Raw genomic sequence first — 144179 nt, forward strand, 5'->3', positions numbered from 1 at the left:
GAGGAAATAAGGAGCCATTGAAAGTTCCCGAGCAAAGGAATGTCATGATCAGACCTGTGCTTTAGGAATATCAGATTAATTCAGCATGGTGATCAAAACCTGTAATCCCTGCTACCAGGAAGCCAAGGCTGGAGGAACTCTTGTACTTGGAATTTTGGAGCTACGTTGGGCTAGCACTAAGTAGGGAATTAATATGGGGATCCTCTTGGAGTTGGGCTCTGGGAATCAGGTTGTTTAAGAACATGACCAGGCCAGAAATAAATCAGGTCAAAGCTCTCATGCCAGTTAGTAGTGGGATCAAACCTATGAGCTGTCTCCTGCACTTCCAAACTGAGAAAGATAGGAACCTAGTCAGAGAGAGAGTTGGGTAGGGAGAGGGAGAGGAAGGGAGGAATAGATGAGAGAGGAAGAGGGAGAGGAAGAGGGAGAAACAGACAGAGACAGAGACACAGAGAGAGGGAGAGAAAGAGGAAGAGGGAGAAAATGAGAGAATGGAAGAGGGAGAAGGGGAGGGAGAGGGAGGAGAGGGAAACAGAAAGAGACACAGAGAGAGGGAGAGACAGAAAGACAGAGAGAGAGAGAAAGAAAAAGGAGAGAGTGAAGGAGAGAGAAAGAAAGAGAAAATATGAGGAAAAAGGAGGAGGAGGAGGAGGGGGAATGGGAAGGGGAGAAGGAAAAAGAAGGAAGGAGCAAAGGAAGAAAAAAGAAAAAAGGAAGAAAAAACAAAAAAGAAAGGAAGAATGAACATCAATTTAGCAGCTAGGATGGAAGCATGGAATGGAGAGGAAAGAGGTTGGACACAAGTAGATCTGTTAGATGACTTGTGCAAAAGCCTAGGCAAGAGGTAATAAGTGCCTAAATGAAAATGGTGACAGTGGCAGGAAAGGGAAGGGAACAGGTGTGAGGCACTTGGCAACTGATTGGATGTGAGTGTCGCGTCAGGGATGAGTTCAAGCTTCTCATCCTGGGAGACTGGAACGTGTGATGCCCTTGATAGGAACAGGAAAGTTAGGAGGAGAGGTGGGTTTAGAAAGATGGTGAACTCAGCTCGGCCCATTCTGAGTTGGAGATCTTTATGAGACATTGGGGAAAGGATCTCTTACGGCCGTTGGCGATATAGACTGGAGGAGCTCCAGAGGGACACTAGGGCTGGATATCTAAGTGTGGGAGTCGTCAGCATAGAAAAAGTCATTGACATCATGGAAGCCAAGGAGATCAATCTTCAGAAGAGAATGTCGGGAGAGAAGAGGCGGCCCAGGACTGAGCTCTGAGCTTACCCCCACCCAAGGGATATGGGTCACGCAGATGATGATCCTTGAAAGCAGACTGATTCATGAATCTTTGGGAAACTGAGGAATATCAGAATCCAAGGTTCCAGGAAGTCTTTGTCCATTTGCTTCCCTAACTTTCAGATTTCACAAAACTCTTCACATCTCTTTAATGTGCTTTATGTAATTTCGCTCATCATCTAGATCTGCAATAGGTGATGTTACATAGTGCATAGAAAGGGCTTAGCTTTAAAGCTAATTAGATCTGACTAGCTGTGTGATCCTGGACAAGCAACCTAACATCTCTGTTTTAGGCAATTTTCTATGACTACAAATTGCAGAAAAAGGTAATGATCTGCCTTGGTAAATGATGTTCCTCACTGGCTCTCCCCCATACCTGGAACACTCTTCTCCATCTCCACCTTCTGCCTTCCCTGGCTTTCCTCCCTTCTAGGAAGCCTTTCCCAATTCCCCTTTATCTTAGATTCTGAGATCCCCTCTAAGACTATCTCCAATTTACTCTTTTTAAGAAAAAATTCAATCATTTAATTTTGGTATAAAACAACAATTCTTAGTATAATAAAACATTTATCATGTAGCTGAACTCCCAGCAACTTTTTCCAGCTCCAAGAAGTTTCCAGATCATACATAAGTTGCTTTGAATCAAAATCCAATTGACTCTTTTATAACTGGTTTGGACAGAGTCATTTAATATTGTCTCTCTTGTTAGACAATGAGTTTCTCAAAAACAGGGATTGTCTTTTGGCTTTTTCTGTACCTCCTTGTCTTAGCCCGGGGCTGGCACACAATAAGTGTTTAATAAATATTAGTAGATCGTCTCCCTGACTGACTCTATGCCATTGAGATCACAAGTCCAGTCTCCATCCCCATTGTTCTCCCCACCCTGCTTGAGCATCTCCAGTAATGAGGAGCTCACTACCTATGTATGTTATATAAGATAGAAGGACAGTGGTGGGACCCAGGATCAGAGAGAGGAGACAAGGAGACTCTGAGGTCAAGATTGTACAACATCAGACAACACTTGGAGGGACGGCAAGCTTTGGTTCAATGTCTGAGTGTCAGATTCTGCATAGCATCTGACATTTGGAGATTTGGGAATCTCAGGCTGATGGATTGAGATTTTTCTTATTATCTATTGGTGGGAAAGATATTCCTTGGATGGAAATGGGAAAGTCTACAAATGAAGAATGAATCCTTCCATTATAGAACATCACAGTTGAAAGTTGACTTAATGATCCTTAAAGGTCATTAAATCCAGACCCTCCCCATTTTACAAAGGAGGAAACTGAGAGGTTCAGGGTAAGGAGGGATCTACTCAAAATTATCCAACACGTGATTAGGAAAGTAAGGACAAGGACCAAGATCTAAGAGCATTGTGGGGAACACAGGACATTAGAACAGCACCCCTGATTTCCTCTAAGCATAATCTGTAGCCAGGATATGTGAGACTCAGCTTGGGGCCAAAGAATAGAAGGAAGCCCAACAAGTCATCCCCACTGGAACCCTAACCATGGACCTTCTCAGCAAGCACTCAATCCCAGCTTCTCAAACTGTGGTTTGCAACTCTATATAGGGTTTCCTAACTGATGTGGGGGTCATTAACTATTATTTATTATCAGCAAAAGCTTGATTTGTATATTTACTTTATAGATCTATATAAAATGTCTATGTAAAAATTTCTCAGGCAAAAAGGGATCACGAGCGGAAACAAATTTAAGCAGCTAAGCAATCCCCTAAAAGCTCTGAACTAAAAATCCTCTCAGAGGGCATCCAGTCCAGCCTTCCTAGCCGAGGATCATCCAACTCTGCTTCAGCATCTCCAGTGATGGGGAACTCACTACTCAGCAATGCAGCCCATTCCATCACTGGCCACCTCTGATCATTAGAAGGTTCTTTCTTATGAGGGACTTTAACTCCTCTGTATCTTCCCTCAGGCAGAGGTGAAAGAAGGAAAGTATTGATTGAAACCTTGGAGTTTTTCCTTGGCCCCTGGGAAAAGTAGCTTGGATTCCACAAGTCAGTGTGACAGCTCTGAAGTTAATGATGTTCTCAGGGTCTGGGCAATTCTCCAGCTGGGCCAGGAGTCGAGAGTCCCTGGAACAGGTGCCGCAGCCTCAAACATCAGCACCAGGTGCTTGGGCCTGGAGAGAGAGGAGGAAAGGGGAGGAGAGGCAGGCAGTGGGCCTTCTCTGGGCCGCCTGCTTCCCCCAAATATTTCCGGAACCATCTCCCCAGACAAACAGCTGGCCAGCTGGGCGGTCAGCAGCTGGGGAGGGGGCTGGGAAACATTTAGTCAGTCCCCAGAGAGACGCCGAGTCCTACCTCTGCTTCCTGCCTGTGGAGAGTGGAGAAAAGCAGCAAGAAGCCTGGCCAGGGAAACCCAGGGAACCTGGCTTTTGGACAACTTCTGCAAGAACTTAGCTCGGTGTTTTCCCTCTCTGGGTTTCAGTTTTCTCTTCTGTAGAAAGGGGAAGGGAGCAGGGAGGAGTTCGATTCGATGATCTTTAAGGTCCCCTCCAATTCTGATGCTCTAAGTTCTCAGCACCCCTTCAGCTTTGACATCCTCAGGTCCATCTGAGCCCTGACTCTACTTGCTAGATCTTTGCTTGGTACAAAGGAAAGAGGGTAGGAGTTGGAGTTGAAGGAGATGGTTTTGAATCTCAGCTCTACTGAGTCTCAGCATCCCAGTTTGTAAAATGAGAAGCTTGGACTAAATGAAATCTCAGGGTTATTTTGGTTCTTTTTGTGAGTTCTTGGGCTTTGGGCTGGAACTTTTGCCCCTTCAGATGTTGTCTGATGTCATACAGCACTGCCCTCCGAGCCAATCTTCTTTCCTCTCTATGGCCTGGGTCACATGACTGTCCCTGTCCCTGCTCCTGCTCCTGAATCTCATGTAATATACAGGGATGGGGATAGGAATAGAGGCAGGACTTGTGATTTCAGTGGTGTACAGAGTCAGTCAGATAGACAATCTACTAGTATTTATTAAATACCTACTGTATGCCAGCACTGTGCTAGAGGAGAGGTAAAAGATAAATGTAGAAGTTTTGAAAAGAAAAGATAAACAAGTATCTCTCTCTCTCTCTCTCTCTCTATATATATATATATATATATATATGTATATATATATTCACATACACACATAGTATCTATCCATCTTAAGCCTGTTTGCCTCAGTTTATTCATCTGTAAAATGAGCTGTTTGACTCTTCCCATTCTGAAAAGATAGGAAGGAACCAGAATGTGAAAAACTTTAAATGCCAGGTTAGCATTTCCAGCTTGTCAAATTGTGTTATTCAATCATATCTGACTCTTTGTGACCCCATTTTGGGAATTTTCTTGGAAAAAATACTGGAGAGATTTTTTTTATTTCCTCTTCTAGCACATTTTACAGATATAGAAACTGAGGCAAACAGGCTGAGGGTAACTGACAGACCTCAAACTGTCCGGTGAGTTAGGGGGATGTCTACCCCAAGCTTGTGAAGACTTCCCCTAGTGAATGGGTGGATGAGAGCAACTTGTTCCAATGGCTGTGGAGGTGGCTGAAGTGGATGTTGGGGAGCGTTTAGAGCTTGGTCAGACATGAAGGATTCCAAGGTCATCCACTGCATCCCAAGCCAGTCTTGACTTTAGTCCCGCCATTGAACTTCAATGACTGGGGAAATAAGAGAAAGGATATTTACTGTCTCATTTAAATCTAATTCACCTGTCATCCACTATTTGACTTCAACATCATGATGTCGTTGGTTCTTTTTGAAAACAAAGGATGAACAACATATATAGATATAGATATATAAAATCTATCTTTATCTGTTTCTTCATCTGTAAAATGAGCTAATTAACTCTTCTCACTCTGAAAAGCTAGGAACCAGACTATGAACAGCTTTAAATGCCATGTTAGCAGTTTATCTTTGTGGCTGTTTGTTCTTTGTTTTCCAAGAGAACCAATGATATTCCAGAATGACATTGGATTAAATTTAAGTAGAATTGCACAAAGTCATCACTTTCACTTTCTCTTCCACTGCCATTGAAGTTCAATGATAGGACAAATGTTGGGATGAGTGGTGATGGCTCAGGATGCAGTGGATGACCTTGGCCAAGCTCCACTGCACCTGCTTTGGCTGCCTTCATGACCTTTGGGACAAATTGTTCTCATCTGCTTCTCCCACCGAGAAAGCCTTCACGTGCTTGGACTAGATACTCCCTAACTTACTGACAAGTGTGAGATCTGTTTGTACTCTCAACCCGGTTTGGCCCATCAGTTTAATCAGTTGCCTAAGTGTGGCAGCTGTGCATCTTACGGCTTCTTGGAGCTACAGGGGAGGTTTTCAGATGAACATCAAAGGTGAATGAGCAGCCCTGAAAAAGGCTAGTGTTCCTTGAATACCCCATACACTCCAGCACTTTATCTTAGAGGCAATAGGGAGCCACTGAAGCTTTTCAGCACATGGTCCTTCCTGGGGTTTGAGACCTTAATTTGGACCAAATTCTTCCTAACGTTCCCCTTTCCCTTTAGCCATGTTACCCCTCTCTGTCTAATCCCCTACACCCTGAGCTTATTTCCAATTCTGCTTTTTTTTTTTTTTTTGCTGGCTGATACCCTTTTCCTTCTTAAATGTATTCTCTCCTCTCTCTCCTTCCGAAACTTTGAGATCAAGTTCAAATCCTTCTTTCCCCAGGAAACCTTTCCTAACTAATCCTAGATCTCAGCGAATTGTCCTTTCTCTGTCTTCCTATAGCCTTTACAGTCTAACCATCCACTTGCCCATTTGTTCCTGTCCCATAACCTAAGACCATCAGAATCACCTCGTTTTCATTGGTCCCATGGCAGAGATTTCCTGACTGGAACAGAGAGATGCCTTAAACCACAAGACACTGGTCAAATAAAATGAGAGTCAGGAACAAGGAGCATAGAACGTCAGACCTGAGGGCCATTAGAACACAGAACAAAGAATGCCAGAACTGACAACCTAGTCCAATACTTGCTGAAAGTCCCATGTCACAGAGCAAGCTAGCAGCCGAGGCAGAAGCAGAGCCTCAGGTTTCCTAAATTCCAATTCTGAGGCCTTTTTACTACACAGTCATGTCTCCTACCGCTCCCTAGCTCATTTTTCTCCTTGAAATCAGGCATCATTTGGGTTTCCTCCTGTCCGGTCATAGTGGAGACTTAGGATCCAGTTGCATCTCTTGGGTGGCTGGGTGATTGTGCAATCCAGGGCAAGGCCAAATGAGCATAGGGACAGAGTGATCTGCACATCTAGGCATCTGTCTCCATCTTGAGGTTGGGGGTGAGGGCAGAGGGGGGGGGGTGGGGGCTGTGGTCTGGGAAAATGATCTGGAGAAAAAAAAGAGAAATATCCTCTGACTGCTGAAAAAAGGCATGGCCAAGGGGAATAGGCTTTGTCAGCAAAATAGAAAAAAAAATTGGTGTTATTTGTTATAAAGGTCCCAAGAAAGCTCCGACAGCAGCACAGCTGTGTCGGGATCCTGTCATTATCCGCCATATTGATCTGAGCATTAGCTGCGTTCTTCTCCCAAATCTGGCTTGTATAAAACTTGAATGCAGCCTATAATCAGAGTGATTTCTAAATTGATACCTATGGAATATTTATTTCTCTTCAAAGAAATCTCCCGTATATATAGATAGGGCTGGCCTTTATTCAGAGCCTAACAGTATGCATGTTTTATATTTACCACTGGTGGTGTGGTGTGGTAGATGTGGAGTCAGAAGACTTTGGTTCAAATCCCGACTCCCTCATTGATTAGCTGTGTGATCTTCACGAACTCCTCATCTCTGGTTCTCAGTCTACTCCTCTGTGAAATGGACACGTTGAATTTCTAGATATTTAAGGAATTGTGCCTGTTTAGCCTGGAGAAGAGGGGTGTGATAACTGTCTTCAGCTCTTTATAGGGTTATCAGATGGAAGATGAATCAGATTCGTTCTGTCTGATCCCAGAGGATAGGATCAGCAACCAAGGATGGCGGCTGCGGACAGGTCTGTTGAGGCTGGATATCAAGAAAACCTTCATAATTAGAGTTGCCCCGGAGTAAAATTGGCCGCCTCAAGAGTCATGAGTTCTCCCTCTTTGGATGTCTTCAGACACAAGTTGGATGACTACTTGGGTGAGTCATCAATCAATCAATGAATCAGTAATTGATAAATATTTATTAAGTGATTGCTCTGTGCCAGGCGCTGTGCTAAAGTCTGGTAGGATAGGCTGATGGAGTAGACATTGAGATTCCATCTCTCTCTCAGATCCCGTGATTCTAAGGTCCCTCGAAGCTCTAAATGGCACGATCCACAATGGAGAGATAGATGTAATCTGTTCCAAGATAAATGAATGAGATATGGGAATAATGTGAGGGTGAAAGCTGTTGTTGATAGGAAAGAATCGGGGAAGGTTTCCTGGAGGTTAGTTAGGCTTTCAAAAAAAATAAAATAGGCTTAATGGGTAAAAGGGGAACAGAAAGATGTTCCAAGCCCAGGAAGACTGCCTGAGCAAAGGTGTGTAGGCAAGAAAATTCAGTCCCTGTACTCTGAGGGCAGAGAGAAGATTCTTCAAGTCACCTGAGGCATTGAGTGTGGAGAAAGAAAATCAGAGCTAATGCTGCAGGGCGGACCCTGTCACCTTTAAAGCCAGATGAAGTCCTTTGAACTTTCCTGGAGAGGCAAAGAGAGGCTAGATAGTGCAGTGGATAGAGCACAGGACTTGCTGAATTAGAATCTAGACTCAGACACTTCCTAGATGTGTGATGTTGGCCAAGTCACTTAACCATATTTGCCTCAGTTTCCTCATCTGTAAAATGAGCTGGAGAAGGAAATGGTAAAAAGCTCCAGTATCTTTGCCAAGAAAAAAATTGACAAAATGAAAGGATTAAACATCAACAGAGTCAAAAGGGAGTTCCTGGAGATTTTTGAGGAGGGGAATAATCTGACTGTGCAATCAATCATCAAACATTTAGTAAGTGCTTATTATGTGCCAGACACTGTTCTAGGTCCTGAGAGACCTTCCTTGCCCTCAAGAAGCTTATATTTTATCAGTGTAAACATCTGCATACATAAGCATATAAAATAAAAATAATATAAAATAGAGAGGAGGTAATGAGGGAGGGATACTAGCAGCTGGAGGCATCAGGAAACACTTCAAACATCAGGAAGATAATTTTCTTGAAAAGGAAAAATAATTTCCTTTATTCTGAACTTAACAACAGAAAGGAAAAAGAAGATTATATATGAACTCGGAGGTCTCTATTATGCACAATTTGCTTTTGTTTTTAAATATGAAGTATGATCAACCTTAGAGAAAACTCATTTTTGGTGCAATAGGAAAGAAGGACTGGATGATGGGAACGGTGGGGGAGAAGAGCTAGGAGGTGGCTAATGAGAAAGCTGAGGCAGGTGGTAAAGAGGGCTTGGCCCACAGCCGTGGTGAGGGAAAGGAAGAGGAGAGGAACAGGATTTGCGAGCTATTTTGGGGGGGAGGATCACCTGGGAATCAGAGAAAGCTAAAGGCTATGTACTTATCTCTTGCTAAGTCTAGCCGGTGCTTTCCAGCTCCTCCTCAGACTCCCCTTCTTGCTGTAAAGATCTCTAGGCCCGCCTCCTTCAAGTAACCTTCCTTGATTGGTGCCTTGACGATTGAACATAATAATAGTGGTCTAATCATTATTTTTGGGAGGCAACAGGTATAGTGGGAAAAACTCTGAACTTGAACTCAGGAGACTGGACCATTTGTTTAGCATTTAGGAAATACCTACTGTATGAATGGACAGAGGAGGTGGTATAATGAATAGAAGACTGTTCCTAGAGCCAAGGAGATACGGGTTCAAGCTTTACCTTTAACTCATAGTGTCTGTGTGCCCCTAGGCAGGTTTCATTAACCTATCAGTACCTGAGATGGCAACTCTCCAAGACTGTAAAATGATTGAGAAGTTGTGCATCTCTATTGGAGGGAGTTTAACACTTGGAATATGTGACAGACCAATGAAGGAGTGAGTGAATGAATGAATGAGTGAGTGCTCTGGCTCCAAATGGGTTTTTCCTCTCGATTTAGAATAGCATCTGGCATGTTAACAAAGTTCACAAGTTCCCTCCTCTTGGGAAGGGTTTGACCACCAATGATTAGACCATTAATTCTCTGGCCGGGAGAACAGCTGGTGGGGAAAGAGTCTCCACAGACCTACGAGAGTGTGGATAACCCTGGAATCATCTCTGCTAACTCACTTAAGGTCATTTTACAGGGAAGCATGGGCTGCATCACCGGGAACAAGCTGGACCTGTAAAATAAGTTCTATCAGCAACAGTTCTCTGTCCTCTCCCCCTCTCTCCATCCCCCCTCCCTCCCCACCATGGGAGGTGGAACCTGGCACAGGGACCCAGGTCAACATGATCAATAAGCTGTGGGAGATGGTAGAAGGTCCTGGATGGAATCCTAAGCTATGACCCACCAGCTGGATGATGGTAGACAAATCACTGTTTGTTGCCTACAAGTCAGGATGGAAGGATCTCCAAGAAGAGAATGCTGCACTCCAGAACTGAACTCCAGAGAGGAGCAAATAGAGGTAGGAGTGCAGTCAGTACCACCCATGAGCCTTTTGAAATAATGGTATCCCAGGTACTCATTTGCCAATCAGGTAAGGACATTAGACAGCAGAATGTCAGAAGCAGGAAACACTGGCTACAAGGCAAGGCTTTTTAGAAGCTAAGAAACAGCCTGAGATCTGACTGTCAAAGTAGTGTCTCTTTGGTCAAGAGCGCTGAGTTGGGGAAGGACCCTATCTGCTCAATTTTTGCCGCTTCAAAGAAGAGGCCCAAGGACAGGTTTATAAAGGGCACAGAAAGGGCAGTGCCCAAGCATAGGGACAGGAGTTCTGGATGTAGGTACAGGAAAGGAAGCAATTATATAGACTGCATGAACTTCATTGCTTTGTATGTTCTTCCCCATAGTCTTAAGTCAGGGCAAGCTTCAGATGTCTTCCTCAATCCCCTTCCATTTCTGTAGGACACTGAAAGGCACAAGTACTTTTACACTCGTCCAGCTCTGTTCCCAGCAGTTGAAATGATTGAAACCGTGTAGTGGGGATAATATGGTTAGCTCAATGAAGGCAGAATGAATAATTCCTGCTAGTGGTTCCTAGTGGTTAGCTCTGCTACAATCTTTATTCAGAGCTTGTATATTTTCCATCCAGATGGCCACCTTTCTTCTTTTAAAAATATTTTTATCTTGAATACTCCCTGATGTTCTTCAGGGCATCTGACAATGTTCTGTTCTGTTCTGTTTTCCATTTCTTTTTTTCTATTCTGTTCTTTTTTTAATAAATTAAATTTAAAAAAATATTAAATCAGTGATTAACTGTGAATGATTTGGCTATTCCCAGAAATACAATGATCCACGACAACTCTGAAGGATTTATTATGAAAAATGCTATTCATATCCGGAGAAAGAACTAATTGTTGTCTGAATACAGATTGAAGCATACTTTTTTACTTTATTTTTCTTGACTTTCTTTTTTTGTGTGTGGGGAGATGTCTATGTTTTATTTCACAGCATGACTTTTAGGGACATGTTTTGCATGACTTCACATGTGCTTTCTCAATAGTTGAGGAATAGGAGAGGAAAGAAGGGAGAGAATTTGGAACTCAAAGTTTTAAAAACAAATGTTAAAAATTGTTTTACATGTAACTCAGGAAAAACAAAATACTAAAAAAATGAAAGACTATTTTATCAAGAATTTTTTTTTACTTTTCACTAAATATTTCTCATTCTTATCTCTCCCTCCTTGGCTCCCTGCCCCCCAATTAAGGACCTTTCCTTGTAACAAATAAGTATAAACATGCAAAACAAATCATCACAATGGCCATGTCTGAAGTCTATGTCTCTTTGTTTACCTATAGCATACCACCTCTCTTCAGATAAGCAAGAAATACCCTTCCTTATCAGTCCTCCAAAGTCAGATCCAATCCCTGCATTGATCGAGGTTCTGCAGTCTTGAAGGATTGTCTTCCTATCTATGATTGTGGTCATTATGTAAATTATTCTCCTGGCTCTGTTTACTTCTCTCTGTAGTTGATTACGAGTTATCACAGGTTTCTCTGAATTCTTCAAATTCATCATTTCTTGTGGAGTAACAACATTCCATTTCATTTATATACATCAATTTTTACAGCCATTCCCTGATCAGTGGGCTTCCATTTCCCAGTTCTTTCCTACCAGTTCTTTGTCCTAGTAAACTTTTGAAGCCCTCAACGATCTTGTTCCAGTCTTCCTTTCCAGGTTTATTACAAATTACTCTTTCATACACTCTGTCATCCAGTCAAACCCGTCATTTGCCGTTCCTAAAACACTACTGCCCATCTCCTTTCTCCATGCCTTTACATAGACTATCTCCCATATCCAGAATGCTTTCCCATTCACCCTCTGACTCTTAGACTCCCTGTCTTCCCTAGCCTGTAAGCTGCAGCTCAAATTCCACTTTCCCCTGGAAATGACCTTTCTTGGTCTCCACAGTCATAGTTTAAATAACCTTTAAAGTTACATCTACCTATGCTGCATTTAGTCTTTTATGTTCTGATATGTCTGTGTCTGTGACTGTGTCTACATATTTTAACATATTGATCTAATTTTTCTTTCTCTAGTCTATTATCTATCTTTGTTCATACACTCATTCATTTATCCCTCTAATTTATTTATCTATTTCTATGTTTCAATCTCTATCTTGAATGTTCTGGTATCAGAAATACCAAATACAGAGTAGACAGAGTAAATTCCTACTAAATGTTTTTTGACACAAAAAATACTGCTATAAATATTTATGTATATAATGGATTCCCCCCTTCCCCCCATTTTGGCATCCATGGACTCTGATACAAACAAAAATATTTATAGCACCACCTTTCTGTGTTGACTGACATTTACTAAATGCTTTTTCTACCTACCATTTTAGTTATCCTAACCTAAGAACCCTTTTCTGATCTCCTGCCCCTGAGAGAGCAAAAAAAAAAAAAAATTTTTTTTGTTTTTCTTATTATTTATTGCCATTCTCAGCAAGATTTGGTGATTCTGCCCTGCTTGCTTTGAAAGTGATAGAATAAGGATCACAGGTGGAAAGTACCCCGGAGGGGGGGGGGCGTCTATGGATAGTCCAATCATAGTACTCCTAACACCATTGTTCAGGATCTTATCCTAGCTTCTACTTTATATATATATATATATATATATATATATATATATATATATATATATCTGAGTTGATGAGCTGCTTGTGTAACTATATCAGTCTCTTTTAAAAAATACATTTTTATTGATTTCTTCTGTTTTTTACATTAACACAGTTTCTCCTAGTATCTCCCCCTTCTTGCAGAAAGTCATTCCATATAATATACAGAATTATTTTAAAAAGAGAAAGAAAGAAAGCAGAGAAATGAACACAACAGATCACTCTATTGGAAACTTTGAAAATGTGCAATGTGTAACATCTGTGAACTTTCCACTTCTGCAAAGGGTTGGGGTAGGAACATTCTCTCATATTTCTTCTTGCAAGTCATCCTTGTTCTTTATAATTTTGTAAAAGCTTCACTTTTGAGTTTTGTATATGTGGTCATTCTTTCCATTTACATTGCTGTATCATTGGATATATGTTGCTTTCTTGGCTCTCCTTGCATCATTTTGCATCATTTTATGTGAGTCTTATGTTGCCTCTCTGCATTCATCATATTCATCATTTCTGATAGGATAGTAATATTCATGTATCACCATTTGTTTAGCCATTCCCTTCCCCCATTGATGATCTGCTTTGTTTCCAATTCTTCGTTATCACAAAAAATGCTAGTACGGAATTTGGTTGTATGTGGGAATTCCCAAGTACAATGATTTCCTTGGGATTTAAGCCCATTAGTAGAATTCTTGAATCAAAGAATTATTCATTTTATTTTCTTAATTCCAAATTGCTTTTCAAAATGGTGGTACCCAGAACCAAGAGAACATTGTACACAGCAGCAGCAAGGTTATGTGATGATCAACTATGATGGATTTGTTTCTTTTCAACTATGTGGTGATTCAAGGCAATTCCAATAGACTTGTGATGGACAGAACCATCCACATTCAGAGAGAGAAGTTTGGAGACTGAATGTGGATCAAAGCATAGGATTTTCACCTTTTTAAAACAGTGATTTAAGGTTTGCAAAGCACTTTACATAGACTGCATAGCTTTTGTTGCTAGGAAGACTCTTTCACCAAACTTTACTTTGAATTGGTAGAGTTAGCCTTACTAGGCTTTTGAAGTCCCATTGTGCAGGCTTTGCATTGTGGGCCACCGTGGGTACAAATTACCCATCAAGATCTCACCTCCTGCTCTGCCCTACTCTAAGCTTGCCTTGCAGCCTGGAAGAAATAAATGGGACTAGGGGAGAAAGCTGTTTTTTTTTTTTTTTGTTTGTTTTTTTAAAGAAGAAAAATGTGCTAAATAAACAGTCAAGAAAAAAACAATGCACAAAGTGGCCATGACCAAAAATGGGTGTCTCTTCCCTTTGAACCATCATGTCTCTGTCAGGAGGTTAGTAACAGACTTTATTAGAGGTCCTCTGGTCACATATGTGGTTGTTGCATTGATCAGAGTTCTGAAGTCTTTTAAAGTTGTTTGTCTTTCCAATGTGGTTGTTATTGGATAAATTGTTCTCTTGGATCTACTCTGTTCATCCTACCCAGGATTCTCTGAAATCTTCCCTTTGAAATCACCTCTTTCATCATTTTTATAGTGCAGTTATATTCCATTATGTTCTTATACCACATTTTGCTCAGCTATTCTTCAGCTGTCCAAGATGTAATCTAAGGCAGACTCTTAGATCTTAGTTCTTTTCTTTGTCCCTTTTTTAATTTCCCCCTTCAGGATTGGGGAGTTTGTTTTGTTTATTTGACTTTTCTTGAGAAAGTTCTACAGAAAAGGGAGAAATTTCCTTCTCTCTATAGATGCTCTGTGGAGAGATGGGGATGAAGGTGAGGAGAGGAGAAGGAGAGGAAGAGGAGGGAAGGAAAATGAAGATAAAGAAGGGAAAGGGGGAGAAGGGGAGGAAATGAAAGGAAGAGGAAGGAAAGGAGATTAGGGGAAGAGGAGGTGGAAATGATTGGAGACAAAGGAAGAAGAGGAGAGCTGAGAGAAGCATGAGGGAAAAAGCTTACCTCTGTTTTAGCTGAGAGATGACTAAGATTTCAGTGTGGGGGAATTCTTGGGTCTGCACAGCTCACCCCCACAGTGGTGTCCTCCAAGAGGCCACACAGAAGGCAGAGGCCCCACAGCCTGACTGAGAGATTTAAAGGGTTTCCCTGTTAGGAGTTGGGCTGTCTCCAGGGCTGGGCTGGTACTCAGATCCTGGAAATCGAAGCCAGGGACTGCTGGAACGGCCAAAGAACCAAAGAAAGCCATCCTCTATGTGCCCAGCAAGGGGCCAAGTCTACAACTTCCCACGGCCCAGCCAGGGCAGGGCAGGGCAGTCAGTGGCCAGTAGTCCCACTGCTCACAGCAACAGACCTGATGTTCTGGTCATCTTCACCCCAACCCAGGGGGCCACGGGTCCTGCCATCATTAAGTGCTAGTCTACAGGGTCTGGTGACTTTTCCTATGATTATCTTATATTTCCCTTGTGAATCCCTTTCCTTCCCCAGACTATGAGCTCACCAAGGGGAGGGCTCCAAGTCTGCTTCTCTTGACTCCCCTAAAACAAGAGGGGATTTCAAAGAGATTTCAGAGATTCTTGCATAGGATGAACTGAGTAGAAGCAGGAGAATAGTTTGTCCAATAACAACCACTTTGGAAAGAGAAATGACTTGAAGTCTTGTAGCTCGCCTATCCAGAGAAGCTTATTATTAGCTCTGAGATGAAATACAAATTAATCTGTGTGTCACTTAAAACACATCATGGTCTGTTTCCAAGTCTAACCTACCTTACCAGACATAGTCTCATGGCTCCCTCCCTATGAGCTTCTTGCTATCTATCATCGGTACCTGACATCTCATCTCTTACCTCCACCTGGAATGATCTCCCTTCCTCACCCCTTCCTGGAGTCCATCATTGCAGTCATGGCTCCAGCCAAATGCTCCTTCCTAAATAAAGCCTTCTGCCTTTTCTAATCATCTTCTACATGCCCCAAATTTGTAAATTTACATTATTTATTCACTTACTATCCTCTTTCCTCCCCCAAATAAAATGTGAGCTTTAGCTATAATAAAAAATAAAATAAAATGTTAGCTTCTTGAGGGCAGACTCTTTTACCTGTGTGATTGTATTCCAGGTCCTAGCAGAGTATCCGGCAAGTATCCCAAACACTTGTTGACATTCAGTTGAATTGAAACTAGAGGCCAGGCCTCTGTTTTATCTCTCTTCAGGCTCAGTCTGGCTCAACCTTTTAATGGATCTATGATCTCATTCGCCAACAATGAGGTCTCAGAACAGATCTCTACCTATTTGTGCTCACCCACCCATTCTATGTGAATCTTATCCAGGTCTTCTCACTGGAAGTTTTCTTACCAGTCACCCCACTTCCCCATTTCTCTAGATATCTTGGATAAGAATGGGATACACAGGATACCCATTGGGCCAGCCCTCTCCCTCCGCACACAACCCATTTCGCTCAATATTGTCCCATTAAACTGAATTTTAACAGATAACTTGATAGGAATGCTGGACAACTGGACACAGGAGAATCCAAGTCAGCCAACATCATGACTAGATTGACGAATGTTTTCTTGAATGCAAGGGACAGAATTGAGACTGAGGATAAACTCTAGGGAAATGTCTACAGTGATAGGGCTTCTGCCTCTCCTTCCTACTCTATAACAAGGATTAATTTTTCCTAAATGACAACGATGAGGACATTCTGTCCTCAGAACCTGATTGGTGCCTGCCTCCCTCATCAGATAAGAGGATAAGAAAGTGCCACGAACATGGAGATGGGTTCCCTCCGACTTGGCGGACGTCTGAAGATCACCGTACCCTGCCTGCTTAACCAGACCTTTCATTTCCATCGAGAAATTAATGGGAATGATGGAAGTGTTCAGAAGGGAAGGACCACTGTATCTTTGGTGTATAATTTTCCTGCATCAGGGCTAAGTAAATCTCCTTTTGCAAACTATTAAATGATTTTTGTTCCAAAATTGAATCTGAACTAACAAGGTCTCAGCATTAGGAATGCTACTTCTAAATCCACATTTAGGAGTATGGCAGGAAGAGCCATCAGGGGGATATCCATTGGCCTTGCCAAGGAAGATGAGTAGTAACAAGGATAAGTTGGGGTAAGTGGTACCTAACGCTAAGATGCCTGAGTTCATGTCTGGTCTCAGATCTGTGTGACCCTGGATGAGTCACAATTCTATTTGCCTCAGTTTTTTCATCTGTAAAATGAGCTTGAGAAGAAAATGGCAAACTACTCGAGCATCTTGGTCAAGAAAATATCAAATAGGGTCATGAAGAGTTGGGCAAGATTGAAAACATTGGGATATTTCCAGGAAGAAGACTGAGTTTTGGCTCAAGATTTGGTCTTAGCAGGTCATGGATGGTCTCAGAAAGAATTATTTCAATAGTACAGTGAGGATGATAAGGAAGTCAAATTGGAGGAAGCTAAGGAAGGAATAGGTTGTGAGGTAATAAGTGTGTTAAGGGCATGGCCTTGGATCTGGCACTAACTCATTGAGTGACCCTTTGGGTTCAGGTTGCTTTGCAAAATGAGATAGGCAAGGAGAAGATTCTAAAAATCTGGCATTTGTGAATTTATTTCCTTAATATTTAGATATCTATATTTATATATACATATTTATTTAATATTTAGATACTTGGATTCAAGTATGCTGTCAACAACTAAATCTCCAACAAAACAAAACTGAAAAAGCAACCTATATGCTTTAATCTGCCTTGTTAACATTTTCTCCATCATTTTTAGAAATCATTAACAAATAAGGCCAATTTATAGTGTTTGCTGATTTCTTTTTTTTTTTTTTTAATTTAATAGCCTTTTATTTACAGGATATATACATGGGTAACTTTACAGCATTAACAATTGCCAAACCTCTTGTTCCAATTTTTCACCTCTTACCCCCCCACCCCCTCCCCTAGATGGCAGGATGTCCAGTAGATGTTAAATATATTAAAATATAAATTAGATACACAATAAGTATACATGACCAAAACGTTATTTTGCTGTACAAAAAGAATCAGACTCTGAAATATTGTACAATTAGCTTGTGAAGGAAATCAAAAATGCAGGTGTGCATAAATATAGGGATTGGGAATTCAATGTAATGGTTTTTAGTCATCTCCCAGAGTTCTTTTTCTGGGTATAGCTAGTTCAGTTCATTACTGCTCCATTAGAAATGATTTGGTTGATCTCGTTGCTGAGGATGGCCTGCTCCATCAGAACTGGTCATCATCTAGTATTGTTGTTGAAGTATATAGTGATCTCCTGGTCCTGCTCATTTCACTCAGCATCAGTTCGTGTAAGTCTCTCCAGGCCTTTCTGAAATCATCCTGTTGGTCATTTCTTACAGAACAGTAATATTCCATAATTTTCATATACCACAATTTATTCAGCCATTCTCCAACTGATGGACATCCATTCTGTTTGCTGATTTCTAAGGTGTAAATGCTCACACTTAAAATTTAACAATCAACTCTCACAAGCAGGTTGGAGTTGACTCTCATACTCCACAGTCTGTATTTCAAAATAATTGGGTTTTTTTTGGTAAACCTATGTATTTTATGTGATTAAAAACATGGTTCTGAGAAGTGATGCATAGACCTCAACAGATTGCCCAAGAGAAATGGTTAAAAACCCTTAAGGGAGAGAAGACTGGGAACTGAGTGTGGATCACAACATAGTATTTTCACTCTTTTGTTGTTTGTTTGCTTTTTGTTTTCTTTCTCCTTTTTGATCTCATTTTTCTTGTGCTGCATGATGATTGTGGAAATACGTATAGAAGAACTGCACATATTTAACATATGTTAGATTACTTGCTGTCTAGTGGAGGGAGTCAGGGAAGGGGGGGGGGAAATTTGGAACATAAGGTTTTACAAGGGTGAATGTTGAAAATTATCCATGCATATATTTTGAAAATAAAAAGTTTTAATTAAAAAAAATCCTCAGGGATTTCCCCCAGGTCTCTCATTAAATGGCATTTGTGCAGAATTCTCCAGCACTGGGAATCTTCAAAAAAACAGCCTGGAGGAACTGGGGTGAGGATTCTCATTCAGGTAAATTGGGCTAAATAAATCCCTTCTGATGATCCTGCCAACTGAGAGTGACTTAAGTAACAACTAGCATTTCTCCCCTGCCTCTATTATCGAATCATAACAATTCCTAACTCTGCCTTAGAATCAGATAGAGTAGAGGGAGCTGGGTGGTATAGTGGATCAAATGGATGACCTGGAGACAGGAAGACGCATCTCAGACACTTCCTAGCCTTACTTTTTCCATCTGTAAAATGGGGACAAGAAAACCTACCTCAGAGCCATGAGGAATCTTAAATGACATTTCCATATGTAAATATGTGTATATAGACTCCTTATATGTCAAGTGCTATTTAAATGGTATCTATTATTGGATGCTATATAAATGATAATTACTACAGAGTTCTACTGCAAATAACACCCTTGAAGTGGGATTTATTTATGAATAGGAAGGAAAATTGGGCCAGCACATGATGAGGTGTGTGTGTGTGTGTGTGTGTGTGTGTGAAATCACCAGATTTGGAATAAAAGCCTTGGAATCTAGGGTCTTTTCTGACTACACCATACCTTATGGCCCTAACCTGTACTCACGCTCCATGATGACCAAAGGCAAAACCCTCCACCTTTTCCTGCTTGGACCCGAAAATAACACAAGAGAAAGAAAATGAAGCTTAAACCAATTTTTATTTTATTTTTTGGTAAAAGTTAAAGTTTGCCAGGTTAAGAAAAGCAGAGTCTGCTGTGTTTAGTGTTCTGACGCTTGAGACAGCAGCCACCGATGGGTGCTGCTTGTCTAAAATAAACGTGGAATTGCCTACCGAGAGTAAGCCATCCCAAATCTGCCAGCTATATAACAGTGTAGAAATTGATTTACGGCACTTGTCTCCCAAACTTTTTAAAGGTAACAGTCCCGGCTATAAAACTATATAAGCATTGCATAAGAAATGTTAAGTCTACAGTAACAAATACAATCTTGTAAAAACTCAATAAATTATATATATATATATATATATTTATAATATCTAATAACATTTGAAACCATGCGCACGATTGTACATTCTCTTCTGGTGCTGGACGTCACACTCTGTCCGTCTGTGGAATGTACGTGATTAGAAGACGTTTGTAGGAAAATACCGTGTTTTTTTTTTCTCTCCCATTTAAAGTTCCCTGAACCAAACCAAACCAAATGTTTCCCTATAGAAATCTACTTCCTCTGCAAAACAGATCCCAAATTAAAAAAAAAAGAAACCTTTTTCCTGACATCATCTTGAAGCTATAAATTATTATTATATATATTTTTTTGATTTTAGTTTCCAGGAAATTTTGAAAAGGAGGGAAAGAATACATAGTCACAGACTAAGACTCTTGTTTCCTATGCTTCATCATGAAGGAACGAGAGGGAGGAAATTACAGAACACACTCAGAAATCCTTCTATCATTCAAAGGGCTTAAAAAAAAAAGTCAGGTTCCCAATACTGACAGAGGTGTCTGTCTCCTAAGTGAGTGTGTAGTTTGTTGAGGGCAGGTGCACTCTCTGGCTACCTCCCTGAGCACAGTGGGATGCCATGGGCACATGTAAAATGTAGACCATCTAGGGATGCTCAGAGGGCTGAGCCTGCTAAGCTGTGGGTTTGGTATGAGGGAATTCCAGCATGCTTTGGGCTTTCTCGAGGGTGCACGTAAAGCCAACAATTATGAATCCCTTTATCTGGAAAGAGGACTCATGACCTTCCCACCCTCAAAGAGATGGCACAGAGAAAGCCCTGCCCAGCTGAGGCACAACAAACTGCAGGGAATCCCCCGCCAGCCTCAGTTTCCTCAGACAAGATTTAGGTACAACCTCCCTCCTGAAGGCTGGCTCCGGGGGCTCTTGCTTAACTGTTGCAAAAATAAACCAAAAACAGCTCACTGCAATTCAGAGAAAAGCTAGAATATGAAATAACAACACAGACAGTCTCATGATATCTGTTCAGGACTGTGCGCGCCATACATTCGCTCGATGGTTCCCGTAAACATGGAAACAAAGGCATATACTTACTTTTTCGCAGCTGTTAATAAGTTAAAACTCTTAAAACTCTGGGAAATTAGGTTGACAGCAATGCTACGCTATTTCAAACAAAGCAGATGGAGTCCCTTCAGCAGACTATAAATAACTTTACAAATATACAGGTTAAAATACAATTTTTAAAACAAAACTGTGACAATATAGAACAATAACAACACCGACAAAAAAAAAATACAATTTCTTTTTTTTCCTTTCTTCTTCTTTGTTGTTCTTTTTTCCCCCCAAAGGTCCGATATTTGATATTGTGATGTTTACTTCTGAGGGCCTTCCATCCATCTTGTTTAAGCTGGATCACTATTGTACACTCTCCATATATATATTTTATACTCTCTCTCTCTCACACACACACACATGCACACACACACACACACACACGCACACGCACACGCACAATATCTATTTATATGTATTTACACAATTGTCTGGAATAAACCTTTTTTGATATAAATTAAAGGCTCCTGCCTTCAGGTACCCGTAATTTCAAATCTTCATGGGATGGGGGAAGGAGATGGGGACAGCTGACACTGTGATGCTTCTCTTTAACACAGAAGACAAAAAGCCCCAGCTCCAAACCAACCAACCTACCAACCAACCAATCAACCAGTTACACTCCTGAGGCAGGAATCCTAGTTCCCCCCAAAGCAACTCTGAACAGAACAAGAGGCCCAGAAAGAGAAAGTGACTTAGAGATTTGTGGGATTTAGAGTCAGAAGGTATCTGAGAGATTGCTGACTTGGCCATTTTATGGGGAGAAGGAACTTACTCAAGAGTAAGATCTCCATCTCTTCCACAATACTACCCTACCTCTCTTGACTTTGTCTCCATCACTGAGGAAATATGATGCTTGACCCTTTCTCCACTTCCAACACTCCTGACACTTACTCGGACACAAAACTCTTGCCCTAGTCCCCTGCTCCTGCTTCAGACCTAGTTACTCCCTTTCCAATGCCTGAAATTCTTCCTGCTTTTGCCCTTGTTGGCATCCTAATCATGACCAGTGCCAGAGCATGGAGTTGGGAGGACTGAAGCAAGAGATAGATGCCCTTTGCTTCTAGCTGCCCCTCAATCCAAGTAGGGCCACTGATCCCTTCCTGCTCCATACTGCCCAGACATTTGTTAACTGGGAGAAGGCCACGAGCATCATAGCCGGCAGCTCCTGAGGGCAAGACTGTCCCTTCAAGGCAGAGCCTCTTTCGCCCTCCAACTTTGTACACAATTCTTTCTCTCAACCCAGTCACCATCCAGTAGGTGGGACACACCTGTACCCAGTCCCCTGAGAGAACATGGAATCTGCTCCCTTCCAAACGGTCCCCAGGTAGCCGCATAAAGGCAATCTCTCTATGTTCATTATGAAAAGAAAAAAAAAAATCTCCACTAACTACGACCCTACCCCACCTTCCTTCTTCTTCTAACCTTTCTCTAGATCACAGGAAATGATCTCATCCAACCTCCTCAGTTTTCAGTGGAGAAAAAAGGCCCAGAGAGGTAGCGATTTGTCCAGGATGGCTCAGGAAGTACAGTAGTAGAGATGGGGATCAAACCCAGGTTCTCTGACCACTATACCACACTGCCTTTCCTCTCTTTCCCCCACATACCTCCCTATCCCAGAATCCTTAAAAGTCTACTCCACATCACAGCACAGAACGGCGACTTCATGCCTTTTCTTTTGGGGGGAGGGATGAGAGCTAGACTGAACATTCTATTTTCCAATATATATATACTATCATATAATTATCTTGGCAAGAGATTTTTCTTCCTTCAGGCCATACAGTGCTTCTTGGCTTCTTTCTACAGCAAAAATGATTGGGGGAAAACAAAGTTTCAGTGGGCCAGGAGGTTCTCCTCAGCCTGGGCCCAGATCTCATCCTCCTGGATGTTCTGTCCCCTCTGGTTCCAGGCTTCTGGACAAGCTCAGCTCCCCATAGGCCTCGGGGCCAGGTCGCTGAGGCTATCACGTCCTGAGGGCGCCGTTACACTTCGGGGCTTTGGGGAGGCAGGGCTCTTCAGGGAGCAGGTCGTGGGCAAACACCGAGTCATCTCCGGAGGAGCAGGTGCTGTGGCTGTCCTGGCAGGTTGGGGAGTATTGTTCAAAGGGTACAGACAGGTCCAGGTACTCCTGGTGGGGAAGGGAGAGAAGAAACAGAGGTTGAGCATCCCAGGGACCCGAGAGACAATCTTACAGTAGAGCTGAGATTAGAATGAAAGGCCTCCAAGAACTGGAAAATGAGTGGATGCCCATCAGTTGGGCAATAGCTGAAAAAATTATGGCATATGATGGAATATTATTGATCTATAAAAATGATGAACAAGCTGATTTCGGAAAAGCCCAATAGAAAATGAAGGTGCAAGGAGTTGATCCAAATGACCTACCCAATGATCCAGGGATGGAAGGCTCATGACTCTTTGAAGGGGTGGGGAAGGAGAGGGGAAAAGTTCATAAATTGCGGAAGGTGACTGCAGGAGAGGACAGGACCACAAATTGGGCCAGGAAGGAAGATTTTAATAGAATTGGGAGAGGATATCAGTTTGTGTAACACCCCAATACAGAGATGGGTGGCTTAGTGGTCTTGGCTTATTTGAATCAGCTAATGGGCCCTCCTTCCTCCCCTGGCTGTCTAAGCAGGATGTTCTGAATCTCATTTTGTATCTGCCACAGGGCCCTTTGGTAATCTAAGGAAGCCCACACACCCCTTCTAAGTGTGATGCTTTTAAGTGCATAAAATAAAATACATTACAAGAGAAGCCAGTTCTAACATAAAAATATATTTTGCTTGATTTCACGAGTATAATGCTTGCCTTCTCAGTGGATGAGAGAGGATTTGGAAAAAGGGGAAGGATTTGGAGCTCAAAATTTAAAAAAATGTTAAAAAACAAAGGAACACAATTCTATTGACATAGAGTTGTTATTCCTCTTCATACCTACTCAAATCATGGACACCATAGGGATAAAGTCCTGATTTAAGCTCTCTCCTCCCTATTCTTCAGAGCCCAGCATGGCTTTCACTTTCTCTGGGAAGCCTACCCAACCACCCTGTCTGTGATGTCTCTCCCTCCTCTGAGTTCCTCAGGACCTCTGTAGTATTTAGCATTTTCCTGTCCTTTGCCATATGGGAAAGAGTGGACTCCCCATGCCCAACTTCCAGCCTGGTCATGGGAGATACTCAATGGGATCTCCTTCTAGAATATTAAAAATGAGCATCCACTTCTCTTTCACTTAAAGACCTCTAAGTGATGGGAAACTCACTCCTTCCTGAGGTGGATCAGATGTTTGGGGCTAGAAGAACAACAAAGAAGATGGCCAAAGAACCTCAAAATTCAACTCACTGAATCCCCAAACTCAAAACAGAGGGGCAGAAGGTAAGGACTCCCCATCCCCAAGACTCTCAAGAACTCTTGGCCACTTACATCTGTGGATGTGACTGTGAGAACTCGATCTAAGTCTTCAACCAGCTGCTTGAAGGTGGGTCTCTGGGATGGGACCGCGTGCCAGCACTCTCGCATGATCATGTACCTGGGGAAACAGGATGGGAAGAAGAGTGAGAAATAGTGGAGGCTCGGAGGTGCCATGCATGCTCAGTCTAGCACACTGGGAAGGGAAGGCCCCGGGGCCTATGGGGAGCTGAGCTTGTCCAGTCTAGGAGATAATCTATTAGACCTGCCTCATCTTACAGAAGAGCAATTGCCAAATCCCAACCCCAGACCCGTTGCTGGGAACATGGGAGACACACATGAATGGAATCCTGTTATTTCTACCGAGCCAGAAAAGTACCATGGACAGTGATCTGGAGGCTCCTTTTTGGATAAGAAAGTTACTGGATGGTATCACTTACACCACTGGCTCTGGGTTTAAATTCTCTGATATTTAGACTGATGTGATTTTGAATGATGTATCGACCTGATTCCTTCTTCTATAAAATCAAATGACATCTGAACTCCTCTCTAGTTTGAGAGCTATGATTCTCCAGCTCAATTATGCAATCAAAAGGCATTTAGAAGAAGGCAACTAGTTGGTGCAGTGAATAGAGCACCAGCCCTAAAGTCAGGAGGACCTGAGTTCAAATCTGGCCTCAGTCACTTAACATGTCCTGGCTGTGTGACCCTGGGCAAGTCACTTAACCCCAATTGCCTCAGCAAAAAAAAAAAAAGGCATTTAGTTAAGTGTTTACTTTACACGGGTGATATTGTAAATGCTGAGGATACAAGGAAAGGCAAAAACAGTTCCTGCTCTCATGTTCTAAGGGGTCTTCCCCATTGCCTTGTGGGCCATATTTAATTTGGATGCCTCACAGACTGTACCACATCATGATTCTGAATCACATAAAAATCACTGGAAGAGCAAAGTCATTTCAGCCTAACTATAGAGGGCTGACAGTGACGTATTTATCTCTTGTTTCAGCAAAGAGGTAGTAGATTGAAGACTATTCTGTTTCACATTTTGTTTAGCTTAAATATATTTCGTTCCTTCTCCCACTTAATAGTATTTTTTTTTCCAATTACATGTAAAGATAGCTTTCAATTCATTTCAATTAATTTTTAAAAGATTTTGAGTTTCAAAATTTTTCTCCTTATCTTCCTAAATATTTTTCTTTTTACAAGGGAAAGTTCTACTCTCTGTGTGTGTACATGTAGATTTGTGGGTAAGGGTGCATATGTGTATGTATACACATGTGTATCTGAATGTATGAGAGAGGGAAGATGTCAGAGAGAAGTAGAGACACATATAGAGATCAGAAAGTGATAGCAATATATTTTTTAAAAAGATATTGATAAAAACATCTCACATAAAAAAAAAATTAGTGTTTTTGTTTTTTAAGGCTTTTGTTCCAGTTCATTTTGGAACTCTTTAAAGTGCTTTCTCTTCTCCTCCTGCTCACAGACACTGTACATCTGTCCAGAGCTGGCCAAGCTGCAAAGACTCACATGGTGTGCCAGCATCTGGCCCAGAAGGTTATAAAGCAGCTTGTATCCCAGATTGGCAGGGGGACTCTGAGAAGCTGGGAGGGACTCGGTACTGTCTAAATTGAAGATTAGTCAGAGGTGTGGCAATTTAATGGTGCAATACTCAATTAGGTGGAGAAGAGAAATATATACATTGAGAACATCACTGGCTCAAGGCAGGGACTGAGGGCTATTTTTCATTTGGATTTTGTGGCTTGCCAGGGCTAATGAAGCTCTCATTTGGCAGGTGATCTCCTTGCTGTACTTTATTAGGCTCATGGAGCCATCTCCCTGATGTCAAGGTCATTTTCCAGAAGGAAGGATTGACAATGACAACAGCAATCTCACACGGTAGACACACATCTTCCTAACTTGGTAGACCTTATCCCCCCACTGTTTTATACTTCAAGAAACCAAGGCTGGCTCCACTAGGGGAAGGACTGAAGCAATGGAAGGGTGACCTTCTACGTTCAAACCCAACATTTATTAAGTTCCTGCTGGGTACTGAGCACTCATAGATGCAATCATGGAAATTATAAACTAGTGGGGGGAAAGACAAATACCCAAATAATTATGATGTTAGAGGGATAATCATATGAACTTAGATTTAGAATTGGAAGGGATTTTAGAGTTTATCTAACATTCATTTTGTGATATGGAAAATGAGGTCCAGAAGTTAAATTTTTTGTTCAGAAGAAGATTCAGACCCAGTTCCTTGAACTCCTGAGGGAGACGTGTCCAACCATATAAAGTTCTAGGAAAAATCTGGGGAAGAGAGATCACTTTGCATCTATTTTCTGCTGATCACATCATACCTCTGTGAGACAGGGGCTATATTATTAGTCCCACTTTACAGAGGAGAAAACTGAGGCTGAGAAAGCTTAGGTGATCTGCCTAGAGTCGGACAGCTTGTAAGTGATGGGGGCAGGATGCGAAAACTAGGCTTTCTTGACTCCCACTTGATTGTTCCTCCAGCGCGCCCCCACTTACAGATCATGGGTACAGTTGGCGGGCTTGTCCATCCGATGGCCCTCTTTTAACAGCTTGAAGAGTTCCTCCACGGGAATCCCAGGGTAGGGGGAACCTCCTAGTGTAAAGATTTCCCAGAGCAGGACACCGAAAGACCAGCTAGAAATAGGAAACAAACAAATGAAGGAATGAACAAACACGCAAGTATATGAATGAATGAATAAGGGCACAAGGAGGGAGAGAGGGAGAAGGGCTTGGACAACACATGGAACCATCTCTCTCTCTCTCCTTGGCCCTGACCGTAGCTCCCTTGTCCCCGGGCCCAGTCCTCCTCGGCCCCCCAGCCCAGTCCTCCTCGGCCCCCTTTCTGGGCAGGCTTTTGTTCCAGGGCAGCCACGCATGTCTAACAGAGCAGTCAATGGCGTGACCGGTCGCCCAGGGCTGCTCCAAGGAGCTACTTCCAGAGGGCTCTCTGCTGACCCTACTCATAGCAAGAATCCCCCCATTCTGAACTGAAATGAGCATTTCACCAGGGAGGTGACAGCCACTACTAACCCCCCACTCTTTGTCAACGTCCTTCCCTCCCTAGCCCGTCCCCCCTTGCCCAGCCCCAGAGAACAGAACAAACCTAATTATCTATGCCCAGCTTCCCACTCGGGGTGGGGGAGCCAAGAGCCACAGGCCTCTCTGTGCAAGGTGATACCCAAGCTTGCCTCCTGCCTGCCAGGCTCACAGAAACCCACCCTGGCTGGACCTTCCCTTACAGCCTCGAGAGACAGGCCTGAAGGAGGGGCTGAGAGGGACCACCAGCCCTGGGACTGGCGAAGGAAAGCTTGAGATCTCCAGGAGGGGTGAGAGAGCTCTTGGGAGGGAGAAGGAAGAAATGGGGTAACTGGGATATAGTGGAAAGAGGAATGGGTTTCAAGAAGGGGGGGCCTGGATTCGGAAAATACCTCAGGGACTTCCTGGCTGTGCAACTATGGGCAAATCACTTATCAGTAAGCCTCAGTTTTCCACAACTATAAAGGGAAGGGGTTGGTCAAGGAGACCTTGATGTTTATACTCCCAGATTTAACCTTGTCCAGAGAGATAACCTGTGGCCTAGACCCGAGAATGGGGAGACCCCGTTCCCTGAGTTTTTGGACTAGTTATAGGAGAACTCAACACATCCCTGAGTTAGAAGCCAAGGCCAGAAGAGCTTCTGCAGCAGGAGGAAGGCCACAGCCCAAAGGCTTGGGTTCTGTTTCTTTCAAGAAGGCAAAAGATGGCCACCAACTTGTTGCCAAATCACTTATTTGCTCTGGAGCTCCAGCTCTTTAGAGTCATTTCTGACCTCAAAATAGGGATATTCCCAAGTGTTCCTTTGTAAACACAGAAGTAATCGTAATACTAACTAGCATTTATATGGCATTAAGACCTGCAAAGTGTCTAAATCTGGTGCTTCAGCCATAATGATAATTAGCTTTCATATAGCATTTAAAAACTGATAGAAAGTACCAAAAATAGTATCTCATTTATGTTTACAACAATCTTGGAAGATAGGTGCTATTATTCAATTTTACAGCTGAGAAAATTGAGGCAATTACCTAGCATTTATATAGTATTAAGATCTGCAAAGTATCTGAATCTGGTGCTTCAGCCACAATGATAACTAGTATTGATATAGCACTTTAAAACCAGCAGAAAGTGCCCAAAATAGTATCTCATTTATGTTTCCAATAACCCTGGAAGGTAAATGCTATTATCCTATTTTACAGTTGAGGAAACTGAGGCAGAGATTAAGTGATATTAATAGAAATAATAATAACAATAATAACAATAACACATGTAGCACTTATTCTTGCCAGGAATTGTGTTAAGTGCTTTACAAATATCTCATTTGATCTTCACAACAACTCTGGAAGGTGGATGTGGTTATTATTCCCATTTTACAGAGGAGGAAACTGAAGTGAACAGTACTAAGTGACCTGAGGGGCAGCTGGTGTCTGATGTCTCATCTGAATTCAGCTGTTTCTTTGTTTCTTTTCCTTTCTTTTTTTTTTTTTTGCTGAGGCAATTGGGGTTAAGTGACTTGCCCAGGGTCACACAGCTAGGAAGTATTAAATGTCTGAGGCCAGATTTGAACTCAGGTCCTCCTGACTTCAGGGCCCCTACCTCCAGCAGTGGTCTTGCACACTGACAGTATCTAAGACATGTTTGGGGGTCTTTGGGGTCTGCTCCACAGTGAGTATCTAACCCCATGCTCCTCCTCTAACCCTCATTTTGTACAATTTGTCCCTTTATCGTTCTGAGCTCTCTCCCAGTTGGGACCTTCTGCGTTCCAGTGTCCCCCACCTCCTGAGGTTCTCCCCAGCCAGGACATTTCATGTTCTAGTGTCCCCCCGCCCCAGCCCTGACATTCTCTGCCCCCAGGTTCTAAGGTTTCTCTCTGTGGGTTCCGGAGATCCCAGACTTGATGACTAGGCAGTGCCGGACAAAGCTGCCAATGCCCGGGGCAACCCACACGTTGTGATTTTTGGAGGGGATTGTCTGGGAAATGCTTACACATCGCTCTGGTGAGTGTACACCCGGTCAAACAGGGCCTCCGGAGCCATCCACTTCACAGGCAGCCGCCCCTGGAATTAAAGAGACAAAAAGGAATGTCCCATCAGCACATTCAGACACAGAGGCCCGGGCCCCGGGGAGAATCGGGGCCCCAGGACACGAGGTCCCTGTGGCTCAGCTGCCTTGTCACCAAGCCCTGTCTAAAAACTTATTTTAGAAGGAACATGACCCAGCTGGAGTATAGCTGCCACACCTGTGGCGGCTCCCTATGTGACCGCAGAGCTGAGCTGAGTGGGATGGACGGGAAGAAGCTAGGGATGCTCTGGCCAGGCGGAGGGAGCCTGGAGGAAGGAGGATGGGAGCCGTCCTGTTTGGAGGAGGGGGGCTTAGAGCAGCGGGCAAAGGGGGGAAACAATGGAGAGATGCTGGGTGAGCCCTGATGGAAGGAAAACTTTGTTCTCTTTCCCTAAACTGCAAGTTCAGCCTCTCAGTTCTAGAATATACAACTTTTCGAGGAGTAAAAGGAGAAGATATTTTATATTTGAAGATAATTTATCTTTGGTCTTGGAATGACAGGATAAACCTCACCTCAGAGGGTTAAGACCTGAGCCTGCTTTGGTTTTTTAGGGCCAGTCTACTTCTGACATTTCATGTTCTATATCCTAAGGTTCCCTCCGGTTCTGACACTCCATATTCTAAGATCCTTTTTCCAGTTCGGATACTTTCTGTACTATCTATATTTCTCTCCAGCTCTGACATTCCATGTTCTATGTTCTAGATCCCTTTCAGTCCTGACATTCCATATTCTAAGAGCTTTTTCCCAGCTCTGATATTCCATGTTAGAGCATGGAACATGTTCTAGATCCCCTTCAGTTCTGCTACTCCACGTCCTAACCTTCTTCTCCCAGATCTGATATTTCATGCTGTATTTTCTTCTCCAGCTCTGACATTCCATGTTCTATATTCTAAGGTCCCTTCCAGTTCTGACACTCCATAGTCTAAGATCCTTTTTCCAGTTCTGATACTTTCTGTACTATCTATATTTCTCTCCAGTTCTGACATTCCATATTCTACGGTACTTTTTCCAGCTCCTGATACTTTCTGTACCATCTTTATTTCTTTCCAGCTCTGACATTCCATGTTCTATGTTCCCTTCAGTTCTGATTCTCTATGTTCTAAGCTTCTTCTCTCAGATCTGATATTTCATGCTCTATTTTCTTCTTCAGTTCTGACATTCCATGTTCTGTGTTCTAAGGTCCCCTCCAGTTCTGGCTCTCCATATTCTAAGGTCCTTTCTCCAGCTCCCCGATACTTCCTGTACTATCTATTTCTCTCTAGCTCTGACATTCCATGGTCTATGTTCCATGTTCCCTCCAGTTCTGACACTCCATATTCTAAGCTTCTTCTCCCAGTTCTGATATTTCAAGCTCTCTTTTCTCCTTCAACTCTGACATTCCATGTTCTATGTTCTATGCTCCCTCACAACTGTGACATTCTAGATTCTAAGTCAACACTCCTATTTTAGGATTCATTCTCCCTTGACAAGCAAGGTTGGGGTTGAGAAGGAAGTCTAAGAAGAAAAGTGGGGTGTATCCCCCGAAGGCAGTCAAAGTACTTTGAGGTCATCTTACTTACATTGGTGGTTTTTTTGTAGTAGTCAATGTTGTGCACGTCCCTGGCCAAGCCGAAGTCTGCAATCTTCATCACGCTATCTTCGGTAACAAGAACATTTCGGGCTGCCAGGTCCCGGTGAATGCACTGAGCAGGGAAAGGAGAAGACCCAAGAATAAGTAAATGAAGTGCAGGAAGTTGGGGGATCTCTCCCCTAGAGAGGAGAATCGGCAAGAGAAGGGAGATCCTATGTAAGCTGCTTAGTTTCAACTAGCCCTCATGAGGCCACTTTTGTCCATCTGGAGAACGGTCACTGTTACATCACAATTCTTTCTCTGACAAGGACTGAAGGTAAAGAAGCTAATAAAATCACGTGTCCTTGAGCATGAGTCAAGAAGGTCCCAGTTGGATGGCTGAGGTGAGATGAGCAAGGGCTGGGTCCTCATGCAACATCTCCATTCTCTGAGATCATTTTTTCCCCCACTGCAGGACCATGGTACCCACCAACCACATTGCTGTGGGTTCTTTCACTGCTCCATTAAAGAGGATGCAAAGGGAACATGAGTGAGGAGGGACAACCAAAAAATAGTCTCCTGTCCTCCCTGAACAAGAACCTTGGATTTCAGTCCTATTTTGCTATGTGACCTTCAGTAAATTCTGGCTCTGCTTTGCCTCAGTTTCTCCAACTATAAAAATGAGGGACTTAAATTAATGACCATCAAATTGTATGTCAGTGCAGACAGTCTATGCTGTGTGTTTCAATGCCCTTTCCAGCCCAGAGAGCCTCCATTTGATGGTTTCTTCCAGCCTGGACATCCCATGTGCTAGAATCCCTCTTAGCTTTGACATTCATTAAATCTATGATACTATATCCCTGTTATATGGGATTAATTCATGCCCCTGTGCACACAGAGACCCGGGGAACGTGCTGAGTTAATTAGAGAAAACTTCATAAGGTCAATATTGCTCAGAGTAAACCAGGGCTAGGAGGGTGGGGTTCTAAGTCCTTTTTCATTTTCCTACACAGGTACAGACTCTGACACGTCCTAACTGTGTGGTCCTGGGCAAGCCACAATCTCTTAAAGGCTTTAGGAAACTCCCTAAAACTATACATTTTAAAAAAACTAACATTTATTCTAAACTTGACAAACATTAAATAAAATGGGCATCTCCATACACATAACAGAACACGGAAAGAGGTCTGTATATATGAGACTGCAAATCTCTTAAGTACAACTTGCTCATCTTGCAGCTGTTGAAATTGCCCTAAGACCGTAAGTCACAGAACAGCTGGTGATCTGTACGAGAAAAGAGACTTTCCTTACCTGAGAGCTGCCTACCAATAGCCTTCCCTACCTACAAATAAATTTAAAAAACCCCAAACTACTATTAAAACACGAAGGGGGTTGTGTAGGTGGGAAACAGCCCATACATTTCACACAATTCTAAGGGGCTTTAAGGAAAATTTACAACGTTCTTTCCCCCAGAACAACTCTGTGAGGCAAATGTGTAACATCATGACCATTTTACAGGAAGAAAAAGTGAGGCTCAGAAATATTACCAAATGTTTCTTGGTTTGGATCTCAATCTATAACCTGGAGGTAGGTTTTGAAGGCCTTTGTAGGTAATGAAAAGATGGTGGTGGCCAGATGCCTTCATGGTCCCTCCCTCCTGCTCACCTTCTGGGATGCCAGGTACTCCATGCCTCGGGCCACTTGGTAGGCACAGGACACTAGGTCCTTGAAGGTCAGCTGTTCTTCTGGAAGCTTGCAGGTATCAAAGGAGTAATCCATCCCTGGGGGTCTTCGAGCTCGCAGATACTCCCTGAGGTTCCCCTTGGATGCATATTCAACAAGGACGTAGAGGGGACCTACAGTAGCCAATGGGACAGCGATGTTAACTCTCACACAACCCTCAGAGATAACAGCTTCATCAGGAGGGTGCCGTTTCCTAACACAGGCTTCTTAACCTTTTCCCACTTTCGATCTCTTTTTGCCTGAGAAATTTTTTATACAACCCCAGGTATATAAATTAAACTGATTTACTGATAATAAATCATGATTTCCCAATCCCCACATTTAGTTCTGAGACCTTGTGGGGTCCCGAACCACAGTGTAAGAAGCTGGGTGCCTCAAACTGATCTGATGCTGAAGAAGAGGAGTGAAACGCTCCTGATTCAGAATACTCTGCTTGCATTTCTTAGGTCTCATGTGTTCTCAGGATAGCGGGATCAAGATGGGAAGGAACCTCAGGAGGACCCAGGACAACTTCCCACCCGCCTACCACCATCCCTTCCACAATATTCCTGATGGGGATCATCAGCCTCAAAACCCCAGGATCACTTATGGTCACTGACTCTGTACCGGTGCCTCAGTTTCTCTTTGTATTAAAAAGAATGTGATCTGCCTGGTATGTTTTCCCTATTGCAAAATGAAGCACAGGGTGAGGGATTAATGTCTGAGAGCCCTGGGGGGCGACTGGAAATGGGGGTCCTTTTCTGACGGAGATGTCCGTCTCTTCCCAAGTCCTGGCTTCTGGGGGATGAAGGGTGGGGGCAGCTTACCATCCTGTGTGCAGGCTCCCAATAAATTAATGATGTTTTTGTGTTTTCCAATCATTTTCATCATTTCCATCTCAGAGACTAAGTCAGACAGGTCTTTATCTGTGGCATCATCTAGGGAGGTAAGGAAGAAGACGTCACTCAGATATTCTTCAGGCTGAAAACCCAATTTTATCAAGAAAAATCTCAGGGCAGCAGTTCTGATAGAGCCACATTGGGCTGTGGGGCTAAATGTTTGACAATTGGCTGTCTGGGAGTGCTGGGGTAAGTCTTTTTGCAGGGGCCCAATGACCTCTTGTTGGGGATGAATGGTTACTCAATGGCCCTGCCAAGCTGCCCCACTAGCACCGAAATGGTATCCATAGGCACTCTTGCTTTTCAGTTTTTGTTGTTGTTACAAAAACCATTGCTACGAAACTTCTGCTACATGAGATTTTTTTTCAGTCTTTAAGCTCTTTGGACCATCTGTCTCTCAGAAAAGATTTAAGTACCCCCTTATTATCCAGATGTAGATTTTTGGATAGCTCTAATTTTTAGTTAAGTTTCCTTTCTTTTCCTCTTTTGAAAGTCAACCATAGTTCTTAATTCTGAGGCTCAATAATAATTGCAATCACTAATATGATAATTTTGATTAATTATATGTCTATATAAATATGATAAAATTATAGGAATAATTATAATTATGATATTATAATAGTTGAAAGTGGTTTCAGGTTAATGAAGTGTGCAATGTATATGAGATCATTGGACCCTCCCATCAAATTTCTATGGGAGGTACTATAGATAGTTACAGGTGAGAAAATTGAGGTTCAGAAGGCTTAATGACTTGCCCAGGTTCACTTAGCTAGCAAGTGTCAGAAGTGGGTCTCTCTGATCCTCTATACTCACTGTACCTCCAAGCAAAAAAAAAAAAAGCCCAATTTCTTCCAACTTCCAAATGCTTAGCATGTAATATCTTTGCTCCTAAGACAAATATGGCTGCCCAAGCTGGTACATGGTGTAATGAATAGATATTTGTTAGAGATGTAGCAGTGGGGGTTTGGTTTGGGGGTGGGTGGTAGAGGTCCCTCTCAGTTCTGAAACTCTGATTCTGAAGGGCACATAGTAGGGGCTTAATAAATATCTGTTAGATCCAAGTCCTCGAATCCGGTTCTATAGTATGGACAAGATTTGGAGTTACTGTCTCCATTTCACAGATGGGAAAACCATGTCTCAGAAAGGCTTGTCCGAAGAGCAAGCCGTCAGGGCTTGAAGGTTCTCCAAAACTGTCATTTAGTCCAACAGCCATCCCCATTTGTCAGATGAGAAAATGGAGGCCCAGAGAGTGGAACTGATTTACTCAATGTTATACAGTCAGAAATGACAAAGCAGACTATTAGACTGTAAGCTCTCTAAGGGCAGGGGCTGTCTTTTGCCTCCTTTTTCATCCCCAGAGCTTAGCACAGACCCTGGCACACAGTAGGTGCTTAGATATTTATTGATTGACTACAGCCCAAGTCTTTTTTTCATTAAGTCCAGAGCTCTTTCCGGTTCAGTGTTCCCTGATGGGAAGACAGAAAGGACACCGGTCCATTTGTTTGCTTTGGGGAAGCTTTAAATTGATTCCTCCAAAGGCCGAGGGGGTGAAGCAGAAGCAGACAATCTATTAAGATGTCTTTCTGAACAGCAGGAAGTACCGGGGACTCCTGTTGGGGATATTTACTGCTATTCATCTGACATTTTTTAACCACAAAAATTCTGAGACTGGAAGGGGTTTTTGAGGTCTCCTGGGCAAGGTTCCAACTAAGCCTCTTTTGGGGAGCCTACCCAGCTTGCTGTCTCACTCTCCCCGGAGCATCAGTAATTCATCACTGGGGCCTTGTGACATGGCTGCCGTGTCCTTTAAATCTGGTATGGAAGTTATGTGTGTGTAAGAGAGACAAAGAGAGAGAGAAGGAGGAGGGAGAGAGGAGAGAAGAGGGGAAAAGGAGAGAGGGAGAGAGACAGAGAGGGAAAGGGAGAGAGAAAGGGAGGGGAGAGGGGGGAGGAAAGGAAGGAGGAAGAAAGACAGAGACAGAAACAAAAAGCAAGAGAGAAAGTGAGAGAGAGAGAGAGACAGAGACAGGAGAGAGAGAGAGAGAATGAACGAGACAAAGAGCAAGAGAGTATGAGAGATAGAGACAGAGAGGAGAGAGACAAGAGAAAGAGACAAAGAGAGAGAGAGACAGACAGACACAGACAGACAGAGACAGAGTGAGAGGGACAGAGAAAAAGAGAGAAAAAAGAGAGGGAGAGAGAGAGAGAGAAGGAGAGAGAAAAAGACAGAAAAGAAGAACAAGAAAAAGAAGAAGGAGGAGGAGGAGAAGGAGGAGAAGAAGGAGAAGGAGAAGAAGGAGGAGAGGAAGAAGAAGAAAAAGGAGGAGAAGGAGAAGAAGAAGAGGAGGAGGAGGAAAGGAGAAGGAAGAGGAAGAGGAGGAGGACATAAAGAGAGAGAAAGACTGAAAAATGTCAACCAGAGGAATAGAGCTCCAGAATCTCCAGGTGATTAAGTCTTCTATGCCAAGGCCTGCCCCTCCCCTCCCCTCCGTCCCCTTCTTGTGTCAGGCGCATCTGCTTGTCTACTGTTACCTTTCAGCATCTTCACAGCCACGGTGACAGGTTTATTGGGCTTGTCTTTATCGATGCCGATGGCTTCTGCCATGACCACTTGGCCAAAGCAGCCTTCGCCAAGAGGTTTTCCCAAGGTGAGACTGGAAGGAGAGAAAAACCTGTTAAGACGTCCTCTCATGTGCTTGCTCCTTTCTGCCCTTTGAAATAAACCTGATTGTGTTCTTGGGGACAAATCACTTAATCCCTTTGAACCTCAGTTTCCTCACCTGTAAAATGGGGATAATAATCGTGATACTCTCCTCTCCACAAAGGAAGGTGCTCCAGGTCCAGTGTCACTGGAATGAGTTCCTATGGCTGCCCTCACCCTTCAAGGCTCAACTCCACCCTGCCTCTCACATGAAGCTTTCCCTGCCCTCTTCTCTTGACTATTTCTGAATGCTTTGGAACATCCCTGAAGGCTCAGTTGGCTCTGCTCCATATGCCTCCCCCTTGATTAGACTGGAAGTCCCCTGAGGGCCCAGAACTTTGTTTTCTCTTGTTTCTCCTGGCACAGGGCTGGGGCCCCAGTTCACACTCAGTGACCAAAGGAATATGAAAACTTGTATACCAGAGACCATGGAGCCCAGGGTTCCTTAAACTTTTCCCACTCGTGATCCCTTTCTGCCCAAGAAATTCTTACATGACTCAGGGTCCCTACATTCAATTGTGTGGCCCCCCATGGGGTCGAGACCCACAGTTGAAGAAGCTCAGGTCTACTGTGGCCCCCTCAAGTTTGTTTTTTTATTCAGGCACCAAAGCCCAAAGGGGAAGGGATTTGCCCAGAGTCCCACAGTGACTTAGGGAACAAGGCCTGGATTTAAATGCAACTTCTCACTTCCACAATCATGGTTAGAGAGAGGGGTTGAAGGATCAGGGTAATTGTAAGGCGGGATGTAGAGAAGAGGAACAGAGGGAGGGGGAGATCTGAGACAAAGGTGGGGAAGGGGATGGAGGGGATTTGAGAGCGAGGGGCAGGCGGGGACTGAAGCACTGACCGGGATCTGCACAGCTCCCACTTGGGATCGGCGGGGAGCTCCAGCTCAGACACGTTGGCCAACATGGGCCCCTCGCTGGAGGACAGGCGGGCAATTCTCACCAGGGGGGTGTTGGAATTCATAGACGAGTTCGATTCCAGGGACACCTGCTTGAAGGGAGCAAATAGAATGTTATTGCCATGTGTCTCCCAAGCACTTTACATGGAGCCAGATGGTCTTTCCAAGGAAGGACAGGAAAATGGGAAAGCAAGAGTAGAACCAAGAAATGCAGCCTATAATGGGGGAGTGACATGCGATGGGATTTCCTAATATGTGCTGAGAAAATTCTTTCCTGACATTCAAGGCTCTTCACAATCTGGCATGATTATGTCAAATCATTCCCTCCCAGGTAGTCTATGCTCCAGCCCAACTGGGTGACTCTTAAGTTTTGTCTTTTGTCCCCTTCCTCATCCCATCCAAACATCTCCTGAGCTCTCCAGCCTCTGTGACTTTACTCATGCTATTCCCTACACCACTTCCCCTCTGTCCAGCATATTGAAAGCCCCCCTCTAAGTGCCAAGATGAGTTTTTTTCCCCTACTCTACCCCAGATCCTAATCATCTTTTCTTTTTAAATAAATAGCTTTTTTTTTCAAAATATATGCAAAGATAGTTTTCAACACTCATCCTTGCAAAATCTTGTATTCCAAATTTTTCTTCCTCCCTTCCCTTTATCCCCTCCCCTTGACAATAAATAATTCATTATAGATAATTTTTCCTTTCTTGGAAAGTCCTGCTATCCTGCCTCCAACCCCCCAAATGGCAGCCAAGTTTACTTGAGATGATTAGCTAAGATGACAGGAAAAGATAATGATAAATATTAGAGGGAATGTGGGAAAACTGGGACACTGATGCATTGTTGGTGGAATTGTGAAATGATCCAACTATTCTGGAGAGCAATATAGAATATGCCTAAAGGGCTATCAAACTATACATACTTTTTGATCCATCAGTGTTTCTACTGGGCTTATATCCCAGGATCTTAAAGGAGGGAAAGGGACCCACATGTGCAAGAATGTTTGTGGTAGTCCCTTTTGTAGTGGCCAGAAGCTGGAAACTGAGTGGATACCCATCAGCTGGAGAATGGCTGAATAAATTGTGGTATATAAATGTTATGGAATATTATTGTTCTGCAAGAAAACCAGCAGGATGATTTGAGAGAGACCTGGGGAGACTTATATGAACCGATGCTGAGTGAAGTGAGCAGAACCAAGAGAACATTGTACACAGCAACAAGATCATGTGATAAACTTGGCTCTTTTCAACAATGAGGTGATTCAAGGCAATTCCAATAGACATGATGGAAAGTGTCATCCACATTGAGAGAAAGAGGGTAGCATTTCCACCTTTTTGTTATTGTTGGTTTGCTCTTTTTTCTTTCTCCTGTTGTTTTTTTTCCCCTTTTGATCTGATTTCTCTTGTTCAGCAATAATGAATATGAAATATGTTTAGAAGAATTGTACATGCTTAAGCCATATTGGATTACTTGCTGTCTAGAGAAGGAAGGGAGAAAAGTTTGGAACATAGGACTTTGCAAAGGTGAATGTTGAAAACTATCTTTGCATGTATTTGGAAAAATAAAAAGCTACTAGAAAAAAACAAAACAGAACATGTCCATTGGAGACAACTTTCTGGCCTCTCCAAAGATAGAAATAATTCAACTGAACATTCCTTCCCCTTTCCCCTCTCTCAGCTTGCATGAAGCGAGGTCATAGCTGAGTGAGTTTCTGCTGGGCATGAAGGCTTGAACCCAAGCCCTAGACTAAATGTAATGACTAGGTCTCACAGTTATGAGCTGTGTACCCTGGACAGCAGAAGTCTTTAACTCCATTGAGAAAGATGCTCAGGGTCATTTCTAGTTTGTGGTTTAAATGAGAGAGAAGTCCCAGAATACAGAGTCAGAACCTGGATTTTTAGTTCCTTCCTAGACTGGAAAAAAGTTGAATGGACCCCTGGAAAGTACTGGTGTTGGTGTCCTGGAATTTGAAGACCCTTCTTTAAATTTTCTTAAAAATACTGTGTGGTCTTAACCAAACCCAGTTCTTCCCAAGGGCCATGGAGATGATTGGAAAGCGATCAAGTTCACTTGAAAGCCTCCATATCCAGAGGGAACTCACACAGCTATGGCCTCCCTTCATGCAAATGTGTATGTGTGTGTGCAAGGGGTGGTGGTGAAATGAGGTGCCCACTGGGGTTATTTCTATCTCTGCCCTCTTGGAGTCTGACCACCCACAGAAAACGGCCAACAGGTTTGCTCTCAGATCAACTTGGCTGCCATTCAGGGGTTTCTGGGCGGCCCAGCAGGACTCAGTAGGGATGGGAAATTCTGTGCTCAGCAGACCAGAGACAAACTCAAAGTGAGCATTTATCACAAGAGTTCAACAGGAACTCTTGGAACAAATGTTGCCGGACAACTTGCCTAACAGATTGAGAAAATGGGTCAGATGTTTTATAAGTCCCATGACTTCTTAAATGACCTAACGTTGCCAGGTATTCACGGAGAATGATCTTATTACACACTCAAACATTCCTGCATCGCCTTGTTGTATTCAACTTTGTGTTAAATGCTTGTCTGTGGAAACAGAGCCATTGATTTAAAACTGGAATAGACCACAGAGGGCATTTTACAAAAGTGAGGTCTGGTCATTACAAAACTGAGGTCTAAAAATTCTTCCGAGGCTGGATTTGAACATTCACCCTCTGATCTAAAAGTTAGTGCTCTCTCTGACACACTATGATGCCTCCTTTGCAAAGTCTTCCCCTTTCAAGGATATGCTTCCTGAAGGCAGTGGTTGTGTCCCTTTTCAGAACACAAACCTTTGTACACAGGAAATATTAGGTATAAATGTGTGTTGAACTAGAGTAAATAGATTTCCTGAAGCCTGGAATGGCTAGGACTCGATAAAAGCTTGGCATCTTGAACTATGGATGAGCTAAGCTCTGTTTGGGGCACTTAATTTTAGGAGAAGCATTAACAAACTGCACCCCCTTAAGAATCTCATTCCCAGCCCACAAAGAGAAAGGGATTCAGGCTGGTGAACAATCTGAAAATGAAGCAGGACCTTCAAGGATCAATAAAGAATGCTTAGCTGGGAGATGTGAGCTTGGGGATGTGAGATGGAAAAGCCATCCTCAAGGACCTAAAAGCTAGTCACAGGGAAGGGGAATTTGTTCTGCTTGGTCCCCAAGAGCAAGACCAGGAGTTACCAGGAGCATAGATTCTGGATCCATGTAGGGTAAGCAGCTGGGAGAATTCAGTAGCACCAAGTCCTCTTTTCTCTGATCTGGTAAAGTCGGGAGCTCTTGAACCATCTTCTTCCAGATGGTACAAAGATGTCAGATCTCAACATGTCATAAGCACATGCTCTTATTCCAATTTAAAATATTAAGTCATTTTCTAATAATAGCTCCCACTACAATCAGATCTATAAAGTTTTCCAAAACTTTTCTCCCAAGGTGTTTTTGAGGTAGAGAGCATGTTTTTATGCTTATTTTATGGGTAAGGAATCAGAGTGAAATGATTTGTCCATAATTTGTCACATAATTCATTAACAAGGATCTGAATCTCAACTCAGGTTTCCAGCATTCTCATTCTACTATATTTCCTATTTAGGGAGAAAATCTGATTTATTCCAGTCACTGGTGATCCCAGATTCTTTTCTTAAATTTTTTTTTTTGTTCAAAGCTAAAAAGAAATACATCTGATATCCATTTCGAAGGCAATTTGTTAAGTCCAGAATAGGAGCCTGAAGGTTTTGTCCCCAACTCCTATTGGCCCTGGCAAGAAGGGGGGAGAAGTGAGGGAGAGGACGGTAGCAGGAGGGGTTCGGAATCTTGTATCTACTTTCTGTTACCTGTCGCTTGAGCGGGAACTTGGACACCTTCTGGACAGTGGGAGTGTTGATGGCCTTCTTGGAGGGCATCTTCAGCCGACAAATGGCCACGGCCACGGCCACCACCACAATGAAGAGACAAAACCCAAGCCCGTAACTGAGGAGGCCGGTAAAGACATTGCCCGAATCATCCACTTCAACCATTTCTTCAGCTGGGGAACGATGGGAGAGCTAATTAGAGGGGAAGAGGAGGAGGAGGGGGAAGCCCAGGAAGGGTTGGGAGGGAAAGAAGGATGGAGAGGAGGAGAAGGAAGGGTAGGGAAGGTCAGACATCTGGTGGGTAAAAATCTTTTCTAAGTCATGGGAGCCCAGGACAAAAAGGATGCTCTTTCTGTAGCACCTGAGTATATGTGCCTCCCTATCTTTGTATGTGTGTGTGTCAGTGATACAATATGATTTAAATTTTTAAGGAGCCTGAGAGGACATCAGTCCCAACCTCTTCATTTAATAGATTGAAAAAAAAGGCAGAAGCCCAAGGAGTGCCCAAAGGAATTAACCCAACGTTTCAAGTGGCTGAATTAGAATTCAAAGCCAGGTCCTCTTTCTACTGTACTGCATAATATGTCTAATACATTCATTCTTATCTTTCCCAATTCCCCTTAACCTTAGTGTCTTCCCTTCAGTTTATCCTCTCTTTATCTTATTTGTACATTGTTGTTTGCATATTGCCTCTCTCCATTAAATTATAAGCTCTATGAGGGCAGGAATGTTTTTGGGATGTTTTTGCCTTTTTTTGTATCCCTGGCATTTAGCACAATGCCTGAAGTGGAGCAGATACTTAGTTAATGCTTGTCTTGTTTGTTTCAATTTATAGCTATGCTTGTCTCTTAGGGATCTTAGAGGTTATCCCAACTCCCTCATTTTATAGATGAAGACAAATAGAATAATGTGCCCTGGATTATACAGGTTGTTAAGTAGCAGAAAGAGAATTCAAATTCAAATCTTCTGACCATAAATTCAGCACAGTACAGAGGAAGGAGTGTTGGGTTTGATGTCAGAAGTTCTGGGCTCAAATCTGAGTGGCTCCTTGATACCTGGAAGATCTAAGGTCAATTTCCCTCTTTGGGCCTTGGTTTCCTTATCTGTAAATAAGGAGCTGGACTAGAAGCTGTTTGCGGTGATCTCTTCCAGGGCTGTGGTCTTATGATTCACATGTGGGCTCTTAGGTGTTTGTGTGAGTTTGCACATCTATGCAAAAATCTGAGGTGGGGCGGGGGGAAGGGACCCTTAGAAAGAGCATCAATGGTCTCTGCAGGCTTTTTTGCACAAATGTAGCTGGGTTTGCCTCTAAAAGTCAGAAAGAGACTTGCTTGTGAGGGTGTTTTGTTTTAAATCCCTAAATAAAAATAACTAAATGAGAAAAAGGTTTGGGCAAAGTTTCCAGGGCCTGCTTTCCCAGACATTCCTCGGGAATTCTTCTTTCCCTGCCTTGGAAAGAGCACTGGTTCTAACCAGACAATCCCATTATCAGGGGATTGGATTTGCCAAAGCTCATTTCCAAATGTAGCATTGAGGATTATGATCTGAAATGGTCCTCACCAAGATGGCGGAGGTTTGGGAGATGGCAAGGGGAAAATGGGGAAGGGAGAGGAGGAGGAAGGGACAGGGAATCAAAGAGCTTGGAACCCCAAGAAGGTCCTGGACGAAGAGCCAGGGGCCACCCACCTATGGGAGCTTCCCCTGATTTGTGAACGGAGGCCAATTATGGCCAGCAGAGCATCCACAGCTTCCCATGTTGTGAGAGCTTAGCTATGCCAAAGGATCCATTGGGTATGGCTCTCCACCAGAGCCTTCCACAACTGCTGAGTGTCTGAGGTCAATTGTGGGGAAAGATGAGTGAGCATGTAGGGCCAAAGGGCCTTGGAGACAGGCTAGGCCTCTGTTTTCTGTGTTTTCAGGTGACTACATACTGTACAGGATGTCTGACTTCTACCCATATGGGCAAACATGACTGGGCCAGAGGGCCCTTCTATGAAAGCTGTCCACAGATCTGTCTCTTTCTCCTTAGGATCCTAAATCCTAAAGGAAATTTTTAGGAAATTTAGGAAATTGTTTTGCAAATGAGGCAATTGAGACCTGAAAGTGATTTTTCCCAAATCACACAGGAAATAAGGAGCTATGCTGGGATCAGAACTCAGGCACACTCATTTTATATCAGAATCCATATTCCTGGGAATCACTGTATGGTCTGGGTAGGAATTTGAAGGCCTGGATAGTTATACTATTAAGATATACTTAGAGTGATACTGTTGGTAAGGGAAGGAAGGGAAGAATTCTATTCTGTGATGGCCCATCGGGATGGGACTGGCAATTTAGGATCTCAATTTCCATTTCCAATTGAATCTGGTTTCCCAATCCCACGTCCACCACAGTGCGTGGCCAATTTTGGGAAGGTCTTATTTCCAGCTACCCCCAATAGGTGGCACTTTGGCATTTCTAAGAGCCTCCCACTGCAGTGTTTCCAAGAGGAAAGAGAGGGACCAGGCCCAGATAGGAAAGCAGGGGGGGAGAGGAGTACCTGGGAGGACCATCAGCCAAGCAGAGTGGTGTGAGAACCCAATAGAATTCCCAGCAAGACAAGTATACTCCCCCGCATCCTCAAAGGTGACATTGCGCAAATAGAGAATTTCTAGTTCCTTATCCGTTGTGTTAACTCCTGCCGTCTAGAAAGACAAAAAGACACACGGAGATAGGAAGGGCAGCAAGAGACGGAGGAAAGGGAGCTGCTCGGGTTCCCAGCACGCAGAAGATCACCAGCTTTCACAGGCAAATTGTCCGACAGATTGAGAACCAAACCAAACCAAACCGAAAGGTAATTCACATGGCCCCATCTTCCCTTTCATTCCAGACCCCGTTGGCAACCTGTTGTGGAAAGCAAGGGGGTTCCCTTCACCAGGCATTTACTCTGTCCCACTAAAGCGGCAGCATGCAAGCAAAACCATCTCAATGGAAAAGTCACCCCACAATGTGACTGCGGGCGGGGTGTTAGTACAGCGGGCTCGGGGATGGGCTATGAGCTCAAGGCTGGATGTGACCGTGTGAAGAAAAGAATGGAAAGGCTCATCTGTCTGAGTCCCAGATGGGCCGCCTCTGCTGTAGAAGGGACCTCATCTCGTCCTCATCTTAAATAAGGAAACCGAGGTCCAAAGAGGGGATGGAATCTGTACCGCTAGTAAGTGACAGGAGTCAAACATCTGAATCTCCAAATCCTGTGCTCCTTTCACCAAGCTAGGCTACTCTTATGATTGAGGGGGGCTCTCAGTTTTGGAGCTTACAGGTTAACACTGCCGAAGAACTTGTAGCATACACAAAATACAGTGTAACGCACATAAAATACAGTGCAACACACACGGTTTGTAGCTTGAAGATCAGGCAAAGTGGGGAAGGGGACTGGCTAGAGGCTAGAGGTGGGCAGAAGGAAGTTGGTTAGATAAAGTGAGTGCACGCATTAACAATGCTGCCGGACCGTGTCTTTTGCCATGCATATATTCTTCCTGGACCCTGGCTCTGACCAGTAAGTATTTTCTTCTAAGAAAATAATCAACGGTTAGGTGACCCTCTTCCTAGGTGGGGTGGAAAGCTCACAGGGTTGCTAGCTAGCACGCAGCCCCCCTGCCTCTTATTTTAAAGAGTGGGAAAACCCAAGAAGCAGTGATTTGACGAGGATCATTTAGTAAGTGAATGGCAGAACCAACACTCAGACCCAGGTCATTTGAGCCACCGCCTACCACCTAGGACGTCTTTTATTTTGCCATATTTTGACAGGAATGGTCACAAGCGTGCGTTCCTAAGTTTAGTACTCATCATGGAAATGAATGGGGTGAGTTTCTAGAGAGAGTGTTGAGAAGAGGATATATTTCTGTGTTTAAAAAGTTCAGTCACTTTATTGTGGGAATTTTTCCATTGTGTTTGATGATTGACATTTTAATTCAAAAGTATATGCATATTATATATATATATATACATACATTGACATACTATATATATAAATATGCATATACACACATATACACAGCAAAGAATTAAGATCAAGCCATTCAGCACCAGGTGACAGAGTATATAACCAAATGATTTTTTTTAAAAAACTCGATCAGTTTTTTTAAAATGTTAAAAGCTCATTCCTGCGTGTTGCTAAGGCTTTGGGACAGAGTCAGTCTACAGTTACCTGGTCTGGATTTGCGAATGTGGAGCCAAAATGGCTTTTCGGCTATGCCTACGAAATTGTTGGCTCTACAAAGGTATTCTCCTTCATCCTGTTCTGTCACATTGAACAGATTCAGGCTAGCGTCTGCTTCAACGTTATTGCTGACCCATGACTGCAGGAACAGACAGAAACCTGGACTTCAGTACACCACAAACACCATCCGCCGCTGGATGCTGCGTAATTTCTTCCTGAACCTTTAGTTCTTTTCCCTGGTCTTGGCCATACTGTTCACATCACTGCCCTCCCCCTCCCCTGCCCTTGCCCAGCTGGTGGCATTTGACATCTTTTCTGTTGCTCCTGATCCTAAGAATTGTGGGAGGAAAGTGATGTTACACACTCTCTCTCTCTCTCTCTCTCTCTCTCTCTCTCTCTCTCTCTCTCTCTCTCTTTCTCTCTGTCTCTCTCACACACACACACACCCATATACACACATCCCTTGGCACACAGATTCATATGAATGGCAGAACTGGAAGGGAACCCCTTGAGAATCACCTGATTTATTCCCTCCCACTCCTAGTTTTACAGTTAGGGAAACTGAGTCCAAAACTTGTATCTAAAGCCATATAGTAAACATAGAATGAAATAGAGTGTCAAAAGGGAAAGCTGCACCAACAGATGAGGGAAACTCTTGTTTCCCGACAGCCCCAGGAGATGTGCTGTGCTCCATCACAGAGGGGCTTAGTAGGGACAGGCGTCGGTGACCTGACTTGGCAAATACGGTTTCAATTATCAGAGCTCTAAAATAGAATTTGGAGACAAAATACAAACTGCAGCAGCAGCCAGAACCCAACTGCTGGCTCGGCTTTTTTGAGCGGTTACATTTTCCACTGGGTAGAGGACATTTTTTTTTTTTTAATAAAAAGGGCTGTGCAGAAACCAGTGGGGAAAGTAGATGGTCACACAGACAGATGGGCACCTGGAGTCCATCCCAGGTTACATACCACCCTCTCCATCCTCTCCCCTTTTCTTCCCTGGGCTTTCTTCAAAGCAGGTTCCAAATTACTAGAGGGGTGGTTGTTATCTAATCCTTAGTGGGTCATTCTGGGAGACCCCTAGAGCTGTAGCAGGGTAGTGGGTGGTGAATGAGGAGATAGAGCCAAGCAAAATCATCTCCTCCAGTTCTGAGGAGGGGCCAGGAGCACAGGCATAGGAGGGTGGATTCTGGTGCAGCTGATTTCGTGTGTAAACTGAGAATATTAAAAGCAGTCAGTACTGAATCCCTCCTCCTCCTCCTCCTCTGAATATATTTGACCTCTACTATCAAGGAACTGAAGAAAAGATTTGTATCACCATGACATCCTCTTGGAGTTTAACTTGGGGCAAAGTTTATATAGCATTAAATTCTATGGAATTTGAAATCCTTCCCCTCTTCACCTGAAAAGCAGCCCCTTTTCTTTTCCAAAAATTCTCTTTCCCCACAATCTCTTCCCTTTTTTCCCCATTGGAGAAAAAAGAAAAGAAAATGGAGAATGGGGATCAATAGGGTAAGAAGCCAGGGCAGAACCAATAGTTATTGCTCTTGCTCAAAAACCTCCTGTAGCTCCCTAATTAGCTTCCAAGTTAGCTTCAAGTCTCTTGTAGTTTCAAGTTAAAGGCTCAAATTCCTCACCTTGGCATTCAAGGACCTATCTGCTTCTAAGCTTTCATTATATCACTTTGTATATTCTGTGATCCAACCACACTTGTCTACTCAATAATCTTAACCTTCCATTTCTTGGGCTGAGCACATTTCCTATGTTTGGAATGAATTCCCAATCTCCACCTTTCTTCAACAACTCAGCTTAGGTAACACCTCCCATGAAGCCTTCCTGGTTACCCCCAACTCTCCTTTCCCAAGCTTCTCTCAGCATTGTATTAAAGCGTCTCCTTCACCCACACTACCAAGTTAGCATTCTACCTTTGTGTCCCTGATAAGTCTCCTTTATTGACTCCAAGAGGACAAGGGCTATGTCTAATATCAATCTCGTATTTCAGTCAGTTTTGTCCGATCAATGTTTACTCAATGCAAACTGCTTACCAGATGTGATTCTCACAATTTATTCTATGGGTTAGGCAGGGCCAAGTATTTTTATCCTCATTTTCCAGATGGGAAAATTGAGGCACCACAAAGTAAAATAAGTGGTAGGCTTGGGGGTAGAAGCCAAGATTTGGAACTCTTCTTTTTTTTTTTTAATTATGCCTTCTTGAACTTTATTTTTAATACAAAACAAAAGCCTGCAGAGTTGAGTGTGGTAAAGAAAGTACAAATTATGTATCTAACAATTCTAGAGCATTACCTTTGTTTAAAAAAAAAATCTGTACTTTTACCTTATACACGGATTATTGATGGATGTAAACAAATCAAGAAGGCAAGCACCATTTAAAAATTTCAAAAAACTCTTCTTAAAGAGCCTGGCTGGTGTCACCAAAATTTGGAAAGGATGGGAAAGAAAAGAGGGCACAGATAAGACTTGAGGGATCCTGAGCCAGAGAACCATTCATGCCAAGTAGCAATACTGCTAATTCAGGATGGTCATTTATCAGTCTTTGGACAAACATTACTCCTTAAGGAAAATGAAGCAACAAAATTTCCGTCATTTGGTTGACCCTGGAGCCGGATCCAAGCTCAACATGATGCTTGGAGCGAGCTTTGGCTTGACATAAGAAAAACCTTCCTAATTCTCCAAAATAAAAGGGGTTGCTTGGAAGGATGGGCATAGGTAATGAACCTTCTGTTCCTGAAAGTCTACAAGCAGAGGTAAGATGGACACTCATCAGAGACTCTGTAGAAGAAACAGGTAATTGAGGTAATTAGTCACTGGGGTCTTGGCCATCCCCGAGAAGCTATAAATCAGAGAGCTTCAGATGGGATATGTGCAATGTGGGTTTTGGATACCAGACACCAGACTTGGCAGGGTGCTCTCTCTCAGCCCCATTTCCCTTTATAAAGGGGCTCACCAACTGGGCTCCTCAGGCCTGCTTCTCAGAGGCAGGAACGTCCCCTGCTCCCATGCCCTGGCTAGGTTTGGCACTACTGGGGGCTGCTGATTTGGGTAGTTATGTATATGTGTACATGTGCGTTTGCTATCATGGTGTTGGACCATATTGGGCAACCCCTTCCCCATGCCCAGTAGATAAGCTGGATGCATGGGAAGGAAGCATGCTGGAGGAGATGGACAAGGGTCAAGTCTCCTAGGAGCCTGACTGGCTTGCCCCAGACATCCCCAGCAAGCGTCCTTTCCCTAATCCAAGAGTTCCGACTGATTAATAGGAATGAGAAAGACTCAGTCAGTCTGACATCTCTCAAGGCTCCTACTCCTGGAAGAGATCAGGGGCCATACTTATTTTATTGCGGGAGAAACTGAGGCACAGTAGAGAAGATAGGATCCTTGGCATAGGTGACACTGGAGGTAGGCTCTGAATAGCCTATACATGTATAGGCTATTGAGACAGACTGATAGCTGAGGGCAGGTTAGGGGAAACAAGGTGAACACCGGTCTATATTTAAGGGATATATTGTGAACAAAGGCAGATGGGAAAATGCTGGCCCCATCCTAGGCACAGAGGAGGGCGGTAATATGGGAAAGCAGGGTGGCTCCTGACAATGGAAGACCTTGGATGATGGACAGATGAGCTTGTATTTTATACTGTAAGCAAGTGGAACCCACTAAAAATCCCTGGGAGAAATGAGATCAGAAGCATATTTTAGAGTTATTGTATCAATACCTTGTCCAGTGTGGACTAGAAGGGGACATAACACTAGAGACAGGAAGACTGGGAGATCTGCTTATAGGTGAATGTGATGGATACAAGAGAATAGATGGAGAAGTAACCGCTGCAATTCAGTGGCTCTCAGTTAACCTGGGACACGAAGCTTCACAGATGAAGAAGATCAGATGCCCCCAGTGGAAGGAAGTAACTTATGCCAGTTATGGGAAGGAAGGTATTGGAATCAAACCCTCCCAGTCATAAAGGTGCCATGATCATTCCCATTTTACAGGTGGGGCACCGAGGCAAACAAGTTAAGTCCCTTATTCAGGATTACAGAGCTATTAAGTTCCTGAGGCTGTATTTGACTCAGGTCTTCCTGACTCCAGTCCCTCATTCCGTTTCTGCCAGTTGATTTCCAGAATTGAATGAGATTATATTTGTAAAGCACTTAGCCCAGTGGCCGGCACACAGAAGGCATTTAACAAATGTTTGTTCCCTTCCTCTCTTCTCCTTATCCAAAGTAGAGAGAATGAAGACAAATGAACACCTGCTTTGGAGGGAGAAAGGGAGAAATCCTATTTCTTCTCCGGACCCCCCCTTATACAGTTCCTAGCTACGAACCTTGAGGACGGTGACGTAGGGTGTTCCATCTGGGCCATACTTGCTGCCATTCACCTCCACGTGTTTCAGCCACTGAATGTGGGGCTGGGCATCGCTGTACACCTTACAGTGGAACTCCACGTTGCTCCCCACGACCGCGGTCTGATTGGCCGGGAGGCCGGCCTGCAGAATGGGCCGATGTGGGGATCTCTCTAAAAAAAACCCGGAGAGAGCCCAGCTCTAGATATCTGGTAGCCAGGGATGCTCCCAGAGCCCCTCATTGCTATCCTCAGGAATATCTCTCCCATCACTCCTCCGAACACTCTCCCCCTAAACACAGAGGCAACTGTAAAATCCATACTCCCACTTAGCTGGCCAAAAAACTGAAGCTCCCAAGTCTCTAGGAGGTGCGATCACGGAATCTGGGAGTGGAGGGACTCACCCAGGACATCCAGCGTGTAGGTTTGCTGTATGCTGCCATACTTGTTCTCCACCACGCAGGTATAGTTCCCCCGGTCCGAGGGTACCACACTCTCCATGACCAGACTCCACTGCTGGTGTCTCAGCTACAAGAGACAGCAATGGGAGACAGTGAGCTCGTGGGCAGATTTCTCCGAGGAACGGGCCACAAAACGTGAAAGCTGTGAGGGACCTCAGAAGGGATACTCTCAGAAATGGACAATGCTTTGAGATCATCTACCCAACCCTCTCATTTTACAGATGATGTCCAGAGACAAGCAATGAGTGAGACTAGAACTCAGGACCGCCCTGCATTGGAGACATTCAAAACCATATCTATCCTTCAGTGCCCACTCTGGGCAGGGGTATTCTTCCATGAAACCTTCCTTGATCTTCCCCTGTGGGGAATGATCTCTATCTTCTTCTCCCAAGGCTCCCTTATACTATTTTACCCCCTTTTAAAATCTTAGGGAGCTCCCAGAGAGGAATTCCCTCTATCAGGGCAGGTCTGCTTTAAGACCAAGAGTTCCGACTGGTTAATAGGAATGAGGCAGACTCGGTCAGTCTGACATCTAAGGCTCTCTGCTTAGGTTTAAATATCTCTCAAGGCTCCTACTCCTGGAAGAGATACAGGGGCCATACTTATTTTGTTGCAGGAGAAACTGAGGCACAGTAGAGAAGGTAGGATTCCTGGCACAGGTGACACTGGAGGCAGGCTCTGAATCATGTATGACAGTCTTGGTCTCGTTGATCTCAAAGGTCCCTTTGGTGACACTAATTATTTTACTTTGCATTCCAGTTATGAATGGGATGGTCCCACCTTCCTATCTAGACTCTGAAGTCTTTTGGAGGGCAAAGAAACTCTTATTTATCCCATCTTCCCCAAACAGCAGATGCTGTGGATGATGAAGTAATATAGAGGGTATCAAACCTCAGATACGGTGTCTCACCTTAATCCCCCCAATTCGATGTTCTCCTTTGAACTCTCTGCCATTCTTCAGCCAGTAGATGGTGGGGGTGGGGTTGCCAGCGGCCGGACACCGGAAGCGAACCGTGTTTGCAGCCGGAACAGCGAGAAGTTTCTTATCCATTCTCTCAGGGCGAGTCCAGTATGGGGCACCTGGGAATAGAGAAAAAAAAAGGTGGGATCAGAATCTGTACATGAAACAGCAAATCTCTATTAGGTACAACGTGCATTTCCTTTGAAGTATATGTTAAATTCGACATGCAGCTTTCAAAGCTATCCTACTTGTCCGTGAATCCTTCTTGTTCTATTTTCTTTTACAGGTAAGGGGCTAAGATTAGATAAAGAGTAGCCAGAGGGTGCCACATTACACAGAGCACTGGGCTTGGAATCAGGAAGATGAGTTCAAAACTGGCCTCAAACACTTCCTAAGCTGTGTAATCCTGGCCAAGTCACTGGCCAAGCCTCTGTTCCTCATCTATAAAATGGGTAGGAGAAGGAAACAGCAAATCACTCCAGTATCTTTGCCAAGAAAACTCCAAAAGGGGCCACAAAGAGTAGGACACGACTAAGGGAATCTAGGTGGTACAACAGATGGATCACTGGAATAAGGAAGATGAATCTTCATGATTCAAATCTGGACTCAGATACTTAGTAGCTATGTGACCTTGGGCAAGTCAGTTTACCCTCTTTACTTCAGTTTCCTTGTGTAAAATGAGTTAGGGAAGGAAATGGCAAACCACTCCAGTATCTTTGCCCAAAAAAATCCCCAATGGGGTCACAAAGAGATAAGAATAAAGAGTAAAGAATAAAAAGACTAGGTGATCAACCTTTCAGTTGCCTTTCTAAAACCTAAATCCCATGACACTAGGACTAGAATTGAATAGAACATGGGGAAGTAATCTGGGGGATATGTTATAGAAAAACCACTGAATTTCAAATGAGCTGGCTAGAGTTCAAATTCTGAAAATGCTGCTTGGTACCTGTGTGACTTAACATCTTTGGGCTTCAGTTTTCTACTCTGTAAAATGAGATCGGACTAGATGGCCTCTAAAGTCCCAATTCTAGCTCTGTGACCCTAATGATAGTTCTTTTCCATAGGGTTTGTAGGTTTACAAAGACCGTTAGCCTTTGACTCTTGAGGAGTATTATCCCATTACACAGATGAGGAAACTGAAGTCACACAGGTTAAGTAATGTGTCCAAGGTTACATAGTCATTAGGGCCTTTGAGTCCCAATCTGTGGCTCCTCCCATTGCTCCATGTGCTCTCTAGCCTGTCAGTCCCGGTTTTTTCCTCCACACATATGGCTGCCTCCCTCAGTTCCTGTCAGCTGCTGAGGCCTGCCAGGGCAGGCACTTGGATGTGCAGACTGAGCACAGCACAGAAGCCAGCTCCTCTGGGAGTCAGGGGCACGGTGCCCAGGGAGCATCCCAGGGAGCCTCTGCGCCCCTCCCTGCAGGGGTGCGGCCCTCCCCAAGCTGCTCCAGGGAGGCTGCCTCCCTCCTGCTACAAATCCCAACAGCCAAGGGAGTCCTAATGATTTTACGGGTTTGGACACTTTTTAACATCTTCTCACGGTGCTGCTAGGTGTGCCGGGGTATCAGAATATGTCCTGCCATGGCCACCCACCCCGCTGGGCAGGGGGGTCCGGATTTGGGTCGAGCACATCGGGTTAGAGAGAAGGGCCCGAGGAGGTGTGCGCCCCCTTCCCTGGGGCAGGTGAAGCAGTCTCGTGTTAGTGCTCCAGGGCCCTTCAGAGGCAGGCTGAGCCGGGAGCTCCTGCTCTGGGACACAGGCTTCCAGCTCCCTTCCAGACCCAATGCAAACAACCATTTTTCTGCACAATGCCCTCAGTGGCTTAGTGCCTTCCCTTTACCTCGTATTTATTATATATGCATTATACAGATAGCTATACAAACACATGTGTAAACATGCAATAGTTGTACACATGCATGTGCGTATGAGCAATGTACCTAAACAGTGTATACGTGTGGCACAGACATGCAATGTATATATACTATACCGCAAAATGCAATATGCATGTATCCATATATTTAATCACAACATGTGTGGGATGGAAAAACACAATGACTATACACACACCTAAAGACACAATATATGTGTGTACCAATATGCAGGATGTACCTATGGACATAGGCACACAAAGACACAATGTGTGCATGCACATGTGGAATAAATATGTTCACACATGCACACAAACACATAGGGATGCATAATGCACCTGTACACAATCACATGCATGTGCTCATAGACATGTATGTATACATGCACAAATGTATGTGTGTGTGTACACCCCAATTTAGAATGAAAACTCATTGAGGGCAGAGGAAATTTTATTTTTGTCATTGGGTATACAGCAAGTGTTTAATAAATACTTAGTGATGGATTTAACTATCATCACTAAGTTGTATGGCTATGGGCAAGTTCTCTCTGAGGGTCAGTTTCCCAACCTGTAAAAAAGCCCCCTTTTTAAAAGACTTTTGGTATTCTGCTTAGGAATCATGATTCCCAAGGCCAAGTATCATAAATGTACCTCAGTTTCCCCCAAACGGCAAGTGATGATCCTGCCGTTCCAGCCTAGCCAGCAACTCCTCCTCCACCCTCTGATCCTTGCCCAGACTTAGAGGTGATCTAAGAGTGCTGATCTAAGTCTTTTTCAACCTGCTTTTTCTCTCTGGAGTTGGAGACAGTCTTGTCTTGTTAAGGACAGTCCCTGGGTTAGGCAGAATTCATCTGAGAGTCTGGGGTGGAGGGGTCTTTTTATGGGGAGGCCCTTATTGTGTGCTCCATGTTGGTTCCCAACACCAAGAAATTCAGAAAAACACCAAAAATCTATAGCTGGGAAGGGAGGGGAGCTTGAATCCCTTATTTAACAGGAAAAACAAAAAACAAGAAAAAACCTACGTCCTTCTCTAGGGAATGGGCTTGCTTGCTGCAAAGGAAAGAAGTAGCAAAAACAGGTCTTTAGATTCCCAAGCTGTTATTCTTTATCTTTTATTATTATACTATGTAGCAATGTTTCCTTCTTCACTTCAAAACCTCCAATGACAGGGAGCTCATTACCACGCTCAAAGAAATATTATACTGTGTAGCTATGTTTCCTTCTTCACTTCAAAACCTTCAATAACAGGGAGCTCTCTCTCTCTCTCTCTCTCATTATAGCTTTTTATTAATAGAACATTTGCATGGGTAATTTTTCAAAGTTGTCCCTTGCAATCACTTCTGTTCCAACTTTCCCCCTCCTTCCCTCCACCCCCTTCCCTAGATGGCAGGCAGTCTCATACATGTTAAACATGTTAAAGTATATCTTAAATATAATATATGAACATATTAATACAATTTTCTTGTTGCACAAGAAAAATCGGATTTAGAAAGAAGGTAAAAATAATCTGGGAAGAAACTACTTCCATTCTCAAAGAAATATTATTATACTATGTAGCAATGTTTCCTTCTTCACTTCAAAATCTCCAGTGACAGGGAACTATCACTCTCAAAGAAATCTTTTGCCTTAGGAGGCAATGAGTTCCCCAAGCTGATCCCTATCCCAGAAAGCAGATTACCCCCCCCCAAAAAAAAGAAACCTAATGAATCCTCTTTGGGTCCCAAACAAAAGGCTTCATTTCCTGAATTAGCCCAAGGAGTTCCTTCTTGCCTGGTGGCTGATACACGAACAGGCGGGGTCTCAGAGGACTGACCAGAGATTTTTGTTCTGTCCTGAGAGACCTAGAAACTCTCTTTTATCTGATCTCACAGCACCATCCTCCTGCCAGGGACTGTGCCCAGTAGTCTCCCACCAGAACGACATACTAAAGATGGTACCCATGGAAGAAACCAAAGTACAAATGTATTCCTCTCCTCTTAATAAACAGCAACAGCCTGAAAGCAAACCCAGATGGCTAACATGTGGGGACTGCGGTTCCTTAATATAATGGAGTATTACTGGGCTATTCAAATAAGAAAGATAATGAAAAAAAGACACGGGGGGAATAAAAATGAAGGGATGCAGTGTAAAGAAAGTAGAGGTGAAACATACATGGATGCTAATCATGTTAACAACGACAAAATACAAAATACACAAAGGAAAACTAATTCAGTAAGGGGAAGAAGCTCACTGATATTTTAGTAAAGTTAATAGACACATTTAAAAGAATTTTTAGGAGTTCATGCATAATTCCCAAAAACTTTAATTTTTGTCTCTGTATTCTGTATCTGAATTGCTAAATTACTATGCTTAGAATAAATTAAAAGGCAAAAATAAATGTAGTGCTGTACCCCACAGTTTAGCACCTAATTGTAATATTTTTGGTGTTCTCAATCACGAATTCCTGGTTCTGCCTCTACCTGCCACATTGAAAGCCCCCTAAAAACAGGTGAGATGCTCTCATAGCACAGAGAAACAAGTTTGGGATTGAGTCCCAGAACTCCAACAGTCATTTACATTTCAAATAAGTGGCTAGAGGTGGTCCTCTGAATAGTGCTGGGTCTGGAATCTGGAAGTTTGTTGTTGTTCAATTGTGCCCGACTCTTTGTGACCCTATTTGGGGGTTTTCTTGGCAAAGAAAATAGCTTTGCTATTTCTCTCCAACTCGTTTTACAGATGAGGAAGCTGAAGCAAACAGAGTTAAGTGACTTGCCCAGAGCCACACGGCTAGCTTCTGAGTCTGGATTTGAACCAGGTCTTCCTGACTCCAAGCCCAATGCTCCATCCACTGCATCATCAAATCAGAAAGACCAGAATTCAAATCTGATCTCCAATGCATTGTGACCCTGGAACGTTTCAGTTTCCCCAAGTGTCAAATGGGAGTCAGTAACATCTACCTCTCAGAGTCGTTATGGGGATTAAATGAGATAGTTGTAAAGTACTTAGCATACAGTAGGTGCTGTATAAGTGCTTATTCTCTTTCCCTTTCAAATAGTCACATTCTCTGAGTCTTCCTTTAGTTTAGAGATGACTCTTTGGGGATGACAGAATGTGAGGGGAATCCTATCCAGAAAGAACCCCCAGATCCTATTTGCATCAAGAAACTTAACCCTATGACTCTAACTCAAATTTCTAGGAAGGAAGCTACACCGAAGGGCTGTATAGGGAGACGGAGATGCAAAGCTGGGTTGGCAAAGTACCCTTTTTTGAAATCACCAACTCCAAAGCAGAGATGTGGGTCTGGCTGTGGGTCCAGTTCTCACCTCTGGATGACCTTGGCTAATGCCCCTAACTGTTCTGGGCTAAAATGTCATCTCTGTAAAATGAAAATGTCTTAGGTGGCCCCCAAGCCTCCTTAAATATCTGGGTCAAAGATCCCAACAAGAGAGTGCAAAGGGGAGAGATTTGGGGAGAGGGCATGGAGGAAAGAGCAGAAAAACTGTCCTGAATCCAAACAAAAATCCTGTCGTTGGCTCTGGTATCTATTGAAAAATCAAGCTATCAAAGGAAGGGATAGGATTCAGAGAGCAAGTCCACCACTGCACTTTACAAAGGGGGAGACTGAGGATCTGAGAAATAAAAGTCACAGATATTGCCATTTGGGACTCCAAACCGTGCTCTTCCCATGACACCTCCCACTTGAGTTCTGCCATCTTAAAGCAGCTTGGTCCCACCCCCACTTTGGCCTCGATTTACCCCTCTGTGAAATGAAAATAATGGTGCTTGCCCCGTGGTGATGAGGATCAAATAGAGACAGAAAGGCTGTCAGTATGCTTTGAGTAAGTTCAAAAAGACCACAGTCATAAAATCTCTTCATTATCTGAGGCTTCACTCTCTCCTCTCCACACCTTTCCCAATTATTCCCTTAACAAGGCTCCCTCTCCTCTGGTCTCCTTAGTAATTAGTGCAGGGGCAAGAAATATCTGAGAATGCTAGGTTTAAAGTGAGAGAGCCCTTTCAAGGGCTATGGAGGGAGAGGAACGACCCCCCACATTCAGGTTTTTTAGATCCCTTCCTCATCTGGGTCCCAATTCCCTAGCATCTTGTGGATCTTGCATTACTGTCCAATGCCTGAGGTTTGGATCTCCCCCCACCCCCAAAACTCCAACCCCAAGCATAACAGCTGAACTGGTTTTTCTCCTTCCTTTGGGCTCGGGTTGGAGTCTCGGCCTTCAAGCTGCTACTTGTGCTACTGAAAGGGGGCAGGTGGAAAACTCAGGGGTGGGGGGGGCACCCAGGAGCCATTTCAGCACTGGCTGCAAACACCGACTGGGAGAGCCATCTGCACTCAGACCCTGGGGGGCCCAGAATCAGGACTCTAGAGCTTCCCTCTGACCCCAGGTTCTCTCTCTCTCTCTCTCTCTCTCTCTCTCTCTCTCTCTCTCTCTCTCTCTCTGTGTGTGTGTGTGTCCCATTGCTCATCCCACCTTCCCCACTCAGGGATAGAGGCTCTGAAAGAGAAGAAGAAGGAAAGGAAAGGAAGGAATAAGGAAAGAGAAAAGGGAGAGGAAGCCAGAATCTCAGATCTGGAGTTGTAAGGAGCCTTAGCTGCAATCTAGTCTGATTTTCTCATTTTAGAGATGGGGAAACAGAGGCCCAGACAAGGTCACGCAGGATTCCAATTCAGGCCGTGTAATTCCAAGATCAGTGCTCTTTTCTTTGCATTAATGAGAAAGAAGAAGGAGGGAATGAAGAAAGAGAGGAAAGGGAAGAGAAAGGAACAGAAGTGAAGAATGAAGGGGAAAAAGGCAAAGGGAGGGGAAGAGACCAAGGGTGCTGATGTTTTCCCTGGCAGCTCAGGCTCCTCCCTTGCTTAAAGGTGAGTGCCAACACTGCAAACAGGTAATGGGAAATGTAAGCAAGGAGGTGGGAGGAGGGAGGAGAGGTGAAGCAGGTGAACTGATGTCTGTATTGGACCTGAGACAGCCGCCGGCCTCCTTAACCACCGACTCCTCTTGGCTACTGGTGTTCTGGGCTCAGGTGGGCCCGATGGCTTTCTCCTACCCCATCTGTGAAAAGGCTGGTTCTCTCTCTCTCTCTCTCTCTCTCTCTCTCTCTCTCTCTCTCTCTCTCTCTCTCTCTCTCTCTCTCTCTTCTCATTTCCTCTCCCTGGCAAGCTTAAAACAACCACCCAGATTGGGGTCACTTCCCACTGTCTGCCCACTCACCCCTCCCACAGAACTCTGCCTTGTAACAAAGTATGGCTAAGTAAAACCAATCAATACATGTCAGGTCTGACCGACGGGCCCTTTCCTAACCTGCATGCAGAGAGCACCGCTCTTAGCCACGAGGAGGCCACGGGGCGTCCTGCCGTCTCTGAACATTGTTCTCTGGGCCGATTTTCCTGTCTAGCACTGATCCCTGCCCGGCTGCACATACAGGGCTGTGTCAAGGCTCAATCAGATAACACAGGACCTGAAAATGCTTTGTGTCTGAAAAAGCCCTTCAGAGGGATGAGCAGCTACCAGCTCCATCATCAGGCCACTTTTCAGATCATGGGATCTAGATTTTGGGACACTGAGTCCAATCTCATTTGACAAGTGAGGAAATTGAGGAAACCACCATCCAAGGTCCAGGTTTGAGCAGAGCCTTGTTCTTACCGAGCACAGAGAGGGAGGCTCAAAAATGTTAAATATTTAATTCTCATTTGGGGGGCCTCAGTTTCCCTTGCTGTAAAATGAAAAGATTGGACTTAATTGGTGCTTTAGTTTTTGTTAGCACATGCCATCATTAATAAAAAGTTGCTGGGTACCTATTGTGTGCCACGCATTCTGCCAGGTGCTTAACATTAACAACTCGGGGGAGATGTCAGAGTATAGTGAAGAGAAATGCAGGATTTGTGATTAGGAGACCTGGATTAAAATCCTTGCTCTGCTACTTTTCCCTTCCTCCCTTCTTTGGGAGTCCCCTCCTCCGTGAAAGGGATGGGTGAGTGGCAGTAAACCAGATGACCATAAGCCTCCCCACCGCCAGCTCTGTACTATGGAGTCCCTGAACTGTCACCATTCTGATATAGTCACAAACAAAAGGAAAATTAATTGGGCTAATTATAAGACTCCTATTTCCCAGCTCTTGAAACTCTACTCCAGAGAAATCAAGGGCCTGGCTATTAGAGTCTCTCTGGTGTCATAAATCTTAGCCCCTGGGAGTAAAGAACAATGCAGGGCAGGGGGAGATGGGTGGGGGAACGAGACAAGCTGCCCTTTGGCAGGTACTGGCGGGGCCTGGTGCCCGAAGTGCTTCCCATGCCAAAGATCATCGGGATACCCCGGCATGGGGTTCACCTGCCTGGGTGCCATCTGCTGCCAGCAACTCTCTCTACGTCCCCACAGATTCTCCCTGACTGCCTCTGTCGGGGCCGGGGATGGGAGCTCCATCCTTCCCAGGCAGAGGTGGCCTTTTTAAAACAGACTTAAATTTAAAGAATGCAAATCGATGGTAGTGACCAACCGTGACTCAAGGGGGGCAAATAACGAAGCCCGCTGCCCCTTTCCTGCCAAATGAGATGCGCTCAGGCCACGGAATAGAAAACAGAAAGATTGACAGACAGATACACATATACATATACAAACTCATGCATATATACACACATATATGTGTGTATAAGAATATTTTAAAACATGTGTGTATATATAAGTAGATATACATATTTACTTATATACATACAAATATAATTATAATTATATAAATGCACAAATATATATACATATACACATGATATATATAAGTACATGTGTATATTTATAAGCAGATATACATATATAAATGCATATATTTAAGTAGATATACATGCAACTATAAATGCATGTGTATAAATAAGTAGATATACATATAAATATAAGTATATATACACACATAAATACAAGTATATACATATAAATATCAATACATATATAAATAATATCAGTACATACACATATATACATGTGTATGTGTATATATATATATATGCATGTATATAAAAGCACAGCCAATAGGAAAATTTATTTTGCTTGCCTATGTATATTTGTTATAAGAGTTTGTATCTCTCTCTCTCTCTCTCTCTCTCTCTCTCTCTCTCTTTCTCTGTCTCTGTTTCTCTCTCTCCCCCACCAGGGGTGAGAGGGATTAAAAAAAACAAATCTTGTTTTTATTTAAAATTTAAAAACACACTGTTAAGCCCAAGCTAAGATGTCAAGACAAGGTACTAGACCATAGTCTCCACTTCTGACAGGATCACACTTAGAACCAGAAAGAAGCTACAGGTCGCGTTCAGCGTCCTCATTTTACACATAAGGAAGAGGGGTGAAGTGACCCGTGAAGTGTAATGTGTTCAACTGCATTTGAACTCAGGTCTTCCTGACTTTAGCCCTGGCACTCTATCCACTTCTCTTCATAACAACAGCAATAATATCTATGCCCGTCTGAATAGTGCTTTTAAAGTTTACAGAGCACTCGTCTCACAACCACCATAAGAAATAGGTAGGACAAACATTATTCCCACTTTTCTGATGAGGAAACTGAAGCTCAGGGGTAATTTAGTAACAAAGTAGAGTAACAGAATTTCCTAGCTCCTCAGAACCACAGATGGGGACTTGAACCATAGCTTCCAATTCAGTTTTCTCATGAACATGATTATCTGTTCCTAGCAGGCGCAGGGGAGGTGGGTCAGGAGCCCAAGACCCTTGGGCTGCCAATTTCTGAGCATTTTGGTTCTGAAGACTCTTCCCAGTCGCGAGGCCCGAAGTCTTCTGGCCAAAGGCACCCGCACAAGCAGTACCACCTCCAAAGCCACCTCCCCAGGGCCTTGGGAAACAGAGGCGGAGGAAATTCAGCTGGAGTGGGGTGGCCCTGGGGACTGGCCAACATTGAGGGGTGGCAGGGAATAAGGCAAAGGGCCAACGGCTAGGGTTCCTAGCACCTGGTCTGCCCTCCCCTCCCAGGACCCCCAGACAGACCTTCTATCAATCTTTTGTGTGTCTCCTGTTCCTTCTCCCTCATGGTACCGCCTTTGGCTTCCGCTGAGATTTGTAATTTGTTTCTGGTTTTGTATAAGGGCCCAATTCCCTCCGATTGCCTCTTTGTGTATCGAGCCGTTACAGGGCATATGGGGGTGGGGGAGGGACAAGGGATGGAGAACATAGACTCTGCCACCCACCTCGGGCAGCCTGGCTTCCTCCGGAGCCCTCCTTCCTTTGCTCCCTCCCAGGATGCTAATGATGGAGCCCACTGAGAGAGCAGACACGGCACAGCCATCCCAAGCTCCCTCAGAGGGGACTCCCTGTCAGGCAGTGTGCAGTCAGGACATTTCAAGCTCAAAGGGAACTTGGGTCATTAGTCGAACACTCTTGTTTTTATAGATGATGAGCTGAGTTGCTAAGAGGTTAAGTGATTTGCTCACAGTCCTCCAAGTAATGTAGCCAAGCTGGAACCCAAACAACATTTCTCTAACTCCAAATTAAGTTTCTCTTTCCACTGATGATTGCCATCCAAATCTGGGCTCTGCTGACTCTATTTCCTTTACGTGAAGTGAAGGTCAGACAATCTTTCTAAGATCCAGGATCTCATCCTGTGACCTACACCTGCCTTAGCAGGAAGCAAAGATGGGTGGTCACAGCCCTTCCCCCAATAAGTAAATGAGCCATGGATGGGGAGTGGGGTACACCCCATCACAGAAGGCCTTCAAGTATTAGGCTGATGTTAGAGATGTCCTCAGATGACCCAAAGTTCTAACTGGTTCTAAAGCAGTATTTCCTTCCTGTTCTACAAAAGTAGCTTAAACACAACCTATTCTACTGTCACGTATCTCTCCCTATTCCAAAACATCGTCAACTCTATCCGACTTGGGGTAAAATCCCTATCCTTTTCGTCTTTCTCTATAAGATGGAGGTTGCGATCGCTAAGGTCCATTTCAGCTCCAAATCTACTGCAGTTCCTCTGAAAAGCAAACACATCATTGCCAGGGCAGAGGTGGGCTTTTTGCTTATTTAAAGGAAGGGAGGCAATTCATTTTCACCTTTTAAAAAATGCACATTACCGGCATTGGCTAGGGAACCATAAATCATCGGAAATAAGCTTGTTCGTGGAAAGGTATTTATGTGTGTGAAGTAATAATGGGGATGTGGGAAAAGAAGGATGGGGATATGAAAGAGTCAAAAGGGGAAATATCTATCAGTGCTGCAGGATGGCGTCTTGGGGACGCCGTGCACCCCTCAAATAAAGCACATCGATAAGTATCAGCTCTTTCCAGTGTCCTTCACTAGAGATGTATCCCCCTCTCCATCCATGGCTCATTTACTTATAGAGGGAAAGGCTGTGACCACCCATCTTTACTTGAATGACCAATTAAAACTGGGCACTGCACTTGGAATAATTAATAGGCTGAGCATCTGTTAAACAATTAGGGGAGGCTTTGCCACTCTGCCTGAGCTGGAATCCAGTCTACTTGTATAATGGTACTAATGGAGCCCCGGATCGAAGGGAGATGTAATTGGTCGGAACATTGCTTCTTTAAAGGTACTGCAGACTCCGAATAAACAGAGGCAGTTGGGGGAGAAAGATAATTTTGCTTTTCTCCTGTGGTGGGTGAAGACAGTTGTACAGCTGCAGAGATTCAGGGCTGGCTGTTAAAAGGAACTTGGCTCTGGAAACTTCAGCAAGTAAATCCCGGGGCAGGAGATAGGAAGAGCCCAGCTTTTCCTCTGGATTAGGAGAAAGACTCCCTGCTTTCAAGTCATCTTGTTCACACTTATTTTGGCAATGCTGTATAATATAGTCAGTAGGATGCTATCTGATAGTGCTCCTTCCTCCCAAATCATGTTACCTAAGTTACATTTATTTGTATTCCTTTTTCCCTTTCATATATACTCATCTATATCCTCGTCTTCCACGTTAGAATGTAGGCTCATTGAAAATAGGGGTTGTTTAATTCATCTTTGCACCCCCAGCACCTGCTCCAGTACCTGGCACACAGTAGCACTTAATAAATGCCTCTTGATTCCACTATTGAACTGTGAGCTCCCAACAGACAGGGTTTGATTTATTCTTTCCTTTGTTATTATCTTAGTCATTTTTCAATCATGTTCCACTCTTTGTTGATCCCTTTTGGGATTTTCTTGGCAAAGATGCTGGAGTGATTTGTTACTTTCTTCTCCAGCCTGTTTTACAGATAAGGAAACTGAAGTAAACAGGATGAAGTGACTTGCTTAGGATCACACAGGTGTCTGAGGCTGGATTTGAACTCATGGAAGATGCTTATATCTGACTTCAGACCTAGTACTCTAAACACTGAGCCATCAATCCACCAAATCCACCAATCCACCAGAAATCCACATTTATAAAGCCTGTCAAAGGAGTAAAGGGGTATCAGTCATTCCCTTCTGTCTATCTGCTATAAAGCCTTACTCACCATGGAGAGGTAGGTGAGGAAGGTCGGGTTCCCCTGGATGGGCTGGTACAGCTGGAGGTAAATTATAGATGAACATATCATCAGTGTATACAGAACTCTGGGCACATTAGCCCCCCAAATGTTTCCATATCCATTCTCAGAAACGAGCTTTCTGCACGGGAGGTCGGACAAGGCTCACTGCCCCAAATACACAGTCAATAAACATTTTTAAAGTGTCTAGTATGGGCCAGGCACTGTGCTAAGCACTGGGGCTAGAAAGAGGCAAAGGGCAACTTGCTCTCGAGAACTCAGCTAATGGGGGAGGTAACATGCAAACTGCTATGAACAAATAAGACGGATAAAGCATCCATGGGAGATGATCAACAGGAAGGAAACGAGGAAAAACTTTGTGTAGAAGGTAGGATTTTAGCTGGGATTTGAAGGAAGTGAAGGAGGTCATGAGGAGGGAGAGGTTTCCAAGCAGGGGAAGGGATGGGGGCCTTGTGGAATATCTTAAGTGAGGAGGCTGATGGGTATCATGGAGTGTATGTATAAGTGGGTGTATTGGGAAAGGTTTGAATGCCAAACAGTAGATTTTTTTTATTTGATCTTGGAAGTGAGAGGGAGCCCTGGGGAATCTATTGAATGAATGAGGGGGTGACGGTTTATTCTGCTGAGTGGTGGAGGGCTACAGTGGAGACTTGTGACAGGCAGAGGGGCCAGCAGGCTATTTCAACAGTCCAGGTATAAGGTGATCAGGAAAGTGAGCCTGGGGGCGTACACTCATAAGTCCAAGGTCTGAAGCTGTAGGAGGCAGAGTGAGAAATCCATTCCAAATGTTCAAATCCAATCTAAATACTCTTATCTTGTTTGGGGAGTAAAGGCAGAGTGGGGTGACTGGAAATTCAACTAGCACTTCAGAAACCAGCAGAAACTGGGCTTTAGACCTGGAAGGAGATGATTGAGTCTAGTCTCCTCCTTTTTTACAAAAGGGCCTGAGAGGGTAAGGGGCAGACCTACAGTCACATAAGGAATCAATGGTAGGAAATGGAAGGGGCTATGACATCACAGAAGTGGCAGCCTGAGACCTCCTGCTCAACTAGTCTCTGACTAGGTACCCCCCCTCACCCCCTGCTCCAAGCTAAATGGCTAAAGACTTCAAAAGATGGGGAACTCATTACCTCTCTCAAGGCAGCCCATTCAATCTTTGGACAGCCTGATGGTTAGTTAGGAAGATTTCCCTTATATACTGAGCCAAAATCTACCTCTCTGACCCCAAATCTGGGGTTCTTTCCACTGCACTGTGTCTCCAAAACAAATGCTTTGGGTGACATTCAATTCAAAACAACCTAATTAAAGTTTCTACCAAAAATGGGAATTTCCCTGTCACCTCTGCTCTTACCAGCCTATGAGACCTTCAAGCCTCCTATGTGAGATGGACAAGAGCCAAAGAATTAAAGTGCCCACAGCTGCTGTTGCCTCAGACACAGGAGTGTCCTTGTATCAGGGAGTCTACACCTTCCTTCCTACCCAGGGCCTGGCTCTGGCCTTTCCTGCCTGCTGTATGCCTCAGACTGGATTTGTCATTTCAGTCAAAGGGAGAATGGGGTTTTTTATATCTTCACATGTGTGGCTTGCATGACCCTCCCTTCCTCAGTACACTCTCTCTCCTTCTCTCTCCTCTCTCCACTCTCTCTCTTCCCCCTCTCTCTCCTCCTCTTCCTTCTCTCTCTCTCTCTCTCTCTCTCTCTCTCTCTCTCTCTCTCTCTCTCTCCCTCTCTCTCTCTCTCTCTCCTGCAAGAACAGAGAAAGCCTTTTTAACCTGGGCTAAAAATACACGTGGCATCTCAAAAAAAATATTCACATGGGGGCAAAACACACACACACACACCCTCCCTCCTCTCAGGCACAAAAAGTCCTTCATTTGGGGATCCTGGTTGCTAAGGTCTGCTGCTGTTTGCTGCTATTTTGTCAGAGGGAAGAAGGGAGAATTGTGCTTAAATGAGGAGTTTTGTCCCTCCCGCACCCCATCCCCCATATTAATGAATAAGCATCCGCAGCCCACTAACTGCTGCTGATGGGGCTACTTGGCACCTGAGCCTGTAATTACCGTCCCTCCCCTTACGAGACTTCAGGGGAACAAACCCAGGACAGTGAGGACCTGTCTCGGGGAGGCTGGATGCTGAGCACTGAAACGTATTTCCAGCCAGGCTGACCAGAAGCCAACACACATACAGCTGACCTGGAACTCAAATACAGGGCATTTGTTGACCAAGACATACACACACACACACACACACACACACACACACACACACACACTCCAAAGTATAAAGTGTATATTTAAAAGAAAATACTGGGGCCAAGAGCACTGCTCTCATCAGATTGACGAAAAGCTGGTTCCTGGACTCCCATGGGTCCCCACCCAATCCCAAAGCACGAGGGCAGAAGGACACAGCCCTCCTGACCTCAGGGATCCCACAGGAAAAGTCCAAAAAGCCTTTTGATATGAGAGGGGGCTCCCCAGGAGCCCCCAGAGGCCTACTTTCTCCCTGGGCTATAGCTCAGGGACCCTTATTTTCCATACCACAACTGTCTTGGGGAGGCTGCTCAGCTCCATCTCAACAAGTTTTATTTGAATGAATGCGGATTCGCCATCTAATAATGTTAGGGAGATATCTGCCCTCTATAGTCTAATCTGACCATTGACAACACCTAGAACATTTCCAGAGCACTTTAAGGTTTATATATAGGACATTTTCCTCAAATCCAGCAAAGCAGGAAGGACAATTATGATTATTACCCTCATGTCATGAATGGGGAGGCTGAAACTCAGAGAAGCTTTGTCTACATTTGTTTGATTTTTCCCTCATCACAGAGCAAGTAAATATGGGAACAGAATTAGAAAACCCAGTCTTAGTGTTCTTTCAAGAGAATTCTATCATCTCCTCTGATAACTGCATTGGAAAGGGAAATAAGCAGGTCTAAGGGCCCAAGGAAGTCATTACCAATGAAGATGTCGAAAGAGAATCATGGAAGACTTCCTGGAAGAGATGGTGTAATGAAAAGCTTCTTTAACTGTGAAGCCTTATGTGAAAACATTTAGAAGATTTGCACATGTTTAACCTACATTGGATTGCTTGCTGACTAGGGAAGGAGAGTGGGAGGAAAGGAGGGAGAGGGATTTGAAACACAGGGTTTTGCAAGTGTGAATGCTGAAAAGTATCTTTGCATGTATTTTGAAAATAAAAAGTTATTAAAATTTTTTTAAATAACTGAGTCTTTGAAAAAAACAACAACAACTATGGGTCTCATGTAATCAAAGGTAGTGTTTGTGAAATTATAATTCCAACCAGTAACTGTATGATTTGTATACCTATTTTATATATTTATATATCTGGGATCATGTAAAAAGTTCTTAAGCAAAAAGAAGTCATGAGTGGAAAAAGTTTAAGAAGCCCTGGGGTAGTGGACTGAGCTTTAAAATCAGAATAGGGAAGATCTGGTCTTAAATTCCATGGCAATATTATATGATGAAGAACTGTAAATGATTTAGCTATTCTCAGCAATACAAGGATCCAAGACGATCCCAAAGGACTCATGATGAAATATACTATCTGCCTCCAGAGAAAGAACTAATACTGTTTGAATACAGTCTGAAGCACGCTATTTTTCATTTTCTTTCTTTCATTTTTTCCTTTTATTCAAGGCTTCTTATACAAAATGACTAATATGGAACTATTTTACATGATTGCACATATATAACCTGTACCTGATTGCTTACTGTCTCAAGGAGTGGAAGGAGAAGGGAGGGATAGAATTTGGAACTCAAAACCTTAAAATTAAAAAATTAACCTAAACAAACAAATTCTACTTGAGACATTTATTAGCCATGTGACTGATTAAATCACCTGATTGATCTGTTTTAGCTTCCTTATGTTTAAGGTGAGGGGATTAGACCAATGGTATCTAAATCAATATTTCTATGGACACAAGGCCTGAAGGCTGGAGGATGAAGGGTGGGGGAGATAGACCGGTCCAGTCTGGATGGACTGAATAGAGAGAATGGAGCTGAGTGTGGGATCCCAACCATCATTTTTCAATATTCCTCCTTCTAGAGTCCAATGTTTCCATTTGTAAAATGGACAAAGCTAGATGACCTCTGTAAGGGATATTGAAAGATATCATGGCATTCTGGGTATTGGATTTGGCATTAGGAAAACCTGGATTTAAAATCGGCTTCAGGCATTCTATTTGCCCTGTGGATCTGGGTAAATCCCTTAATGCCTCTCAGCCTCAGTTTCCTCATCTGTAAAATGGCAATAATAAAAACACTCTCTCCTAGAGTCATAGCACTGATATTTGAAAACTGCTCTCCAAACCTTACAGAAATACTGATCATGGAGCTACTACATGGTGTAGTAGATTAAGAAACAGCTCCAGTGTCAAGAGGACCTGAATTCGAAGATAGCCTTAAATACTTGATACTTAACTAGCCATGTGATACTGGGCAAATCACTTAATCCCAAATGCCTTGCAAAAACCTCCAGAAACAAAAGAAATGTTTGTTATTGTTAAATGACTAGCAGGAGACGGGAGGGGGCAGGGCAGGATTTTCTCCACACAATACAAGCCCTCAGTTAGACCTAGGACCATATGCAGAGAAAGCCCACCAGCAGAAATTAAAGATGCATCGGTTGTCTCCCAACATAATTCATGAGGAAATGTGTGTGTGTGTGTGTGTGTGTGTTTTTTTAAAGGAATGTACATGTATAACCAGAAAAAAATAAATTCAAAAGTTAAAAAAAAGGTTGAATAATCACATTTTGCTCCCTTCAGCAAATGAATGAGTCTTTCTACCTCCTCTCCAAGTAACAACAAGGTCAGTCATTGAGATCGCTCCCAGAGTGAATGTGTAATCTCACCCTTCAGCCTCCACCTGAAAAAAGCACTTATTGCTTCCCCCAGGTCTCCCCCAAAAGAAAAGGCACTCTCAAATCCTTACCTGTGTCTTCTCCTTCATCCTCATCATCTTCATCATCACCAGAAGATGGAGACTCTTAGAAAATAGAAAAAGGTGGAGTTGGAGGGAGGGGAAAGGAGGAGAAAGACCATTCATCACTCCAAAGCTGAGAGGGAGTTCAGCCTGGATTCCCCAGGGCTACAAGCTATTCCCAAAGCGCCGAGATAAACTTGAAAAATCAAGCATTACCCCCCCCCCCCCCCCCCTTAAAAAGGAATCCTTTATCTGTCCAATGGGAATTATGGCCTCAACTCTGATTGCCCACAAAACAAAGTCTTGGACAACAAGGTCACTGACAGAGTTCCTGTCTGAGGGAACATGGAGTCCAGTTTCCTTATAGATTTTTTTTTTTTTTAAAGAAGAGTAAGAAATGGGTGTGAGTGCATTCACTCTGCCTCTGCTTGGACACTTTCTGGGATGGACAGCTCAGTGTTGATAATACAGGTCCTTTCCACTGCTGGATGGTTGTTAGGAATGATGGTTAAAAAATGAATAATTGTGCTTCGAAAGCATTCAGTGTCATTATGACCAAGCACATAATAAGACTCCTGTCTCTGTGGTGTCTTTTTATACATTCAAAATGGTGATCTGTCTTGAGATGAGGGGGATCCAGATAATTAAAACTGCCTTAATAGCTTCTTAACATGTCTTCTCCTCCATTTATTTCATCACTTTCTTGTTTGATGAAATAATTGCTCTGCTCAAAAATCTTCCAGGGCTCCCACCTGCCTTCCCCAGCATTCAAAGCCTACCACTAGTAAAAAGAATTCTTCCCTTTACACATAGTGTGATCCAGCCCCAAACTGGAGCCTTTGTACCTCCCAGAGCCCACTTCCTGGGGTGTCTTCCATCTTTTTTTCTTCTGGCAAATCTCTTCTGGTCTCTTAAAGCCTAGCTCAGCATGTCTACCCCCTCCAGGAAACCCACTCACCAAGTAATAACCTCCTCTCCCTGTGAGTTATTTAACTTTGAGAGCAGATCTCTTATCTAAACTTGGTCTTCAGTACATAACAGGAGATTTATAAATGCTTTTATTTTATTTATAATCTTATTTATTTATATTTAATAATAAATATCTATAATATTTATAAATATTATTTATTATTTTATTTTGCTTATAATGTGTCAGATTCAGATCTTCTGATTTAAAGATCAGTCATCTATGGGGCTACCACAGATTATATTTCTATCTTGGGTCAGTGGAAAGAAGGGCTGAATTTTGAAGTCTGGTTTTGGAGTCTTGTTCTGTGCAAGTCTGAGCAAGTTACTTAACTTTTCTGGATCTCGGTTTCCTCATATATAAAGCAAGGGACTTGGAGCAGGGAGATGAGCTCTAAATTTATGATCCTGCCAAGCTATGGCTTTTAAGTCAGGCCACAGGCCCCCCTGTGCTAACGGCCCAGAGGAACCAAACCTAATGGCCAGGCAAACCCTGCCTGAATTCCTGCAGACCGATCCCAGCTAGGAGACTGGGGATGACATTTCCCTTCCTGAGCAGGCTCTGAAGGTGCTGAGAGGAGACACTGCCAACCCGACTCATTACCACCAGAGGTCTGGCAGGTGAGGAGGGAACCACAGTCAAGTCAACATATTTTAACTTCAAGGATCCCCTTCCTCATTCTTTCCTTTCCTCCTCCTCCCTCCAGGACCTCTCCTGAGCTTGAACCTGGTCCCCTCTGGGCTTATTGTCACTGCTAAGACCAGCCTTGTACTAATCAAGACCCCAGAATTGGATCAAGAGCGCCCAGATGTGAATCCCATCTCTATCATTTTTCTAGCTGTGTGATCTTGGGCTAGTCACTTCCATCAATCAATTAACATTTATTAAACACCTACAATGTGCCAAATACTTCTGAGGGTCAACATTTATTATGCACTAAACATAAGGGTCACCTGGAAACTCCCTTTTGCCTCTAAATGCTATGAGCCATTACAAAGGGTGTGTTCATTCCTGAGGCAATAGAGAAATATATTCATGCTCAGAATCATGGGAAAAACCCCTTTCTCCCCACCTTGCCATTCCAATTCTACAAGTCAGATGGGCTCCGAGCCCCCACTCAGTGTGTGATAAATGTGCTATATTTATATCAAAATAACAAACTCTCTTTACTTCCATTAGGAGAAGTTGGACTTTGCAAGGTTCCAACAGTGGGGATAAGCTGCAGTAAACCATTCATATCCTCACCCTATCATCTAGATCTCAGCTTCTTAAACTATCCCCTTATGTGGTCTTGTCACTGAAAATAAGAGTCGTGAAATTATTATTTACTATCATCAATTTACATTACTAGCAGTGTCAGTATACTTCTATATATTGATTACTAAAGTAAAATGTGATTTACCATCAGTAAATCAGAAAATGTTGGACTTGTATGCCTATTTTATGTATCTATATACTCAGGGTCATGTAAAAATTTCTTGGGTGAAAAAGGGTGAAAAGTGGAAAAAATTTAAGAAGCCTCCCTGCTTTAAAACAGAAGTATTAACCAGGCCTAAATAAAACACCTGAGTGTGACCTGAACCCGATTAAAATGTAATTGGCAAATATTAAACAAAATAAGTAAAAATACAATTAAAAGATAATATTACATTTTGACTCCATTTAGCGGCCCCCTGTTTTTATTTCAGTTTGACACCACTGGTTGGGTCAGTATGGTAGAGTGAAGAGTTTCCGGATCCATGCCTGTGGCCTTATTCACATCATGCTAGTCTAACTAATCAGAAGACATTTCTTTTTTTGACTGTATGACAGAGTCATTACTTTACTTTTTATATATATTTTTAAAGTTTTTATTTTCAAAACAGATGCATAGTTTTCAACATTTCACCCTTGCAAAACTTTGTGTTCCAATTTTTTTTCCCCTTTCCTCCCATCCTCTCTAGTAATCCAATATACTACATTTTAAAAAATACACATTTATGAATCATGTTGGTTAGAAGACATTTCAAAACCAGCCACTGCTCCTACCATGGATGAAATGGGAGGAAACAAGATGTCTGGGTCTTTGAGCTAAGATATGAGATCCTCCGTGTACCCAGGACCTTTCTTGGTTTCCCCAAATCTCACGGGATTCCCCTGTAAAGACCCTGCAGCCCCCAGTCCATCCCCTCTCTCTTGTCCCCAAGCCACTCCTAGGCCATCCATACTACCCATCATGTCCTGGAAAGCCCCTCTTGGCCAGTATATTTCATGGATAGATTTTTGGTACAATACATTTAGGACCAGAGGGCCATTTAAAAGCCACTGAGTCCAAACTCTTATTTCACTGATGAGGAAAACGAATCCTAGATTTGCTACAATCACACAGGTACTAAATAGCAAAGGCAAAATTCTGGCTCTCAATTCCACTGCTTTCTCTTGGAAACAGGCCAAACAGCTACTATTAACCTCATTTTACAGATAAGGAAACTGAGATGTAGAAAAGAGAAAGACTTTGCCATAAGTCACATTTAGCAAATTGGTGGCAGAACCTCGATGCATACAGGGATCTCCTTGCCCCAGGTTTGGTACCTTTCCTCCAGGTAATGTGGGTGTGTAATTCCTGACATGGAGAAGCAAGATGGGGGAAGGCTGTGGGCAAGCTCCCCCCAAAGTGACATCCCCCCAATTCCTGCTGCCCCTGCTGGGGCTTCTTCCCTTGCTCTAGCTGTAGCCCAAATACTGAACAGGGAACTGGGCAAAATCAAATAGAAGGGTGGAGTAGGAAAGGGAGAAAGATATGCGCCGATACCCTTGAGAGAGGAGCTCAAATTATCAATTTATGTTGGGGCTATTATTAACCAGAGGGAGAAAATGTCGGTGGAGGGAGTACAGGAAGGGGAGAAGAGCAAGAAGGGAGACTTAGCATTTTTTTTTTTAAATTTCATTTTATTCAGGCTAATTCCAATATACTTGGGATGGAGAGAGTCCTCTACATCCAGAGAGAAAACTATGGGGACTGAATGTGGCTCAGAACATAGTATTTTCACCATTTTTGTTGTTAGCTTGCTTTTTTTCTTTCTCATTTTTTCCCCTTTTTGATCTGACTTTTTAAATGCAGTATGATAAATGTAGAAATATGTTTGGATGGTGGAGTTGTGAACGAATCCAACCATTTTGGAGAGTAGTTTGGAACTATGCTCAAAAAGTTATCAAACTGTGCATACCCTTTGATCCAGCAGTGTTACTACTGGGATTATATCCAAGAGATTATAAAGAAGGGAAAGGGACCTGTATGTGCACGAATGTTTGTGGCAGCCCTTTTTGTAGTGGCTAGAAACTGGAAACTGAATGGATGTCCATCAGTTGGAGAATGGCTGAATAAATTGTGGTATATGAAAATTATGGAATATTACTGTTCTGTAAGAAATGACCAACAGGATGATTTCAGAAAGGCCTGGAGAGACTTACACGAACTGATGCTGAGTGAAATGAGCAGGACCAGGAGATCATTATATACTTCAACAACAATACTAGATGATGACCAGTTCTGATGGATCAGGCCATCCTCAGCAACGAGATCAACCAAATCATTTCTAATGGAGCAGTAATGAACTGAACTAGCTATACCCAGAAAAAGAACTCTGGGAGATGACTAAAAACCATTACATTGAATTCCCAATCCCTTTATTTATGCACACCTGCATTTTTGATTTCCTTCACAAGCTAATTGTACAATAATTCAGAGTCTGATTCTTTTTGTACAGCAAAATAATGTTTTGGTCATGTATACTTATTGTGTATCTAAGTTATATTTTAATATATTTAACATCTACTGGTCATCCTGACATTTAGGGGAGGGGGTGGGGGGGTAAGAGGTGAAAAATTGGAACAAGAGGTTTGGCAATTGTTAATGCTGTAAAGTTACCCATGTATATATCCTGTAAATAAAAGGCTATTAAATAAAAAAAAAAAAAAAAAAGAAATATGTTTGGAAGAATTGCATATGTTTAACCTATCTTGGATTATTTGCTACCTAGGGGAGGGGAGAGGGAGAAAAATTTGGAACACAAGATTTTGCAAAGGGGAATGTTGAAAACTGTCTTTGCATGTATATGGAAAAATAAAAAAGTTACTTTAAATTTTTTTTCACTTTACCAGCCCCATAGGATGTCCTCACTCTAAGATACTACTATTCTTCCTAATACAGTCCCTCCTTTTGACAATCTGAGCTGTCTAGTTGTCGGCTTTTTGAAGGTAGTGAGTTCTCTGTCAGAGGAGGAAGCCCATGGAGACCCCACAAAATCCTGAGGTTCTGGGATGGTGATTATCTCCCAGGTTGAGTTGTCAGTTGCTCTTCCCCAAAGTGACAGACACCTTTCCTGGCCTGCCCTTCCCTGAACACATCTTGAGGCTCTCCTGCCTTAATAATTGGGCTAAGTTAAAAGGCCCTGTGGGAATCTAATTCCTTTCTTAACCATTTAATTGATGTAACCTTGAAATGTCTGGCCAGGCCTTTGCAGGGAGCTCGATGCAAAGCAGATGTGGGAAAAGATGGACTTGGCTTGGCTGAAACAGATAGGTTTTTTAATCCAGGGGTATAATGGAATTAAACCACAGGGGCTTCTGGTTATGTTGTCAGGTAAAGGGAGAAGCCATAGGAACTGGGAGACAGGAAAAAATGGAGGTGAGAGAAGGATGGAGGGATGCTTTCCTTTTTGGGGGGTAACACAGGAGTCCACCTCTATTTTTAATTTTATTTTTTCGTTTATTTATTTATTTAGGATCAAATAGCTATGCGATTGGTTAGTTCTTCTAATGCAATTTCTATTCTCCTGTTCCTTTTTTCATTCATTCCTCAGGATAGCTTAGTGAATAGAAAGATTTATTCATCAGCAAATTCTAATTTTCTTGACACTAACTTTGTTTCTGAGTTTGGGCAAGCTCCCTTAACCCCAATCAAAGTCTCTGTTGTTTTTGTTGTTTGTTTGCTTGTTTGTTTTTTCTTTAAAATGGGGAGATGGATAAAAAGGAGCTGTAAGGTACATTCTAACTGTGACCTTTATGTTAAGGTCCTTCTCCAAGCTCTGTCTATAAATGAAATACAATCGTTTGCAGGACAATAGGTAGTAACCATGTTTACGAAATCCTTAGCTTGCAAGGCAGATTTTTTTTTTTTTTAAGACTTGGTGGGAAGAAACCACAGTGGTTCCTACCCAATTTCAGAAGTCACACTGCCAAAGGTTGGACACACCCTGAGCACCCACAGGTACTAATCTCTTCAGGTAACACTTGTTTAGTGTATTTCTCCATCAACCACAAATCCACTCCTTCAGGTATCTTATTGTTAAGGGGACCCACTGAATAATCTCTTTTGTAGAAAACAAAACTCATTTTCTCATTACAAATACTCCTGGTAAAGGAAACCGACAGACATTACTAACCTCCTCCTTTGACAAATGAAGAAATTGAGATCATTATGGAATACTAGCCCAGGGTCACACAGCCAGTTAGCACTTTCTACTGAAGCAAGAGCCCGGGACCCTGGACTCTGAGTGTGGTGCTCTTTCCAAAGTAATTCTTGCTACAACTTAGAACACTTGAAAAAAACCACTTTTCTTCCACATTCTTTTATTTGGATGCATCAACAATTCCGTGAAGAAGAAGGAAAGAAGCAGTAGGAAAAGAAAGCTCTGGTAATTGGGGTTAGGAGACTGGAATTTAAATCTCAGCTCAGCTAGAACTAGGTATATGGCTGGAGGCAAGTCTCATAACCTCCTCTGAAAATGGGGATACCTCACAGTGAGGGGAAAACACTTTCTCAGGCCTTGAAGCATAAATATAGCATGATTCATGTGTTTATGACTGGGATTCATGGATCATAACAATGAAATTCATGGAACCATAATGATTATTTCCATTTACTAGATGAGGAAGATTGCCTGTAGAGATGGGACTGAAGTATTACATGTAGAGAAGGCATGAGATGTAATGACAATTGTCTTTAAATGATAATCAGGTAATATAGTATAAGGAAAATATAGTATAATAAAATATAAGGAATATATATATATATATATATTACTTATATATAATATAAGTATATATTATATAATATATAATATAGTATAACAGGGGCATGGATTAGCTGTCTAATGAAGGTCTGGACTCAGCCAAAGCTGGAACTGTGGATAGAGTGCTGTGTTTGGAATTATGGAACCCCCAGCTAGAATTCTGCCTCAGATACTACCCAGCTGTGTGACCCTGGGCAATCTCTTACTTCAGTTTCCTCAACTGTAAAATGAGGATAATAATGGTACCTACCTCTTGGGATTGCTGTGAGATGATCATTGTCAAGGGCTTAGCCTAGCGGTGGGAGTGTATTCATAAATGCTCATTAATGCCCTTTGCTCAGAGAAAAAAGGAAGTAAGGGGAAGGGGTATCTTTAGGCTGAACAGTAGTTCAGGGGAATAGTTTCCTATCACAGGGATGAGAGGATGGAGGAGCTGGCTACCACCGTATTCTGGATGCCCAGCTTTGGTACTGGTTTGCTTAATAAGCCAGTTGATGGCAGAGTGGGGACCGAAGTCTAGTTTTAGCCTTGTCTGAAGCGGGGATGACCAGAACCTCCTCCCTTGAGGAGACACACAGCCTTGAAGGGGTGGGAGGCCCCCGATGGGCTGGACATCAGGCTCACTCTTAGAGAAGATTGGGAGACCCCACGAGAGCTGGGGTTGACTCACTCACCGGTCACTCGGATGGTAAAGTTGCAGAGAACCTCACTTGAATGCTTCTGCTGGCAGGTGTACACGCCAGAGTCATCATAAGACACATTGATGATCTTCAGCAGGTCGGGCCCAATGTGGGTCCTGTTAGTGGGGAAGATTGCCACCCCATCCTTGAACCAGGACAGCATGCGAGAGTCTTGAGCCTCACAGCCGAGCTCGATGCTCTCCCCACTTGAGAAGACCAATTCCTCCTGAGCCCTGGGGTCACTCCTCAATTGCTCTGCAGGGGAAGGAAAGCAAGAGGATAAATGCAAAATGAATGTCTACCATTCCCAGAGCATAAAACCTCCCTCAATCTTTAAAGCTCGATTCATACAAGCCCTCTGAGAAAGGGAAGCCTTCTCCCAATGGGGAATGACTTTTCCTTCAGCTGCCAGTGCCTTCCACACAGATTATCCTAAATTTATTTTTTTTTACACACACATACATATGTTCATTCGATCTATGTAACCTCAGTGTCTAACATGGAACCTGATAAATGCTTGTTCATTGATTTTGTCTTTTTACTCCCAATGTACAACATAAAGTAGGTGCTGAATAAATCTTATATAGAGAGATTTCCTGAAGATATTTGGGGAGTCATATAAAACTGATGCAGAGTGAAATGAACAGAACCAGGAGAATAATTAATACAATAACAATAACAACAATAACAATGACTAGCCATGATGAGTCAATGATAAAGCATGATGGAAGCAACAGACTCAGGATAAAGAAATAAGACATGTATATTTGGATCATGGACAACACAAGAAAATCTCTTGCTTAACTGCTTGTTTGTTTGTTAGAATTTTTTTTTTCCTATGGGGAGGAGAAAAATGGATTTTTTATTAACTGAAAAAAATCTATATCTAATCAAGGAAATCACTTCATCTCTCAGGCCTCAATTTCCTCATCTGTGAAAAAGGAGAGTGGATCAGATGATCTATAAGGTTCCTTCCAACTCTGATATTTTGGAGAAAGCATCTGGGGATGTTAAGGAGGGAAGCCAGACCTCAGAAATGAACGTTCAGTTTTCTTCCCTCTTCTTCTTTTTCTGTCTACTGGCCTCACCAGATATTATTACTCATTTATTTAATCCCCAACTAGATTTGCAGGCCAATTTTACTCACTTTCACCAAACAATATTCAGGGCTGTCCTGTGAGGACTCTGCAAAGCAGTCCCATGCTGAATGCCTGTACATACTGAAATGAACAGAATCGGGAGAGTTTCTTGGACAAAACAAAGCTGGTCTTTCTTGGTTCTAAAAAATAATTACAGTGTATTTATATTGCATCAGCTGTCTCTTCTGATTGAAAGTAATCTTTAAGAGATTATCTTATCCTCTCTGTCTATCCCAACTGCCAAGCACATAGTAGGTACTCCAGCCAAACCAGACAACCATGTCCCTTCAACCTTTGCGAGCAACCTCCATGCCTTTGCACATGGCTAGAATGGCTACTCTTGCCTGACTGACCTCCAACCTTTATTTTAAGGCACAATTACCTCCTTCAAAAAAAATCTGGATATGTTATCACTAATAGCCTTTCTCCCCTTTCTCAGACATCACTTCATATTTTGCACAGAATAGTAGGGAGGGAAGTGAGAGAAAAACCATCTATATAGCGCCTACTATGTTAAATAAGCATTTATATGGCACTAAGAGCTTTCTATGTTTATATCTTATCTGTGGAAGTATGCCAGAGCTGCCTCGGACCAGCTCACAAGAGTCAATTGTTAAATTTTCAGTATGAACATTTTATACTTTGGAAAGAGTTTGTAAAAGGCTATAAAATCAGGGATCCGTGAATTGTTTTGTTGATTGTTTAGACTTAACAAAGTGATGGAGAAAATCTAAAGGACACAGATTAATCTTAAAAGTGCGTAATATACATTCCCAACCTCCCCTTCCCCCAATCAGTGGTTAAATATTTGCCAGCACACCCCTGTTTATCTCCCTGTTAAGACCGCAGCTTCCCTCCCTCATGGACGGCATCTTAGCCAAACTTTGACTCTCCACCCCTCCTCCCCGTTTCCCTTCAGTTCCTCGCACAGTGCTGGGGGTCCTGCGGGCGTTCCACAAACTTAAATTTGTGAGGAAATACGATGAAACTTGAGTTAGTGTGTATGGGGGTGTAGTCCATAAGTAGAAGCATGGGGTCCTCACAGATGGGGGGGGTACCTAATAAAGTATGATAGGGCTAAAAAGATCTAGAAGGATTACAAGCCAAGCCAAATTCTATAACCATCAGTGCTGGAATGACTGAAAGAACCTTGGAATATACATACATGTATTTATATCTATATATAGGGAGAGAGAAAGAGAGACAGAGAGACAGAGAGAAAGAGAGAGAGACACACACACACACACACAGAGAGAGAGAGAGAGAGAGAGAGAGAGAGAGAGAGAGTTCAATATCCTCACTTTGCCTCTGGGGAAACCGAGGCCCAGGTAAGAGTAAGATCTTGAAGTTGGCAGAGAGAGAGAGAGAGTTCAATATCCTCACTTTGCCTCTGGGGAAACCGAGGCCCAGGTAAGAGTAAGATCTTGAAGTTGGCAAAGATTCAAATCCAGGATTCTTCGTACTGCCACCATGGAATCATAAAATCAAAAAGTGTGGGAGCCAGAAGGGACCTGCTTGGCCCCCTAATCAGACCCCACCAATCCCTAGGGGATGAAAGACCTGCTTCCTGGAGAGGCTACAGGGGGAAAGGTCAACCCTGGGAGACACACCTACTTCTAGCATTAGAACTTTGGGGCCTTATGCTACCATATGGAATTGCCTTGAGGGGGAAAAAAGGTAAGATTCGTAGCAGTTGCTAAAAATACTATATTGCTGGGGGTGAAAACAAAGCAAAGAATGTATAGGGCAGAACTGGTTGGGACAGGCCTGCAGCTGCGCCCAGGCAGAAGGGAGGATAGGTCTGGGATGGACTTGTTTGCCATGAGATAAAGGGCTTGGGCTAACATTGTCTCCGGGGTCCCTGGCAGCTTCCAGGAATCTCTGATTCCAGTCCCCAGAACTTTCAGTGTTCTGGGGATCCTTGCCAACATCCAAGGAGGACTCGGTTTCTCCTTCTGTAATATCGTGAAGGGAGATCTCTGAGGCTCCTGACATTCTGGGTCACTGTGAGTACATCAGGTGCTTGGGACAGAGAATAATCAATCACGAATAATCAATCACGTGTTAACTGATTAGAATCTAGTCTCTGCTAACAGTCAGCTCTGACATTCTAGGAGACAGATATATAGGAACTAAGATTGGAAACAGTGAGGGCTACATAAATGTCCCCCTCCCCCATCATTCAAAGCTCGGAGATCCTTGGCCAGAAACCTTTAGAGGGAGGAAAGGGGCTGATCCGAGGTCACATTGTGAACAATTAAACTAAAAATGTCAGAGATAGAACTTTGGAGCAAAAAATAGGGTGGGCAGCAGGAGGCTTAGAATAAGTAAAACAGGGCTCATTGGAACAGGTCTGCTGGAGAGGACCTCAGAGCCCAGAATACCTGGAAGGGCCCTTAGAATGTAGAATGTCAGAGTAGGAACAGACTTTGGACAGCAGAATGTCAGGAGGCTGGAAGGACCTTTAGGAAAGGACTTGAGATTACGGGAGCCAGAGAGATCCTTAGAACCCAGAATGGCAGGACTGGACGCCATCCTACGCCAAGAACATTTAGATCACACAGAATATAGAACATTAGAGCTGAAGGGGGGTTGGTGGTAAAGTAGAACAGAATCAACCTCCTAATTCCCAGGCAGCCACATCACTCTGGGGCGTGAGGGTGTGGACAGAGACAACACCCCAGGGAGTTGGCAGCAGCCCCGAGAAGACATCAGTCCTGCAGGGAGATTCATGGGCTTAGATCTCCTTCCAGGTATCTCTGTGGGAATTTCACTACGAAGGAGAAAGTATTTTCTCTGCCTCCTTCCTGACAGGGCTGTGCTCATCCATCAGCCAGAAGGGGTGGGTTTCAGGGCCTGGGAGGGCTCCCTGGGAAGCCTTCGTTCTGACTCAGAACTTTTCCGCCCCCCTTTTCCCCCCAAAGCCATTCTAAGTTGGAGGTGGGAGCCACCAGACTTTTCTGAGTCACTGAGGTATTCTTAGTTAAAAAAAGAGGGGGTGGGTGGGGGGTGCTGGGGCTAGGGAGACAGAAGCAACCTGCTATAAAACACCTTTTAGAACTTGAGGCGAGCTTCATGGTCTGTGGTTTTGTATAGAGGGTAGTTCCCTGTGGGCCCTCAGCTATTAATTGAGGATAATGATGGTTTTATAGGCTCCTGAGAGTAAGTGAAAGGGAAAGGGGTAGTTGGGAGTCTCAGGGGCGGGAGGCTGAGAGAAGGGACTTCAAATCCCACCCCTAGCTCCTGATTCACACCTCCTACTGCCTCCACGATAAAAGTGCTCAAGAGCTGGACCCACAGGATGAAGCTGGACACAGATCGGACCTCAGAACCAAGTTACCTCCCTTCTCACCTGAAAGAAGGGGATGAAAAGTCTCCCTTATTTCCATATCTGAAAGAACAAGGAGAGGACAGTTTGCACTGTCTAGCTTATAGGACCGTGATGACAAAACTGCTCTTGCAAACCTTAAACTTTGTATACCTGGGGAGCAGGGGCTGTGAACTTGTTTTTATAAATTATTATTCTGACAACCTATTTCATTAAAATTGGCTTCCTTTCCAATGTATTTTATTTTATACGGTTAAAAAGATGTTGAGGATGTTGAGATGAGGAGTTGGGGTTATCAGACTGCCTGTCAAAGAATATCCCCCAGATTGGAAAAAAAAAACATTAAGAACATCTAAGGGGACTGTTAGAGGGTCCAGTAAATAGAGCGTGGGACTTAGGAGGCCCTGAGTTCAAAATCTGCTCAGATACTAGCTGTGGGACTCTGGGCAAGTCATTTAACTGATAAAAAGAAGGAAAGGAAGAAAGAAGAGAAGAAGGAGAAGGAGAAATAAGATGAAGAATATGAAGGAAGTTGGGGTAAGAAGTTATTTTAAAAGTTTTTTTGGCAGGTGATATTGTGGGATCGTAGGGCAAATGGTCCCCTCTCAACCAAGCCAAGAAATCCCCCCAAACACTGGACCTGATTTCTGAAGCCCCTGCTCCTAACTCTGTGACAATCAACCTGTGTGAGACTCAGTTTCCCTATTTATTAAAAGGGGATACAAATACTTGCCTTACCACTCTCCTAAGTCCATACTTTCTCCTAGTAGACAGAGCTACTTGAAGGTCCTCCCTTTTTGTTTTTGTATTCATAGCTATCCCCCACCATTTAGCACAGTAGGCGCTTGGCACACAATAGGTACTTAATAGATGCTCATTCCTTCATTCCTACGCACAGAATGATGAGGAAATCTTTGGAAAGCTTCAAGTACTATTAATATCTGTGACTTCTTATTATAATGGTCACGCTATAGAACCTTCCAGGAGGAAGCCCGATCCCCAAAGAATTATATCCCAAAATAGCAGAGGAGGGAGTCTCAGGTCCAGGCATCCCCCTCCCCCTTTCTGCGGTCCAACCTGCCCCTTTTATCAAAAGCCCATTAGGGATTCAGGAGAACCTGGAATCCTCTGGCCCCTGGCAGAATTCTTGGCTGAGGATAGGGTCAACAAGAAAGAGGCTCATTTTCAAAACTTCAGGGGCCAAGGGGGTCTGAATAGGCCCTTTCCAAGGGCTGGGGAAAAGACCCCAGTATACATATGTAAAATTACTCTCAAGGGGGGCAGAAAAACAACTATTGTGGGAACAGGTTCTGTTTTCTCTTTTATTTATTTAAAGAATTCTCCAGCCTCCACTTACACCCTCAGGACTGAATTTCTGACATGTCAGTGTCAATAGGTATGAGAGATGCTCAGCAAGAAAGCAGACAGCTCCTTCTACCTGCCAGACACACTTTTGGTTAAATACCTATTATGTGCCAGGTAGCGCAGGGATTAAACTCATCCTTATTAACCGGTATTATTGATCACCAGCTGTGGTAATTTCCTTGTAAAGAGTTCAATGTCCATTCCATATGCTTTCCTTTTTTTTTTTTAATTAAAGGGGAGTATGTTAGAGGGAGAAAAAAAATTGGAACACAAGGTTTTGCGAGGGTGAATGTTGAAAACTATCTATACATATGTTTTGAAAATAAAAAAAAAGCTTTAAAAAAATAAATAAAAATAAAGGGGAGTCCCGGAAAGCAGCCTTGGTTTGCTGGATTGGCTTAGGCAAGACATTTTTATTTCTGAGCCTTGGGTTGAGCCTCTTATCATATCTGGTATCTGGCCCAGAGGAGGCCCCAAATTCTGATCAGCAAGGCCATTCATTAACATGAGTATGTTAGAATAGCCAGCACTTAAAACTCCTCTGTCACCCTTTCCACTTTGCACCTCCTGGCTCCTTCTCCAGATTATTGAAAGTTATTAAACTAGACCTCAAATCAAAGTAAGATCAAATCACAGAAGCATTTTCGAGGTAGAAAGATCCTAATGGAAGAAGCAATAATGCTCATGTTTCATTTTACAGAGAGGAAAGAAAAAGGCCAGATCAGGGAAGTACTGAGCCCAAAGTCACATAGCCGTCATTTTAACAGTATTTATTATTTGAGAAGCCTTTACATCAAAACGAGAAGTTTCTACTGTAGAACTAACCCCAACTAATATGGAATGACTTTATGGCTGTCCTTCACCTTATCACACATTCGAACAGCCTGTGTTCGTCAAATCTTAACAGAAGAAAGGGAGGAATTGAACCACCCTCTGATTTCCTGTAACTCCCTTAAATAGTCTGTGTCCATTCTTGGGGCTCAATTAATATCAGTCTCCTCACAGCAGGGTCCAATCCTTACCCAAGCCAGGTCTAGGTTGAGAGCTCCTTAAAAGCCAGAGGAGGGGACCCTGTCTCCCTTATCTATGGGGCATCAATCCTTACAGACAAACACATAACTAGGCCCAGGGCAAGGTGAGTGCTTAATGACATCTGGCTGACTAATGAGTGAGGGGATGAATAAATGAATGAAGCACAGCATGCATTGCTGCTACACACAGTGGCTTGCTGCTCACAGAATTTTCAGAAAAGCTTAAATATAACAACCAGAAATATCCTGAAGCAGCTTGAGTACTCCCCATTTATCAATGGAAATCTCTAACCAGAGACAAAATAACCAGTGTGGAATGTTGTCCCGAGGGGATTTCTGTGCCCAACCTAGACGGAGATTCGGAGATTTCTGGATTCTGCTTGGTTGCCTCCAGACCAGATCTATGTCATTTGCTGAATGGTTCTGAGAGGCAGGTTAAGGTGCAGGAGACAGGCTCACAAAGTACGCCCTACCTAAAGCTGGTAATACTATCGCTGACAAACATTTCTGGAGCTTATCAAGAGAAAGATTTGTCTTTGCTTAAGACAAATGTGCTAAATTATAGGACGAGGATTATTTGAATCCTCCCAGAGGTGAAGTTTGGAGCCAGGATTTCAACACCAAGGTCCACGACTCTTTCCATCCAGAGAGATCTGGAAATTAGGCTTCTGAGCCTTCCCTGCTCCTGAGAGGGGCAGAGTCCAGTGGCAAAATTATTTCAACTCACTTTAATTCAAATCAATCCAATAGGGCACTCGGTGGATAGAACCCTGGGCCTGGAATCAGGAAAACTCATCTTTATGAATTTAAATCTAGCTGTGGGACACTGGGCAAGTCACTTCATTCAGTTGCTTCACCTGTAAAATGAGCTGCAGAAGGAAAATGGCAAATCCTTCCAGTGTCTCTGCTAAGAAACCCCCCAAAGAGGGTCATAACTGCAAATGACATGGACCACAACAATCAATAGGAGGACAGAGTTCAGAATGAAAACAGAGAATTTAGAGTTTTGTACATGAGGAAAATGAAACCCAAAGAGGACAAGAAACTTGATTACATTAAAAAAAAGGGTGGCAGGTGCACCATTCAGACTCGGGACCTCTGATGCCCAATCAAAAGCTCTTTCCATCAGACCAAACCTACAGCTCCTTGCTGTATAGCTCTATGACTGTGGGTAAACCATTGACACTCTTATGAGCCTTCATTTTCTTAGTAAGGAGGATAATAATGCCTGCATCATATCGACCTCACTGGACTTCTTTGAAAATCAATACAATATCAAATGAAAGCTATAATTTTGTACCTCCTAAGAACGAGACACTGAAATAACAAAACTGAGGAGTGAGTGTGATGCTTTTTTAATTTACTAGGTGTGGAGGGTATGTGAAAGGGCTGTCTCTCACTCATTTTTCTCTCCCTTGGTACTAGGCTCAGTTTTTTAAAATTTAAATCCTAACTAAACTGAAAGAAAGTTCAAGCAAGGTTTTGGACATGGCACCAGACTTTGGAGCCTTTTATTTATTATTTTTACATTTAATTTTTATTTTAGTTTTTTCTCAATTACATTTAAACAAAAAAAAATTTTAAACAATTCCTCCCCCCAAATTTTGAGTTCCAAATTCTCTCTCTTTGCTCCCCCTTCCTTGAGAAGGCAAGCAATTTGATATAAATTTAAAGAAGGACCCATGACTAGGGGTAGGGGTGGGAGGCAAGATGGAGAAAGAAAGGCAGGGAGTCAGCCCTCCCAAACTGCTCTCCAAACAACTTAAAAATAATACCTCAAAACAAATTCTGGAGTGGCAGAAGCAGCAGAAGGATGAGATGAAATATCGTACAGCCCAAGACAATTTAGAAAGTCAGCACGAAAGATGGGAGTGGAACCCATACCCCAGAGAATCAGCAGCAGACCCTCCCTCAGCCCAGGGAGGACTTGGGGAGCTCTCAGCCTACTGATGATAAAGGGATTGGACGACTGAACAAAAAGAGACTAGTAGGAGACACTTTACTGGCACTGAGCGCAGGATTCTGCTACACTTCCCATATTTGGTTCTGGGTCAGTTTCAGGAGGAGAAGGAAAAGCACCAGCAGATGAGGGTGTGAAGTTACAGGGGTACAGGGACTTGTGGTTGCTCATGGACCAGAACACAGACCAGGAGAGCCGTAACCACATCTCTCCTTAGATCATAACATCTTGTAAGAATTGAAAACTTACAGATCCCCAGAAGTAGCTCTGAAAACAGCGGCATAAAAAACTTAAAGCTGGGAAGAGTGTCTTCTCCAGCCCAGAAACAGAACTCAACTTTAATATGAAGTTAAAAATTAAGAAAAAGGATAGAAAAATGAGCAAACAACCACAACAAAATACTGACAATAGAAAATCGGGACATGAAAGAATTGAATTGTGAACAGATCCAACATTTCTGAAGAGCAATTTGGAACTATGCCCAAAGACCTATAAAACCTTGCATACTGTTTGACCCAACAATACCACTATTAGATCTGGAATTGAGAGAATGTCCATCATTTGGGGAACGGCTAAACAAATTGCAGGATGAGTGTGATGAAATACTATTGTGCTATATGAAATGATGCAGGATGCTTTCAGAAATATCTGAGAAGATTTACATGTATTGATTCTGTTGCGTCCTGCTTTCTAGGACACCCCCAAGTTGAGGTGACAAAATGTATCATGCTCTCTAGAGCCCCCATGCCAGGGTGGTTAAAATAAATTGTCTTAGTGGAGAAGTGATGAAGTGGGACTCCCAAGGATGGTGGAAATATGAAGTCCATTTATTCCAATTTCTTTCCCCCGTATATCCCCTCATACCCTTATGTAACCAAACTAATATTGCACATGTGCTAAGTATACATTGTGCACATGGGACCACATAAACAACTTGTTATTGTACATAATTAGTCACCTGCTATCTCTCTGGTTCAATCACAACACAAGTTGTCACCGCCCCCTGACTTCTCAGAGCCCTTAGGGGAGACGGGGAAGCAGAACCAGACATTGTCAGCAGTTTCCCTTTGGGCTGAAGGGTCTTATACCTCACCCCGAATTCCCCCACTGCCTGTGGCCCTCTACATGATTCAAAAGGAAGTGAGCAGAACCAGAACAGTTTTTACAGTAATTATAACATTATATGATGATCAACTCTGAATAACTTAGCTATAATCAACAATACAAAGATACAAGACAATTCTGAGGACTGATGATAAAAAATGCTATCCATGTCTAGAGAATAAACTGATGGAGTTCGAATGCAGATTGAAGCATACTTTTAATTTTATTTTTCTTGGTCTGTATTTTCTTTTGCAATATGTCTATTATGGAGTTATGTTTTGCATGAGTACACATGTTTAATCTATATCTAATTGTTTGCTATCTCTGGGAGGAGGGATGAGAGGGAGAGAATTTGAAACTAAAAATAAAAAAAAGTTTAAAATTATTTTCACATTACTGGAAAAAATAAATATTTAAATTTTTAAAAATAATAAAATAAATAAGAATGAATTGAATCCTTCAGACTGTGAGCTTCCTGAGGACAGGGACAGTCTTTTGCCATTCTTTGAATCATCAGCACTTGGCACATAATAAGCACTTAATAAATGTTTACTGACTGACTTAGTCTCTTAAGTGTCTTATATTGAACTCTTAAGACTCAGGCCATATTTATTATCCTTCTTGAATAAAAAGAAGATTCATTATTTTTTCCTTCCTAGGGGACTGACTGTATTTATTTATTTTATTGCTCTGGATGACGAATGTCATTGACCAGTGACTCCCAGGACAGAATAACAGATATGATCTTCCAGCAGCCAGCTCCCAATGACCCTCCGGCTTCAGGACTGCAAGGAAAATTGGGAAGGTTTCAAGAAGCAAAATTAGCTCTTCTCCATTCCTCCTTTCTTGCAGCCTGCCTTTCAGTGCATTTCCCCCTAGCAATTAGCTTTGGATTTCATCAGCCAAGAGAAAACAGGATTCCTTTCCCGATTTACTTTTAGGGGCCTCCCTTTTCCCCTTGCAGAAGAGAAATGGAGGCGGGGAGGATGTCTCTGAGGACACTGTCCAGTGTCATTTAGAATGCCTTGGGAAAACAGGTGCTACAAACAGGGACTGGGCTGTACTGGGGTAGGGGAACACTCTCCAGCTAAGAGATTTCAGCTTCTTCCCCCTTTCTACTTCCCTCCCCTCACCATGAATGGGTGATATAGCCTCAACAGGTCAGACTGGCTATAAGAGACCTGTTGGTCATCTAATGCTTTGCTTTGCCTCTCTGTAACAGATTTTCTTAATTTTAGGGGTTGTTTTTCTTTAGAATTCTTTCATTCTTGTTATTGTGAACTTGACAAACACCAACACAAGCTTTTCCCTACACAAAGAATAGAAAAAAGTTGATTGGATCTCTATCCATCTTTGTCTTGATTTTGGTATCCTGTTTGGTAATGTCTGAAATGAAATATGGTCATTCCAACATTGCTGGACTTGTGAATGTCCCCATGTGAACTTCCATCATCTCTCTGTATTTTTTAATGATTCATTGACACTTTTCTTTTTCTTTCTTTCTCTCCCTCCCTCTCTCCCTCTCTCCCTTCCTTCTTTCCTTCCTTCCTTCCTTTTTTCTTCCTTCCTTCCTTCCTTCCTTCCTTCCTTCCTTTTTTTTTTTTTTAAAGCACCAAGCATAATTATACAAAATAAACCCTGCCTGTCCACCCAGGACAGAAACAGATACCCTTTTTCACAAAATAGTTCAGTATAGCAAGGAAAATCCTTTGCCAGCTTAACTCAATTGGAGTAATACTGATTAGTGCCTAAGAGGCACCTGGGGTATAAAGTATCCAGACATAGTAGATCTTTGAACCAGCACTTTATGTCCAAAACAGAGCTCATCATCTTTCCTGAGCCAAGAAAATTCTAGAATTTGGAGCTAAGAGGAGCCTTACAGGTCATTTGATGCAGGAATTGCCATTTTGTTTCCCCTGTCCCATATACTTAGCTTTAATTAAATCTTCCTGCATGTTTTAGTCAGTAAGAAAAGAAATAAATTCTAGAGTCTACCAGGCATATGCACTTAAGAAATGGAATAGAACTTGATTCAGTATAAAAGGAAATAAATTCTAAAGTTTCCATACATAGGCACAGAAATAAAAAGATGGATTTTTTTTGGATTAAAGCTTTTATTTTCAAAATACATGCATAGATAATTTTCAACACTCACCTTTGCAAATCCCTGTGTTCCAAATTTTTTTCCTTCCCTTCCTCCTCCCTCCTCCCCTAGATGGCAAGCAATCCAACATGTTAACCGTGTTGATGAATTAATTTCAATAGAAGAATATAGTTATTTGCTATAATCCTTATAAATCAGCTCATATCTCCTGAACATATGTATTCCAGGTTGAAAACAGCGATTTGGTCCAATCCCCTTTGGTTGGGTGGGGATGGGGGGGAGAGATTTCCTCAATGTTAGGCAAATGTTGAATGACAGAACTGTTATTTAAGCCCTCCAAAATCAGTAAAATAGTGGTACCAGGCAATGATTTTTTTTCTTGGGGGGGGGGCAATTTTACTATAGTAAATATAGGATATATCTATACTAATATAATATATAAGTATAGGAAATCCAGCAATTTACTAGGACTGAATTGCAAAATGGGAAGGACTGAAGTCTGTGCTGGGGAGGAAATCGTAGCAAATTGATGAAATCAGGGTCCTTGAATAGTATGAATCAGCAGTCAACAACGGGTGCTGAATCAGACTAAACTGTCTTCTGAGAAGCTCAAAATGGTTTCCCAGGGGTGTCAGCTTGGTGCTGTGGCTTTAAACTCTGAGTCAAATCCTTCATTTAGTATTTATTACCTGTGTGATTAAGGCTAAGTAAGAGACTTTAGCTTAAAAGGCAGAGGTCTTCCACTGCATCCAGTTATCCTGATCTCTCCCTCTCTGGCCACTGGACCCAGATGGCTCTGGAGGGGAAAGTGAGGCAAGTGACCTTGCACAGTCCATCCTCATCTAAATCCAGTCCACTTACATGTCATGGCATCCCCAATCTGAGGTCATAGTCCTTTTAGAGAAAGAACATACAACATTACCTGTGTGACTTAAATTTTCCAGCCCCCACTTCCATAAAGGAGGAAACTGGCAAAACTTGCCATGCTTAGGGATATGATCCTATTAGCTGGGGGGCCTTTCTTAAGTACCCACCCATGGGGAACTTGGCTGACCCCCTCCCACAGGAGAGCTCCAAGTCCCGGGGGGGGGGGGGGGGGAAACTCTCCGCCCACACTGGACTCCCGGGATTTATCCTCCATTCATTTGTATATGTATTCAATTAAGCTGTGAACACCAGCAGGGCAGGCATGAGGTCTCCTACTTTCCCCCAGCCCTTAGGGCACCTAGCCCTGGGGTGGGGGTGGGGAGTTCAGCAGCAGGTGTTTTACACTTTCAGAAGGATTTATTATCTGTGTTTGTATCTCACAGTAGAATGCATGTTTCCTATAGGGCAAAGACCATCCCCCTCCTCCCCCTTTCTTTCCTTTTTTTTGGGGGGGGGGTAATATCTAGCATATAGTAGATTCTTAATTAATGGTTAATGACTATAGTCATGCCAACAGAAGGATCCGTCATTTGAAAGTGAACACTAATTTTAGCATCAACCATAGTCCAGGAGAGGTTGAGAAAATCTCTCTCCCTTCATCGCAGAGGTGGACAACTATGGGAACCATTTTATATTCTATCAGGTAAGGTGGATGAGTAGGTTAGTTTTGCTGAACTGCTCTCCTCTCCCCCCAGCCCTTTAAAACAAAACAAAACTTAAATTTTGTTAAAAGAAAAAGCTTGCTGGGGAGGGGTCTAATTAAAAAATTATCTTTAAAAGGTATCAATTTTTTAAAATTCAACCAATATCTATCAGCCACAAATGGCTGAATTGAAGTGAATCTAATCCAGTCTCTTAATCTTAACAGAAGACACAGAAGAATCTGATCCTTTTCCAGAGAAGGGAAAGTACTTGTCTAGGGTCATACAAGGAAACTGTGGCAGATCTTCTCTTTTATTCAATATTATTCAATAATAAAGGGAAGGGAACTCTATACCGAGGAAATTTCTCAGCATCCCCTAATGCAAAAACATCCTCTGCTAGGTTTCTTCTCAGCCCTCTTCTACCCCATCCCATCCTCCCCTGGATCTTCCCTGGCTCCCGCTCTGCCTTGACACCCCCCCCTCCTTCCCATCCTCCCCTTAATCTTCACTTAATTCAGGCAGCTGGCCGTAAATACCCCCAGAACAATGGGTTTAATCCTGAAAGTCCTGAAAGGGAGCTCCCCCCACACACCCCAGGCTAGGAGGGGGGCAAGGAGAAACCCTGCCCCCCTCTCTTCCCCGGGGACAATGGGGGGACACTGGGGCCCGGGCCTAATTAAAAACGGAAGTGCTCAGTTCAGAGCCAAAGTTTGGGCAAAGAAGTAGAGAACTGGGGGAGGGAGAGGAGGGAGGGCTGGCCCAAATGAGGAGGGTCTTTTCTATTCAAAACCTAGACTCCAACTGGGGCCACATTCAGGGAACGTTAATTGTCATTCCAACTCCGAATGTCCTAGTTTCTAAGTGGAAACTGCTCCCCAGAAGGCTAATGAACCCTCTGCTGTGCCTGGAGCTGTTACCCCAGTCCTGAACAGGGCCCAGATGGGCAGGGTCCCATCATGCTCTAGCCCCCTCCCAACCATGAGTACCTGTGCAATCCTGGCCAAGTCACTTAACTTCCTCCCCTAAGCTTCTGTTTCCTTTCTTTAACATGAAGAATTTGGATTGGATGGATCAGATGGCACCCAGGTGCCATGTAGCTCTAGAGATACGACAATCCTATGAACCCCAGCCCAGGCTAATGAAATGACACTGATCCGTGTTCCCATTTCTGGAGCACACAGAAGATTTTCGTCCTAATAGCCATGGTGAAGCAGGTTTTTGTCCCCATTTTGCAGATGAGACAACTGAGACCTGAACAAGTGAAGAGAATTTGTGGTAAAACAGAAAGCGCACTGGCCTGTGGAATTAGAAGACCTCATTTTGAGTCTTTGTTCTCCCACTTAACTCAAAGTGTAACATTAAACAAATGACTAACTTCTCTGTGCCTCAGTTAATTTCTTTACACAATGCTTGGGCTGGAGGGCTTCCAAGGTCTTTTCTACTTCTAACTCTCTGTTGCCCTGAACAAGCCACTTCCTTCTATGTCTGTAAAATAGAGAGAATAACCCTTGCCTTTCACACAGAAGTAGTCTAAAAAGAAAATGAAAATAACAGATATCAGTTATTACTACTGTATTATTCACTTTTCCAAGTCTCTAGTTTTCTCTTTTGTGAGAGTAGTAAATTAGACTGGCCAGTCTTGCACGGCTCTTCCTTCTCTGGAACTTTGTCCTTCTGTGATTTACCCCCGAGATCATAGGCCACACTAGTGAAGCCTTAGAACCTACAAGATCCTGAGTTTGGGAACTTTTATAGTTAGCACTGTGCTTTAAAAAAAAAAAAAGAAAAAAAAAGCAGACTTGCCAGGTCAGGGCATCCACCAAAGACTTTAAAAACTGCTACATTTGGGAGATAAGAGGATGGCAGGGTATCAAATAAAAATGGCGGCTCTGAATCCAAAGATTTCTTTCTGCCCTAATTTGGATCATGGCATAATAGATGGATCAATGAATCTAAAAATCAGAGAATCTGGCTTCGAATTCTAAATCCATCACTTGTGACCTTAGATAAACCTTTTTTTTTTTTTTTTAAATCACCTTAATTTCTTCCTTTGTAAAGGGGTTTATATTTAATGGCCTCTAATGTTTCTTTTAGCATCCTTTAGAGTGGATTTGCTGAAATGTGGTCAGCTCAGATTCTTCCTTAAGGGAAGTAAATCTTGCTATATACCCCCATTTCAGATGGAAAGAAACTGAGGCATAAAGGTTGAGACCTTCTAGAACCATAGAACGCCAAAGCTGTCTTTGAAAAACCACCCAGTTTAACCTCTTTGTTTTGCAAAGAAGGAAACTGAGGTCCAGAAGGGGTCACTTGACCAAGGTCACAAAGTCAGACAAGAACAGGGTTAGACCCCAAGTTCCTGGGCTCCCCAAAGAGGGCTCTTTCCAGCATGCTTCCTTGCTTTTATAACTTGTCAAATCATGGCAGACAGAAGACCCAATCAAGTCCCTGCCCTACCCTACCGGCTCTGTGCCCTGCCCCCCACATTGGGACCTCGGGCTCTTGGGTGCTAAGCTCTAGGAATTCATTTGAAGCCAGAAAAAGTCAGCAGTTTCTCACTTCTCAGGGAGGATTTTCAATCTGCTGACAGGGCTGTTGGTGCCTGGGACAACTCATAACAACCTGGCTGCATGGGGTGATTACCAAGCCTAAAGTTGGCTAGGCGGTAGCCATTCTGCTGCCCTCTCTAGCCCAGAGGTCCATCGGCCCTGCCCCCATAGAGGTGTTGTCCCTTGTGACCTTCAGCAGTCAGGGATGGGAGTCAGCTTCCCAGCCAAGGAGGCTGGCCCCAAAGAGTCCCTTATTATTCTTCCAGACACTGCCTCCTGGAGAGTTCTTCTCCTCACTGTGCTTATCAGTCATTAAGGGGAATTTTCGTCATCTCTCTGTCATGTAGGCTACTTATAGAGTAGACAAAAATCTAGAAGGCTTTCAAGTCTGGGATATAGATAATATTATTATTCCCATGTTACAGATGAGAAAACCAAAGCTTCACCGAGCTTTAACTGGACAGGTAGAAAACAGCAAAGCGGGAATTTTAACTCAGATCTTGTGACTGTATTTTTGCACTATTTGAAATCACCAGGCAGCATCTCCATTCTACTGATGAATTCTAAGAGGACTATTTTTCATGAGGGAACTGAGGCCCCAGGAAGGGGAAGTAACTTGTTAGTGTCAGGAGTGGGGAATAGAACTCAAATCTCTTGGCAAAGTTGGATGTGTGTGAGTATATGTGTATGGAACAAAAGAGAAAATAAATCTAATGAAGGTTCCCCCCCTCCTCAACCCCCTAATCCCTACATGAGGAGACACCAAGCCATCAATAGGTGGCAGGCTCCCCTTTAGAACCCAAACCCCTGTTTAGAAAGCCCCTGAGACAGAGTTAGAGAATATTAACTTCTTGGTGCCTTCCAAAGCAGAAGAACTGGTTTCAGCTCTTGGCTTTTTGCTACTATGGGAGTTTTGAGCCTCAGTTTCCCTCTATGTAAAGTTGGACTCTTGGAGATCCCCCTTTCCAGTTTGGAATTCTATGAACCACAACTGCTTCTTGGTGCTTTCCAAAGCAGAGGAATTGGTTTCAGATCGTGGCTTTTGCCATGTACTAACTATGAGAGTTTTGAGCCTCAGTTTTCCTCCCTGTAAAGTTGGACTCTCGGAGGTCCCCCTTCCAGTTTGGAATTCTGTGATCCACAGAGAACCAACAGTTGGTAAGAAGAGGAAACAGAAAAAGACAGGAAGTAGGAACCTCTTCTTCCTTACTGAATTTAAGCATTTTTCAAGACAGCTAGAAGTTTTTGAGGATTCCCGAGTCAAGGGAGAAGACTCTGGGGTTGTTAGCTAGAGAACACTGAGCACATCTTACTGGCTCCACTCAATGGTTACTCAGAAATTCACTAAAAAACCCTTATTCATTTGTTTGACTTTGACCAAATCATTATCTACCTCCCATCCCCACCTCAGTTTCCCCAGCTATAAAATGGATGATCTCTTCAGACTAGGAAGCACCACTTTAAGGTCCTGGTTATCAGGACCAAACCAGGTGGCAGCATTTTACCTAATCTCTGCATACCCCCACCCCCTACCCCGTCTAGTTTGCCCAGCTCAGCACATGGCACGTGCTTCCAAAACGTTCCCTGGATTCAACTGAAAAGCCAAAGCAAAGCTATGGTAGTCACTAAAGCTGCCCACTCTCAGACCTGTGATCTCCTCCCTGCCCTCCTCCCCTCTCCAGAAAGGGCAGACAGGATAGAAATCTCAGTTTGAAACCCACATGGACCACCTACCAGCTGGGAGATCATGGGAAAGTGATCCCCCCTACCCCTAACTTATCATTTCCACCTTTAAGAATGGGGGCATGTGTGACAAATACAGTATCTACCTTACAGTTACATCAAGCGAATAATCCTACAAATCTTAAATTCGCGTCTATACGGGGCTTATTTTTATTTTTGTTCTGGAAATTCCCAATCCCCCCAAGCTACAAAAGGCATGTGCCCTTTCTTCGGACACGAATGCATTTTCTCTCCAGCCCTGGACTCTAGATGGCATCTAGCTGGCTTTAGCCTAACTCCAGCTGTCAACAGGGAGGAGAACAGCTGGTTTCTATAGCTACACTTAATAAACTGTTGAGGGAGGGAAAGAAGGGGAAAGGGAAAACCAGCGACTCTCTCCTCTTGGACTTTTCGCCCTTGTCCAGAAGGAGCTTCTGTTCTCTACCAAGCTGTGTGTGGGGGCCGGGACCAGATGTGGGAAAGAAGGGGTCACACGATTATGGGATCACAGAGTGTCAGGACTGAAAGGTACTTTAGAATATGGGACACACTTTCAAAGCTGGAAGGGACCTTAGCGCACAGAACATATCATAGCTGGAAGGGACCTTAAAACAGAGAATACAAAGTATCAAAGCTGAAAGGGATTTTAGAACTCAGAATGTCATGGCTGGCTGGAAGGGACCTTAGAACACATGTTACAAAGTATCATGTCTGGAAGGGTCTTTAGAAGAACATAAAATACAAAGTATCACAGCTGAAAGGGATTTTAGAACCCAGAATGTTGTGGCTGGAGGGGATCTTAGAACATAGGATACAAAGTATCATGGCTGGAAGGGTCTTTAGAACCCAGAATGTTAGGGCTGGAAGGGACCAGAGAGGCCATTTAATTCAAACCCTTGATTTAATAGAGATGGAAACTGAGGCCCGGGAAAGGAAGAGCCTTGCCCACGGTGTGGGAGAGGCAGAGCTAGGAATCTCATTCCAAATTGAGCTGCTCTTTCCCAGCATGCATTTCCCCACCCCCTTTTGTTTTCTTAATAAGAAATGTTGCCGATCCCTGTGAACACTGAGATCTGTTCTGGGCCCAGTCCTGAGCAGGCCTCCGAGGTACCACGCTTCCCAAGAACAAAACTTGGGTTTGTTTTTCAAATCAACTAAATTACAGCAACCAGGTCAGGCCTCCGAGCCCCAATGAGCCTGACCTGAGCAGATGAGCTGCGACTGCATTGGTGGATTTCCCCTGGGCCCCACCTCCTCCAGGCAGCCCCCCTGGGGCGGATTAGCTCCACTTTCTCTGCGGCATTGTGTGAATTTCCAGCTGTGACCGAGCCTCCAGGGGCCCCCAGTCACTGATATGATGGAACTGCCTTCCCGAGGACTCCCAGCCCTTACCCAATGCCCAGCCTCAACCCGGCTGCAGCAGGAGATTAGGAGAACCCACACCTACAATTAAAGCTGGCCCCACTCAAAACAAACCCTTTGTTGTGGTCTTTTCCTAATGAAGGCTCGGAAGAGTGAGGGTTCTGCCTCATTGAGCAGTGAGAGGTGGAAGAAAGGGCCTTGGAACCTAGGATCACAGGCTTACAGCAGGAAGGGGCCTCCAAGGTCACCCGATCCAAACCTCTCAGGAGCCAACTGAGGCCCTCACCCCAACTTAACCCCCAGCCAGGAAGCAACAGGGCCAGGTCTGGAGCCTAGGGCCAATGGACTCCAAAACTAGGATCTCTTGTACCATCACCTTCTAACTGAGAACCATCAGGTCTGGGCTCCAAATTGGCCTGGCTATTTGGGGATAATAATGGCTTCTTTTCTTCTGTTCCAGGAGGAGGGACTGCTGATAAGGCTGAGTGCTGAGGAAACACCTCATAAGTCTTAAAGTGTCACTGAAATGTGAGCAATAACTATTCCTTGCTCACTGAGTGCCTTTAACCAAGTCACTTCACTTTGGGGCCTCAGCTGGATGTTCCAACATATTAAGTAGGAATGCTGCTGTTCCACTAACTGCCCACTGGTGCTTTTATGAGAAGAAGGCATGTGTTAAAGCTCTTATATGTCAGTTATGATTATTAGCAACAATAATAATAGGAGCTGCTACTTCCTTACTGTTCTCTACTGATTCACAAAGCACCCATTTGGACAACAGCACTATCTCTGGGATCGCACGATGATGATGATGATGATGATGATAACAACTGGTATTTATAGCATTTTAAGGTCTACAAAGCACCTCATGAATAGAATCTCATTTGATCCTCATAATGTCCCTGGGAGGTGGGGCTATGATCCTCCCCATTTTATAGATAAGAAAACTGAGGCAGATGTAGTCAGAGTCATTCAGCTAAGTATCCAACGCAAGATTCAAATTCAATTCCAGCACTCTTGTTCAGTATACTGCCTTATTCCACATTTACAGCCTGAGGGGGTGGGGGAGAGGGAGAACTTCCAGATCATTTTAGTCCAATTCTTAAATTTTTTTTTTTGTGCTACAGACCCCAATAGATCCCTTCTCAGAATGTTGGCAAATGCATAAAATAAAACATGTAGAGCAATTACATGGAGGTCTCTCTCTCTCTTTCTCTCTCTCTCTCTCTCTCCCTTCTTTCTCTTTCTTTCTCTCCCTCCTTCTCTCTCATCATCATCATCATCATCACCCCCCCATGTATTCTACTAATAACAAGTAAAATCCAGAGTAACAGGTATGACCAGGCTAATTCATCCAGTGTCAAGAGCTATCCTTGGTCCACCACCCAAAACCTCCCAGGACTTGCCCCGAGGCTAGAACCCAGTTCTCCATAGACTACCTCTGCCTAATACCCTACTGGTACCCTTTCTTTTAAAGTCTTATTGGAAGGAACCTTAGACACCTTCTTTTTATTTATTTATTTATTTAATAGCCTTTTATTTACAGGATATATATATGGGTAACTTTACAGCATTAACAATTGCCAAACCTCTTGTTCCAATTTTTCACCTCTTACCCCCCCCCACCCCCTCCCCTAGATGGCAGGATGACCAGTAGATGTTAAATATATTAAAATATAAATTAGATACACAATAAGTATACCTGACCAAAACGTTATTTTGCTGTACAAAAAGAATCAGACTCTGAAATATTGTACAATTAGCTTGTGAAGGAAATCAAAAATGCAGGTGGGCATAAATATAGGGATTGGGAGGTCAATGTAATGGTTTTTAGTCATCTCCCAGAGTACCTTAGACACTTTCTAACCCAATCAACCATCTCATTTTACAGTAGGGGAAATTAAGGCCCACAAAAAGGAAGAAGATTGTTCTCAACAAGCAAGCATTATAATGGAGAGGAGGATCCAGGCTTCTCCTAAGCTATCCTGCCCCTAGCCATGATGTTCAACAGAAAGCCTCAAATTTGATTTGGATTCTTTTAAAGCCAGAGACGTAATGAAATATAGAGCCTAGAACCTATATTTGGGTAATTAAAGCTCCTTGAGGCTTGGTAATGGCCAGACATTGTCCAGGAGAAGGAAGACCGTCTCCCAGGAAAAAGTTCATGAGCTCCTTTGAATGGAAGCTTCTTGTGTATAGTTATTATTTCATGTACTAATTTCATGTACTATCTTTGTATTTCCAGAGCCTTACATAGTGCCTGCCACCTCCATAGGAGACACCTAACAGAGACTTATTTTCAGTACTAGCCCTGCTGTTGATTCACCATGTGACTGGGTACAAGATACTTAACTTCTTCAACCTATAAAATAAGGGAGGGGGGGAGTGTGGGCCAAATGACCTCTGAGATCCCTCCCTTCTTTGTCTGTCTGTGAGGTTGTATTTCTTATCTTAAGCAGCTGGAAACCATGATGGAGTCCAACCCCTTCATGGTACAGATGATGAAACTGAAGTTAGGAAAAGTTAAATGGACTGCCCTGGCTCTGTGAGTTAATGGTTAGTTAAATAAACAAGTATTTACTAAATGTCTACTATGCACCAGGTATTGGGTTGATCGATAGGGAAATAGAAAAAGGCAAAAATCAGCCCCTGCTCTCAGGGGAGCTCCTCTGAGCTTCCCTTAATTAGGGAGCTTCCCCTAATGGGGAAAACAATATATAAGCAACTATGTCCAAACAAGATGGCAGCAGGAGAAATGGGAACTAATTAGTTAATTCGAATTGGAAAAGGCTTCTTATAGAAGGTGAGATTTCAATTAAGACACAAAGAACTCCAAAGTGAATCAGAAAACAAGAGTTGGAGAGCCTAGTATGGGACACAGCCAGTGAAAATGCTCAAAGTTGGGAAAGCTCTCTCCTCCAAGTTAGACTATTCTACTCAGGAGTCAGGAGCCCAGAGTTCAAATCTGGCCTCAGAAAGGTATTAGGCATGTGACTTAACCTGGTTTGTCTCAACCCCCCCCTCCCCAAAACCCAAACCATTGCTCTGATAAATGTGGAAATATGTATAGAAGAATTGCATATGTTTAAGATATATTGGATTGCTTGCTATATAGGGGAGGGGATCGCGGGAAGGGAGGAGGAAAAATGTGGAATACAAGGTTTTGCAGGGGTGAATGTTGAAAACTCTCTTTGTATATATTTTGAAAATAAAAAGCTATCATTTAAAAAAATAATCCCTCCAAAAATGCTCAAGGTTGGGAGGGAGAGTCTTGTCTGAAAAAACAGCAAGGAGGACATTATCACTAGATCAAAGTGGAGGGGAGAGCGGGGAAAGCAAGAAGGTTGCCGGGTTATGAAGGATATGGATATTAATAACAATTTGAATAACAAAAACTAGCACTTATATAGTATTTTAAGCTTTGCAAAGCACTTTTCAGCTATTAGTTTCTCTTCACAACCTTGTGATCATCCCCAAAATGTTTTTAATAATTTTTTTTTTTTTTTTACTAAATGTTTACATTTAGGAAACTGAGGCAAAGATTAAGGGACTTGCCCGAGATCATTCAGCTAAGTAAACATCAAAGGTCAAATTTGTACTCAGATTTTCCTGACTTCAAGTCACCTAGTTTCATCGTTTCTTGGATTCTTCTTGGGATCAGTCAGCCAATAAACATTTATTAAGCATTCATTTATGTGCCAGATAGTGTGCTAGGAGCTGGGAATGCACATACAAATAAAAAGACAGTCTCTAACCACAAAGAGCTTACAGTCTAATGGGGGAAGATGATATGGAGAAGAAAGCTGAAAAGTGAGATGGAGAAGGGAGAAGGTACCCAGTGAGGGATGGTATATGAAGCTCTGTGTAAATCTTAAAAGAACTCTTATCAGTGTGATTATTATCATTTATTGCCCCATAGGATGGGATACAGAGGGGCTGCCCTCTTTCATGAACTTCTCCTGGATGGAAAGCTCTCTAGGAAGAAGGAGAGGAATGGAAGGGGTCCATATTAGGGTGGCCATTGGATTATCACTGGGATAAAATCCTCCTAACTCAAGGGCAGCAGCAGGCCAGCCAAAATGGGGTGTGGGGTAAGGTGGGAGCTCTCTTATGGATTCAAAGACAATATGCTTCTCTTTGACTCTGAGAAAACGAGGCACACAGGGAAAAGAAGTGACTTTCCCCACAGTCATCCATCTCGGAAACAGCAGAGAAGGACAGTAACTGATCTCCTTTGTCTTCAAATCTAGAACTGTTCCAACCCACTCTATTGATCTCTCCTCACTCCTTCATGCCCCAAGCCCCTCAGTCTGGAAAGGGGTCTCCTTTCTTGATGAAGGAATTATTTTTTAACCTCTCCCTTTGCAGAGTACAGAGCTGGGAAGGCTGGCTCCAGTCTCTGATAAGCATATAAACAGGGAGATCACATGTGGTATTTTATTTATGTTACAGAACACAAGCCAGTTCCAAGCCTGAATCTGAAACCCAAATAAAAACACCGCTCAGACCCCCAGTATAACCCCACCCCCACCATCCTTGTGGTGAAGTTGGGAGGCCCAAAGGAGAAAAAAAATATTTTAACAAATTCCAGCTTCACACGTAGACTTAACAGTGGGCACAGAGAGAGCTCTGTCGCTAACTCCCTGGGTGATCTTTGGCAATATTTTGCCCCTCTCCTGGTCCTCAGTTTCTCTCTTTGTAAAATGAGAAGGCTTGTCTAAAGAATCTCTAAAATTACTTCCAGCTCTGATATTCCGTGACTATTCAGAACTGGAGGGAATCCACTGACAGGCATACATCTCAAGGAAGTCAAAAATAAAAGGAAAGGTCCCATTTGTGCTAAGTGACCCAGAGAATAGAGCCCTAGTTTTGGAATTATAAAGACTCATCTTCATGAGTTCAAATCTGGCCTGTGTGACCCTGGGCAAGTCACTTTGCCTCAGTTTCCTAATCTGTAAAGTGAGTTGAAAAAGGCAATGGCCACCCACTCCAGTATTTTTGCCAAGAAAACCCCAAATGGGGTCACAGAAAATTGGAAGGCATATACATACATACATATACACATACACACCAGTCATGGTCCCTGCGGCCAACTGAGAAAATGGAAGACCATGTATATGAAATAATAATAATAATTATTATTATTATAATAAAAGCTAGCATTTACATGGCGATTTCAGGTTTATACAACACTTTCCAAATAAGATCTTATTTGATTCTCATAACCATCCTGGGAGGTAGCTGCTAATGTTATCTCCATTTTACAGATAGGAAAACCAAGGTAAACAAAAAAATCTAGCCCAAATGCCTGAGGCTGGATTCAAATTCAGATGTTCTTGATCCCCCACCTACACATACACATACACACACACACACACACACACACACACACACACACACAGCTGGCCTCTGCTGTTAGATGAGGTTGTTTTTTATGCCTCCTTTTTGTTATGAGAATGTTAGGTGGGAGGTGAAATATTGGTGGTGGGCAATGACTGTGATAGGTTTTCTTCAAAAGGCACCACTTTTTAAAAAAAATGAGTCATTTCGATCATGTCGGAGGGCAGTTTGGTATGAAGAAAAGAGCACTCTAACTCGGCCCGTTTCACTCTAACTCTGGCCCGATGAGCCACAATTCCAGGTTCTGGAGCTCCGAAATGTCCATGATAATACCTGTACTGATCCACCTCAAAAAGGGAGCTTCAAGAAAAGGGCTTTGTAAATCTTGAAACAACACAAACTTGGGAGGTGATGTGCCCATTTTTGCCTATGATGCTAGATAATCGATAATTCCCTGAGTGGTCAATCCACCACTGATCATTTCCCAAACATGAAAACGTTGGGCCCAGAGAGGGGAGGAGATGGGCTCACACTCACACAGCAAGGGGAAGGGGAAGGTTCCCCCCAACCCCCACCCCCCACCCCTCCCAAATTATCAGAAGGTTGGGGACTTTAGCTATTGTGTAATCTTGATGCAATGCTAAATCTGCTCTCCCCACCCCCACCCCCTCCTTTTCTCCTCCTGGGCTCTTCAAAGCCAACAGAGGCCTTGAACAAGCACAAATTACAGGGCAGCTTAACATAACACTCTGTTCTGTTCTCATCGGGGCTTGACTTGGGTATGCTGGGATCTTCTGGGGGGCAGAGGAGCAGCCGCCTGTTTATTTTTGAGACTAAGTTCACGTTCTGGCTGTTTAGGAGGGAGGGCTCCCATGTGGAAGGTAAGGTCCGTCCCCCTCCCTCTGCACCCACGCCCATACACCTCACCCCGACAAGTCAGTAACTCCTGTTGCAGGAAGCCCAGACCCACTTGCCAACTCTAATTACGTGGTAGGAGCTGGGAGCGTCTGACGAAAGCTGAAAATGGGGTGCAGTTAAGTTAGTTATAACTCAATTAGACAGGGCCGTAAGCCACGGCTTTACAAGCAGAGCAGATGGAAAGAGAAATCGTCCAGAGAGAGCCCAAGCCAGATCTGAGCCACGGATACTCAAAGTCCACTCTGGGAAGGCCAGTGAGGAAAGTGATAAAACTGGTCTCCCCTCTGATAGCCCAGTTCAAAGTACATCCTATCAGCCCAGGCTCCTGCCTAGGGATGTCTGCCTACTTTTTCCTGGTTGGGTGGGAAGGGTGATCACACAGACTTAGGGGAAGGCTCCATGGGCTACAATAGAATCATGGGATCATAGGAGTTTAGAGTTAATAACTACCAGATACCCAAGGATTTAAGGTTTGCAGAATGTCCATTCGATTCTCACAATATCCCAATGAGGGAAGTGATATTATCACCCTATTTTACAGAGGGGTAAACTGAGGCTCAGAGAGATTGACTTGTCCGAGGGACATTACCAATAATAAAGCAACATTCGGACCCTTCCTGACCCCAACAGTCCATGACACCATCTTGATGGAAGGCACATTAGTGGATGGGGAAACTGAGTTTCAGAATAGGAATGTAGTTTGCCTGCCCAAAGTCACAGAAGTACAGCAAGCAAGGATTCAAGTGCTGAATTTTGGATTCTAAATCCCAATCTTCCTTCTCCATGCAGGCTCAAATGAGGTAATGCACATAAAGCAAAGAACACAACAAATTTTAGCGTTTCATACAAATACGAGAATAGCAGGATTTTTGTCTTGACTGTAAAGGGTGGGTCTCTTTGGCCTGATACTGAAGTCATGGCCATATTCCTTCTTATCACACCCAGTTCTAAAGTAATCCAGGGCTATGTTTGGATGTTTATTATTAAAATCACTACCACTCTCATTAATTAATCAATTAGTTCTGAGCACTCATTTCAGCTAATTAAATAATATTTAATTAACTTGAGAAACTTCTTCTGTAAACAGATGCTCTTTTCTAACCCAAAATTAAATAATAGTTTTTACTTATTCAGTTCTCCTTTAGCCAAGAGGAGCATCGGCTTCCTCCCCCCCACCCTCCCTAAATAAAGGAATCTCACCCACCCTTGAGAGGTTGGAGAAGAAACCAAAAAGAATAATAAGTGGATGATTTTTGGATGGGCAGCAAGGAAACAGGTTGGAAGGAACCTTTAAAGTTATATCATCCAAATACTACCTGCTCTCCCATTTTATAAATGAGGAAACTGAGGCACAGAGTGGGTAAGTGCATTTTCTACAGATCATACTGGTATTTTAATTTAAAAATTAAAATCAAAAGATTTAGATGCTCATTTTCCGGCTCCGATGCTTTGTCTGGGGCTTGCCACATGTAGTTAGTCATTTTAGCTAAGAATTAAATATTGAGCATTTACCGAGAGGCTGTCCTTCAAGCTTTTACCAGCATCAGGAATCACTGTAATATGAAATACGTCACACTCTCCCCATTAGCTTTTATAAACTTCAAGAACAGCCTTAATGGTAATTACTTTTTTTCTTTTAGCATATTTTTATATTTAGTTTTTAAAATTAATTTATTTCATCTAAAGTGGAATTTTATTTGGTGGCAGATTTCATTGATCTAATGGTGTAATTCATTTTTGAGAGGTAAAAGAAACTTATTTTGAAGAGGAAAAAAAACAAAACAAAACAAAAAAAAACAACCCTAAACCACATAGATGAAAATCAGTATTGCTTCATATTTTAAATATATCAACTAGGCAGCTTTGGCTCTGGTGGAAATGGAAGTAAAGACGCGCTAAGAAATCGACATTTAACTCTTTAGGATCAGCTAAAAGCAGTGTCAAGTGAAAAATTCTAACAAAAGACCAGGATAGTCCAAATACTTGGTAATTTCCCAAGGACGTTCCAATATAAATCCATCTTTCTACTACGTGAACAGAAGCAAAGAGATTTTTTTTTAAATAAGGTATGAAAACATCCAACAACCTCTGAACATACGTGTCCTAATATGTTCTTGGTTTAGAATTCAACAATTATTTATTAAGCTATTAAAGCACCTATTATGTCCATATGAACATTACACACATATATAATATGAGTTTAAACACATTATATGAGTATATACTATACACACAGTCACACATTCCTATACCTGAAGTTGAGTACAAAAAATTTTTTTTAAATTATACAATTTCTGTCCTTAAAGAGATTATAGTCCAGTGGTCCTCAAACTTTTGTTCTCAATATCTTTATCCTATTAAAAATGATTGAGGATCTGTCCAAAGAGTTTTTGTTTATGTGGTTTATAGTTATAGATATTGATCACATTAAAAATAAAATAAATAAATTAGAAATACAAATAAATGAATTTGTAGACTCTCTGAAAGGATTTCAGAGATTTCCGGGATGCTCTGGAACAGACTTTGAGAACCTTATAGTCTAATGTTATTATAGTCTAATATATATTATTAGTTATAGTGTAATGAATGTGTGGAGATTATGACATACATAAAGGAACATCTGTACTCCTCCCCTCTCCCACCTAGCAGAAGGTCTCCTGGAAGAATCTTAGTAAATGTTTGTTGAATGAATGCAAGCATTCATGAATAGAAAGAATGAATAGAAAGGAGGAAATGAATGGAGGAAGACATAGATTCCAGACAAAATGCTTCAAGAAAATTTGGGGAGGGAGAGAAGCCCGAACAGTGGTTATCAATTACTGATCAGGTCATTTTCATGGCAATTAGCATCTGATGTCTGTTAAGAAATATTAGCTGAGGATTACAAAAGCAGGGACTGAGATTTGTTTAACCAAGACCGAAGAGGTCTTTTCATGATGTCAAGTCCATTAATAAACTCCAATCTCGCCTTTGGAAAAGATGAACTGATTATATCGAGGTTAGGGAGGCCCGTGGCATGCCCCACCGGACAGCAATGTTTGCAGTAATTTATGTCTCTGTGGAAGGAGCCAGACTCAATATTTATAAATTTTTGTTAGCCTCTTTTCCCTCCTAGCTATTAAGAGCCATCTTATTATAGGAACAGTATTACTAATATATCAACTCATATCACAAATTTAGCTCTAATTGGAGAAATATTAACAAACACAAATAAGATTCAAGGATCAGGATGATTTCTGCCTGGTCCTCCTCTCAGTCACCATGGAAGGGCCTCCAGTGACCCAGGCCACAACTTTCTTGTCTTAGTAAACTATTTACAAAATTGCAATGACACATCTTTCCCCACCCTCAGTTTTGTGGCCCCTGCAGGAGTGTACCACTAGGGTTACAACCTAGGGATACCTCTATGTCTCTATAAGGCACAGACAGCAGTGGAGCATATATTTGTATGTTTACAAAAAGACCCTTCCTGATATTTTCCAATTCCATCGCTTTATAGATAAGGAAACTGAGGCTGAGAGAGTTCATTCAAATCAGTATCACTATTCTGCACTGCTTTAAAAAAAACCATACACACTATATATGTATATGGAAAGAAACTAAGAAATATATTTTATTCTTCAGTTGTCAGCCTTGGGTTAAGGGAAGAAAAGGAGGAGGGTGGACAGAACCCAACACCAAGGCCATTGAGGAGCTATGAAACCCCGCTACGTTATGTGATCCCTATTCAATTATCCTGCTACAGATTCCGTTATCTTTGGAAGGTCTGGGGCAAAGAAGAAGAAGAAAGGGAAACAAATTTGTCTTTGGATATCTGATACCAAGAACAAAACTGGCTCAGCCCTGGAATTATACAGCAATTGTCTTGTTCCTTCTCCCCCTTCCCCCCTTAAACTCACAGGAGCCAAGCATCAGTCAAATATTAATGGTAACTCAAAACGAGACTCACACGTGCCTTTGCCCAGGGATGGGGGGAGACAACAGTCCCAGAGTCTCTGAGAAGGGGTGTTTTTGGCTTAGCCAAGGAGCCTGTAATTCCATCTTTGCAAACTTATTTCCTCCTAGCCCTGAAAATAGTCTCATGCTTATTTCCCCTCCCCCTCAGATGCCCAGCTGAACCTTTAAGAAGGGGAGGGGGAGAGAAAGAAAGAAGGTAGGATTGAAATCCTGATGGGAAAGGGGGTGGTGGGAGAGGTGAGGAGTAGTGACTTTTACATATCCCATACTGCCAATAAAGTGGCTTAAAAAATCGTTCCAAACCCTTCTGGCCAAAAAAAAAAAGAAAAAAAAGGAGAAAAAGAAAAAAAAAAAAAAAAGAAAAGAAAAAGGAATAAAGTGAGATGCTCATGTGTAGATTTCCTCCCCTCTACTCAGCTCACTTGACATTCACCAATCGTAGGGAGTAATATCTTTATCTGAATACTAATGCAAATTGGAGGGAGGGAGTCCCCTTTTCCGATATTGATGTCTATTCTGTAGGAGCTGAATGGAGTGACCGTATGCTCAGGCCACTAAAAGAGTTCACTGACCTCCCCTAATGTGCCCTGTCATGGCTGCTGGCTGACATACACATTCAATTCTGTCTTGCCTACTTTCATTCATAAAAAAAAGAAAAAGAAAAAAAAATATATAATGACATTGTTTCCCCCTGGCTGCAGCAGTCCCGGAGAAAGGGAGCAAGGGGAACGTGAGCTCAGATGAGGGCTTTCAGTGTTTTTGGTTTGCAGTCTCATTCAGGAGCAGCCTAACCATCTGCCTGCCTCCTTCCTACCAACAGCCCCACACCTCCCTGCGGAGATGTTAGGCCCCCCAGCCCTCCACCTTCACTAATAGCGAGCATTCATATGAGCAAACATGCACATACCTCCAAAAGAGCCCCCTTCAATGCCCGTTTTATGTTAGCTGAGCACAGGCATAAAGCGTTGGTTGTTACAGCCGCCGGGCCCGTGTGGAGAATTAGATCACTAGGGAAAAATCCTTCCAGGCCCCTTTATGGAAAAATAAGGCCTTCCACTGTAATGGGAGACGCCGGTGTACAACCACCTTCAGTAATGAGTCCGGGTCCCATGGCCCAGTGGATTCAGAGAAAGAATTGGCTGCTGTTTTTCTTCCAAGTCATTCAGTTTAAAGATTGGGAAGGAGGATGTGTGTGTGTATCTGTGTGGACATGTTTACATTCTCTTTTTGTCCCTTCTCTTTTCCAGGGAAGTTTCCTCACATATCGGGCCTCGTGGAGTAAGCAAACCCCAGAGACGTTCAGGAGATCTATAGCATCTGGAAGGAGCCTTAGAGAGACCGCTCAGTCCGAGACCATCCTGTGACTGAGAAGGAAACTGAGGCTCGGGATTTGCCCACCATCCATCACAGGAGAAGTTTAAAGAGCCAGGTTTCAAACTGAGGCACTGACTCCAACCCAGGAGCTGGTGATTATTTCTGTGAGTTTAGGTATTTCTTTCTACTATTCCTCAGTTTTTCCCCTCTGTCAACAGAGAGCTTCTAAAACTTTACTGACTTCTCGCAAACCCTTATTCTTTTCCCCCTCTTATCCCCTGCGTCTTCTTTCATAAAAACTACTTATTATCTCCCTCTTGGATTAAGTTCTAAGTGAAAATTCAGTCCCACAGAAAGAAAAGATACTTGCCTAAAGTCACAGAATTTGAACTCAGGTCCTTTAGTTCTAAAATCAGAGGTGTTTTGTTTTTGTTGTTGTTTTTCCACTCCTCAAAATTAACCTCCTTTGGTAATTGGGAGGGTGGGGAAGGGAAAATAGTTTTCTTGCCATCTATTTCCCCACCCCCAAAATCTGACACGAAAAGGCTGATTATATTCACTGAAATGTGATGGTTTTGCAGCACTTAGGTACTGTAGTAGAAACAGGGGGAGAGGGGTGGTGGGGCGGTACGGTAAGTTCTGACTAAGGCTGTCATCCCTGGTGGGTCCAGAACACCCCCTCCCCTGGCTGCCTGCCGAATGGAACATTCCCTTTCACACAGGGAACACTGTCTCCCAGCCCAGGGACAGAGCTCCCTTTCCCTTGGATTTCCAGAAAAAGATTCCCAACCCATCCAGTGTTACAAAGAGCACTGAATTTTGGAATCAGAAGACTTAGCTTGCAGTGGGACTGTGGGAAAGTAACTTCACCCCTCTGGCTCCCCTCACCCCCTGAAAAATGAAGAACATGTACCCGGGTACTTTCCAGCTTTACATTCAAAGTGACTGCTCTCCTTTCTACCCCTTTAAGCAGCAGCTTTTTTTTTTTTAATTTTTTTGCCACGTGGTAACAATTTCCTTACTGTAAAACCCTGGGGGCTGGTCCTTAGGGAGAGGGCAAACTAGTAAGGAATCCCCAGAAGTTCAGAACAGGGTTCCCTCCAATTCTCCGCCTGCTTCTTAAACACCAGAGTCATCTGCTTTAATGAAATTTTCTGGGGTTACTGAAGGCAGCCTTATAAATCAATGCATCTGGCCGCTGCAAGTGGGGAGCCATCAATCCAATATCGGTTGTCACCCTAATGACAAAACCTAACACCTCCCCTAGCCCCGCCACCCCATTCCACCGTCATTTATAGCTTCAACCCAAAGGGGCATCAGGAGGGCAGCAGCGTTGTGGTTGGAAATTTCTTCTATATTCATTGAGACACACTAGAGGGGTTGCTTAGAGATATTGTTTTAGATTCAGAAATAAGCCTGGGCACTCGGGACTGTCTAAGCCACATACAGGATGCCCCAAAAGTCTTAGTGCCGTTTTAAGCTTTCATAGCTTCAAACAGATATGTGGCTACAGATAAACACTGGGTGTTCCAAAAAGTCAAAATTGCAACAAGACTTTTGAGACATCTGGTCAGTCTGTCTCTCCCTTCCCATCCCTCGTATCTGTTTTACACTGTGAAAGCTTAAAACTGCTCTTAGATTTTTGGGACAAGAAGTATCTACCTATACCCACATGTCTGCTTAAAGCTACTAAAGCTTAAAACTGCACTTAAACTTTTGGGATGCCCAGTATTTATTTATACCCAGATGTCTGTTTAAAATTGCCCTCAGACTTCTATCTCTACATGTGTATTAGTTTGGGGAGGAGATCCCTGAAGACGGTCTCATAGAATAGATGGATGAATTCCACAGAAACTGAGGCTTGAAAATAAACCCTTTGAAACTTTAGAGCTGGCTGGCCTACAGATGATTTCTAAGAGATGCCTTACTTATTTCTAAGTGACTTTGATTTCCAAAGGAGAGTCTAAGAACTATTAGGATTCAGAACCTTAAAGATCATCCATCTAGTCCAACATTATCCGAATGAAGAAGCTGAGCCCAAAGCCAGCAGCAAGAGTGAGGACTCAGACCAGTATTCTATAGTTTTAAATCCAGGAGTTTTAGAGCTCACAGACTAGAATATCTACTGCTACTAGATTAAGAGAATGATTTGTGGTTAAAAGGATGGAGGAAGGAAAAACTGCCTGCTTTTGATTCCAAGATGAGCCTTGTCTGTCCCTTAAATTAAAAGGGCTGAGAACTCCAAACTGTAGGGAAGGGGGAGAGAATGTAAACCCCTTCTCTCTGGTCAGCCACTACTTTTACTCTTCTGTTTCTCCCTTCTGACTAATATTCCTTTCCCCCCGCCCCACCCCCACCCCTCTGTGAACAATAGAAACTTTCTATGTGGAACATGGGAACTCTTAAAACATTAATGGTGGAAACTGCAATAATAAAAGTTATAATGGCAATAGAATCACTTCTATTGCCAGGACATGGAGCCTCAGAAAAACAAACAAGATACATACAGGTAGCAGCTCCCAAAGCAACAAGTACTTTGCTTTCAAATGTACTTTTAAAAATGCATCTTTGTTACTAGATGGCTTCTGATATTACTGGTTATATTACTTCTGGGTTGCTAGTTACTCAACCCCTGTAAACACAATCAGGAAAAAAGCTCAGTATGAGTATCTTGAATGAAACTTGTCAACAGAAGTTTTTCCACTGCACTGATTCTATACTCTCTCTGGAAGTCCAGGCTAGGTTAGGATGGGTCCCGTCGCAAAGGATTTTCAACAAGGCTTCTAGCAGGAACTGATAAATCCCAGAAATCTCAGATTTGGAAGAGTCCCTCGGATGTCACCTAGTCTGACATGTCCGGGTGCTGGAAATCCTTTCAACAACACTCCCAAATGGTCTTCTAGGCTCTGTTTGAAGACCTCTTCCCCTTTCCCCCCATGATAGGAAGCTCACTACCTATGAAAATAGCAAATCCCTCTTCTGGACAATTTTGTTATATGGAAAAGTTTTTCCCTTTTCATTATATCCAAACCCGCATATCTATCCATACCCATCTCTTCCTAGTGCTACTTCTGTGGTCACTCAGGACAAGCCCCTCCAATGCTTTTACACAGCTGACCATGACCTTGCTACCAAGCCTTAGCCAGACTTCACATCATTTTCAGCCTCATTTTCCTTCGGAAGGCAGCAATTACATTAGGGCCGCCTAGGGCACTAAATCAGCTCGAGCAATCACTGGGACACCCAAGTCATAAAAACAGCCCAGGGTCCATCAGGACAAACAAGCAGGAGAGAAAAGGAGGGCAAAAGCTAGGTCAGATCCAGACAGTCTGGAGAGTGCTGAGATTCAAGAGTTCAAGACCTTGAATTCCCAGTTTCAGAAACTCATTTGCTGGATCTTCTGGCCCCTTGAAGCCTCCTCCGGAGCATCTCCCCGCCAGGGCAGGGCCATACATCTAGGCCACCTCCATCACAGGCTTGCTGGGGTGGGGGTTGGCTGTTTGTAAATGTTTACTCTCTCGGGCTCTCCCTCCCCTACCAGCCTCGGCCAACAGGCTAGGTTATCAATTAACCTGACAAAGGGAGGCCATGGGGGGGGGGGGGGAAGGGGGGAGGACTGGGCTTGGCATTTCAGAGTCTTGTTGTGCTGGACCAGGAGAAGAAGAGAGAGAAAGAAAAGGCTGTTTTCCCTCCCTGAGTGGGGGTAGAGGAGAGAAAAGAATGTACGGATACAAACTCCGCAGCCTTCTAGGGGCTGCGCCCTGAGCGCACTGCACCTGCGGAGCACGGCTGGACTCCAGCGTGCAGACCTGAGATTTTGCAAATCTGGGGGTGGGGTGGGCTTCGTGGGGAGGGAGGTGGACAGCGATTGTCTCTAGCTAGGGGAAGAGGAGAGGCTTCACACTGATCAAATCTGAACTGGCCTGAGAGAAGGAAGGAGGCTGGAAATTTCAGCTCTCTGCCATAAACCCAGTTTTTCCCCCACTTCCCACAATCTCCCTCCTCCCAATTCCAGGTCCCTCCTTACCTGTGGCTCTCCTGGCAGGTCGAGGCTCCAGGTGAGAAATGACCAGTCCGGGACCCGGGCCGGCACCGGCACTATTCACGGCCACAGCCAGGTAGAAGACCAAGACGCAGCCCGCGGTCACCATTCCTCCGACTAGGCTCCGGGAGGGCCCGGGAAGCCGCCCGCTCGCAGGCCGGCCAGCCTCAGGCATCTTCCGGCAGCATGCTGGGCTTCGCCTCTCCCCGGAGCTCTGGGCTCTTCCGATCAGGGGCTGGGACCGCTCCGCGGCGCCCAGCTCAGCTCCCCGGGAGGAAGGAGACCTCGGGGCTCTGCGCTCTACAGCAGCGGTTAGAGCTTCACTCTCTTGAGCTGGGCTGGGTTGTGCGTGTCCCCCGGAGACTGGAAGCCGCGGCTTCTCCAGAGCCCTTGGCTCCGCTCCGTTCTGCAGGAGAGGAAAGGTTCGCTAGCTGCAAGAATCGCTCCCGTTTCCCAAAGAGAAGGAGAAGATGCAGGGAGTTTGAGGGGGCTCAGGGATAAAAGGAGGTAAAAGAGCGTGTAAATGTGCGGGGCGGCTTTTTCCAAACTAGTCAGTCAGCTACGAGTCCTTTTCACTGCCTTCAACTGTCAGTCCAGATCCCCTGGTCTTCCCTTTTAGCCACAGGGAAGAAAGTTGCAAGCCTGAGCCTCTTAGAAACCGCCACAGGCAACCCCCCTCCAGCTCAGGAATGTCCCTTTCCTTTGGGGAGGGGAAGGAGCGAGCCTCCCGGCTGTGGCCGCGGCCCCGGGAGAAGGGGAGGGGGAGGTGAACCCTAGCCTCCCCGGGAGGCACGTTGGCAGCGCGCTGCGGGCGCCGAGTCCCGGGCCCAGGGCGCGCTAACGCCCGGCGCCCTCCCGGCGCCACCGCCTCCCCAAACCGCTGCTGGCCTCAGAGCCTCTCCCTCTCACTTCTCTCTCTCTCTCTCTCTCTCTCTCTCTCTCTCTCTCTCTCTCTCTCTCTCAAATCTCTTTTTTGAAACATCCCATTCCCTCCACCGCAGCCTAAGACAGGCAAGGCTGCACGCTCGTTAGAAGTTGCCGGATCCCTCCAAATATAAGATCTCTGAAGCAGGATTTCCAGATCATCTAAGTCCCTCACCCCTCCGCTCCATGCCATCCCATCCCGGGAAGCAAGCCCAGGAAGGGTATGAGAGCAAACCAGTAAAATGCTCCAGCTTAGCAGAGCAGCCCCAAACAGTTCCCCAGACAGAGAAGGAAACTTGGGAAGAAAAGTCCAGAGGCGGAGGGGGGAGTTTCGCGGCTCCGTCTCCGTCTCTCTTCTCTCTTCTCACCAGCCCGCCCCGGGAGAATACCCTTACCTCGCCGGACCCCGTTCCGACGGCGGCGGCTCCCCAGCACCAGGATTCCCGGGCGCACAGCTCCTCCTCCTCCTCCTCCTCCGGAGCAAGGGACCGAGCGGCGCCAGCTGCCGCCGCCGTCACCGCACACAGTGCGCCCGGGCCAGCTCTCCAGCGCAGCCCCTGCAACAGCGGCGGCGGCTCCAACCACTTAGCAGCGCGCCGGCCGTGCCCGCCCCGCCTCCGCCCCCGGCCCGCCCCCAACCCCCGCCCCCTCCACCCGCGCCTCCTCACCCCCCTCTCCTCCTCCTCCTCCTCCTCCTCCTCCTCCTCTTTTCTCCCCTCTCCTCCTCCTCCCTCACGTCTTCCCTGTCTTCCTTCTCCTAAGCGCTCAGTTCTAGGAGCCACCGGCGCGCAAAGAGCCCTAGGCGGGAGACTGAGGGAGCCGAGAGAAGAGAGCAATAGGGGGAAAGCCGGGACTTGTAGGAGGGGGTTATCTAGTTCCGCCCGCCCCCTCCCTTCTCCTCCCCTCCTCTCCCCTCCCTTCTCCTCCCCATTCCCAAGGGAGGGGGGGCGTGTGGGGAGGCCCGCCCAGAATTGAAGGAGACGCCCAATTCTCTGCCTCCCCGCCAGGCTTCCTTCTGCTTAAAGGGATTAAGGCAGAGGAAGGGGACCGGGGGTCCAGCGGGAGGGGGGATTGCAATAATTAAGAGGGTGCACCCGCCTCCGAGGGCGTGAGAGTGAGCCGGAGTTCAGACCAGTCCCTTGTCTTAGGCTAGATAATAGAGAGATTCCCGTCCAAATCCCCCCCATCCCCTCGCCCCGGGAAATTCTTCCACAATTTAAAACTCCCAGGTCTTTGAGCAGCTCCCAAGCGCTGCTGGCTGTCAGCTCTTTTTGGGGGAAGGAGGGGAGAATTGGGACCCCTGTAAGAAGGGGACCTTCCTCCTCCCCCACCTCCTATATGGCTTGGAAGAAGAGGCATTTTCTCTCAGTACGGTCCCAGGGGGGAAAATGGGGTTTTGCGTGCGTAGTGTGGGTAGCGGGGCAGGGGAAGTGTGTGAAAGTACAGAATGATAAAGAAAAGAGAAAAGAAAGTTGAATTTGAATTCCCAGTACTTAGTTGGAATCCTGCATATTTAAGTCACTGCCAGTGGGATTGTAGAAAACGTCAGTTTTCTTATCTGTAAAATGTGGAAGCTGGATTAAGTACTGTCAATTCTAAATAAAAGGGGGAGAGGGGGTGGAAAGAACATCCCTGGTCCTATAAAAAAAAAAAAAAAAAAAAAAAAGGAATAGAATGAGAAAGTTTCATGGTCTCCCAAAACCCTGTGCTCCAAAGAATTCCAGCATATTAAATTAGGACATCATTAATCTAGTCCCTTCATTGAACATGAGGTAAAAGAGGCCCAGAGAGTTCTGGGAGCTCCAGCACACTCTAAGGGCATGAACGACTGATGCTTTGTTTTCCAGTATCCAGTGTCATCTCAGACTCCTCCATTAGACTTTGAGCTCTTCTGAGGAGGGGACATGAGGCAAGTCTCTTAAAGATCATCTGGTCATAGTATTATTGGTTTTAGAATCGGGAAGGAACCTTACATGAAGAGACCTTCAACAGATGACAGCCCAATTATAGGGAGAAAAAAAAAGAGAAAGGGGTAGCCTGGGATAAGTCTCTTCCCAACTGACACCTGCAGAGTTGATGAACCAGAGAGACTGGGAGAGATGATTTGGGCCAAAAATGTCTGGGAAGACTGCATGGAAGAGATGAGTCTGAATGAGCGGTAGCTTTTATTAAGTGCTCATTATGAAATGCCCAGCACAAGAGTTGGGGACAGGAATAAAAAAAGAAAAAAGAAAAAAAGTCCAATTTCTGCTGGAGGAGCCAACAATCTGAGGAGCTTACATTCGGAAAAACAAGCATGTGGTGGAGAGGGAGGGGTTTTAGATGGGGAAGGTCACAGGGATGGTGAGTGGAGTCAGAGCAATTGATTGTCATGTCTTTCTTTCCAATGGTAATGTTGCTTTGATGACTGTTCCTAAGAGAAAGAGATGGAAGAAGAAGGAGGTATGCCCCCAGTGACATGGCAAGGGTCTCCCCATATGGTAAACTCTTCTTACTGAGAAGGAACACAGGGATCCCAGGGAAGGAGCAAGACCTGGAAGAATAGATACTATTGGAAGTATTCATAATACTAAATAGACCCTGAAATAGTTCTGGAGAACATGCACACACACACACACACCCCATACACATAAACATATATATATATGGGATAGTTTGGGGGCAAGAGACAAAGGTTTTCTGGTTGGCCCAGTGCCATCTCCAAATGGAGCCCCAACATATCATGACACAACACAATGCAATTTCATTTGTTAAATTTCTTATGTGTCGAACTGATGCTGAATGAAATGAGTAGGACCAGGAGATCATTATATACTTCAACAACAATACTATATGATGACCAGTTCTGATGGACCTGGCCATCCTCAGCAACGAGATCAACCAATTCATTTCCAATGGAGCAGTAATGAACTGAACCAGCAACGCCCAGAGAAAGAACTCTGGGAGATGACTAAAAACCATTACATTGAATTCCCAATCCCTATATTTATGCCCACCTGCATTTTTGATTTCCTTCACAAGCTAATTGTACAATATTTCAGAGTCTGATTCTTTTTATACAGCAAAATAACGTTTTGGTCATGTATACTTATTGTGTATCTAATTTATATTTTAATGTATTTAACATCTACTGGTCATCCTGCCATCTAGGGGAGGGGGTGGGGGGTAAGAGGTGAAAAATTGGAACAAGAGGTTTGGCAATTGTTAACGCTGTAAAGTTACCCATGCATATAACCTGTAAATAAAAGGCTATTAAATAAAAAAAATTTTCTTATGTGTATCAGTAACTTTGGGTTCAAATTTTAGCTCTGCAACTTACTTCTTAGAGCAACACTGGACCAGTCACTGTCACTTGTAACCATGGAGGTAGATAGAAGGAGCGTAGAATGGATCATCTATAAGATATCTTCTTGCTCTTAAAAAAAAATTATAAGAGTCTTAGGAAAATCACCTATATTTTCTGAATTAATCTGTAAATGAAGATAATCTCTTTCCTGCTTGCCATGAAGAGAAGTGATAAGGACAATTACATGGGACAAGATCTGGGGAAACTTTTTAAAGTTCCTTACAAGTTCCTTACAAGTATTGTCAAGGTGGTAGAGTAGACCAGGGCCTGGAGTAAAGGAGACTTCCCTTTCTAAGTTCAAATCTGGCCTCAGTCACTTCTTGGCTATGACAAATTATTTCCCCTGTTTGCCTCAGTTTTCTCATCTGTAATATGAGTTAGAGAAGGAAATGTTGAACCATTCCAGTGTCATGAAAACTCAAATGGGTTTCAGGTGAAATGACTGAACTACAATAAAAAAAAATTTCTTAGGCAACTACAGGACTAAGTGCTCTTCCAGGTTCTGGTGATCTGAGACAAAAGAGAAAAAAATATATTCTCTGTTATCAGAGAGTTAATGTTCTAGATAAAGAGAAAAACTTGTTCTCAATCTGATGCTCTTGTGATTTTCCTTCTTGAGTGTGGTGTCTGATGCTCCAGTTTTTGTGGTCTGTGTGACCTTGACCAATTTAATTCAATTCCAATCAACAAGCATTTAGGTACCAGTTGGATTATATGACCTCAGCTGTGTCTTCCAAATCTTTGATTTTCTAGATTTATAATCCAATTTTTAATTATAGTTAATTACAGTCTAATTACATGACTAAATAGACTCCTTATCCAAATAGATCCAAGATACAGATGAAAACAAAACAAAGCAAAACTTTGAGAACAAAGGACAATGGAATACTTTTAAGGCAAGGGGAGGTCCAGGGAAAGGGTTAAAATATCTGAGCTGAGAAGTCACTGTCACCTGGTGGTGAGGTAGAGGGTGGGAGCAGAGAAAGGCATCGGGCAATTATGCTGTCTTTTAACTTCCCTTCTCATAAGAACAATTTCCTCATCTGTAAAAATGAAGATAACACACTACCCATTTCACAGAAATTTCTCCTAGAAAAAGTCCTCTGTGAATTGTGTCGTCCAGAAACATGAGTTATTGTTATTACTATCTACTAATAATTGCATTACAATTTAGACACCAGGCAAACACATGGTTGTTACCCAAATGGAACCTCCCCAAAATTCAGTTGTGGCACTGGTAATAACAAAATAGACTCTTCCCTCTCAAAAAAAGGTGATAGTTTGAGAAGTCCAGATTCTCCAAACCAGCCTTATCTTCACACCCCTGAAAAAAGAGTCTTGGGATCTCACACAGAGGCAGCAGAAACAGTGAGAATGATACTGGGCTTTGTGGCAAGAGATTTGGGTGAGATTCCTGGCTCAATTCTTGGAGAAACGTTTGAAAGGAATCATCATCTGGCACTCAGTCTTGCAGTGATGAACTTTGACTGAAATGGTCCTTGGAGGGGTCTAACCCAGTATGAGGACCATAATATTATCATCCTCTTCCCAATGAGGTTGTGAGCCTTTTCAGTTTAGCAGCATCTGCCATACCTTAGCCTCTGCTGGGGTAACCTTTGAAAACCCAAGGTCACCAAGATGTTACCCAAGATACAACTATTCCACCTCCTCTCCTAGTCCACCTCAATAACTCTCCTCCAGCCCCACCCCCCCAACTCAACACATCCCAAAAGTAACTGTAGATTACTGCTTTAATTAAAATCTCCCTGGGTCAGGTCTGTGAAATAAAGAAATTGGTTCACATAAACCCTACAGTGGAGTCCTTAGGCAAATTACCTTTCTTTCTGGAAATAAGAGTTAACATTTCTATAGTGAGCTTTGTAGCTTTGGAAACACCTTTGTTACAATAACTTCTGGAGGGGAGAACAAGTATTATTCTGTCCATTTTAAAGATGAAGAAACTCAAGCTCAGAAAAGAATAAATTATTGGTAGCTCTGGTCCTGAGCTGAAATTTATACTTCAGTTGATAGCAAGATATTTATGTCGCTTCCCATGAAAAGGTAAGAGCCAGTGATACTATATTGTACAATTCCCTTCTCTTCCCACTGGCATAGGGACTGGTATTAGTATAGGAAATAAATCCATCTCATTAGTACACGAATTTGCTTCCATCTTTAATAAATGGTAAAATTATATATATGCCAAAGAATTGTTTTAAAATAAATTTCTTTGTGATTTATTATCAATAAATGCTTGATATGCATACCGATTTTATATGTCTATATACTCGGGATCGTGTAAAAATTTTTCCGTTTAAAAGGTCGTGAGTGGAAAAAAGTTTTAAAAGCCAACTTGGTATCAAATCCAGGGAGAAGAGTTGTGTCCAAGGAGACCTAACTGGTCAATGGCAGAGCTGGACTGGACACCCCTTTCTTTTGACTCCAAATTCAGAGTTCTTTACACTATACCAGACTTTCTCTTTGCCTGAATTCCACTGAATATATCATTATTGTCACTATTCTCACTAAGGTCTTCTGCTGCCTCATTGAGGTGGCTGTGAAGCATAAATTGGGAGATTAGCAAATAGCTGTCTCTGTAGCAGGGTTCCAGGTAAGTATTATGGTCTGAGGGCTGGTCCCCAGGGACTAATCCCAATAACTCAGTAACTGAAAATGAGAAAGGGCTGGAAGCCTGGCCAGTAGCCCCACAGTGATGAAATCATAAATCCTGGAAGTATTGAAGTTTATGAGACACACTAAGATCCTTTTAGTATTTCATTTCATCAATATGATTCAATTCATAGATTTCCTAGAGGGGGAAAGATTTCGTAGACTCTGAGAGTTGACAGGGGTCCAAGAACAGAAAAGAAAGACTGGAAAGAGCCTTGGAGATGATCCAGCTCAACTTCATCCTTTTTTTACAGGTGGTAAGCAGGCCCAAATCTGTAAAGCATCCTGATTCTGTTATTCAACTCAGGTAAATTTGGGGAAGTCTCTTTGCTCTTATGGACTTCATTTTCTCAATTGATAAAATGAGAGGAGTTGATCAGATGGTTTCCAAGAGTTCTTCCAGCTGGAAATTCTATGACACAACGGATGAGACACCTCCATCTTGGGACCAGTTAGATTGTAAACTAGGGGCCATGGGATTTCAGCTCTAGATTCTTCAACACAATATTCTAGACAAGTAAGTATATTGTATTTCTCTGGTTAGATCATAAGCCTTTTTAGTGTTCTAGATCTTGAATTCTGTGATTCTAGAGTTTTCCTTATCCTATAGTCACCCCTGAATATAGCACAGGTCTATAGTGGGAAAAAATTCAGATTCAGATCTAACCAGCTCTATTGTCCATAAATCATGCCCAGAGATAGTCCTGTGACTGTCCATCCAACCATGTATCTGAATAATAAGTATTTTTCATTTGTTTGGGTTTCCTCCCTCCCCCTCACAGACATTGTTCAGTCTTTTTAGTCATGTCTGATTTTTTGTGACCCCATTTGGGGGTTTTCTTGGCAAAGATAATGAAGTGGTTTGCCATTTCTTTCTCATTTTACAGATGAGGAAACTGAGGCAAACAGGAATTAGATGACTTGCCCAGGGTCTCACATCTAGTAGGTATATGAGATCAGATTTGAACTCAAGCCTTCCTGACTCCAAGCTTGGCACTCTATTTACTGTACCACCTGTTAGATGAAACTTTTTTGAGTTGCTGCATATGTTACCCAGGAAACTTTGCCACATCAAGCAGGAACATTTGGGCCACCTATCCCTCTATATGGAAACCCTCTTCTTTTTGAATTCTCCCCTGGGCATCCTTCATAGAAATTACAAATACCAACATCAGGATGCCCTGTGTGCTGAATGAAGAATTCAAACTTCAACAGGGAAATCAAAGATGAGAAGATGAAACGGACTAGACATAGTCTACAAGGCTGGAGATAACAGAAGCTTGGGAGCTCGAAGGGATAGATTCTTCGATAAATAGGGAAATAGGGAAGGACATTAAGTGATTAGGTCAGAATAATGTGGATAAAGCTCCAAGCCTGGAAGCTGCTCTGCACCCCTCATTAGAAATAGCAAATTGCTATTTTGCCATTACTGTTGGGCTTCTGAAATTTTAAAACATATGATTAAATAAATTCTGCCGGGAGCTGGCTTGCCAGTTTATCTGTTCTTTCTCTTGGCCATTAAAAACCTTCCCTTCTGACCTAAGAGCCCCCAGGCTTTTGAACAGCTACTAGACTGATAAGGGTTCTCAGAAGAGAGTGAAGATTAGGCCCCTTCTCACTCCTGAAATCCCTCAGAGCACTTTCTTGGAAAATATGCATGATATGTGCTTGCTCCCTCCAGGAAATGAGATTTTTTGCTGCTCATTCCTCTGCTGTCTCCCTGTGGAGGGGGAGTCCTCAGCAGGTCTTTCTTTCTCAGCAGGTCCATTAAACAGTTAATGACTTGGAGAATTCCTAAGGGATCCCTTTTCCTTGATTCCTTTTGAGGCTACAGAGAGATGGTAGTACAAGCATTGGTGCCGGAATAAAGAAAACTGAGTTCAAATCTCGCCTCAGACACTTACTACTGATGTGACTCTAGGCAAGACACTTTATCTCTCTCTGCTTCAGTTTCCCTGACTGTAAAATAGGGATGATAATACCCACATCTACTTCTCAAGGTTACTATGAAGACCAAATGAGATAATATTTGTGAAGTGCTTAGCCCAGTGCCTGACAAGTAGGAGGTGCTTAATAAATGCCTGTTTCCTCCCTCCTTCCTTTCCTTTCCTTTTATTTATAGAAATAGGAATTATTTTCCTTGATTAGAATATTTTTTAAACTCACTACAGGTAGGAAGAAAAGAAGGAAGGAAAGAAAGAGTCGGGAAGGAAAGAAAGAAAAAGTGAAGGAAGGAAGAGAGGAAGAGAAGGAGGGAGAGAGGAGGGAAGGAAGGAAAGAAGAAAGGAGGGAAGAAAAGAGGAGGAAAAGAAGGAAGGAAAGAAGAGGGAGGGAAGGAAGGATGGAGGGAGGGAAGGAAAGATGGAGAGATGGAAGGAAGGAAGGAAGGAAAGAGAGAAGGAAGGGAGGAAGGAGAGAGAGAGGAAAAGAAGGAAGGAGGGAAGGAAGGAAAGAAAGAAGGAGAGAAGGAAGAAGAAAGAGGAAAAGAAGGAAAGAGGAAAGAAAGGAAAGAAAAAAGGAGGGAAGGAAGGGAGGGAGGAAGGAGAGAGAAGGAAAGAAAGAAGGAGGAAAGGAGGAGAGAAAGGAAGGAGGGAAGAAGGAGGGGAAGGAAGAAAGGAAGAAAGGAAGGAGGCAAGAAAGCAGTTGCTCATTGACATGGTCATGAGGACATTATGAGGCTTTCTAAATAATTACTATGGAAATAGCTATGATCATTCCTATATGTAAAGTACATAAATGACCAAGCCATTCTTTTTTCTCCTCCATTGAGAAGCAGCCTGACTTAGTAAATAGGGAGCTCAGAGTCACAATTCATATCCTGGCAGTGTGACCTTGGACAAGTCACCCCTGTAACAGGAGGAGATTGTACTGGTCACTTTTAGCTCTAAGTCCAAAATACTATCCTAAAAGAGCTCAGATTCCCAGGAGGAATTCAGTAGAGTTTAATGATTAGATGGAGGATGTAATCAAAGAAGACTTCTTGGAGAAGGCAGGTTTTCAACTAGACCTCTCAGGATCAACCTATGAAGGAGGGAGGAAGGAAGGAAGGATGGATGGAAAACATAATGATTCTGTCCTGCCTCTGAGGTCCACCATCTGGTGTGAAATTGGCCAAATCCCTTAACTTCCCTGGACCTCTGTTTCTTCAATTGTAAAAGTAGCAAGTCAAGCTACATGGTTTCTTTGGTCCCTTCCATAAATCTTACAAAGCACTTTCCTCTCAACAAACTTAGAAGTGGGACCTCTTAAGATTATTGTCCCCATTTTACTGATTTGAGGACTGAGGGTCAGTAAGAATCCAAGGTCATACAGGATTTAAATGGCAGAACTCCAGGACTCTTTCCCTGACACTACGCAGCATTGCTCCCTAGTTGCTCGGCTTGCTTGGGATTTAAAAGTTACAGGCTCTCTTTCATAAGCTCAGAGATGTTGATAAGGTCATTGATACTGGACGGGAACCAATCCTTGGCCTGAGCCGGAACAGATCCCCCGGTCAGAGAGATCCGATTGTCTCCATTGGCACAGGAAATGGGTTCTGACTTCAGAAAAATGCTCAGTCTTTCTCTAAGTAGAATGCTGATGATCCGCCCAGAAAGTCCAAGGAACCTTGATGGCTGGGAAGAAGCATGGGGATGGGATGGGTCCTGTCTTGAGCCTTGGAATTCCAAAGAACTTAAAATTTTTTTTGCTTTTGTTTTAATTAGTTTACTTTTTTACAGCTCAGGTTTGTAGGGATTTTTTGTACACATCCAAACAACAGGTCTTTGTGGGGGCCCCTCCTATACACAAAGCCCCATTGCCAGCTACGGTGAGACAGAAAGGACAAGCCTGGAGCCTGCCCTCGGGAGCTTATGGTCCCCACAGGATCCTGCTGACACATGAGGAGTGCTCCTAGAACAAGAGCCCTGGCCTTGGCATTAGGATAATCTGAGATAAAATCCTACTTTCGGCACGTATCAGCTGTGTGACTTTGGGCAAGTGACGTGACTCTGAGCCTCATTTTTCTTACCTATAAAATGAGGGGATTGGACTAGAGAGTTTCTGAGTTTCCTTTCAGTTCTTTATCTATGATTCTGTGAGTAAACATTTATGAGACTCCTATTAGATTGGGACTTCTTAAATTGTTTCCATTTGTGACCCCTTTTCACCAGAGAAATTTTACATGATCCTGGGTCTATAGGTCTATAAAATAAGTATTCAAATAAAAAATTTACTGATAATAAATCATAATTTTGCAACCCCCACAGTCAATTATGAGACTCCATATGGGGCCACGACCTCTGGTTGAAGAAGCTGGGACCTAAATAATCAAGAGAGTTTATGTGACCATGAACAGTTGGTGACTTTGCCCACTGAAGATGTAAGGAGATAAGCCCCTAGAACTAATCACTTTCACTCACAAGTTCCCCTGAGACTCAAATGAAGACAGCCCAGGATCCTGCGCCCAAGAGGTCCAGACCATTGGCCCTGTATCCAGCCTGGACCTCTTAGGAATCACCCTCAGAGATGCATGATCCCTGTGCAGATGCGACCTGACTACAGCCTCCACCAGCCTCAGCAGCCCCAGCTACTGAAAACCCATCTGGGAAAAGCAAGTACTTGCTGTCAAGGACCTTGGTAAGGTCAAGTGGTTCAAGATCAGAAATGAATAGCATTTAACCCAGAGGCAATAACATGAGAGAAGATGCATCATCATCTGGTCAGCTGTTGTGTTCTGGGGACCATGGGGTTTTTCTAGCTGAACTGGAGCTGAAACTCCTGCATGTGTTGTCTCCCACTTAAAACGTGGACTCCTTGAGAGCAGGAACTGTGTCCATTTTTTATCCTACAGGACTTAGGGCACTACTTTGTCATAATAAATACTTTTTAAAACAATATTTTATTTTCCCCAATTACATATAAAAAACCATTTTAAATGTTCATTTTTAAAAATTTTGGGTTTCAATTTCTCTCCTCCCTTAATCTTTTCCCTAGTCCCTGAAACTGTAAGCAATTTGATATAGGTTATAGAACATATGGTGAATGCTTCTTCCTTCCTTCCTTCCTTCCTTCCTTCCTTCCTTCCTTCTTTCTTTCTTTCCTTCTTTCCTTCCTCCCTCCCTTCCTTCCTTCCTTCCTTCCTTCCTTCCTTCCTTCCTTCCTTCCTTCCTTCCTTCCTTCCTTCCTTCCTTCCTTCCTTCCTCCCTTTCTTCCATTCCCTTCCTTCCTTCCATTCCCTTCCTTCCTTCCTTCCTTCTTTCTTTTCTTTCTTCCCTTTCCTAATTTCTTTCTTTTTCTTTCATTCTCTTTTCCTCTTTTTCTCTCTCCTTTTCTCTTTCCCCATCTTTCTCTCTTAACTTTTTTCTCTCTCAATACACATTCTCCCTTTCATCCATTCATTCTGTACTTCAATTCTCCATCTATAAAATGTGATGAATAACATCTGGACTTCCTACCTCAAAAGGAATGAATAAATGAAAAGATTTTTATTAAGTAATATTATATGCCAAGCACTATGCTCAGCAATACTGATAAAGATACAAGACTTACACCCTGGCCTCAAGGAGTTCACATTTTAATGGTGGAGGGATCACATATATAGGGGAAGTAATTACATATATATGCATATATACAATTAACATAATATATTAATATAATATATATGGAATTATTATTATCAAAGAAAGGAACTATGGTGTAATGGAAAATGCATTATGTTTGGAGACTGGAGACCTGGGTTTAAGATTTAGTTAGAACAACCTTTAATTGTACAAATTGCGCAAATCATCCCTCTCTCTGAGCCTCGGTTTTCTTCTCTGTAAAGTGGGGCTAATAACCTCTGACATGCCAGGCTTACAAAATAATTGTAAAGAAAGTACTGAAAAAATCACAGCTCTGAGGAAGTCTCTGGAGGGAAGAGGGGGACGCTGCAGGATGAGCCCATCTTGGCTGTGTCTACAAAGCCCAAACATCTGTGCTGTGTTATGTGGGTCTGCCACAGCTTGGCAGGACCCAAAGGTTCTTCCCTGGGGTTAAAAGACTCCTTATAATTCCTGAGACATACCACATCCATATGTCAGCTTCCTGCCTCCAGCATTCAAAACTGTCTGTGTCTCTGGGGGCCTGGTGCGGACTCTGGAGGAAAAAGACGTAGTAAAACCCCAAATCCCCGAACATTTGAAAATCATTTACAATAGAAAATCATACTAGTAACTAGCAAGTGGGCAGAGTCCTATGGGGGGGGGCCCTTCTTGTCCTGTAGGTAGATAGACTGAAAGAAGGAGCCCTGAAAGCTGGGGTCTAGTTTGAGCTCTGCTGCAGGATCCTGGACAAGTCCTTGCTGCTCTCTGAGTCTCAGTTTCCCCAGGTGGGACTAGTGACCCCTTCCCTGTTTCCTTCCCTGGGGACTAATGCATGTGTCAATGAATTATAACTTTAAAGCAATGCATACATACGGGCATTATCTTTATTTAGGTCCCTTAACTTGGCACCCAAAGCTCCTCACAGTCAAGATCCATCCTATCTTTCCAGTTTCACAATTCTTGGAAGGTGTATGTAGCATAGGGGGAAAATCCCTGGCCTAACTGTAATGCTGCCTGGGTGTGTTTCCTCCTTTGTAAGATTAGACTAGAGGGTCTCAAAGTCCCCCTGATAGTCCCTCTTTCCTCCAGCTGGATCAATCCTTGCCCGGAACTCAGTAGGCATTAAATGAGAACTCTTGGGATCGGTTATAATTGAAGTCACAACCTGACTGAGTCTCAGTGTTTACATCTCTTCCTCCATGGGATTAAAGAGGGTTGGAGAGGAGTTGAAAATTCTGGTTTATGGTGAAATATTTAACAAAACTCAATAAGTTATGAGTGTGGTTGATCTGGAGGAGACAAGTAAACCCGGAAACCAAGCATGGGATTTTCAAGATCACTTTTCTCTCTTTTGTTTGATCTGTCTGCTTGGCTGCAACTATTTGGGTGTTGGTGGAAGGCACTTAGACACCGAGGCCCGGAGAATGGGGTGGGCAGCTTGGAGTGGCAGAAAGACCGAGCCTGGGAGTCGGGAGGCCTGGGAAAATTAATTTTCCTCCCTAGAGTTCACTTTCCCCACCTGTAAAAAGAGAGGACTAGCCAAGAAAGAAGGACCAAACAGTCCCAGTCAGCTTTGATTTTTTTGTATTCCTGGTCCTGAAAGTTTGGGATTGTGAGATTCTGATCTTGGGCGTGCTCCTGATTTACCTGTGAGTAATCCCAGTGCAAAGGGGTTTCCCCATTCATAAAAAGACTAGTAATAACTCTCTCCCTCTCCACTTGGCCTGGGGTTGGATTATTTGGATCATCATCCTTTATTTTTCCTGGCTATGATAGAATCTCATTGGCTCCTCCCAACCTTTGCCAAGAGGTCAAGAGAACAACTAGATGGGGAAACCAAAATCCAGGCAAGGAGGAAGAAATCTGTGTCAGAGCAAAGCTCCGGGACAGTGCAGGCTTTGGGAAATTTATGTTGGATAAAGGGTCAGTAAGACCTGAATTTGAATCTTAGCTGTTTTGTGCCTCAGTTTCCCCAACTGTATAATGAGATCAGCTCTTCTGTAGTCTTTCTCAACTGTAAAGCTATAAACCTATTTTAAGTCATGGTGCGTCATTATAGCTCAATAGAAGAAAAGACTTTCTAACGATTAGTCAGAGATGTTTAGCAATGGATTGGGCTGCCGTAAAAAGTAATGAGCTCCTCAACCCTGGAGGTCTTTGAGTTGAGAGTGGGTCAGTGTCTCAGGAGTATTGCATCAGGGACTATAGTTTAGATGTTATATGAGACTGCTTCATGTCTTAAACATAACCCTGCACTTTCACCAGCTACCTCTGCCCCCTGGCTAACCCTGTACCTGAATTATCCTCTTCCTCCTTGTCTGTTGGATTCCTTTAAAGCCCAATTCAAAGATCACTTTTTCCAGGAAGCCTTCCCTGACCACCTCCTGGCCTTTGTCACTGACCATCCTCCTCTTCACACCTACAGCAAATTTGAGTCTAGTTACTGTTTGTCCCCTCTGTTCCCCCTCATCATCCACCCCAATTTATAAAATAATAGTGCTAGGAACAGAGAGAATGGGGTATTAAGGTTTAAATGAAATGTAAAGAAGACCTTCTACTCCTTGTGATCCCATTACAAAGGTGAAGAAGTTTGACAGTGGGCCCAGGATAACTTTGTGGAGCTTATCTGAGCAAAGCTGTACCTCTGGTAAGAGTCCAGCTCTTGAAAGGACATTATTCTGCCTTTTTCCTCGAGGATACAAAAAGGATATTTAGAGAGGACAGCAAGAAGAGAAGGAATTTCTTTCTCTTTCCCCTACCATTCCTCCCCATCCCCCTGACCATTCTTTCCATGGAGCTACACAGTAGGAGAACCTCACTTACCAGGGAACAAGTCCAATGAGGAAAAAGGGACAGTCAAGTGAGGAAGCTCCTGGCAAAAGAGAAAAAAAACCCTCTGTGGTGGACTCAAGTAAGAATTAGCCTTGGTAGTTGGGTGATGAGTTACAGAAAGGGGCCAGTTCAAGGAGTCCAGGTGAGCAGCTGGCCAAAAAGAGATGCTCCATCCGAGTCCTGTAGTGTTGGTTGAATGAACTGCTTTGGCCCCATGTGTTCCTACGTGTGTACTTACCAAACTTATTCATCCTTCATTCTCATCCAAAAACTTAACAGTGAATTCTACTTACATACCCCCTTTTTTGTCCTTTTTTTCCTACAAGGCAATTGGGGTTAAGTGACTTGCTCAGGATCACATAGCTAGTGTTAAGTGTCTGAGGTCAGATTTGAATTTAGGTCCTCCTGACTCTATCCACTGCACAATTTAGTTGCCCCTATAGATCCATTTTTTACCTTGATTCTATGTTTATTTGTGGAAAACTGTATGTGCCATAAGTTTTTGGAAGAGATGTGGAAAGGATGATATTCTTTTTTTTAAATTAAAGCTTTTTATTTTCAAAACATATGAATGGATAATTCTTCAACAGCATTAACTCTTGCAAAACCTCGTGTTCCAATTCCCCCCCTTTCCTCACCCCTTCCCCTAGATAGCAAGTAATCTAATATATGTTAAACACGGTAGAAATATATGTTAAATCCAATATATGCATACATATTTATACAGTTATCTTGCTATGGAAAAAACAAAAAAAATTAAAATGCAAGCAAATAATAACAAAAAGAGTGAAAATGCTATGTTGTGGACCACACTCAGTTCCCACAGTCCTCTCTCTGGGTGTAGATGCATCTTTTGATCACAAAACCATTGGAATTGCTCTGAATCATCTCGTTGTTGAAGAGAGCCACGTTCGTCAGAATTGATCATCATATAGTCTTGTTACAATGTACAATGCTTGCTGTGTATAATGATCTCCTGGTTCTGCTCACTTCACTCAGCATCAGTTCATGTAAGTCTCTCCAAGCCTCTCTGTATTCATCCTGCTGGTCATTTCTTATAGAACAAAAATATTCCATAATGTTCATATACCACAATTTATTCAGCCATTCTTCAACTGATGATGAAATTCTTAACATGGTATTTTATTAAATGCTTTTTTCTTTGACCTAATTGTGCCCACTGAGGTTATTGTAGGTAAGAGCAGTGGGGGGGGGGGGGACTCATGAACTATGGTTTTAAGGGTATAGTCTCATAGAATCTCTTAAATCTAAGATCAGTCATCCTTCTGGGGGCAATTTCCAGCTTGCAATCAGTGAGGGAAAAAGAAAAGGGGTATAAGCCTTTATATAATGTTTATAATGTACCGATACTAAGCCAAGTGCTTTACAAATGTTTTCTCATTTGAGATCATGAGTGCCTGTGATCGTGTGCCCAATTGGGGCATTATAGAAGGCTCTAGAAAAGAACTTTTATAGACCATCTAGTCCGTACTCTTATTTTTCATATTTGGGGAAAATAAGGCAAAGGGGCTTGCCCAAGAGATCATATAATCCAGTCTCCTCATTTTTTAACAGAGAAATCTGAGACCCAATTAGAAGAATAGATTTAATAATTTAATAGATAATTTAATTAGAGAAATAATTTAATAGATTTAATCAAGCCAAACATGATAAGTAAAATGCTTGGGCGTTTTGTAATCTTTCTCAGAAGACATCCGGGTCCCTCAGTTCTTCCTTCTCCTCACCTGCACTCCCTCTCATCTTTCCTCACTCTTAATGAAGTACCTGGAACTCATTCTCCCTCAAATGTCAAAGAATGGAAGCAGCTGAGAGGAAGGCGCCCTCCCAGGGGTTTGGCCTGATTAGAGAGATGTAGCTTTCGGTTTAAGGGATGAAGCTGCTACAGGGGAGGTGGTGGTAAGGTTTCAGGCACCGGCCAGAAGGTGGGGAACAAGTCTGGGACCTTCTAGATCCTGAAATCATGTAGAAATGGTGATGACAGCTGAGGAAGATGAACCTCTGGGAACCTGAAGCTGCTTGTTCCCAGTAACATTCTGCAAACACCACGAGCTGGTTGGGCAGGGACACTTGTCAGTGTTGAAGCCCAGATTCTCCTATCTTGATAAATCTACTCCAACTCAACCCTGCATAGAAATCCTGTCTAATAATAACAATAATGATAATATTTGACATTCAAAATTGGCAAAAACAATCTTAGTTGCTGCTGGCTTGATATTACTATATCCTGGCCCGAACCTGAAGTATCCCTTACAAGTGGGTTCTGCTCCCCACTGTCAGGAGCTCTCTGACTCTCTCAGGGGGCAGCTCTTTCCATTCTAGGACAGCACCCATGGGAGGTTTTCCTTCCTTTTGGGCTGGGAGCCTCTCACGTAGCTATCAGGGGAGAACAGGAAGCAGGAGCTGGCCATGGGCCAGGGGGACCGTGTGAGATGGGGATGGGTGGTGGGCAGATATGGAGCTTAAGGAGTCCCCATCGCCCTGTGACTTCATCAGCAAGGCAAACAGTAGAAGCTTAACAGTTTTCATGTTGAAGCGGGAGTCATGTTATGACAAGTATCCCCCAGCATTCCAAAGCTTTTCAAAACCTGTTTCCCGTGGGGCAAACTCAGGGCATTATTAGACCCAGGGAAAGGATTGGCAAGCATCGCAGGAGGAAGCAAAGAAAAGGCAATCGATTCAACATAATTCAGCGACTGTTTACAAGCATCTACTGTGCGCAGTAGAAGCTTGATACTGGGTGCTGAAGAGATGGGTAAAATCAATAAACAGGAGCTTCTCTGCTTTGGGATCTACAATCATGCCCTAGCCTTCTTTACCAGCTTCCTGTATTCTGTTCCAGCCAGTTCCACTTGCTGTGCCCTGGATGTGCCCCCTCATTGCCTACTCCCTGCCTTTTCCTACATTGTTCCCTAGGTCTGGAACATCCTTTCTCCTTATCCTCCTCTTCCTATAAGTTCCACATAAATGCCATCCCTTCCTGGAAGCCTTCTCTGATTCCCCAGGCACCTCACATAATACTGTTTATCCCTCTCTTACAACTAATGTAAATTCCCGGGGGAGAATTCTGCCTCAGACACTGACTATGTGATCCTGGGCAAGTTATTTAATTTCTGTCTGTCTCGGTTTCCTCATCTGTAAAATGAGGATAATAATAGTCTCCACCTTGCAGGGTTATTGTAAGAATCAAATGAAGTAACACATGCAAAGCACTTTTCAAACCTTGGAGTACTGTATAAATGATATGAATAATAATAATTATTATTATTATTTAGATTGTAGATATAGATTAAACCTTATAGTATTGTGTAAATGATGTCTATAATAATTATAATTGTTATTATTCATCACCATTTATCACCCTACTAGTTTGGGATCTCTATGAAAGTAGGGACTGTGTTTTATCCAAATATGTATGTCTCCCAGCACTGAGCATGGGGCTCGGGATATAGTAGATGACTAATAAATGTTTATTGAAAGTCTTTTTCGTGTGATAAGACATGGAACCAAATGTCTGCGATCTAAATTTCAATGTGAAAGTGTGTTTAAAAGAAAAAAAAATTATACATACAGAGTTATAGGAGTTCAGACTGAGGAGAAATTGATTACAGAAAAGACTCATTTGTACAAAGTATTTATAGCAACTCTTTGTAGTGGTAGAAAACTGGAAACTGAGAGAGGTGTCCTCCAATTGGGGAATAATTGAACAAATTATGATACATATGTATATATATCTTTCTTCCCTCCTTCCTTCCTTCCCTTCCTCCTTTCTTCCCTCCTTCCCTCCTTCCTTCCTTCCTTCCTTCTTTTCTTCCTTCCTTTCATCCTTTCTTCCTTCCCTCCTTTCTTCCCTTCTTCCTTTCCTCTTTACTTCTTTCCCTCCCTCCTTCCTTCCTTCCCTTCTTTCTGTCCTTCCCTCCTTCCTTCTGTCCTTCCCTCCTTATAGATTTGGAACTATAAGGGACTTATGAAACCCTAGAGTCCAATCATTCATTTTACAGAAGAAGAAACTGAGCCACAAAGTGAAGTGACTTGACCAGGGTTTCAGAGCTAGTGAGTATTTGAGGGAGGATTTGAACTCAGGAATCCCAGTCCAATGCTCTTGTTACATTACCCACTTCCTTTTTGATGTCAGATGAGTCAGAATACATTTCAAGGTAAGTACTGACAAAGGGCAACTCTTTGTCAAATCAATCAAGACTTTCCTGAGCTCCCCCCTGGATGCCTAGGTCTGTGCTTACTTGCATTATAAGTGAGCCAGGAGATGGGGAAGAGTAGCTCCCCACTCTCAAGAAAGTTATTTTGTGGAACAGAAAAGCAAGAAGAAGCCTGGCCTTATGATCTGAGGAAGGACGGGACAATACAAATTGGGGTAATTAATGAAGAATTAAGTGTTAAACGTGGGAAAATTGACTTTACAGAGTTCTGGGACTTCAGAGACTGGAGAAATCAGTGTAGGAGAAAGTCATCTGGAAGTTTTTGGAAGGAGCTGAGTCATGAACTGGATCTTAAGAGCTGAGCAAGACTTGTATAAATAGAAGGTCAGATATGGGGGTGAGAATGAGCCTAAAGTGTGGGACTGTGGGCAAGATAGTGGATCCTAGGAGAGGATCCACTCTAGTTGGATCCAGAGGATCCAAAATGTTGCCCTCAGCAAGGAGCACTCCTTAAGCACTCTGCTGAATGACTTTGGAAAAAATCACTTTCTTCTTAGAGATAGGAACAGGGTGTTGGAGAAGGAAAAAAGAAAAGAGAGGGAGAGGCAGAGAAAGAGAGATGGGGGGAGATGGAGCTTGGTTGTAAAGGGCTTTTAAAGCCAGACTATAGAATTGGGGCAAGAAATGAGGAATGGACAGGGATCCCTTAGAAATCAGGGAGAATGTCATGACGGGACAAGTCTGCCCAAGTTACAGGCTAACTGAGTTGGGGGATGGGGCAAGACTATGTCCTTTTTGGGGACATGGCAGGCCAGCTGAGAGGTGACTATAGTTGTTCAGTGAGATCATTTGGAATTCATTTTTCTAAGTACTCAGTGTTCATGTCAACCCTCAAACACTTAATCCCTTCATTTTTTTTTCTTTTTCAAACCGACATTTGTAATTTAAGGGAAATTCAATTATGATGTTTTGGGTTCATTTATACACTTGAAGCCTCAGACTGTTCCCCACTGCCAAGTGTTTAGAGTCCAAGACAACTTCACAGCCTTCTAAATGAGGTTGTGTGTTTATGTGTTTATTATTCTCTCTCTCTCTCTCTCTCTCTCTCTCTCTCTCTCTCTCTCTCTCTCTCTTCTATCTCTCTCTTTTCTCTCTCTCTCCCTGTCTCTATCTCTCTCTCTTTCTCTCTGTCTCTCTCTCTCTCTCCTCTCTCTCTCTCTCTCTGTCTTTCTCTCTCTGTTTGTCTCGCTGTCTCTGTCTCTGTCTCTGTCTCTATCTGTCTCTCTGTTTCTCTGTCTCTCTGTTTCTCTCTCTCTCTCTCTCTCTCTCTCTCTCTCTCTCTCTCTCTCTCTCTCTCTCTCTCTCTGTGTCTCTCACTTCTAAAGGACTTTTTCCCGGTTCTGAATCAAAAATTCACCTTGTGCCAAGAGCAAACAAGCTTGGGCCCCAGAAGCCTCCAGCACTATTAGAAATTCCATACCTATGAACTGAGGGTGTCAGAGACTTTGCTGCTGAAGTTTCCCTCTCCCCTAGGGCTAGAGGCCAAGGCTACCCAGCTTGGCTAGACATCAAGTCCCCTCTCCTCCCGCACCCCAGCAGCCTCCTGAGCCTTATCTCACACCCACAAACATCAAGTTAGAGATGCCCTGAGCCTGAAAGGCATTATGTGGCCTACATTCATTGTACAAATGAAGAAACTGAGGAGGTTTGTTGATATCACCCCTTATAATACCAGTCCCCATCCTCGTAGTTTTCCAAAAAGCAAAAATGCCCCAACCTAGCCTTCTACTCTCCTCTATTCCCTTCCTCCTCTATCCTAATCTTGCCTTTGTACTTTTATCCTCAGAGCTTAGTGCACTGCTTGGTACAGAGTAAGGGCTTACTAATTGCTTTTTCATCCATTTGAGTGATTTGTCCAAGTTCACACAGGCAGCAAGTTGCAGAGCTGGAATTTGAATCTAGGCTTTGTACATTTTTTCCTCAAATCTTTGTATCTCCAGTGGATAGAGTGTTTAAAATGGAGTCAGGAAAACCTGAATGCAAATCCAGACTCAGGTACTAGCTATGAGAACTATCTGCCTCAGTTTACTAAACTGTAATGTGGGCAGCTAGGTGATGCAGTGGTTAGCATGTCAGGACTGGAGTCAGGAAGATTCATCTTCCTGAGTTCAAATTCAGCCTCAGACACTTACTAGCTATGTGACCTTGGGTAAGTCACTTAACTCTCTTTGCTTCAGTTTCCTCATTTATAAAATGAGCTGGAAAAGGAAATTCCACTCTCTCCAGTATCTTTGCTAAGAAAATCTCAAATGGAGTCAAGAATTGGGCACAACTGAAAAACAACTGAACAAAAAATGAGAATAATAATAGCATCTATACCCTCCAAGATTGTTGTAAGGATAAAATGAGATAATATTTATAAAGTGCTTTAAAAATATTAAAGCATCATATAAATACTAGCCATTATTTTTGTTTTATGAAGCTTCCTGGATAAGATACAAATTCCTTGAGGGCAAATTCCTTGTCACCATCATGTAATAGTTACTTAATAAATGCCATTGGGTTGATTGATAGACCTTGTACACATTGCCAGTACTAGAGGCAATTCAAACTAATTTAATTCAGCAAGCATTTATTAAGTGCTTCTTGTATTCAGAGAGCATTGCATTGGGCAGTGATCTATAATGGAAAGAACAGAAAACTTGCCTTCCCTGGGGTTACCTTTCCAAATTTTTGGATTGGCTAGTAGAGATAATCTGACTTAGAAAGAGCAATGGGTGATGATAATAGGGTCAATACAAGGAATCGCTTCCTGACAACAAGATCTCCAAAAGCAGCATAGGCTGGCTCAAGGTCTTGTGAAGGGTAGAGACTCCCTTTTCAGGGATGTTATAGACAAAGGATCATAGGATGCTCGGGTTAGAGTTGGAAAGGACCTTGGAGGTCATTGAGTCTAACCCCCTCATTTTACAGATGAGGAAACTAAGGCATCAGGGTCATACAATGATGAAGTTTCTGAGTCAGGATTTGAACCCAAATTTTCCCTACTCAGATGTGATGGCTTTGATAGTCTCTGAGATTTCTTCAGACTTTTAAATGTCAGGATTCTCAGTTTTGTGTTTGTCCCAGATGGGTGGGACCCATTTGATTGGCTGCCATTTTCCTTCCTGACTTCTGTTAGTTTTTGATGCAGGGGAGGATGATGAAGAAGATGAAGATAAAACAGAGACAGCTGGGATTATTTTAGATTTAGAATAGTGGTGCAGTGGATAGCATGCCAGGTCTAGAGTCAAGAAGACCTGAATTCAAACCAGGCTGAATGACCTGAGCAGATCACTTCATCCTGTTTGCCTCAGTCTCTTCATTTGTAAAATGAGCGGAAGAAGGAAATGACAAACTGCTCCAATGTCTGCCAAGAAAACTCTGGCTGATTGCTACCAAGACCTCGAAAATACTGCAGGGATTTTGAAAATGTCTCTCTAAATCTCTGATGGTTTCTGCTACATCTGGATATTTATAGGCAGTAGAACTTTTGAGGTTGCATCAGGAGTCGGAGGCCATGTGTCGGAGGTCAGTGTTACTTTAGCAAAGTTATTTTCCACCTCCAGGAAAAAGAGGCCTTGGTCAGGACAAAAATCCATGATCCTCAAATTCCATGATTTATTTTCTTTTTTTGAGGGTTTTACTTTTTTTTTTTTTTACTATTTATTTTTTTAATAATAGCCTTTTATTTTCAAAATACATACAAAGATAGTTTTCAATATTGTGATTTATTCTCAAAACAGATGGTCAACCAAAAGTATTGCCTTCTTGCAGAGAACTTTTCTTGTATGTGATCTTGGGCTAGTCCTTTCCCAGATCATGGCTTTAGTTTTCTTATTGATAAAATGAGGCGATTGGATTATGTGGTTCATAAAGTCCTACGATCTCTACTAATCTGTGATCCTAATCCCATCCCGGGGTCCTGGGTGGGAAGAACTGGTTTCTATGGAAGTGGCCCTTAGATCCTCCTCTCTGTGTGGTGGTGTGAAAAGTGCTTGGGTGATGCTAATGGGATGAGGCAGAGCTTTTCAGAGTGAATTTCCATCAAAGCTGTGGCTGGCCCCAGTTCTCTGGCTCAGCCCACCAGTGTGGGAGGAAAACACGGAGCTCCAATTCTCTAGGCGCCCAACTGCCTGCCCACCAGGTCGTCCTGGGGACAGCCATCCTCCCTGGGTGGCAAGGGAAGCATTTAGGGGAACCTTCGGTCAGGGTTGCCCTCTCACCCTGTGTGTTGCCCAGGACTTGGACAAAGCTAAGTCCTGCAGCAAAGGATGCTCCATGAGCATGGTCCTCTAGGACAGAGAAATCATTGTACCTTTTTTGTATCTAGGAAACATAATCTCATGTGATTCAGACCCCAGAAGTACCTTAGGGATCATCTAGTCCAAAGCCCTTATTTTAAAACAAAATCTGGAACCTGAAGAAGACTTTGGTTGATTTGATTTATCCAAGATTATATAAATAGTAATTAACAAAACTAAGATTTGAAGCCATGTGCTATTTCTTTGATTTTGTTGCTCCCTCCTGTAATTGAGGTAGAGCCAGGAAAGATGGAGCTCCCTTTGGTTTGTTACCACTGGGATTTTTCAACTATTGAGTTTTCGTTCCCTCTTGGACGTTGCCACTTCTACCTTTCTAAATGACTTCTAAATGAGCAAAGTCTTCTTCTTCACCTTCCCCCACCTAATTTTTTTTTCCTGAAGCAATTGGGGTTAAGTGACTTGCCCAGGATCACATAGGTAGGGATTGTTAAGTGTCTGAGACCAGATTTGAACTCAGATCCTCCTGACTTCAGGAGCTCTATCCACTGTACCAACTAGCTGCCTCTCCCCCATATAATATTAATCAGTCCATGGATCCTGCTGAGTTAATGAAATTAGGATCTTTTATTTTTTGCAAGAAATGATGCATTTACTGTTTATTTGTTGATTTCCTAATTTTAAAATACATATTTATTTCATTAGTCTTCTCTTTTTCTCTACTGTTTTTATTTTTTAATTTGTTTCTTTTTTTTTTTATTAAAACTTAAATTTTCAAAAGCTATGCATGGATAAATTTTCAGCATTAACCCTTGAAGAACCTTGTGTTCCAATTTCCCCCCTTTTCCCCACCCCTCCCCTAAATAGCAAGTAATCCAATATATGTTAAACATAGAAAAAATATATGTTAAATCCAATATATGCAAATATATGTATACAATTATCTTGCTGCCCAAGAAAAGTCAAATCAAAAAAGAAAAAAATGAAAGTAGGATCTTTTAGAATCCTTTGACTGTAGAGAAAGCAGAAAAAGAAGAGGCTTGGGCCCTGCCCTCAGGGGGCTTCTAACCTGAGGGAATCAGAGAAGGTGCAGAGTTGGGACTTGCTCTTCTGGTTGGAAGAAAAAGGAAGCGCAGACCCAAGCTCTGCTCTCTTATGCTCATTATATGGAGAAGAGAGGACTCATACAGAGAACACAGAATTAAAACAGGAGAGAGAGAGATGTGTATTAGACTGTATAGAACTGGAAATGTATAATCCCACAGCTTAACACAGTGCTAAATATATAGTAGTTGCTTAATAAATGCTTATTGCCTCAACTTGACTTCCTCATTGCCACCAGACCAGGCTATATGGGAAGAGCCTTCAGTATCTCCCAATCCAAAGCCTATTGGTATGGGATTTTCTTCTTATTAGTGGAGATGAAGGGACTCGCCCTAAAGTGAGAAGGGAGAGAGCTCCAGCCTTTTCCAGTCTATTCTGGGACTCACCAAAAGCCAGTTCCCCTTTGGAGATTATTCAAGTGGGAGACTTTAGGGTTGTTCCTCTTTGAGACCCCCTTCAGGACTCTTTAGGGCCAATCTCCTTTGGGACTGGCCAAGCTTCAAGTCTTCCTTGAGCATAGAGTCTTTTTCAATACTCCTGGCTTACTCCTTTGAGAAAGAAGATGGAAGAAACTAAGCCCATTTGTGAATGCTGAAGGAAAAATTTCTGGGAAGACAAGAGAGGAGAGATTTGTCCCTAAATCGTTTGTTACTCTACCAGGGGTCTTCAAACTATGGCCCGCGGGCCAGATGCGGCAGCTGAGGATGATTATCCCCCTCACCCAGGGCTATAAAGTTTCTTTATTTAAAGGCCCATAAAACGAAGTTTTTGTTTTTACTATAGTCTGGCCCTCCAACAGTCTGAGGGACAGTGAACTGGCCCCCTATTTAAAAAGTTTGAGGACTCCTGCGAATCTAGACATTGTAGGTAGTTTTACTTTGGGTGAAATCCAACTTGAGTTGAATTGTTTTACTCCCGATAAGAGTGACAGAAGGCTTAAGCAAGAAGCAGACCCGTCTTCCTGAAGCCCCCAGTCTGATGGGGGGATGGGGCACAAACACAAGATCATCTCTGGGAGACGGAGGAGGTCCCTCGTGGGTAGTGAGGCTCCATGTGTGGTGAGAATGCTGTCCTCAAAGGGAGGCAGAATAGACATCTCTATCTCTGCTGTTCCCATTCTTCTCCATGGGGAAGCAGGGGAAGCAGGAGATTGGGGCCAGAGAGCCCTCTGCTCTCCTCAGAGAGAGGGATACTGGGCTTGAATTGTATCTCTCTGCTCCCTTAAATATTATCATTTTAGGGGACATGATCAATATAACTTATGACTTTGTCAATTTGGGGGGAAGGAGAACCCTGATCTCTATATCCAAGCCCTTTTTTATAAAATACCGGCTCCACAATAAATTCACATAATGAATAGCAAAGAAAGCCCCTTATCCAAATTGTAGCAAAACAGAAATCAGAGAAGGTATATGTAGATGTAGATAGAGGTATATAGATATCTATATATCTTTCTCTATATACCAGACAAGTGATAGATAAGGCTTCTGCCTCCTCCAGCACCCAGCACAAGGCTTTACAACCAGGAGATGCTTAAAAACATATTTGTTCCATGGAATTGAGTAAAAGGCATGAGAGGGGGCTTTACACTTAGGAGGTGCTTAAAAACGTATTTGTTCCATGGAATTGAGTAAAAGGTAGTAAAAAGTAAAAAGAGGGGGCTTTTTCTGGGGGTCTGGATTTGCCCTTAGTTTCCAATCCCAGATTAAGAGCTCTGAGGAGGCACAGAGATAAGCGAGGTGAGCTACGGCAGGCTACCCTGGAGGTCCCGAGCCACTGTGAGAAGGCTACCGCCTGCTTTATGAGTTCAAGATGTTCCAGTTCTCCTCCCTGTGATGTGAGTGAGCCAGGCCCCATGGGAAACCAGGAGTCCTATCTCTCTGCTAATGAAGAGCAGCTGAAGGCTTTACCCTCAGAACCCTGTCTAGCCCTTGCTCCCCAGGTGCTCAGCCCCAATCTCTCAGCATGGATTCTCCACATAGAACTGGCCAATGGTGGGCAGAGCTTGACCCCCTTTCTCCTTTTCTGGCCTCATCTACCCCCTCTGCATCAGTCAGTCTGGACTCCTCCATTCCACCCCCCAGTTTCTGCTTGGGTTATTCTAAATTGTCGTGCCTTTTCTTCTCCACATTTCTTTTCTTTGTAAGTTGAACTTAAATTCTATCTCACTTAAGAAGCCTTTCCTAAGCAGCCCAGAGCCACTCATCCATCCTCAGAGTTTAGGAATAAATTCAAAAACATTTCTTAAACCCTTGTTATTAAGCACCTCGTATATGTCAGGCACTATGCTAAATACCGGGGATACAAAGAATGGCACAAAAATGCTGCCCTCCCTACTCAGGTCTCCAATCAAGAATCCTTTAGGGCCTTCTAATCTGATGGGTGGGTTATTCTACTTCTAGGTGGCTCTAATCAATAGAATGTTTTCCTATTCTATTAAGGTGAAATGTTCTTCCTTGTGATTTCCCGTATTCCCCTCCTTAGCGCTTATTTCCATCTTTAGGACCAAGGTTTCGAATAGAGCAGAAATTTTTAATAAGGTTTCCTTCCTTAACCCAGGCCTTCAAATGCTCATTACCCCCCATCTTTCCTAGGCTGAAAAATCCCTCGGTGGTCTCTCCTCTAGCCCATTCTCCACCCAGAACTTCCTCCTCTGGATGCATTGCTCTCTGTCCCAAGCTGTGGCCCTCAGAACTGACCACAACACTCTCCAGGCGGCTTGCCCAGGGCCGCCTCTAACATTCATTGATTCATAGATCTTGCTCTCAGGTTTTAGTCTTGTCTGTTGAAGATCTCAGATTCCTCATCACTTCTTTCCTAAGACTAGAAAAAGGGAAATGTTACTTGTGGGATATAGCTTATGGAGGGAGTAAGAGACCTTAGGGGCTACGGAGTCCAACTCCATTTTACCCCCTCATCTTATAGATGAAGGAACAGAAATGCAGAAAAATTCAGGTTACCCTGGAAATAAATGTCAAAGGTAAGATTTGAATCCAAGTCCTTTGATTTCATAATCCCTATTCTTACTAGTATATCACATTGCATCCACTTAATGTCCTAGAGAAAGATATTATAAGGAGTGTAAGTACAACTTTCTCTTGTAGCTTCCTTCTTTTACCACCTATTAACTGTCTGGATCCCTGACAACTCATTCTCATGCATTCTTTAGTCTTTCTCTGTTTCCCATCCAATGATCCAAATCCAATTCAATAATTATTTTATTATTATTTTCCTTCGTCTCTCCTCTTTCTTGGAGTTATTTTACATCAGGCTGTCTAAAGAGGAAGGGGAAGAAGAGAGGAGTGCTAATAAATGTTCCAGCTCTAAAAGAAAGAAAGAAAGAAAGAAAATGCCTACTATATCCTTTAAAAAATTCTCCCACTACATGTAAAACCAATTTTTAACATTCTTTTTTTTTTTTTTTTTTTTTTTTTTTGAGTTTTGAGTTTCACTAATGCATTGTTGGTGGAGCTGTAAATTGATCCAGTCATTCTGGACAGCAGTTTGGAACTCTGCCCAAAGGACTATCAAACTGTGCATACCCTTTGATCCAGCAGTATCTCTATGGGGTCTGTATCCCAAAGAGATTATAAATAAGGGAAAAGAACCCATATGTACAGAAATGTTTACAGAACCATCAGGTGTGGCTGAATGAAGAAGTTGTGGTATATGAATGAAATGGAATATTATTGTTCTTTTTTATTTTTTTATTACAGTTTTTTATTTTCAAAACATATATAAGGATAATTTTTCAATATTGACCCTTGTAAAACCTTGTGTTTCAAATTTTCCCCTCCCTTCCCTAGATGGCAAGTAATCCAATATATGTTAAATATGTTAAAAAAATATATGTTAAATCCAATACATATTTATATAATTATTGTGCTGTACAAGAAAAATCAGATCAAAAAGGAAAAAAGTGAGAAAGAAAACAAAATGCAAGCAAATAACAACAGAGAGAGAATACTATGTTGTGTTCCATACTCTGTTCCCCTGGTTCTCTCTGGGTGCAGATGGCTCTCTTCATTACTGAACAATTAGAACTGGCCTGAATCACTTTGCTGTTGAGAAGAGCCACATCCATCAGAACTGATCATTCTATAATCTTGATGTTGCTGTGTACAATGATCTCCTGGTTCTGCTCATTTCACTCAGCATCAGTTCATGTCAGTCTCTCCAGGCCTCTATGAAATCATTCTGCTGATTGTTTCTTATAGAACAATAATATTCCATTATGGCTCATTTCAGAAAAGCCTGGAAAGACTTTACATGATCTGCTACTGAGGAAAGTGAGCAGAACCAGGAGAACATTGTACACAATAAAAGCAAGATTATGTGATGACCAACTATGGTAGACTTAGTTCTTCTCAGCAATACAGTGACCCAAGACAAGTCCAATAGACTTGGAATAGAAAATACCATGCACATCCAGAGAGAAAACTATGGAGACCGACAATGGATCAAAGAATACTCTTTTCACCTTTTGTTTGTTTGCTTTTTCTTTCTCATGGTTTTTCCCTTTCGTTCTGAATTTTCTTTCACAACATGTCTGATATGGAAACACGTTTAAAATGATTGTACATGTATAAACTATAATATAAGTATATTTTACTTGCTATCTTGGGGAGGGGGAATTTATCACTTTCCTGTTAGTCTGGTTCTTTTGTAAAATCTCTTCTCAGGGGCAGATAAGTGGTGCAGTGGATAGAGTACCAGCCCTGAAGTCAGGAGGACCTGAGTTTAGATCTGGTCCCAGATACTTACCACTTCCTGCCTGTGTGACCCTGGGTAAGTCACTTGACCCCAATTGCCTCAGGGGAAAAAAATCTCTTTTCAGTGCTTCAAGTTCTACTGGTCCAAATCCCCTGTTTGTCCTGCTATAATCTATCTGTTCAAGGTCATTCAACAGTTTGAAAGACTGGGACGGAAAGTAGGTGTGGAGGGGAGAAGAAATGAGCCCTCAAAACTCTGATCCCCTTGATCAGTAGCTTCTGTCAATCTAGCTGGGAACCTATGCTCTCATTTACTGGAAACACATTTTGAACATTTAAAACATCACGCTAGGGCTGCTAGAGTCCCTTTGCATGGCCCTGGAGAAACAACAGCAGATGAGAAACTCCAGCCTCTAATTCAATGATCTCAGTTACTCTGGCTAAGGCTGCTGGCTACAGGGATGCTCAGTGACTTGTCCAAAACTGCCTCTGCCATGGTGCAGTGAAAAAGGGCAGTGAATTTGGGGATTGAGGGCCTGGGTTTGAATCTGCCAATTAGTAGCTGAGTGACTGTGGGTTGAGTTACTTAATCTAATTTGTAAGATGGGAGGACTGGACTAGAGGGCTTCTGAGATCCCTTCTCCATGATTCTATGGTAGAAAGAACAGCAGCAAATTCTATTTCTTTAATGTTTTAGAATTATAAAACTTTACAGATAATCCTCAGTAGGCCCAAGGAAGTAGGTAGTTGGTAAGTCAACAAATATTTAAGTGCCAGGTACTGTGCTAATCACTGAGAATCCTAATACAAGCAAAAAGAAAATCAGTTCCTGCTCTCAAGAAGCTTACATTCTAATGGAGGAAGACCACATTATGAAAATAACAAGCTCAGTTGTTATTGCCTCCATTTGACAGACAGGCAAGCTGAGGAACAGAAACTGAAAAAGGTCTCTGCTCAATGTCACATTTTTTCCCCTGTAGTATTTTTAAAAAATAATAATAGCTTTAAAAGAACTGTTTGGGCATGTATACTTATATTATATTTAATTTATACTTTAACATATTTAACATGTATTGGTAAACCTGCCATCTTGGAGGGGGGAAATTGGACAAAAGGTTTGGCAATTGTCAATGCTGTAAAATTACCCATGCATATAACTTGTAAATAAAAAGCTATAATAAAAAATAATAATAGCTTTTTATTTTCAAAATATATGCAAAGATAGTTTTCAGCATTCACCCTTGCATAATCTTGTGTTCCAAAATTTTTTTCTCTCTCTTCCCCCATTCCCTCCCCTAGACAATAAGTAATTCAATATATGTTAAACATGTGCAGTTCTTCTATGCATATTTCTACAATTATCATGCTGCACAAGAAAAAATCAGATCCCAAAGGAAAAAAATAAGGAAGAAAACAAAATGCAAGCAAACAACAACAAAAAAGGTGAAAATCCTACGTTGTGATCCACACTCAGTCCCCATTGTCCTCTCTCTGGACATATTTTGATTAATTTGATTAAATAACAGAGCTTAGATTCAAATCCAGGTTTCCTGGTTCTAAATCTACTGCTCTTTTATAAGGTCTTGCCTATGTTCAAAGGATGCAAAACTTATGATTGTGCCATGTTCAGTGATCCTCAGCCCTGTTGTCTGACTTTGAGCAAACGGATTCTCTAGCTGAACTTCAGTTTTCTCCATCTACAAAATGAAGGGATTGGACTAGAGGTATCTCTGTGGTCCTTTCCAGCTGTGACATTCTGTGTTTCCTTGATTCATGCCTTGTATCTATCCAAAAGGGACAGCAAATTTATTCACACATGGATTGGATGAACACAACTCCAGCAATAATTAATTTTAAAAATGGGAATAAAATAGTTGCTGTTTCCGGAATGATTCAAGTTTAGCCAAGTGCTTTCTTCTTAACAATTCTGTGAGGCAGATCAGTCTGGGACTAATTACCCCAATCTGACTGATGAGCACATAAGCTCAGAGAGCTTGTCCAGGGTCCCAAAGACTTCATTTTTAGTCCGGCTATCTCCATCCCTTAGGACAATTCCCGACACACAGTAGGTGCTTAATATTTGCTAACTAATTGATGTCAGAGCTGCTGCTCAAACTCGGGGCCGCCGGTTCCAAGACCCGGGTATTTTTTCAATCACGTAAAACCTTGCAAAGCCACTAGAACTATTAACTGACTGGAACAAAACAGAGGGGGAGGATCTCTCCAGTAGTGGGAACTCATTTTTTTGTGTTCATCTTCCCGTCTCATACAGAGAAGCACTTCAAGTCCTGCGTGTCTTGGAAAGAGTTAATTCTTCTCTGCTGCAATACGAGGGGAATCTGCCATTCTGTATTAATGGGCTCCTTTCAAAATGTGGCAGTGCCATTGTAGGATGTGGGACTCCGGAATACCCCCTCGTTCTACAGGGGTCTTGTAGTGGGGGCGAGAGGAGGGGGAAGGAGTCGAGCAGCGAGACAGAGAAACGGGTGGGGGAGACGTGCCCCTGGCTCTCCAGAGAGCAGTGACCACGCCGGGCCGGGACTCGGGCTTTCTCTCGGTCGGGCCCCTTCTCCTTTCACTGTCCTTAGCCCGCGTCTGGAGGACAAGGCACCGTGTGAGCGCAGGCAGCAGAGGGTGTGTGGCCCGGACCAGCAAGTGCCACAGGAGATGAATTAAGGGATGGAGCAGAATTCTAAGTGGCTGGAATAGTGACCGGCCTGGGCCTGCTTGTCTGTGGGGATTGAAGGAAAAAAACCCAAGTCCAAACTCTCCCCTCCCCCCGCAAAGTTCGCTCAGCCCTTGGCTCTGGCGGCCAGGCCGGGCCGGGCCGGGCCAGCAAGGACTCTCTGCTGCTGGGTATTTGTGGAGGGGGCGGGGAAGAAAGGGCCTCGCTGTGTATCCAACTGACCTCAACTCCCGCAAACAGCCCGGGAATTCTGTCAGGAAGATGGATCCAAAGCCTAACCTTCCCCTGGAGGGGAAGTCCCAGAGCTCAGAGGCAAGTCAGGGAGAGGCCTGGGCTGGGGAGTCCGGAGACCGCGGTTCAAGGCCAGGCTCTGCCATTGACTTCCTTTGAGACTTTGGATAAGCCTCTCTCTTCCTCTCCCTCCTTCCCTCCCTCCCTCTCTCTATCTCTCTTTCTCTCCCTCCCTCCCTCTCCCTTCTCTGTCTCTCTCTTTGTCTCTGTGTCTGTGTCTCTTTCTCTTTATCTCTATCTGCCTGTCTGTCTCTCCTCTCTCTCTCTTTATTCTCTCTTTCTCTCTCTCTGTTTCTGTTTCTCTCCCTCCTTCCCTCCCCTTCTCTCTGTCTCTGTCTCTCTTTCTGTTTCTGTCTCTCTGTCTGTCTCTTCTCTCCTCTTCTCTCTCTCTCTATGTCTTTCTTCTCTCTCTCTCTCTCTCTCTCTCTCTGTTTTCTCTCCCTCCTTCCCTACCCCCTTCTCTCTGTTTCTGTCTCTGTCTGTCTCTTCTTTCTCTGTCTCTATGTCTTTCTTATCTCTCTCTCTGTCTGTTTCTGGATCTCTCTATGTATGTCTCTGTCTTTCTGTCTCTGTTTCTCTCCCTCTTTCCCTCCCCCTTCTCTCTGTCTCTGTCTGTCTCTCTGTGTCTCTGTTTTCTGTCTCTGTCTCTCTCTGTGTCTCTCTGTTTTCTGTCTCTGTCTCTCTGTTTTCTGTCTCTGTCTCTGTCTCTCTGTTTCTGTCTCTTTTCTCTCTGTCTCTATGTCTTTTTTCTCTCTGTTGGTTTTTCTCCTCTCTTTCTTTTTATCTCTCTCTCTCTGTTTTCTGGTCTCTGTATCTCTCTTTCCCAGCTCTAAAATTCTTAACTTCAGAGTGAAGGTGGAGAGTGTTGTATATTATTGGAGGAGAAGATTGTATATTATTGGAAACCTTAGAGAAAATAGTCACATTTATAGAATTTTAAGATTTATAAAGCTTTTCCTATTGGAGGGGAATGGTTAAATAAGCTGTGATATATGATTGTAATGGGATATTGTTGTGCTGTAAGAAATGACACATAGGATAATTTCAGAAAAACCTGGATAGACTTATATGAACTGATGCACAGTGATGTGAACAGAACCAGGAGA

The 144179-nt window shown here is 43.2% G+C and overlaps 1 protein-coding gene across 12 annotated transcripts; it reads right to left on the bottom strand.

Annotated features, from left to right (window-relative positions):
- Positions 1-19166: 19166 nt before the first annotated feature.
- On the bottom strand, positions 19167-112004 carry FGFR3 (fibroblast growth factor receptor 3). Of its 12 annotated transcripts, none has more exons than XM_031943372.1 (19): positions 111791-112004; positions 110457-110877; positions 75660-75920; positions 67975-68028; positions 62991-63041; positions 50646-50815; positions 49679-49802; positions 49258-49448; positions 43261-43405; positions 40704-40894; positions 36812-36960; positions 35796-35917; positions 33192-33302; positions 32308-32498; positions 30653-30775; positions 29018-29088; positions 26495-26632; positions 23972-24077; positions 19167-22682 (listed from the first exon to the last, which is right to left on the bottom strand). In XM_031943372.1, the coding sequence occupies exons 2-19, from the start codon at positions 110644-110646 to the stop codon at positions 22518-22520; spliced, it is 2553 nt and encodes an 850-aa protein (XP_031799232.1). In that variant the 5' UTR covers positions 110647-110877; positions 111791-112004; the 3' UTR covers positions 19167-22517. The 12 variants fall into 12 exon arrangements, with proteins under 12 accessions (XP_031799232.1, XP_031799230.1, XP_031799231.1 ...); XM_031943370.1 differs by having other exon boundaries at positions 36812-36957; positions 40698-40894; XM_031943371.1 differs by lacking the exon at positions 43261-43405 and adding an exon at positions 44908-45058 and having other exon boundaries at positions 36812-36957; positions 111791-112002.
- Between the last annotated feature and the right edge of the window lie 32175 nt (positions 112005-144179).

The sequence above is a fragment of the Sarcophilus harrisii genome, chromosome 6 (genome assembly GCF_902635505.1).
Source record: "Sarcophilus harrisii chromosome 6, mSarHar1.11, whole genome shotgun sequence".
Taxonomy (NCBI): domain Eukaryota; kingdom Metazoa; phylum Chordata; class Mammalia; order Dasyuromorphia; family Dasyuridae; genus Sarcophilus; species Sarcophilus harrisii.

Coding starts and splice junctions, on each gene's coding strand:
- FGFR3 (XM_031943368.1), bottom strand. CDS start 110,646: ATGCCTGAGGCTGGCCGGCCTGCGAGCGGGCGGCTTCCCGGGCCCTCC. Junction 45,059..49,257: donor CCTACGTCACCGTCCTCAAG/GTTCGTAGCTAG, acceptor CTGTTCCTGCAG/TCATGGGTCAGCAATAACGT. Junction 35,918..36,811: donor TGGGAGCTGTGCAGATCCCG/GTCAGTGCTTCA, acceptor CTCTCCTTCCAG/TCTCACCTTGGGAAAACCTC.